The 144,179-nt window shown below is 45.4% G+C and overlaps 1 protein-coding gene across 1 annotated transcript; it reads left to right on the forward strand.

Annotated features, from left to right (window-relative positions):
• The first annotated feature begins 5,251 nt into the window (after positions 1–5,251).
• On the forward strand, positions 5,252–116,475 carry LOC120937478 (cytochrome P450 1B1-like). The gene is made up of 3 exons (XM_040350742.1): positions 5,252–5,942; positions 6,357–7,427; positions 115,875–116,475. Exons 2-3 carry the CDS (start codon positions 6,367–6,369, stop codon positions 116,458–116,460), a joined length of 1,647 nt encoding a protein of 548 aa, XP_040206676.1. The 5' UTR covers positions 5,252–5,942; positions 6,357–6,366; the 3' UTR covers positions 116,461–116,475.
• Positions 116,476–144,179: the final 27,704 nt, after the last annotated feature.

The raw sequence follows: 144,179 nt of genomic DNA on the forward strand, positions 1-144,179 counted from the left end.
CCTAGTTAGTAAGTTCTCGATTATCCTCTCAATTGTGGGCTGTCCTGAAAGACGGGAGGGAAAAAATAGAGTTACGTACCGGTAACGTCTTTTCCAGTAGTCTTTCAGGACAGCCCTGGGTACCCACCCGAATAGAGGAAGTCTGATTTCAAGACCAGGACATGATGTTGATATGTAATAGTATGTTATTAACATGTTCTTGTGTCTCCCCAGCTGACCGGAGGTGCTCGTATAAAAACTGAGGTCTGGCAGGGGGAGTGAGAAATTTATGGGCTGGCGCAGTGTTTCCTAGAGGAAGAGGAGGAGTATCTCTCAATTGTGGGCTGTCCTGAAAGACTACTGGAAAAGACGTTACCGGTACGTAACTCTATTTTTTCTCTGTTTGTATACCAAGTAGTGTGGTATAGATGGCTCCCAAGAGGTGATCGACATCCTCTAATGAGAGTTTGTATCGGGATGGCCTCCTGGAATCACCTTCCTGAGCCTCCTCCTCTGACTCTTGAGAGCCAGACACTGTGCTGTCAGGTTCCTCTTCTGCCTTTTCTCTAGGAGTTACTGAAGGGCCCGCACTGGTGGAAGGTATAACTTTTGTTACCTTAACCGATGCCTGCACTGGAGGAGAAGCTGAGTGACGCTGCGGGATCTGAAATCCTTCAAAGAAGGTTTTAAAGGATTCAAAAGTGTTGGATAACTCTAACAGATGATGCTAGCTCACTCTGTTCTGTAGTATGTTCCTGTACTAGTTTTCTAACACAATCACTACATATAGCTTTCCTCCATGAATCTCTGAGTGTGACTTTGCAGGATGGGCACTTCCTCTTTGAGCTGTGAAGAGGCCTATTTTTGTCAGTTTTCTGAAAAGACATAAGGGAACAGACACCCCACAGTTAGTACCGCAATCTTCCCCTGTTCACGGCAGTGCCTTCATGTGGGCTTACCTCACTAGGGGCCCCATGAACCACCCTCTGACACTGCAGGGACTTTGGCTCCCCCCCTCCCTTTTTTCCCTGGGGCGGGTGGAGGGGTGGTGGGTTTAGGATAGGGGAGGTCCACCCTAGGTTCCCCTTACCTTAGAATGGCTGGAGCTGGTCTCTGCTGGAGCAGTTTCTTTCCCCTCTGCCTTTGACATGTCTGTGTCACCAGTGGTGCTTCTGCTGTCTCTACAGCATATGCAGCTCCCTCCAGCCTCTGCCTGGCTCCGTTTTTGTAATTCGCAGCCGGAACCGGATGCCGTGAACCCGGAAGTGCACGTCCCCGTTTGCCAGACATGACGTCACCCGCCGTCGGCTCCGTGCGGTCCCAATACCCGGCGTGGCTGCCTGTTTGAAATCATCTTCCTTCCTTGGGTGGCAAGTCTTCGCCAGGTTAGTAACCTGGCCTGTCCTAGGATGCCTCTGCTCCCTTTCTGGACATGTCTACCTGAGCCTCCCTGGCTCTCCTAGCATGGTTCCTGTGGTGTCTCCCCTCTGGAGGAAACACAAATAACTGAGGAGCCAGCAGGGGAGGAGAAAATTTATAGAAGGCTGGCGCAGTGTTTCCTACAGAGGGGAGGAGCCAAGGTCTCTCAGGTGGCTGTCCTGAAAGACGATTAGGGGGAAATATATATATACTAGCTGAATACCCGGCGTTGCCCGGTCTTCCTATCTTAACCTTTTGGGGAGGAAAATCATAGTAATATAAATATACCTATCTTTTATATAAGGGTGTAGGTAAGGGTTAATTTAACTGTCATATATTTTTATTTGGCATATAAGCAATATGTGTACCAGGTATTATTGAAATATCTCCAGGCGTACAGAAGTTATGTGGGAACATACATTTCCCATTGATTTGCATGTGACTTTAAACAAAAACCCTGACCCTCACAAATGGGGGTAGTTAATTAAGGGATAAATTAACTATCCTATTGTTTAAGTGGACATATAAGTAACATGTGACCAAGTGTTATCGAAATATCTACAGCCGTTTGGAAGTTATGAAGTAACATGTATTTCCCATAGAGTTGAATGGGACTTTAAAGGAAAACCCCGACCATGGCAAATGGGGGTGGGTAAGGGTTAAACCACCTATCCTATGTTTGTTGCTGACATATAAGTAACATGTGTGCCAAGTTTCATGTTAATATCTTTAGCCGTTTGGACGTGATGCTGGAACATGTATTTCCCATAGAGTTGAATGGGACTTTAAAGAAAAACCCCGACCATGGCAAATGGGGGTGGGTAAGGGTTAAACCACCTATCCTATGTTTGTTGCTGACATATAAGTAACATGTGTGCCAAGTTTCATGTTAATATCTTTAGCCGTTTGGACGTGATGCTGGAACATACATACATACACACACTGAGTTTTATATATATAGATAGTGAACTATTTGAAAATGGATGTCGCCAACCAAATTCTAAAAATACCAATTATAGCCAAAATTAATGTGCTACCACATAATACAATATGTGCAGATATGTTAAATACTGTTCATAAAGTGCCAGTGCTTCCAATAACGGTGGATATTATCGAATGTTGGTATCCGAATCGATGGTCTCCCCTCTTGTAGCCCCACTCACCAGAAATATATTTTTCAATCTCAATAACAGGAGTATTCTGATCAAGGATATTCAAATCCAGGAGATGATCCCAGAGGTAATTCCACAGATCTCAGCAAAAGTGAGGGTGATAAAACATGACGAGGGAAAAAAGAGAGAAAAGTACATATGTGAAGTACCACCAGTACAAGCAACACTGCGTGCGCCGTTACCTAAATGTCACAAGACATTTAGGCAAAAACCAGCATCAGTATGTTCCGGGTTCGTGCCAATCTTTTGGAAAATATTTCGATAGAAAATAGTGGCCGTGTAAAATAAAATAAATATGAAAAAAAAAATGAAAATAAAAATAAAACAAATGAACAAATAAACACAAATTTTTAAATAAAGCACCCAACCTATGTATCCAAAACGAAACCCAGTCGATACATAGTTTGGGTATTTTAAGTCTGCATGGCCTTAACATTGAACTTGACCTGAATTGTTTCTTGTCAAATTGGTAGCCGTTTATTTAAATTTTCATTTTTATTTTAATTTTGTGTTTATTTGTTTTATTTATTTAATTTATTTTTTTCATTTTATTTTATTTTCATATTTATTTTATTTTACACGGCCACTATTTTCTATCAAAAGATGTTTCAAAAGATTTTAAAAAGTTTTTATAGAGATTTTAGAGATCTACACAAGATCTAAAAATCTTCTTCTTAAAATGTATTGTGTTCAATGATTCTCTTTGTCCAAGTGTCAAATGTTTTGTATATTGTCAACTTGCTTTTAAAGTTTGTTAAAATTTGGCAATAACAGGAAGTGATGTAGAAGCCGGTGTTTGATTATGCCGGGAGGTTTTTCTTTATACCATTGGCTGTTTTGCTGGGAGGTGGTGGCTCCCGCGCATATAAATTATTTTTTCAGGGCCGGAAATTATGTCCTTGATGATGCCCTGGAGGAGGGGCGAAACACGTAAACATAATTTTCGACACTGTTTTCGTGTTCCCGTGGAACGCACACTAATGCCGCGAACCCGGAACATACTGATGCTCGTTTTTGCCTAAATGTCTCGTGAGTGATATAGGCTAACGGTACAGTGTTGCTTGTACTGGAGGTACTTCACATGTATATTTGTCTCACTCCTTTCCCTCGTCATGTTTTATTACCCTCACTTTTGCTGAGATCTGTGGAATTACCTCTGGGATTTGAATACCCTTGATCAGAATACTCCTGTTATCGAGACTGAAAAATATATTTCTGGTGAGTGGGGCCACAAGAGGGGAGACCATGGATTCGGATATCCACATTCAATAATATCTACCGTTTTTGGAAGCACTCAGCACTTTATGAACACTATTGAATATATCTGCACATATTGTATTATGTAGTAGCACATTAATTTTGGTTATAATTGGTATTTTTAGAATTTGGTTGGCGACATCCATTTTCAAATAGATCACTTAAATATATATATTTGTGGTTAGCACTGGTATCTTTAAAATTTGTTTGGCGACATCCATTTTCAAATAGATCACTTAAATATATATATTTGTGGTTAGCACTGGTATCTTTAAAATTTGGTTGGCGACATCCATTTTCAAATAGATCACTTAAATATATATATTTGTGGTTAGCACTGGTATCTTTAAAATTTGGTTGGCGACATCTAATAGTTCACATATATATTTTTTGGTTTGCCCTTTTTACTACAAGGGCTCATGCACACTGCAGCTCAAAAATAAAGCTGCTTTTACATTACATTTGAGCTTTTTCTTTTTTTTGTTATTTTTTTTTTGTTGGAAGAAGCTTGTGCTTTTTTGTGCTCTTGTTCATGTTTTTCTTGAGCTTCTTCAAGCTCATTATTAAGCTAGATAGTATTTTCTTAACCACTGCATAAACAAATCAAAAAGCTGGAACAAATGTTTTTGTGCATTTTCAACCTTTTTTGAGCTCCTCTCAAAAACAGAAGTTTGGTTGGGGGTTCTGCCTATTGGGGCATATGCCTGAAAAAAGCCAGAGGGGTGATTTACTAAAGGCAAATAGGCTGTGCACTTTGCAAAGTGCAGTTACTCTGTGCAAGTGCAGTTGCTCCAGAGCTTAGTGAATGAGGTAAAGCTTCACTTTGCAAATACACAATCACATGCAAGGAAAATGAAAAAGCAACAATTTTGCTTGCACATGATTGGATGATGGAATTAGGCAAATCTTTTGCTCATTTACTAAGCTACGGAGCAACTGCTCATGCAGAGTGCAACTGCACAGTCCATTTGCCTTTAGTAAATAAATCCCTTTGTGTGCATGATCACATTGGCTAGCATGGAGGGGAGTTTCCAGGCAGACAAAATAAGAGCTCAAAAGACTGTAGAAGCCGCTTATTTGAGTTGTAATGTGCATGAGCCCCACGAGTATGAAGGGCTTTGAAGTACAATTTAAGGAGTGCTAATACTTTTGTGTATTTACTAATACAGAGAACATACAGTATATTACTGTGGTGGTGAAAATCTTTTTATAAGAGTACAGGCCAGGGGATACATTCAGCAACATATGTATTCCCGAGAGTAGAAGCGTAAAACCTTTATCTAGGAGTTTTTTTTTTTTTAACTAAACATTTTTATTCTATCCTGAAACAAATAGCTGCTAAACAGCAATCAGGCGGCAGCTCCAGAACCAGGCTTTTCATACGCTTCACTTCAAAGATAGTCTAATTTTCTCAGTTTCCACACAACGGCAACCACCATCCTCGGTAGTTCTTAACTTGCCTGGCAAGATCCCTGTCAGCGCCAGTCCTGCAGAGAAAAGCCACGCGAAGGCACCAGCATTACCACATATCTCCACTCACCGCTACGCAGGTTCTGCACGTCAAGCTACTTAATGCCTCCCTTTAACTCAAGGGTTAAAACCTGAAGAGTGTCCTAAAAGGGGAATCTCCACTAAAGTTAAATTTCCGGATAGTCAGGCACTTACTCTGCATAAATCAACAGGGAACGTTGGTAATTGTGCAATTTAACTTAACGGTGTTTAATTTAATGGTGGTAATTCTCAGCATCGCGATCCAGGAGCTGTAATATATTTCTGTAATATATGGAATAAGTGCCAAATAGCAAAGGTCCAATGGGGAGCAACTGGGCGGTGACCAAAGCAGTCACACCGCTGGACAACAGAAGGATTCCTATAAAGGGTAATGCTCAGGAAATGGAGAGCAAATACAAATAGTGTTCTAACATTACTGGCAGTGGCAAGCACCACTAAATCTTAACACCGCGGGAGGAAAGAGGATCCAGCTAAATACCATATCTATCGGATAACTGATTAATTATGGAAGCCATTGGAATTATTTGAAGTGTCATCTCCAAACGTTGCTTCCTAGAAGGTCAACACGGAGTTCAAGTAGCTGGAGCAATTGCCTTTTTTTAGGTAGATCTGAGCATGCTATGTGTGTTTGAAGCATGCATATATATTTTACTCTTGATGGTTTTAAATTATAAAGAAATGTATGTGCTGAAATGAGAGCAGTTTACTGTTGAGTTTGTTACCATTAGCTACAGGTATGCCTTCATTCTGCTGCAAGTGTGCTTTGTTACCTTCAGTGCCTGCCAAGTGTGCATCAGCTATTCTAACTGTTTTCCATGTAGCATCTTGAAGATATTATAGATATATTTACATTTAAAAAACCTGGAATAGTCTAGTGACATTTCCAATCAATAGGCAAAAGTTGTGGTTTAGAAGAGCAGAATATGTACAAGTAACATGATAATGATATTATTGCGTAGATTTATTTTCTTTGTGTATTTAAGTATGCTAATGTGTGCTTTTCTGTGCATGGATCAGGTTCTGTATCATGATGTGGAAGATATATGAAGAATTGTCTTCATCGTTTACGCGAAATTTTCTGTTATCTGTGCTGTTCACGCTAGGTGTTGTCTTCACCTATAGATGGCTCCAGCTCTGGATCTTCCCCAGATGGGCTGGAGCAAATCAACCACCTGGTCCATTCCCATGGCCACTAATAGGAAATGCTTTGCAGATAGATAGCTCTCCTCACCTAGCCTTTTCAGCCATGGCAAAGAAGTATGGTGAAATCTTCCAGATCAAGTTGGGCAGCCAGAGAGTAGTGGTGCTTAATGGAGATAAAGTAATCCGCCAGGCTTTATTGCAAAAGGGAGCAGATTTTTCTGGTCGGCCTGGATTTCCATCATTCAGATTTGTATCAGGTGGTCGCAGCCTGGCTTTTGGAGGTTATAATGAAACGTGGAAAGCCCACCGCAAGGTTGCTCACTCTACAGTCAGAGCCTTCTCAACTGGCAACCCGAATACCAAGCGACGCATAGGACAGCATGTGCTGAGCGAAACCCGGGAACTTATTAACTTCTTTGCTAGCCTTGGAGAAGGGGGAAAGTACTTTGCACCTGGAAGACATTTGGTGGTGGCCGTGGCCAATGTCATGTGTGCTGTGTGCTTTGGTCGCCGCTATAGCCATATGGACTTGGAGTTCCAGGCTCTGCTCAGCAATAATGATAAGTTCAGTAAGACTGTGGGGGCAGGCAGCCTGGTAGATGTCATGCCCTGGCTCCAATATTTCCCCAACCCTGTGAGAACAGTATTCAGTGATTTCAAAAACGTCAATAAGGAGTTTTATGAATTTGTGCATAGCAAGTTCCTCCAACATCGCAAGACAGCCATTTTGGGGGTGACAAGGGACATGATGGATGCTTTCATCCATAGACTGATTGGTGTGACTGAAAATAATGTAATGGGCCAGAATGGTCCAGACAAGAATGGTTTTATGGGAAGTCACCTGCTTGAGAAAGAGCATGTACCATCTACAGTATGTGATATATTTGGAGCCAGTCAAGATACTCTATCCACTTCTCTGCAGTGGCTTATCTTCTTCCTTATTCGGTAAGTTATCCCAGGATGAGGAATACAAAATGTGTAATGCCTTATTTAAAGAACATCATACTGTGCTTTGATATTGAAACCGTCAAATGGCTAAAATCTGTGGGCCAGATTCAGAAAGATCAGCGGATCTTTCTGCTGGCGTAACGTATATCCGATACGTTACGCCACTGTAACTTTTGGCGCAAGAACTTGCGCCCTTAGTTACGGCGGCGTAACGTATGTGTTGCGGCGTAAGGCCGCCTAATTCAAATGGGGATGTTGGGGGCGTGTTTTATTTAAATTGTACTTGACCCCATGTTTTTGACATATTTTTTGAACGGCGCATGCGCCCTCCGTAAAATTTCCCAGTGTGCATTGCTCCAAATTACGCCGCAAGGATGTATTGGATTCGACGTGAAGCCGTATTCGCGAACGACTTGCGCAAACGACGTAAAAATTTCAAAACTCGGTGCGGGAATGATGGCCATACTTAACAATAGCTACGCCTCATATAGCAGAGGTAACTATACGCCGAAAAAAGCCGAACGTAAACGACGTAAAAAAATGCGCCGGCGGGATGTACGTTTCTGAATCGCCATAACTACCTAATTAGCATATTCCTCTCGTAAACATACGGAAGCGCCACCTAGCGGCCAGCCTAAAAATGCAGCCTAAGATACGACGGTGTAAGACACTTACACCTGTTGGATCTTAGGGAAATCTATGCGTAACTGATTCTCTGAATCGGGCGCATAGATACGACCTCCCGCACTCAGAGATATGACGGTGTATCAGGAGATACGCCGTCGTATCTCCTATCTGAATCCGGCCCTGTATGTCCAGCTTTATGTAGAGTACTAAAGGATTAGAACTCTTGTGTGGGTTTTACAGATATCCCCCTCACTTACTATCATAATGTGTGACAATGGATTTATCAGACAAAAAGTGAAAAAAATCTCCAACACCACTACAAACCGAAATAACAATGTTGTCTCTGTCCCTGTTGTAAATATTTCCTTACTTCCTGTATAGAGAAATTGTTGTCGCCATAAGAGTAAGTAATGCCCTGTACACACGATGGGATATCTCATGGAATCTAATCCGATGGATTTTTTCGTTGGATATCCGATGAAGCTGACTTTCATCAGTCTTGCCTACGCACCATCAGTCAAAAATCAGACCATGTCCAACGCGGTGATGTAAAACACTACGACGTGCTGAGAAAAATTAAGTTCAATGCTTCCGAGCATGCGTCGACTTGATTCTGAGCATGCATGGATTTTTGACCGATGGACTTCCCCACAGACGATAGTTTTTTTTTTTCTATCGGTTTTTTATCCATAGGAAAAATGTAAAACCGGTTCTATTTTTTATTTTTTACCCATTGGGGGGGAAAAAATACGATGGGGCCCACACACGATCGATTCGTCCAATGAAAGCGGTCCATCAGACCGTTTTCATCAGACAAACCGATCGTGTGTTCAGGGCTTTAGGGAATATCTCTCTATCAAAGCCTCAGAAAGCTGAAAAATCCAACATGGGTTTTAATTCTTACTGACTTTATTTAACCACTTCCGGACCGCCGCATGTACATTTACGTTGGCAGAATGGAACGTACAGGCACATTGGCGTACCTGTACGTCCCTGCCTAGACGTGGGTCGGGGGTCCAATCAGGACCCCCCTGGTACATGCGGCGGTTCCCGTGGCTGTCCGAGCGATCCGGGATGAGGGGGCGGCTGTTTGTTTTTGTCCCCCCCCCCCCCCTCCGGATCGCTCTCAGCCAATCCGCGCGCTCCCCCGTGTGTCACTTCCTCTGCCTCACAGGAAGAGGGAAGAGATGTGATCTCTCCTCTCGGCGGTATTTTCACATCACACAGTGAGTCTGCACAACACTACACTGACACCAGGACACGCAGGCACATTAACCCCTTGCGATCACCCCCCCCCCCTTGTCACAGTGTCACTGAATGCAGTGATCATATATGTACTGATCACTGCATTTAGTGTCAGTGTGACAGGCAGTTAGTGTTAGGTTCAGGATAGCCCCGTACCCCCCCTAATAAAGTTTTAACCCCTTGATCACCGCCCTAGTTAACCCTTTCACTCCCTATTGCCAGTGTCACTAAGCGATCATTTTTCTGATCGCTGTATTAGTGTCGCTGTTCCCGCTAGGTAGTTTTTTTTTTTTTTTTATTGCGTTTTTTTTTTTTTTTTTTGTATAATCAGTGTTTATTAAAAAAATAAAAGGGGAAACAAAAAACAGAAAAGGGAGGGGGGGGAAGCATATAAAACAAAGGACAGGCACGTCCACAGGGTGTCACGTGTTGAAATCCGGCCTCGCAGGGCCGTCAAACAGTTAAAATATGCTTCAGACATAGCACCCTGTATATGCATATATAAACATTCAGTGTTAAACATAAACGTGGGCTCGAGGACCACCGCAGCAGCCAACGCCCAAAGGGGCGCCAGCAGCTGCACCGGTTCCCCGGGCGACATAGTGGCTAGATGGGCAGCCACCAAAAAAGGGTATGGGGCAAACAACTGCAGTTAGGGGCGGTGGAGGAGGTGGAGCTAGGATATCCGCCAGACTACCGGAACCCGGGTACGAACCAGGCAGGGAGCCTGTGTGAGTGCCGTGCCAGGAAAGGACAAAGGGAGGAACAAAGGGGCCATAAGGCACAGGCTCAGACCAACAGCCCACCCCAGGGGCGGAGGGGGGCACTAAGGCCTCCAACTAGCCACCCACCACCCCCAAGTGAGCCACGTGGCCAGGTATTGCGATTTATTTTACTAAAGACATGTGGCTGAATACATTTTGGCCTAAATGTTTGACTAAAATTTAGTTTATTTGATTTTTCTTATAACAAAAAGTAAAAAATATTGATTTTTTTTCAAAAATGTCGCTCTATTTTTTTATATATAGCGCAAAAAATTAAAATCGCAGAGGCGAACAAATACCATCAAAAGAAAGCTCTATTTGTGGGAAGAAAAGGACACAAATTTTGTTTTGGAGCCACGTCGCACGACCGCGCAATTGTCTGTTAAAGCGACGAGGTGCCGAATTGTAAAAACCCCTTGGGTCATTTAGCAGCATATTGGTCCGGTCCTTAAGTGGTTAAAAGTGAGAAATGGTTTAGACAAATTCTTGTTTTTCATACACATACTTTCCTCATCAAATTCCTAAATAGTTGTACAAACCTCATGAGTAGACAATGGAAGCTTATATCCTCTGTTGTACAACTCTGTAATGGTCTCCAATGCATTAGCAAAAACCAAGGCAGAGAGCTGGACAAGCCAAGCAGGGGTGTTTAAACTTCAATCTAATTGCATCTAGGAACTATACTACTATTAACTGGTAATTTGATGGGATTTGATTTGCAGGGTTTTACATTTAAAGTGTGCTTACCCATTAAATTTTCTTTGTTGCCATTATACATTAGGTGGGGCAAAGCAATGCACCTAACATATAGGGGGTTATTTACGAAAGGCAAGCCCACTTTGTACTACAAGTGCAAACTGGAAGTGCAGTCGCTGTAGATCCGAGGGGGACATGCAAGAAAAATAACATAATTTTAGCCTGCACATGATTAGATGATAAAATCAGCAGAGCTTCCCCTCATTTCAGATATACCCCTCAGATTTACAGTATTGGTTTATTGTCTTGTTCTATGCTTGCACTGGCTTTTAAACTATCTATGATGAAATGGATTTTTTTTTTCTTGTTACCATGTGTAATTTATGGACACAGAACTATGTCATCTATGTATGAATAACCGATACATTGCCATAGATTTGTGTTTTAAAAAGAAAGAAAAAAAAAACAGAAAGAGAGAGGCGGAGGTGGGTTTGGTTGAATGCAGGATGAGTCCCACAAAGTCCAGTTAGGCTGCTTTCACACTGAGGCGCTTTGCAGGCGATATTGCGCTAAAAATAGCGCATGCAAAGCGCACTGAAAGAGACGCTCCTGCCAGTCGCATCTTTGAGGCACTGTAGGAGCGGTGAATAAACCTCTCCTACAGCGACCCTGCCCATTGAAATCAATGGGGCAGTGCCCGTAGAGCAGCGTTTTTGCGGGCAGGTTTAATCCCTTTGCGGGGGTTAAAACCGCAACACTAGCGGCCAAAAATCTTGGCAAATATGGTGGTAAAGCACCGCTAAAAATAGCGGCACTTTAGTGCCGACGCGCCCAGCGCTTCAATGTGAAAGTACCCTAAAGCTCAGGGTGATATGTTGTGTCAAAAAAAAAGAAGAAAATTATGTTATATGCTAAACATCTGCTGCAGTACTGTGAACACCTCAAAGAAAGTGTAAAAAAAATATATAGGAAAATTGTGTTACTGCGCCAATCCTACAATGGTATATTCTGATTATAGTGAACCTAATATTATTAAAAAACAAACAAAGTGCTATAAACTCAAACCCCATGTAAAATGAACCAATATTCAATATTGTGCTGCAAAGTAAATCCAAGATTTGAAAAATGAATCCAAACTTAGAAAAAAAGTCCAATCCTTAAAAAGTGCTCCTTATTGTGATTAAATAAATGGATAAGTGGTTTATCTTCCACGTGCCACCGTCACCAACTTCTGAAATGAACACTCACCAGACCTAGATATATAAAGTGCCTCTAATTATAGCGTAGATCTCTCCTCTCCTTACAGCCAATACGTGGTCCTCCTCCTCCCATACAGTATACTCATAAGGCAGGGCTCGACAATATCCGGGCGCCCGGGGAAGCTTAGGCCTGCAGAAGGCCGCAAAGCCGTGGCCTCAATTATCAGCCGGCACAGATACTGTGTCTCCGTGTGCCCCCACCTCCCCCGCCGCGTGATCGCTGCGGGCCCGCGCCGGCCGGTAATTGAGGCTGCGGCTTTGTGATCTGGCGCCATCTTGTGGTGGCCCATGGCATTACAAGTAAAACTGCAATCCAGCAATTCTAATGTGTTTTTCACTGTGTTTTCACTGCCATCTCCTTCCCTCTAATTCAGTGGTTCTCAACCTGGGGTCGGGACCCCCTCGGGGGTCGAATTATGATTTGCCAGGGGTCACCAAATCCTGGGCTGTTCCTGAAGCCCGCACTGCTCTCCTATCCTTTTTGCAGCCGCCCAGCAGGGCTGCCCATGGAGCCTGTGGCTGCCCAGCCAGGCTGCTCCTGGAGCCCACGGCCACCCAGTCAGCCACTTCACAGGCGGCCATTCAGTTTGTGGCATGGCTGGAGGGCAGAGACTAGAGGTAAGCTGACTGGTGAGGAATATGAAGTGAGAGGGGCTGGAGTAGATCTCCTGATTTCGGCATAGGTGTCACTGCTACGAGACACCACAAATTAAGAGACTTTGTGAGTAACACTACCTGTTATTATAGTTTCCATTAAAAGTCCCCACTACAGTTCTCAGATCAGCAGATGACCTTGATCAAGAGCACCCAAGTTGGCTGATCAGAACTCTCCCTAGCTATGCCACTCATCCCATTCTCACCAAGAAGAAGGAATAAAAAAAAGGGGGAATACCTGGAAGAGAGAGGAAAAGAGGGGAAGGAACAAAGAAAAATTGAGAGAAAGAATAAAAGAACAAGAAAGACAGCTAGAGAGGGGGGGGGGGGACACAAGAAAATAAATTAGGATAGAGAGAGATAGAAGGGAAAGAATGGAGAACAAAAAGAAAGGGTGGTACATTCTAAAATGTACCATAAGGGGTTTTAATACTATACGAGTGGAAGGGACTCAGGGAGCACTAAATGTCCGTGGGTTAGGGGCGCAAATTACTTGTCTTGCCTTGGATGCTGACAACTCACGCTACACATTTTTTTTTTTTTGCTGTTAGGGGTCCCCACAACTTGGAAATTTTAATCAAGGGGTCACGGCACTAGAATGGTTGAGAACCACTGCTCTAATTAGAGCCCCCAAACATTATATATATTTTTTTTCATTCTAACACCCTAGAGAATAAAATGGTGGTCATTGCAATACTTTCTGGCACACCGTATTTGCGCAGCGGTTTTACAAGCGCACTTTTTTGGGGAAAAAAATACACTTTTTTAATAAAAAATAAGACAACAGTAAAGTCAGCCCAATTTTTTTTATATTGTGAATGATAATTTTTCACCGAGTAAATTGATACCCAACATGTCACCCTTCAAAATTGCGTCCACTCGTGGAATGGTGAGAATCTTTTACCTTTTAAAATCTATATAGGCGATGTTTAAAAAATTCTACAGGTTGCATGTTTTGAGTTACAGAGGAGGTCTAGGGCTATAATTATTGCTCTCATGCTACCAATCCTGGCGATACCTCACATGTGTGGTTTGAATGCCGTTTACATATGCGGGCGCTACTCACGAATGCTTTGCTTCTGCGCGTGAGCTTGACGGGCGTGTTTTCTGGCTCCTAACTTTTTTATCTGGCTCCTAGATTCCAAGCAAATTTGTCAAACCCTTTTATAAGGGTTCTGATGGTGCCTTAATTCATTCTAAGACAAGGGACTAATCATAGTGCAGTATGTCCAAACGGATTTATTTGTAAAAATATAAACAAGGTCTCACTCACAATGTGTAGTGCCTCCAGACCGGCATCAAGTCCTTCCAGCAGTACCGAGCACAAATGACGCTCACCAATGTGTTGATTCGCTCGGCCGGCATGCGCTCCACACCGTTTCCTGGCGGTTCAGTGGCAGGGCAAGACGTGTGACGTGTTTCCGCCCAATGTGCTACCCAGAAGCCTCTATGCGTTTCCCAATCAACCTTGCGTCGTCAGGAAGCTTTGCATGCCGGCCGAGGGAATAAACACATTGGTGAACGTCATTTTCGCTCGGTACGGCTGGAAGGACTTGGTGCCGGTCTAGAGGCACTACACATTGTGAGTGAGACCTTGTCTATATTTTTACAAATAAATCCGTTTGGACATACTGCACTATGATTAGTCCCTTGTCTTAGAATGAATTAAGGCACCATCAGAACCCTTATGAGTATATGGGAGGAGGAGCACGTATTGGCTGTAAGGAGAGGAGAGATCTACCCTATAATTAGTGGTGCTTTATATATCTAGGTCTGGTGAGTGTTCATTTCAGAAGTTGATGACGGTGACACATTTTGGTGGAAGATAAACCACTTATCCATTTATTTAATCACAATAAGGAGCACCACGAGGATTGGACTTTTTATGTTTATTGAAACTTGTTTGGATTCATTTTTCAAATCTTGGATTTACTTTGCAGAACAATATTGAATATTGGTTTATTCATCTATTAGGTTCTCTATAATCATAATATACAATTGTAGGATTGGTGCAGTAACACAATTCTCCTATATAAAGCTCAGGTTTCCTTCTCCAGAGCTGTCAGTGAGCAAATTTGGCAGGCATGTGTGTCCATGCCTCCCGTTACTGGCCGCTCCAGCGTGTTTATTTTTTATTATGCTATGGGTGGAGGAGGAAACTGCATGCTCTGATTTGTTAGGGGTGCTGTCAGATTCATTCTGGCCCCGCCCTTGCCTCTCGCCCTGCAGCTGGTAACTACTTAAAGCGGTGGTTCCCCTAAAAATAAAGTTTTGACATTGCATTTGCTATAATAATTACAGTTAGAATCGGCTGGTTTTATGTAAAAAATACCTCCGTACGTAGCGTTTGTATTATTCGTTCCCACCGCCACTTCTGGGTACGATGCTGGCGGTGGGCGTTCCTTATTGATGGACAGGCAGCCGACCGACGCATCCATCGCGTCACGAGATGCCGAAAGAAGCCGAACGTCGGTGCGGCTCTATACGGCGCATGCGCAACGACGTTCGGCTTCTTTCGGCATCTCGTGACGCGGTGGATGCGTCGGTCGGATGCCTGTCCATCAATAAGGAACGCCCACCGCCAGCATCGTACCCGGAAGTGGCGGTGGGAACGAATAATACAAACGCTACGTACGGAGGTATTTTTTACATACAACCAGCCGATTCTAACTGTAATTATTATAGCAAATGCAATGTCAAAACTTTATTTTTAGGGGAACCACCCCTTTAAGTGGTGGAAAGCTGCCAGGGCTGCCAGGACTAGTAGAATGGGCAATCTGGGCAAGAGATGCGAGTGTTGCCTCCCCAGTGCCCTAAGCTGAAGCAGGGATGTGAGTAGGTGTAAACTAATGCAGCTTGGACAGTATTGGACACTGGTTCGGATGCAGGGATCTCTGCACTCTGTAACGTGAACTGATTGCTTTACCAGTTCACTGAAAGAAGTTTGACATAAACCTGAATATATAAAAACCTGCATTCGATGCTATATAACTGAATGTTCATGCCCACAAAGTCACTAAAGCTTTTGCTGCAGATTGAGATTGTGTAGACCAGCTGATGTCCTCTTCGAAACCTGCTCATATTTAAATTCTCTTCTAAGCTCTTCCATTCGCTCCTTTCTCTTATCTGTGCATCCCACAAGACTGTGTATGTGGGCATATACACAGTGGTAAATGACACTCCCCTCCCTCCTCCATGTCCTTATATTGGCAAACACTATGGGGGCGGAATATAGAATGCTGATTGATTACATGCACTAAGAAATTTGCAAAAACGCTTAGTTTTAATACAGTGTTAAAGTGATTGCATTCTATGCAGTAGGATAAACCTTCTGCATGCAGCTCCTCCCTCCCTCCTCTACATACCTGAGCCTAGAGCTGCACGATTACCGTATTTATCGGCGTATACCGCGCACTATTTTGCCCTGAAAATCAGGGCGAAATCGTGGGTGCGCGGTATATGCCGATACCCACTTTCCCGCCACGAGTTTGAATACTGCGCCGGCATATACCGAGTGCAGTACACTCGTGTATCTTCGGGCAGTCTCGGCGCCTCTCGCGCTGACGTCCTGAGTGTACAGGACGTCAGCGCGAGAGTTGCCGAGCCTGCCCGACGATACACGAGTGTACTGCACTCGGTATATGTCGGCGCAGTATTCAAACTCAGCGCGGGAAACGAGCGGGGAGGACGCCGCACCCGACGAAGAGGACACCCGAAGCCGCAGACGGATGCCGGACGCGACGAGGCCGCCGCGCAAGACACCAAAACTGTAAGTACAAAAAAAAACGTTTTTTCCACAGGATTCGGGGCAACTTTAGGAGTGCGCGGTATACGCGGGAGCGCGTTATACCGCGATAAATACGGTAATCATCAAGAATCATTATTGCAATTTTTTTCCCCGTTGCAATCTTGACAAAGGGTTTCCCGATCTTTCCGATCTTTGGTATGCAGAGAATTTTCACTCTGCTCTTAGCTATCAAAAGTCAAAGTCTGGGCAGTCTGACAAGTTTTAAAACATTCTATCAGTGACACATTTAGGGCCCTTTCACACTGGCGGACGAACGGACCGTTTTTTACAAGTCCGTTTACAAACTTGTAATGTATCCCTATGGGATTGTGGACGTTAGCGGATGATGCATCCGCTAACGTCCGCAAACATCCGCGTCCGCAAAGATCCGCTTTTTCAGACGGAAGAAAACCCTATATTTCTTCCGTCTGGCGGAACGGATCAGATGAATACGGACACACTGTCCGTATTCATCCGATTCCCCATAGGAAAGACAGGGCGGTCTCTGCACAGTGTGCGGGGACCGCCCTGTCTGCCGACAGCTCAGCTGGGATTTACGGATGATCCCCGCTTAGCCGACGGACACACACGGGGCGGATCAATACGGATCCGCTCCGTGTGAAAGAGCCCTAAGTCTAAACATTGTATACATTTTGTCTTTTACATCAAAGGAATAGACTTCTGTATGTAAATTAGGAAAGTTTAACCACTTAAACACTAAACCTCTTTCTGACAGTTGTTTTCAAGTTAAATGAAAATTACTTAGAACCCCCAAATATTTTATATATATATATTTTATGTCGCACTGTATTTGCGCAGCGGTCTTTCAAATGCAATTTTTTGGGGGGGAAAGTTACTTTAATGAAAAAAAACTTACTAGTAAAGTTAGCCCAAATTTTTTTTGTATAATGTGAAAGATTTTACGCCGGGAGAATCGTGAGAGAATCGTGATCTTTATTCTAAGCAAAAAAAAATTGTGGTTCTCATTTGGCCAGAATCGTGCAGCTCTACCTGAGCCCAATCTCAATCCAGTGATATGCACGACGGCTGTCTTTTCATTGGCTCAGATAAAGCAGCAGGAGCCATTGGCTCCCTCTGCTTTCAATCAGAGTCAGTGAAGAGGGAGCGGGGGGTGGGGCCGAGCCTTATGGACACACGGAGCAGGGCTCGGGAGAGAGCACACACAGGTGCAAAAACACAAAATACAGTGCCATGATACAGTATATATGATTTGCGAATGAATTATGCCAATTAACATTTCTGTTTAGTATCACTTTAATGTGCAGCTTGGGTCCAGAGTTGTGTTTGGACTGAACTAGTGCTGATTGGCATCAACTGGTACATTAATCGCTTGCCGACCAGACTTTTTCTGGCACATTTTTTTTACAAAATTAAATCAGTATTTTTTGCTAGAAAATTACTTATGTCCCCCAAATATTACACATTATTTTTAAGCAGAGACCCTATGGAATAAAATGGTGGTTGTTGCAGTTTATGTTACACGATATTTGTGCAGCAGTTTTGTAAACGCAATTTATTTGAATTTACAAAATTTACGAGTAAATAGATACCTAACCTGTCACGCGTTAAAATTGCGCATGCTCGCGGAATGACAATAAACGACGCTACCTAATCACTTGCCCCCTGCCATATAGCAATATAACGGCGGCAAAGTGGTTTAGTTATCCTGATTGGACGTCATATGACATGATCAGGATAACAAGCTGGTTAGACTGACACACCACAACTCCAATTGTGGTATGGAGCCTCTGATAGAGGCTTCTTACCACGTGATCAGCTGTGACCAATCACAGCTAATCATTGCATGAACCCGGAAGTGCCGGTTAATGGCTTTCCTTGGTTCTTGCTGACGGGAAGAGCCGATCGACAGCTTTCTTTGTCAGAGGGGGGTCTGCGCTGATAATTGGAACATTGATTATCAGTGCATCCCCCATCAGATGTGCCCATTAGCTGCTAGCCTGTGCCCCATCAGTAATGTCTGTCAGTGCCTTTCAGATGCCACTGTTATGCCTGTCGGTAGCTCCTCATCAGTGCTGCCTATCCAGCGCCACCTATCTTTGCCCACCAGTATTTTTATTTATTTTTTTGGAATTGTCTGTCTTTTTTGATTTATAGCCCAAAAAATAAAAACCGCAGAGGCGATCAAATACCACCAAAAGAAAGCTCTATTTGTGGGAAGAAAATTATAAACATTTAGTTTGGGTACAGTGTTGCATGACCACACAATTGTCAGTCAAAATGCGACAGCGCTGAAAGCTGAAAATTGTCCTGGGCAGGAAGAGGGGAAAGTGCCCGGTATTGACGTGGTTAATCTCAATAGGCGACACTTTTAAAAGCCTTTTACAGGTTACCTGTTTAGAGCTACAGAAAGTCTAGTGCTAGAATCATTGCTCTCACTTTAACGTTCACGTGATACCTCATGTGTGGTTCGGATACTGTTTAGATATGCGCACGCAACTTATGCATGCAAATTGCTTCTGATTTTGTGGGTTTGCCCATTGACATAGAAATGATCAGTCTATCATTTTAATGGTAGGTTTATTTTAAGAGCGAAAGACAGAAAAACAATAAAATAATTACAGAAAACGCACACCCAACACCATGGCACCAGTAGCTTGATGTGAGGGTTACAACAGTTGGTGCGATTGTTCGGAAATGGAAGAAACACAAAATAACTCTCAATCTCCCTTGGTCTGAGGCTCACCTGGTGGAGTTTCAATGATCATGAGAACGGTGAGGCTAATGCCCAGAACTACACTGCAGAATCTTGTCAATGATCAGCTGGGACCATAGTCGCCAAGAGAATGATTGGTACCGCTATACCGTGAATGACTGAAATTCTGCAGCGCCCACAAGGTCCCCCTGCTCAAGAAAGCACATGTATAGGCCCGTCTAAAGTTTGTTAATGAACATCTGAATGATTTAGAGGATAACTGGGTGAAAGTGTTCTTTGGCATCAACTCAACCTGCCATGTTTGGAGTAGGAGGAATGCTGCCTATGACCCCCCAGGAGCATCATTCCCACCGTCAAACATGGAGGTGGAAACCTTATGCTTTGGGGTTTTTTCTGCTAAGGGGACAGCTCAACTTCACCGCATGAAAGGGACGATGAACGGAGCCATGCACCATCAAATCTTGGGTGAGAACCTCCTCCCCCTCAGCCAGGGCATTGATGGGTATTCTAGAATGACATTGACCCAAAACACACAGCCAAGCCTACAAAGGAGTGGCTCAAGAAGAAGTAAGGTCCTGGAATGGCCTAGCCAGTCTCCAGATCTTAATCCCATAGATAATATTTGGAGGGAACGGAAGGTTCGAGTTGCCAAACGTCAGCCTTGAAACCTTAATGTCTTGGAGAGGATCTGCAAAGCAGAGTGGGACTAAATCCCTCCTGAGATGTGTGCAAACCTGGTGGCCAACTACAAGACCTCTGTGATTGCCAACAAGGGTTTTGCCACCAAGTACTATGTTTTGCAAAGGGGCCAAATACTTATTTCACTCCATTAAAATGCAAATCAATTTATAACTTTTTTGAAATGCGTTTTTCTGGATATTTTTGCTAGTCTGAAGCCTCGTACACACGACCGAGGAACTCGATGGGCGAAACACATCGTTTTCCTCGTCGTGTTCCTTGTCAGGCTGTCGAGGAACTCGACAAGGCAAGTTTCTCCATTCCCATCGAGGAAATGGAGAACTTGCTCTCTTTTTGGCTCGTCGAGTTTCTCGACAGTTTCCTCAACGAAAATGTGCACGCGAGCGGTTTCCTCGGCAAAAAAATATCTTCCAGCAAGTTTCTTGCTGGTTTTTGCCGAGAAACTCGGTCGTGTGTACGAGGCCTGTCTCTCGCTGTTAAAATAAACCTTCCATTAAAATTATACACTGATCCTATCTTTGTCAGTGGGCAAACGTACAAAATCAGCAGGGGATCAAATACTTTTTTTCCCCCTCCTTGTACATTGTTCTATTTTGTAATCCTGCCAAAACAGTTACCTAATTCAGGCCCACATTTTTCTCACCAAATGAAAGGGTCCATAGGCTTAGGCTATTGGAGCCCATTGATTTGAATAGAAGTCAGATCACTATGATCCGACTTGCGGTGCGACTTGTGTGCTGAGGATCTTGAAAGGGGGAAACCCTCCCCCTCCCGCCAAAATGAAAAATTGTATTTTAAGGGGGACCCCCTCCCACACCAAAGCACCTTGTCCCCATATTAATAAGGACAAGGGACTCTTCCTGAAAACCCTGGTCAGTGGTTATCGGAATCTGGAAGCCCCCCACACCAATTAAAATATTTTTTGGTGGAGGGGTTCCCTTCAAGATCCTCAGAACACAAGTCGCACCACAAGTCGGATCATCAGGCTAACATGGAGGGGCATTTTTAAGCTGTTAAAAAAAAAATGTCAGCTTTAAAGACGCCGGTGTGTACGAGGCCTTAGGGCCTGTTTACACTATGTCATTGTTGTAACATGCGCTGGTGCAATGCAGTGACATTCAATTTAATTGGCATTCCAAAACCCCATGCAATGGACTTGCATTGCAGTCCACTGTGCTGTTCTGCCAAAAATGGGGTATGTACTATTCATTAGCAGTATCCCACTAAGTATGTCCATTGCAGGGAGCTTTGGGGCACCATTCAGAATTAATGGCACCACGTTGCGATAACACGTGTTTAGTTTAGTTTTCCGCCACACATAGCGTTTTGCTTTTATGCCAAAAAAGTTAAATTTTTGTTCCATCTTTTTACCCTCAAGGAGGTTGGTTGGTGTCCCTTGTTAAGTACACATTGGGGGTTATTTATGAAAGGCAAATTCACTTTGCACTACAAGTGCAAAGTGCACTTGAATTTGCACTGAAAGTGCACTTGGAAGTGCAGTTGTTGTAAATCTGAGGGGTAGATCTGAAATGAGGGGAAGCTCTGCTGATTGTATCCAATCATGTGCAAGCTAAAATGCTGTTTTTTTATGTACCTGGAAGTCCCCCTCGGATCTACAGCGGCTGCACTTCCAAGTGCAATTTCAAGTGCACTTTGCACTTGTAAATGACCCCCATTGTATTTTTGGAATGTACCTGCCTACTCACAAACAAACTGTCCTTTTTGAAGAAAAACACATTGGGAAGTATTTTAAGTAAATCAAATATCCATTTATTCTGGTAAAAAAATAGAGGAAGGCAACAATGGAGAAATTGCTCGAATTTGCCAAGCCTTTGGACCCAAAGGCAGACATGAAGTGTATGGAAAATAAAATTGGTATCTTAACCACTTCAGCCCTGGACCATCTGTCAGCTTAAAGACCGGAGGTCTTTTTACAATTTGGCACTGCGCTGCTTTAACTGGTAATTGCCCGGTCGTGCAATGTTGTACGCAAACTAAATTTGCGTCCTTTTTTACCACAAATTATATTTTTGACTTTTTGTTATAAGAAAAATCAAATAAAAATGACCGTCGTACATTTAGGCCAAAATGTATTCAGCCACATGTCTTAGGTAAAAAAAAATGTCAATAAGCGTATATTTATTGGTTTGCGCAAAAGTTATAGCATCTTACAAACTAGGGTAAATTTTTTGGAATTTACACAGCTTTTAGTTTGACTGCTCATCTCATTTCTTGAGGTGCTAAAATGGCAGGGCAGTACAAATCCCCCCACAAAACCCCCCAAATGACCCAATTTTGGAAAGTAGACACCCCAAGCTATTTGCTGAGAGGCATGGCGAGTATTTTACAGCTCTCATTTGTTTTTTAAAATGAAGAAAGAAAATAATGTGTTGTGTTTTTTTCAAAATTTTTAGACAAAAAGCAAGATCTGCAAAATACTCACCATACCTCTTAGCAAATAGCTTGGCTTGGGGTGTCTACTTTCCAAAATGGGGTTATGTGGGGGGGGGGGGTGCCATCTGGTCATTCCATGGCCTCCGAAACTGTGATAGGCAGTGAGGAGTGAAATCAAAAAATGTACACCCATAGAAAGCCTGAAGGCGGTGCTTGGTTTTCTTTATCGTACATCACGGGACACAGAGTCTTAATCATTACTATGTGGGTTATATTCCACCATCAGGTGCTGGACACTGGTGTAATCAATTAGAACAGGAAGTTCCCTCCCTATATAACCCCTCCCATACTGGGAGCACCTCAGTTTTTTCACCAGTGTCTAAGGTGTTGGTCACGAGTTAACATGTGCTCTGAGGATCTCCACTGGAGGGATCCATGCTGGATGTAAAAAAGCCTCCATAAAATCCGGAACCGTCCAAGGTGCTTCATAGCCAAAGTGGACGGTACCCGGGCCTCGGTTGGAAGAACGAGGTTTTGCCTATAATGCTTCTTTCTGAGAGCTGGACCCTGGGTTCCAGTACATTGGTCGAGACCAAATATTTTTTCTGTTGCCAGGGTGCTATATAGGTCCAGGGGAGAGGTGACCTGCTATGGACCCCAGTCCCTGAAGGTCTGAGACGAAGCCCGCGTTGAGGGGTGAAGGCTGGGCCTCTTGCTTTGCAATACCCTGCAGCGTGGAAAGGTAAGCGGGACTTGGTCCGACAGTTGGTCCGACAGTGGGTTCTCCATTGGGGATTATGGGTATCGCCTATTTTTTTGCTTCTATGCATGGGCAACTTAACCACAAAGTCTTTTGAGACAGGATGGCTCTGGCACCCATATACCTCCCCTAGTGGGTCCTAGTCCTCCGCTGAAGGGGCTATTGGGGCTTGCCTATAATGCATGTGTGCCTTGGCAAAGAAACCACTATGAGACAGGATGGCTGTAATACCCATAGATCTCCCCTTCAGGAGGTTGGTACCCCTACATGAGTATGTCTTATCTGTTTTCCACGAAGTGCCCTAAGAGGACATGCCGGGTGTTTTCGCTTGCCATGCTTTCCAGGAACGGAAGCTCAAGGTTAGCTGATCTAGGGTGCGACTTACTGCCTCCGCTTCAGGCTCTGCCACGATGGGGGGGGGGGGTCCCTCGTAGTCTCTACGGCTCCTTGGGGGATCTCCCTCTCCCCCCGCCTCCACCATTCCCCTACGCGTGCATGAGTGGGGCACGCTTTGAAGGTGGGGGGACGATGTGGTTGCCGTTGGCACACGCGCGCCGGCTCATGGTGCAGACACAGGGCGGCCCCTTCGAAAGGCCCAGACGTCAGAGCTCTGTAAAGCCAGGGGGACACAGTAGCTTGAGCACGTAAGCACCTTGTGGAAATTGGATACAGATTCATCTAAGACACCTACTCGGCATCTAGCTGTCTAGCTGTGTTAGCAAGCATTATTTGCTAGACTAAGTTCAGCTGTTGATGCACCAGGGTTAAGTTCCTTTGCTTTTTGCTTAGGACTTTTTTGTCTCCCTGTAAAAGAGGGTTCAGGGGTAAGAAGGGGTATCACCACCTAAATCTGGTGGCCCTTTTTATCATGCTTGATACTATCCTCCCCTGTACAGACTTAAGATAGCTCACATAATTAGCTATCAGCCCTGTCAGGCGTGAGCCTCCCCCAACATTGCAGCACTCTGCATATGTTTTGTTGCATTGCATGTATAGGTCTATAAGAGGTTAACTGCTATATTCACAGCAGCCTCACAAGCAGAAAACAGGGTGTGTCCCTTTCCCTGCTCTAAATCCTCAAACAAGGGATTGAAAGACCTGAGGATAAAGGTTCACTGTCAGAGAACAGATAACAGGTGTTAATGAGGAGAAAACTATCAGAAGCCCCAAAAGCTCTGGTTGCAGCTGCAGTCTTTTCAGAGATCCAAGCTGCATATAACTTCACTCAGCCTGGACGACCAGAGCCTCTGTCTCTTTAAAGTCCTCATCCTGGTGTTGGCTTCAGGCTAACCGAATGCACAACAGGGGGGGTGCACATTTGCTGCTGTGCACATGGCTAACGTTGCAGGTTTGCGGAGACGCACATCTGCAGAGCATAACTGCCTCTTTACAGTCCACATGTTTGCATGAAGTACATGAGTTTGAAATGTTCAAAATGCATGTGGGGTAAAAACAGGTAACAAAGCATGTTTTATTGTTGATCACATAAAGAGACATGTTATTTTGTTCGTATGATTTTATATGGTCACATAAGGGTGTTTAATCACAGCAAAGTGCCTAAAATCGCATAAAAATGCTTAAGTGCATAAAGATGCGGGATCACACATGGTTACTTGATAACCCAGGTCCTTGATTACCCAAGGTTATTTAGGTCACACAGAGAGGCTTGTTTCCACAGGAATGCCTAAAATCGCATAACGATGCTTAAGTGCATAAAGATGCGGGATCACACATGGTTACCTGATAAACCAGGTCCTTGATTACCCAAGGTTATTTAGGTCACACAGAGAGACTTGTTTCCACAGGCATGCCTAAAATCGCATGGAAATGCTTAAGGGCTTAAGGATGCGACATCAGAGGGGGGAGTGGACTAAGCATGGCAGTGTGAGACTCCTGGAGGTCGGAGCCTGAAAAAAACCTCCCCGTATAGCATCCGACAGGAGATCGGCTAATAGCGCAGCATACCGCAGCAAAGGAGAGCCAAGTCCCCGAGCTACCCGAGGTATTAGCTGAGACACGGAGGAGGGAGAAGGGGGAGCCATCGGAGGAGGGCGTGTAATACAACACAGCCAAGCTGCAAAGCGGAGGAGAGCGTGGAAAGCGAAGAGACGCAGAGCGGAGGTGTGAGCCGCTGACTAAACGGACCCAGCACGTGGAAGGTGAAGCAACGCAGAGCGGCGGTGTGAGCCGCTGACTAACAGACCAGCACGTGTGGTGGTTGTTGTAAGGAAGACACTGGAAACGGTAGGAGAGCGGGTCTAAAAGCCCCTACAAACTGTCATACCGCACTAGCAGAAGGGGTGCAGCATTAAGCGGACTTGGGGTGGCTCATGTCGAGGCGGGGGAGAAATCCTGGAGCTCCCACCCCAACTCACTCTTATATTACAAGGTACCTAACAGTCAAAAAAGACCTTAACCAGTTCCCGACCCCTGCATGTACATATACGTCCACAATATGGCACGTACAGGCACATGGGCGTACAGGTACGTCCTCGCCTATTAGCGGGTGGGGGGTCCGATCGGGACCCCCCCCGCTACATGCGGAGGTCGGGTCCGCTCGGGGAGCGATCCGGGACCACGGCGCGGCTATTTGTTTATAGCCGCTCCGTCGCGATCGCTCCCCGGAGCTGAAGAACGGGGAGAGCCGTGTGTAAACACGGCTTCCCCGTGCTTCACTGTGTCGGCGCATCGATCGCGTCATTCCCTTTATAGGGAAGACACGATCGATGACGTCATTCCTACAGCCACACCCCCCAACAGTTGTAAACACATACTAGGTGCACCCTAACTCCTACAGCGCCCCCTGTGGTTAACTCCCAAACTGCAACTGTCATTTTCACAATAAAGAATGCAATTTAAATGCATTTTTTGCTGTGAAAATGACAATGGTCCCAAAAATGTGTCAAAATTGTCCGAAGTGTCCGCCATAATGTCGCAGTCACGAAAAAAATCGCTGATCGCCGCCATTAGTAGTAAAAAAAAAAAAATTAATAAAAATGCAATAAAACTATCCCCTATTTTGTAAACGCTATAAATTTTGCGCAAACCAATCGATAAACGCTTATTGCGATTTTTTTTACTAAAAATAGGCAGAAGAATACGTATCGGCCTAAACTGAGGAAAAAAAATGTTTTTATATATGTTTTTGGGGGATATTTATTACAGCAAAAAGTAAAAAATATTGCATTTTTTTCAAAATTGTCGCTCTATTTTTGTTTATAGCGCAAAAAATAAAAACCGCAGAGGTGATCAAATACCACCAAAAGAAAGCTCTATTTGTGGGGAAAAAAGGACGCCAATTTTGTTTGGGAGCCACGTTGCACGACCGCGCAATTGTCTGTTAAAGCAACACAGTCCCGAACTGTAAAAACCCCTTGGGTCTTTAGGCAGCAATATGGTCCGGGGCTTAAGTGGTTAAACAAACCTCTGACAGTGGTGGGGGGATGGCTCCAATACAGGAGCCATACCTTGAAGCCGCACGCCAGGTAGAAAGTCAGGGGTCAGTGGTTTCAGCCCCGCAGGGTGAAACAGACATACGAGCAGGGGAAGCGGAGAAGGAAAAGGAGCCCCAAATGAGTGATAATGGTAAACAAGATGCGCAGGCAGGCTTGCACATAATATCCTTGGGACAAGAAAAGGGGATAGAGCAGGAGATTTATCAGCTCAAACAATTAATACAAGCTCTCCCCACTAAGGAGGATATACATCAGGTAATGACCAGTATTACTGGATCATTAAGAGAAGAGATTGTGGAAGTGCAGAATAGGATTGAGACAGTAGATCTTAACCACTTGCTTACTGGGCACATAAACCCCCTTCGTTCCCAGGCGAAATCTCAGCGTCCGGCACTGCGTCGCTTTAACTGACAATTGCGCGGTCGTGCGACGTGGCTCCTAAACAAAATTGGCGTCCTTTTTTCCCCACAAATAGAGCTTTCTTTTGGTAGTATTTGATCACCTCTGCGGTTTTTATTTTTTGCGCTATAAACAAAAAAAGAGCAACACTTTAAAAAAAATATATATTTTTTTTACTTGTTGCTATAATAAATATCCCAATTTTTTTTTAAAAAAACTATTTTTTTTCTCAGTTAAGGCCGATACGTATTTTTCGACGTATTTTTGTAAAAAAAAAAAAAAAATCGCAATAAGCGACTGGTTTGCGCAAAAGTTATAGCGCCTACAAAATGGGGAACAGAATTATGATTTTTTTTATTATTTTTTTTTTTTTACTAGTAATGGCGGCGATCTGCGATTTTTATTGGGACTGGGATATTGCGGCGGACGTATCGGACACTTTTGACACAAATTTGGCGCCATTCACATTTATACAGCGATCAGTGCTATAAAAATGCACGAATTACTGTATAAATGTGACTGGCAGTGAAGGGGTTAACACTAGGGGGTGAGGAAGGGGTTAACTGTGTAGCCTGGGTGTGTTATAACTGTGTGGGGGGAGGGGGGTGACTGGGGGAGGGGACCGATGCTGTGTCTCTATGTACAAGAGACACAGATCGGTCTCCTCTCTCCCTGACAGCACGTGGAGCTCTGTGTTTACACACAGAGCTCCACGTCCCTGCTGTCACCTGCCGTGTCACCGACGATCGCGTATACCCGGCGGACATCGCGGCCGCCAGGTACACGCATCGGGTCTTCGGCGATGCGCCGGGACAGTTTTTACCCGCCGCGCGCCACCCAGTGGCGCGCGCGGGTAATGCACATAAAAGGCCGTGTTTAAACGGCCACTTGGCACTTGAGAGCCGCGCTGCGGACGTATTTCGTCTATAGCGCGGATCTCAAGTGGTTAAAGTGCACAACGTGGAACAGAAACAAAATATATCAGATAAACGCATAGCATCGCTAGAGGAAAAGGTCCATATGCAGCACCAACGGATGATATTTTTGCAATTACAGTCAGAGGAATCTGAGAACAGAAGCAGAAGGAACAATGTTCGGATAAAAGGTATCCCTGAGGAGGTAGAAGGAGTGGTACTGAGGGAAACTGTTGTGGCTATTTTTAACCAATTATTAAAACTCCCCCTAAACTCACCCATAGAGTTGGACAGAGTGCACAAAGTACCCACGAACCGTAACCACGCACATACTAAGCCAAGAGATGTCCTGTGCAGAATACACTTTTTCAGGGTTAAAGAGGACATACTTAGGGCCGCATGGCAAGAAGGCGGAATAAAGTATTTGGAGAGTGAGATCCAGATATATCCGGATCTGTGTAAATATACAAAAATGAGGAGACGTGCATTAAAGCCCCTGTTGGAGTACTTATTGAGCAAAGGAGCGACATACAGATGGGGATACCCCCTGGCGGTAATTATAAAGAAGGATGGTCAAAGCTTTAATCTGAGAGATCCTGGTCAACTCCCAGAACTTTTTAGGATGTTTAAGTGGGAGCCTATCGAGATTCCTAATTGGATAGACTTGCCAGTAACAGGAGAATTTTCCTATTAGAAGAGGATAACTGGACTAAAGGAAAAAAAAAGAATGGAGCTAGAAAAATGTGATCAATAGAGCATGGAACTACAAGCCCTTTTTTTTTTTTTTTTTTTTTTTTTGGGGGGGGGGGGGGGTGCTGGGAGGGGGAGGTGTGGTGCTTGAAAGGGGGGAGGGAAGGGAAGGAGGAATGTATAAAAGGATTGTTCAGTATAATGACTTGGTATGAAATGTTTAAGAGGAGATGGTTTTGTTTTTGACTCCTATTTTTTTTTTTTGTAGGGGTTGTTTTTTTTTTTTTTTTTTGGGTGCAGGTGGAAGATATACAATTGATAAGACTATTTAATATGGTCAAATAGAAAGGGTAAATGGGAAGGCAGTAATCTGGGAGTAGGACTCGGAAAAGCTGAAACAGAATGTTCCCATTTGCATCTAATCTGGTTTAAAGTGTTTTTTTTTTGTTTTGGATCTGTATGTGGAGGTAAAATATATACAGTGGATAAGAGTAACTAATATGGTCAAATATAAGGGAAGGCAGTATTTTGGAGTTAGGATATAGAAGAATTGAAGTAGTTTTCCCTTTTTTTTTTTTTTTTACTGAAAATGTATATCTGGTATAAGGCGATCCCCACTTTTTGTTTTTGTTATAATGGGGGGATGTGTCTACAATATAAGGGGGGCAGGATAAACTATGAGGGAAGCTCTTGCCTGTTTTGATATATATAACAGAGAATAGTTGGGTACATAGGTAGTTACAGCGGAATAACGTATGAGGGAGTATCGCCTTAAGATCCCAGGGGTGAGGGGGGGGGGGGTTATGAGGGTGGATATGTTGGGTGGTGTGTGTTTTTTTTTTTGGGGGGGGGGAGGGGATTCACAAGGTTTGCACAGTCAATATGGAACTAGATTATTGTATGTATTATGTGGGCGTATCTATCGGCAGGGTTCTAGCCGATACTATGTTGGCACTGGGGTTAGACTTATGCTATGAATGGGGATGGGGGTATATATAACCATATATATAAATGTTGGTAAAGAGGTGTTTTTTTTTTTTTTGGGCTAAGGGTGGGCAAAAGGGGGGAGGGGGGGGGTCAGGTTGTAAGGGGTATATCACAGTTTTTTTTTGGAGCACTAGCTCACTAGGTATAAAGGAAGGGGACTATCTATGAGGGGGGGGGGTATGGGTTTATAAACATTAATATAAAAAGGGGAGGAATTTAGTTAAGAGGGAGGGGGGAATAAGGGGGGGGGGAAAGAGGGGATGTGGGTTTTTTTATTTTTTTTTCTTATATATATATATTTATTTATTTATTCTATTTATTTAAATTGTCTCTCCCCCTGGGAGAGGAGGGGATATTCTTAAGAAAAGGTACTAAACAGTAAGGGACACACACAAGGTGGTGGGAAGGATAAAGGGGTTAAGGGGGTTCTTTTTTTTTTTTTTTTATGGGGTGTTGTAGGAATCGAAGTTTAACGGTCATATTTTTTCAAACAGTAAGGCTGGGAATAAGTAATAGGAGTTAAGGGGGCTCAAGGGAAGAGTAGGGGAGGGGAAGGAAATTAAAGGTGATGGCAATGTAACAAGAAGCGGGCAAAAAGTGGGTGCAAGGGGGGGATAAGAAGGCTCTGATCACTGCTTTGTTTATTTACTTCCCCCTATTTTAACGTCTCTCCTCCAAGTGGAGGGAAGTCGGAGACGTTTAGAAGTTTGTGTGTTTGTTTTTTTTTTTTTTTGTTTTTCTTTCTTATTATTTTTTTTTTTTGGTGTTTGTGTCTTTTTTTTTTGTTGCTATTTTTCCTTAGAGAGGCAAGTAGTGGGCAGGGTTGCCAGGGCATAGTGCCTACAACTGCCTCAATATTATAATACGCAGGGTATTGGAGAATATAACCAGAGCCTAAGGAAATTTTTTTTTTTTTTGTATCTGTCCCGGGGGTCCGGTCATATCCCTCACCAGGGCCGTCGGGGGAGAAATTAGGATAAGAAAGATGACGAGGTGTAATTTTACTTCGTATAATGTGAAGGGGTTAAATAGTCCCGAAAAACGTACTAGACTACTGGCGGAGCTAGGCAGATCAAAATCTCAAATTATTTTTCTACAAGAGACACACTTCAGAAAGGACAAAATTCCTAGATTAGGGAGCTGTAGGTTCCCAATCGTGTACCATAGTGCATCACAAACGTCTAAAGCTAACGGGGTAGCAATTATGATGTCCAGTCAGGTGCCATGGAAAGAATCTAAGATAGTTCAGGATGATTCGGGGCGGCTTTTGATTATAAATGGAGTTTTGTATGAACAAAAGGTCACTTTGGTTAATATGTATTTACCAAATGAGGATCCAATAACGGCCTTAGAGACATTTATGGACCTGGTCCATCAAAACAAAGAGGGAATTGTCATACTGGGGGGGGATCTAAATATCGCATTGGACCCTACCTTGGATGTTTCGAAAGGAGTGTCTCACCTGTCCTATTCCAAACTTCGGAAGGTGAAAAGATTATTACAAGACTTACAGATGATAGATATTTGGAGGACGTTAAATACGTATGAGAGAGATTATACTTTTTTCTCAGCAAATCACAAAACGTATACTAGAATCGACTATTTTTACATCTCAGAGTGCAATAACATGCATAATAGAAGCCTCAATAGGCCCATTCACATTGTCGGATCATGCCCCAATGAGTTGTACGATGGAACTGGGCGAGATAAGCACGAAGGAATGGAATTGGAGGATGAATGAGACACTCCTAAAGGAACCTGAGTATGAACACAAAATTAAGCAGGAACTAGAGTTTTTTTTTACTATCAATGAGTCAGAAGAAATACCACCATTATGTAGTTGGGAAGCTCATAAATGCTATATCAGAGGCATTTTGATATCACTAGGGGCCCATAGGAAACGTATTTTAGGGGCCAAAATGGAGACATTGTTGAAAGAGATCGGGATACTAGAAGTGGCACATAAGAAATCACAAACCCAACAAATAGAAGAAAAACTTATGAGGTTACGAGAGGAATTAAATGGGTTATTGATGGATAGAGCTAAAGCAAAATTAACACGATGTAGACGGGCGTATTATGAATACGGAAATAAACCTAGTAGAATGCTGGCAAACGCCCTAAAAGAAACTCGGGCTAGAAACCATATTGAACAGATAAAAACACAGGGAGACATCTTGGTGAAATCTACGAAGGAGATAGCAGAAGTATTCAAAGAGTATTATACCAAACTGTATAGAATAGAAGGACAACAAGAAGCAGTGAGGTTGTCGAACCGAGAACAACAGGCAAAAGAGTATGTAGGGGCCTCAGGGCTGCCTGGGTTGTCGGAAGAGGAAGCAGGAGGTATTGATGGGCCAATCACTAAGGAGGAATTTTTTGAAGCCCTAAAGGTACTGAAGCCAGGTAAAGCGCCAGGCCCTGATGGGTACACGCTGCTTTACTATAAGATTTTTTCTGAGGAATTGGCATCAAGATTTCTGACGGCCTTTAATTCAATAAGGGAAGGGCAGGAGATGCGAGAAGAGACATTGATGGCTCATATTACATTAATTCCTAAGGAGGGCAAAGATCCTACTAATTGTGCCAGTTATCGGCCAATTTCATTATTGAATGTCGACCTTAAGATCATGACAAAAATCTTGGCCAACCGACTACTAGGATATATCCCAGCAATTATACATCCAGATCAGGTGGGGTTTACTCCTGGTAGAGAGGGGAGGGAGAACACCCAAAGGGTAATAGGAGCTATCCATACAGCGCATGTCCAAAAAAAGCCATTAGTGATTATATCTGCCGATGCCGAAAAGGCATTTGATAGGGTAGACTGGACATTCTTGAGAGTGGTGCTGCAACATATAGGGCTGAGAGAGGGGATGTTAAATTGGATTAAGAGTTTATATACATGCCCTAGGGCAAGAGTCAAAGTGAATGATCTGATGTCTAAACCTTTCTCAATAAGTAATGGCACACGGCAGGGATGTCCACTCTCCCCTATTATATTTGTTCTTACGGTAGAACCATTGTTAAGGACAATTCGGGCTAATCAAGATGTCAGGGGCCTGGTAACAAAAGGAAGAGAACATAAATTAGCGGCCTATGCTGACGACTTGCTGTTTTTTATAACCTCGCCTGGAGTGTCTCTACCGGTATTACTACAAGAATTACGTAAATATGGAAAGTTATCTAACTTCAAAATAAACTACAGCAAGTCCGAAGCAATGGGGGTGGAACTGAATGAGAAATTGAAACAACAATTAGTGGGGAATTTTGGATTTAGGTGGACGGAGGCATATATAAGTTATCTAGGGACCAAAATACCAAATAAGCTGAACCAAGTATTCAAATTGAATTTTGCACCCTTAATTCGGCAAATAAAATTAGACTTTGCAAGGTGGGATAAGGAGGTATTCACGTGGTTCGGGAGAATAAATATCATCAAAATGAATGTGATGCCCAGATTGTTATACCTATTTCAGACTCTCCCCATTAAGTTGCCGGCCGGATTTTTGAGAGATATCAGTTCCAGATTTGTGAGATTTATCTGGGCAGGGAAAACCCCGAGAGTGCGTAGAACGGTGTTGAATCTACCCAAAGAAAGAGGAGGGGTGGGACTCCCGGACCCGGAAAGCTATTATGTGGCAGCGCATTTAATGAGAGTGGTAGAATGGTGCATAGCGGATAAAGAAAAACCATGGATACAGATGGAGCAAAATATGACTGATATACCTTTGGAGGGAATAGTGTGGATAGAGGAGGGGGTGATACCAAAGGAGGTGAAGGGACATCCCACGATAGGAGCTACAATCCAGGTCAGTAAAAAAGTGTTTAAGAAAACAAAGATGTCAGTATACCCAAGTCCCATGATCCCAGTTCTGGGGACACCAAGCTTTGAGCCGGGATTAGTAGACCAACGGTTTAAAAAGTTGAGGCAGCAGGGAATTGGTAGGCTGATCCATTTTTCAAGGAATAACTATGTAATGACACGTGAGGAGATTGAAAGTGAGTTTTCGGAAAATTTAGACAGCTTTAGGGTGATGCAGCTCAAAACATATACGGATAGCCACGCAACACATGGCTGAATTACGAATGTTATCGGACTTTGAAAAGATTTGTTTAAAGGGAGAGCCTCTGAGGCATTTACTTTCGGTTATGTATGCGTTGGTGGTAGACTTAGGAGCACCACAAGAACTGGCGTTTTTAAAAGCATGGGAGAAGGACCTAGGAATGACTTTTTCTGACCCACAGAAAAAGAAAATACTGTTATTCACACATAAATCCTCAACGGCGACTAAATATCAGGAGGGAGGGTACAAGATCCTAACCAGGTGGTATAGAACTCCGGCAGTATTAAGTAGGATGTTTCCTCAAGTGTCTAATCAATGCTGGCGGTGTCAAAAAGCAGAAGGTACCATATAACATATTTTTTGGGAGTGTTCTGGGGTGCGAGATTTTTGGAAGATGGTGGCTGAGACAATAAAGAAAATCACAGATGTGGCTCTTGTAGAAAAACCGTCAGTGTTCCTTTTGCATGACATCCCGTTATCCAATGAAAAGTACAAAAATTCATTGGTAAGACATCTACTTACGGCAGCAAAGGCATGCATTCCGAGTCTCTGGAAAAGTACAGTAGCTCCATCAAAAATGCAATGGATGGGGAGAATAACGGAGATTCAGCAAATGGAAAACCTGACCATGATATTAAAAGAACAGGAAGGGAAATATCAAGAAGTATGGTTACCATACGAGGAGTATAAAAAACAGAATCCATAAGGGGGAGGAATGGGGACCGGACCTCGGGGGGGAGGGATGTGTATTTTTGTGTGTTTTTTTTTTTTTTTGTTTTTGTTTTTGTTGTTTTTTTTTTGGTCTGTTTTTATTTGTAGTTAACAGCTCAGGATAAGAAGGGTGTGGCTGAGAACGGGGGGGGCTCAGTCGGAATGGAGGAAAAAGGTTTTGTGTTGATAATATAGAGTGATAGTTGAGGACAACCAATGGTAAAAAGGTTGGGGTTAATATAAAGAATGTATTAAGCCAGAGAAGTAGATGAAAATTGTAAATTGAAATACTGAGATGTGACTGTATATGAATGCAGAAGGTTGTTATGATTGCTGTTAACAAAATAAAGAATTAAAAAAAAAAAAAAAAGGATGCGACATCACACATGGTTATCTGATAACCCGAGTCCTTGATTATCCAAGGATATTTGGTCGCACAGAGAGGCTTGTTTTCACAGGAGTGCCTGAAATCGCATAAAGATGCTTAAGTGCATAAAGATGCGGGATCACACATGGTTACCTGATAACCCGAATCCTTGATTACCCAAGGGTATTTGGTCACTGTAACGGGAGTCACTTTAGGGGCACAGGGTGAATGAGAACCCCACTATGGTCTGTGCTAGTCACATTTAATGCGGTCAGATATTGTATATATATTGTGTGTTGGCTGATGTATACTAGTAAGCTTGCTGTGATGAAAGGGGTGGGGTGTGCTTGCATTCCATTGTCTATTGTGGTAATTAAGTCGGCTATGTGGATTGGAGCTTGGTAGTCAGTCTGCATACCTATTATGGGATGTTTAATTGTCTTGCTGTGAGGAAAGGGGGGTAATCACTCCAGCAGCCCCCCCCTGCTGGGACTGTTTGCTGAAGGAGAAGTTTGAACACACCTGACCTGTATCACCATTGTCATTGGACAATTTAACCCACCCTGTTTCCCAAGGGTGGGAGGGATGTATTTTGAAGAGAAATGTATTACCATGTGCAGATAATAAAGATTCATTCCCTGTTTTGAACCTCAAACAAGAGCTGTGTGTCTCGTTTCTGGGGGGAATTCTTATGGGTCTTGTTCGTTTGCCTGATTGTGGAGTGTCGATAAGCTGTCTTGGATGGGATGGAAGGTCGTAAACGGTGATGACCGTTACAGTCACACAGAGAGGCTTGTTTCCACTGGAATGACTAAAATCGCATAAAGATGCTGGAGTGCATAGAAATGCGGGATCACACAGGTTTACCTGACAAACCCGAATCCTTGATTACCCAAGGATATTTGGTCACACAGAGAGGCTTGTTTCCACGAAAAGGCCTGAAATTGCATAAAGATGCTGGAGTGCATAAAAATGCGGGTTTACACATGGTTATCTGATCACCCGAGTCCTGGATTACTCAGGCATATTTGGTCACACAGAGAGGTTGTGTCTGCAAAAATGCCAAAAATCGCATTAAAAGGCTTAATTGCATAAAATTGCTGGATCGCACAGTGGTGCTCGATCATACAAGAATCCTTGGTCCCACAAGGGTACTTGTCCGCACAGGAGTGCTTAAGATGCATAGATGTTGGATCGCATGAAAATTTGCTGAATCGCACAAGAATGCATGTTTGCCTAGAGTTTGACTTAGGAGACATTATAATTAGGTTTCCTTAATTCTACAGAATTCCTTGGCCTTACATAGGCGCATACTTGCTTGCAGGATGCTTGTTCATAGCTCACATGCTATATGTATGCGTGTATACGAGGGCTGTGGAATCAGAGTCGGGGGAAATTTTGGGTACCTGGAGTCGGAGTCGGCAAACAATGCACCGACTCCGACTCCTACTAAATTTAGATTGTAATACAAAAAAAAAAAAAAGCAAGTTTAAATGTCCCAATTCACAAAAAGTTATAATTAATGACTTCTCTACTGTAAGAATAAAGACCAATGCATGCAGTGCCTCACGTAACCGCAAAACGAACACGTTAAGTGACCGTGAAGAAGCATGCTTTTCATGTGCTTCACTATATGGCATGCAACGCACATTTAGGAGCTGCAATACTTATACTTTCCATAGTGTTGTGTTCTGCTTTTACAGGGAACGCAGCGTCCATGTGTAACCTAGCCTCTCACTGATAAGGGATTAAATAAATATGTTTTTTGCAGGACTAGAGAGTGAGACACTTGTATAAGTGAAGGGAATGGAGGGCCAATAGTTCAGGACTGAAGCTGTAAACCATTGGAAAAACTGCTGTCATTTAGCTAAGGCTATAAAAACTTGTAAACTCCGATTGTTAGCTTAAACTTTAAACATGACTATGGGATTCTCCTAGGAAAATCATGTTTTAGAATAAAAAAATGTTGTTTTCATTGTGTTTGTCTTTTGCTTAAACTGTGCAATACATGAGACTGTTGGCTTCCCAGCCAGTAGTCCTGTGGTAGGTTGCGTTTCTTTCCCTCAAGGAATGTATAAAATACATTCGCATATTAATACAGAGGAGTCGGAGTTGGGGAGTCGGAAGTACATAAAACTGAGGAGTCGGAACATTTATCTACCGACTCCACAGCCCTGGTGTATACAGCACGCCCCCTTTTTCATGTGTTTGCGGAAAACATATTCTTTTTTGAAAACTTAAATTTTATTGAATTTTCAACATTTTCCAGGTAAAGGATAAACAAAAGAAGGGACCAGGAAAGAAAAAAAAGAAAAATAATAGAAAAAGACATAAAAGGACACATGGCATCATAAAGGGGCAGCACTAGGAGGGACAGACAAAGTTGCCAGTGCAACAACTGGATAATAAGACGGGTCAGTGCAAAATCCAAACTAGTTAACATAGGACCTAGTGTCTATATCATCACAGAATCTAGCCTGCCACAGTGTGTCTTAGCGACCAAGGGAACATAAAGTATAGTGGGGAAGTAAAGGACAGTCAGTGAAAGCGGAGAGAAGTATAGAAAGAGAGGTGAAGAGTGCAGGGGAAAAAGAGAGGAGAAAGGTCCACCATCCGCCCCGACCCCCCCCCCCCAGCCCGGGATACTCAACCAGGTCGCCCCCCCCCCCCCAAGACAGGGGTTATCACGTGGGGTTATCCAGCGCATTCCATGGTTCCCATACCTGGTTGTGGGTGTCAAGAGTGTTATTCAAGGAAGCTGTCATATATTCCATCCTTTTAACGTCCCTGATTCTAGAGTGTAGTTCAAACAGGGAGGGAGGTTCCTTCTTTTTCCATTTCAGGGCCACTAGGCACCGTGCGGCCGTAAGGTCCTGGGCCAGGAGTTTTTTAGAAAGTTTAGAAAATGAGGGGGGTGGGAGGCCCAGAAGGAAAAGTTTAGGACAAAACGGCACCGATGAACCAAATATAGAGTGAATTAGGGAATGGACTGTCTGCCAATAGGGCACGATCAAGGAGCAGATCAAGGAGCAAATCAAAAGCCTCTTTCAGGTCTTGGAAAGACCGTAGGGTTCTGGTTCTAGTATCCACCAATTGACCGAAGCGAAATAAGGCCCTATCTCTCCAGAAGTGGGACATCTGCCAGGTCAAGCTGTCTGGGATACTCAGTGTAAATAAAAAGGAGGTGACCAGGGAGGCGGAGGAAGTGAGGGGATATTGCAGTTTAGCGCGCCGCCACAAGGTTCGCAATAATACCATAGGTCCTAGGAGTTGTGATGGGCTGAGCGATGTGTCGGGACTCCACAGCATTGAGTTAGGGCAGGGATCCTCAAACTATGGCCCTCCAGGTGTTGCGGAACTACACATCCCATGAGGCATTGTAAAACTCTGACATTCACAGACATGACTAGGCATGATGGGAATTGTAGTTCCTCAACAACTGGAGGGCCGTAGTTTGAAGACCCATGAGTTAGGGTGAGTGGGCGCTAGCCACAATTTTTCAATTTGCGTCCATCGATTATAGGCATGGAGGGTACACCAAGAGGCCACTGAGCGCAGCTGGGCGGCTAAGTAGTATTTGGCAACGTTAGGGAAAGCAAGGCCACCCTGGTCGCGAGGGGCATACAGGACTGACCTAGCTATCCGGTGTCTCTTATAGTCTCTTATAGTTCCAAAAATTTTTTAACAAATCGCCCTGGATGTGTCTAAGGTGTGCGGTTGGGACAGGAATGGGGAGCGTTTCATAAAGATAGAGAAGCTTAGGCAGGATCGCCATCTTAATGGTTGCTAAGCGACCAAATAGGGACAGCTTCAGGTTTTTCCATTTGGCCTAATGGAGGTGTATAGTTGGGGAAAATTGGCCTTATATAGAGTGTCATAGGAAGGCGTAAGGTAAACACCAAGGTACTTTAAGGCAGATGTCTTCCAAGCATATCCGAAGGATTGGGAGAGGGCAGACAGTGTCCGGGGTGGTAGATTGAGGGGGAGGGCTTCCGTCTTAGAGTTATTAATTTTGTACCCCGAAAGTGCACTATAGCGGTCTAACTCTACATGCAAATTCGGGAGGGAGACTTGAGGTTGTGTAAGGGTGAGTAGGACATCGTCCGCAAACAGGGAAATCTTAAAGTCCCTAGTGCGGACTGGGATGCCTCGAATATTTGGGTTTTGTCTGATGTGTGCTGCTAGGGGCTCAATACATAGGGCGTAAAGAAGAGGGGAAAGCGGGCAGCCCTGTCGGGTTCCGTTAGAAATAGGGAAAATTGGGGAGGAGGCAAATTGGGTTCTAACTAGTGCCGAAGGGGACGAGTATAAATGGGCAATAGCTTGTAGGAAGGGGCTCTTCAAGCCAACACGCCGGAGGGTCGCAAACAGGAAAGGCCAACCCAGCCTATCAAAGGCCTTTTCCGCATCCATGCTGAGTAGCAGTGCCTCAGTCCCAGTCCTGTTTGCCACTTCCACAAGGTCAATAACTCGCCTGGTGTTATCCCCCGCTTGACGGAGGGGAATAAACCCAACCTGATCCTTGTGGATGAGTGACGGCATGAAGTTGTTCAGCCTAGTCGCCAGCAACTTAGTAAAGATTTTTAAGTCTGCGTTGAGGAGGGCAATTGGTCTGTAATTAGAACAGAGGGTATGGTCTTTTCCCAGTTTGGGGATCAACGTGAGGTAAGAGGTCTGCATGTCTCTCGGGATGGGGGAGTTAGTCATGAAAGCGTTAAACAGTGCGGTGATATGAGGGAGAAGGAGCGGTTGGAAAGTTTTGTAGTAGAGGTACGTTAGACCGTCAGGTCCAGGGGCTTTGTTGTTCGGGAGGGCCTTAATCGTGTCAGTTACTTCCTCTTCAGTGATAGAGGAATTAAGGCTGGCTAGGGCGGAAGGGGCGAGAGCAGGCAGATCACAGTCTGCTAAGTAAGAGTTAATGGCCTGGGTCAGATCAGGGGGTGCAGGGTTGTGCGGCACACTCGCGTCATTATAGAGAGCCGAGTAGTAATCGTGAAACAACTGTGCAATTTTAGAAGGGTGGGATTGCAAGGTTCCAGTTGCGTCCGTAAGAGCAACCGGCGAAGCAGCGGTGGCTCTATCTTGGAGTTGCCTAGCTAAGATGGTATGCGGCTTGTTAGCTTTATCGTAATAGGTTTGTCGGAGTCGAAGGAGAGCTTTCTCAGTCTTTCTCAGCCCTAAGGGTGGCAAGGGATGGGGAGGGCAGTAAACGGGATTCCAATTGCCGGAGCTTATCTATTAATAGCTGGCGAGCAGCATTAGCATTCCGTTTCAAGGCAGTGGAAAGTGATATGCACTGACCCCCGAAGACCGCTTTATGTCCTTCCCAGAGGGAGGCAAGAGAGACTTCAGGAGAGCTGTTTTCAGTGAAGTAATACTTCAAGGTTTGCTCGAGCTCCATTTTGGAGGGGTCATGTTTAAGCAAAAATTTGTTTAAGCGCCAATGACAAGCTCTAAAGGATCCTGGTGAAAGTGCTAGGGAAAGTTTAATCGGGGCATGATCAGACCATGACATAGCTTGAATGTCCGAGTCAAGACAGGCTCTCAGGGTTGGGGCATTAACAAAAAAATAATCTAAACGGGAATGGGACTTGTGGGGGTGAGAGTAAAAGGTGAATTGCCTGGCGGAGGGGTATGTGGCGCGCCAGGGGTCAAACAGGGCATACTGTCTGGTCAGTTGGCGGAAGAGTCTAGATTTCCTATCGGTGGCCTGGGGGGGGGTTGTCTACCCCCTGCGGACAGCCTATCCAGGCCAGGGGAATAGTTCAAGTTGAAGTCCCCTCCTATGACCAGATATTGGTGAGGTGCTGCAAATAGGCGTTTATAAACCTTGGAAAGAAAGGAGTTTTGGTTGACATTCGGGGCATAAATGTTACATAGAGTAATGTCAGAGCCTTTCCAATTGCCTCGGAGAATGAGAAAGTGGCCCTGAGGGTCTGTGTATAGGGATCGCAATTGGAAGGGGGAACCCTGTCTAAAAAGGATCGCCACGCCTGCTCGCTTTCGTGGGCTAGATGCAAGGTATATTTGGGGAAAGTGCTTGAGAGCAAAGGCCATGTTACCGGATTTGGTGAGGTGTGTCTCCTGGATAAAGATAATGTCTGCCTTAGACCGTTTGAACTCGCGCAGGGCCAGACTTCGCTTAATATTAGAGTTAAGGCCTTTAACATTAAGCGACAGTATGTCAATCATGGTGGATACAGAAGTAAAAAGAACGTCTGCTTACCCGTCGGGGTGGCCAGCGGCCAGACAGTCGGATGATCTGAGGATGAGCTCCTAAGGGTGGCATCATACCGGGAGAGTGGGACCCAGCGGGAGGGGCTGAGATGATCAAGGCAGATGGCGTCCAGAAGATCAGAGGGTGGAGGAGAGAGTGGAGGGGGAAACCGGAGAGAGGAGAAAAGAAGAAGAGGACAAAGAAAAAACAAAACATTTAACAGAAAAAAATCAAACATCAGTAACATCTCACAATATAACCCGCCTTGGAGAGGTGGGGGGGTGGGAATCTCTGAGGGGCTCCACCTGACAGGGGCAGATAAAAATAACCTGCCAGCAAAAAATAAAGGAAAAAAGGGAGCCTAAGTAGGTAAGGAACCCGTCAGAGCTCCCTTGGGGGAAGAGGCTGGAGGACCAAGGGTGGAGTGAACCGCACCCAGGCCTGCCTGCGGATGTAGTTAGAAGTAAACCACTGCACATCATATAACCAGAACTATAACCGTAATCCAAGGACATCTCAGTGAGCTAGGCGCTTGGAGACATAAGGGAAGGGGGGGCGCCATGTAGACATCTCTAGATACAACATAAATACGTCTCCTGGATCGAGACCCCATGAAGGAGTACCGAGGGAGGAGAGGTCTCAACCGGCTTAAGCCGACCATCTAGTCCATAGCGGGAGTCCTGCTGGCAAAAAAGGTAGGTCCAAAAGTATGGGCTTCCAAAAAGCAACAAAAACAAAACGAGTAAGACCTTAGCAGTTCGATGAGGATGGAACCATCTAGAAACAGCATGTCAGAGAACCGGAAAACATATTCTTATGAACTCACGCTTCTATGAACACACGCTTCCATAGAGGCATATGGCTTTAAAGCTTGCCACATGCACATAGGGGGAGCTATTTGCATGTGTGTTTATTTACAAGGCTGCTAGGGCCCGCCTCTAGCAGGGCTAAAGGCCCAGGGTATAGCAGTAATGTCATTCCGAGGCAAACCCGTGCTGACAGATCAGTCAGTAGCATGGCTGTGCCTAGGGGAGTCCAGCATGATTAATTATCTGGAACTCCTGGGTTAGGATCCCAGTCTAGAGGGAATATGCCGTCTTTATTCAAACACAGTTCCCTATGCTCAGTTTTTTTCAAGGCTGATATAAACTTTGCTCTGTCAGGCCTGGAACGAGTGGATCCTAACCTAGCATTATCCTAGGAGTCTTGTCCCAGGCATATGCTGGAATTTCAGTTTAGGGTTCTTAACTGAATGATTGGCAGAAGGGAATATCCTTCATACCCGTTACCTGGGAGCAGGTTGTGAGGACTGGCCTCTAGGGATAGAATCCAGGCCTGGAAGAGACCACGGCACAGGGAAGGTGGTCAAGCTCCAAGGAAGCCTTATCTGCTAGCTTTCTAGAGCTACGGATGGAGCATCCGGCTTAAGGACCTGAACGTTTAGGTTACAGGGTTGCTCTGTCTGAATACAATCTGACTATGCCTCTCTAGTGGTTTACTTTGGTTACCAGAGAAGAGCTTGTGCCTTGCCTATTGTCAATTGTCATTTCATGGAATGCTAGATTGGCAGGCGTTTCGCTGGAGCCATCAACAACCAGGTCAGGAGATTGGCCTCTACACCCCGACTTTTTTCTGACCAAATGTCACAGAAACGTTACCCTGCACATAAAGGGTGTTGACGTCTAGGTTCAACAAGGGATTGAACAACTTTGTGTCAAGGACAAAGGATCCACCCGCATGCGGGACAGATTTTTTTAGTGACCCTGGAGGACCAGTTGTCGGTGGTTTATGTGTTTCTCCACCCAGGGCCGCAACCTTCGTGGCTTCCATGCTACATCAGAAGAGAACGGAAGCTGGCTTAATTGCTCCAGCATAGCCCATACAACCTTACTGTGCAGGGACAGCAGAACTGATCGTAGAGTACCCAGGGGCCCTTACAGCTTGTCCAGAACTGCTTTGCAGGGTTACATCCTGTCTTGCATACATGGGTATTAATGGTCTGGCTGTTATAGCCTGCATTCTTGAGGATAGGGGCGTTCAGAATCAGCGACAGTTACCTTTATTCATACAGGACAGCTGGCCTCCAGGACCAGTTATCATAGGATATGGAGGGCCCATGTTTCTGGTGTGAAACCAAGGGGTGGAATCCTTGGTAGTAGGTCATAGGTAAAATTCTTACCTTTCTACATTGGAAAAGAGATGGAGCTGGCCTTAAGTTCCATCAAGGGTCCGATATCGGCACACTCTTGATCTGGGCCGTTATACAAGGGGTGACGGGTATAAGTCCGCCAGTTAAGGCGCCCTTGTGCTCGGAGGATTGGATCCAGTATGCTGGCTTACAGAGTCAGAACCTTGGGCTGATGCACCATAAATATTTCCCTTTATCCTTCTAAAGAGGAAATTGGTGTTCTTGGTTGCGGCTGCCTCCGCAAGAGAGTATTGGCAACTTTCTTTGTGTAGAGCCATACTTAATTATTTTTACAAGAAGGGTGATGTTAAATCCTCACCCAACCTTATTGGCTAGAAGGATCCAGTGTTCATTTGAATTAAGATATTCTTGCCTTCCTTTTCCTTTTTTTCAGGACCTAGATCCGCGGAAGGAGAGGTTATTGCTTTCTCTCAATAAAGATAAGGGCAGTTAAAGATCTATCTGAAGGCTTCAGATATAGAAACCTAACGTTTTGTTGACAGAAAAACCCTAGATGGAGGCGGGCAGTGTTCAGATCAGCTATTAAAATGGCTACGCACTCTCTCGTTATAGTAAGAGAGGTCAAGACCTATCTGAAGAGGCTGCTCGGATACGGAAGACTGATGTTGTTGCGCTACCAGGAGGCCCCAGCAAGGGGCAGGCAGCGTCTAAATCAACTATTGTCAAATGTTGATTTATCAGGTTATTATTCAGGCTTGTGGTTTATAGAGAGGGCTTCCCCCTCTTTCTTTTTGGGGTGCACCCTATCAGGATAGTAAGCACTTCACGCGGGGTGCATTACCAAGCCTTTATGACTCAGATTTGCCAGACCTGCAACTTGGTCGTTTGTGCTTACGTTCACTAAATCCTATCAAGTGGACATAAGACGGCAGGAGGATGCAGCCTTTTTTTGTTGGCACAATATGCGGCAGGCAGCATTAGAGGTCATCGTGTCTGATGGCAGTCTGCGTTGTTGGTGTCTCCCTCCCCTCAGTAAAAAAAATGTTGTCTTTTTTCCGCAACTTGTGTCAAAATATTCCATTGACTCGACATGCCTCTCAGCATATAGCTTGGGTTGTCTACTTTCCAAAATGAGGTAATTTTGGGGGGTTTTGAACTGTCCTGGCATTTTATGCACAACATTTACAAGCTTATGTCACACATCATCCACTCTTCTAACCACTTGAAGACAAAGCCCTTTGACACTTTTAGGTAGATTCAGGTAGCTAGGACTAAAGTTACGGCGGCGTAGCTTAGCGTGTTTAGGCTACGCCGCCGTAAGTTAGCTAGGCAAGTACATGATTCTCAATGTACTTGCCTGCTAATATACGGCGGCGTAGCCTAAAGCGGGCGGGCGTAAGAGCGCCAAATTCAAATGTGTTGGAGGGGGCGTGTTTTATGGTAATGAGGCTTGACCTCACGTTTTTTACGTTTTTTTTAACTGCGCATGCGCCGGCGCCTACATTTCCCAGTGTGCATTGCGGCTAAGTACGCCGCACGGGCCTATTGATTTCGACGTGGACGTAAACCCCGATTCGCGGACGACTTACGCAAACGTCGAATCTCGCGGCGGGAACGACGGCCATACTTTAACATTGTTATTCCACCTAATAGATGGAATAACTTTAGGCCTGCTAATGCCTTACGGAAACGGCGTAAATCGACTGCGGCGGCCGGGCGTACATTTGTTAATCGGTGTATCAACTCATTTACATATTCTACGCCGACCGCAATGGAAGCGCCACCTAGCGGCCGTCCAAAATATTGCAATCTTAGATATGTTTAAACATAAAACATAAGCTTAAACATAAGTCGGCGTAGATTCTGAGTTAGGTCGACTTATCTACTGATAAGTCGGCCTAACTCTACCTGAATCTACCTATTTGTTTACATGAAAACATTTATTTTTTTGCAGGAAAATTACGTTAAACCCCCAAACATTATATATTTTTTTAAAACAAAGACTCTACAGATTAAAATGGTGGGTGTTCCTTTTTTTTCACACAGTATTTGCACAGCGATTTTTCAAACGATTTTTTTGGGGAAAAAATACACTTTTTTTTTTTTTTAATGCACTAAAACACACTATATTGCCCAAATGTTTGATGAAATAAAAAAGATGATCTTATGCCAAGTACATGGATACCAAACACAACATGCTTTAAAAATTGTGCACAAACGCGAACAAAACCTAAACCCGCAGGCATCATTCCGGTATAACCATTCAAAGTCCAGCAACATACCAGTACGTTGCTGGTCCTTGTTGGGCATATATTCTAATATTTGTTTTTTTCATGCAGCCTGTTGGCTGAACGAAAAAGAGATTGATCAGTGGGTATGCCCACCCATTAGAATACCTCCCTTCATCCACCCACTTCTAATGATGGGCATACAGACATCATTTATATATGCCGAAGCATGGGGGCATCGTCCCGCAATATTTATGCCGCGTACACATGGTCGGACTTTTCCACAGGCAAGTCTCCGTCAGAATTTCGACCGTATGTACGCCGCATTAGGAGCAAATCGCTCCTCCGCCCCTGCTGCCCCCATGCTTCGGCATATATGGTCCCCTTTTTTTTTTTTTTTTTTACCTAGGTGGTGAAATCACCTCCTACAGCATTGGAGTCATGGCTTTATGTATCGTGGGAGCAAACCCTGTTGCTCTCGAGATAAAAGAATTGGCACTGCAACTGAATGGTGTACCTGAAGAAAAAAAAAAGGGTTAACGATAAAACACAGTAAAGTCTAAAAAAAATCACATGCCTGGAAAGCAAGAAATGATAAAACATAATGTGAGGGGTTAGCCCGGCAGCGGGTGTGTGTGACCCCCTGGAAGGGTTCAGCACACAAAAACACTAGGCACAACAGACAGTGGTAGAAGGTAAACAAAAAGGTGCGGTTTTATTAGAACTAAATACACATAAAAATATGACAGAAAACAAAAGAGATACAAAAATAAATCCTGGTCAACTTGACCTGCTTGCTATACACGTTGGTTTCCCTAACTATCAACTCCCTGACTCCCTGCTGTTTAAATCACTTTAGCAAAAGCCACACAGGCTTGGTCTCACCGCACAGAGATCACACTCCCCAGACTAAACGCACAGATCTGGTTCCAGGTTGGAGCCTCTCTCTGTGCATGCTGGGAGTTTTTGTAGAGGACCTTAACGAGCCCACCTAATTCAGCTGGGCTCATCAAGTACTCCCAGCACTCCCCCTAGAGGTATAAGCTGGCATAAAGCCTAAACCTAGGTGATATATACCTTGCATCCTGGATGCAACCAGGGAATTTAACCTGCCTGCTGCCACATACCCCCCCCCTCTTGTTTCAATCTTGGGGTTGGAACACTGGCATTTAGACATGCATGTACCCGTGACAATGCATCTACATTACCCATTTGGATGCCAGGGCGATGTTTCACAGTAAAGTAAAATTCCTGTAGGGCCAGAAACCATCTGTTTACCCTTCTGTTTGCCCTTGTTCAGGGCCATTCACTTTAAGGGTGCGTGGTCTGTCACTAGGTCAAAGTGCCGACCTAGCAGGTAGTATCTGAGGGAGTCTAAAGCCCATTTTACCGCTAAACACTCCTCAATGGTGGCATAATTTACCTCATGGGACGCATCCGTTTGTACCACAAAGTCCCTGGAGAAATCTGGTAGGTACAAGACCGGCTGGCTACATAAGGCTTTTTTTAAGGCCTTCTTGCTGTTAGGACGTGGCCAATTCTGTATGGCCTCGACTTTATTGACTTGGGGTTTTATCACTCCCCTCCCAATGGTGTACCCAAGATATTTGGCCTCTTCCTGTCCAATGGTACACTTCTTTGGGTTGGCCGTAAACCCAGCTTCCCGGATAGAGTCTAGGACTGCTTGCACTTTTGGCAGATGTGAGGCCCAATCTGGGCTATGGATAACTACATCATCCAGGTAAGCTGCAGCATACTTCTGATGAGGCCTCAGCATCTGGTCCATTTTCTGCTGAAAGGTTGCCGGGGGCATTCTGTAACCCAAACGGCATTCTTTTATACTGGAATGCCCCGTCTGGGCTTACAAACAGGGTTTTCTCCTTGGCCGATTTTAGCCAGGGGAATTTGCCAATACCCTTTTGTGAGATTGAGAGTTGTCATGTACCGGGCTGTTCCCAGCCGGTCGATTAACTCATCGATACGTCGCATGGGGTAGGTGTCAAATTTTGTAACTCTGTTCAGTTGTCGAAAATCGTTACAAAAACGCCAGCTCTCATCCGGTTTAGGCACTAAGACTATAGGACTGGACCAATCACTTTGGGATTCCTCTATCACCCCCAACTTAAAGGGGTTGTAAAGACAAAAATATTTTCCTCTTAAATTAAAGTCTGACAGTACCTGATATAATGCAAAACATTACTTTTTACTTTAACTAGTTTGATACCTGTTGAAATCGAGGTGTTTTATTCACCTCCGTCACTCCTGAATCATTATTCTCACTGACTTCCTGGTTTGCGGTGCGCATTAATTCTTGCTACATTACAGCCTATTAGGTTCCCATTAGGCTTAGCCTCCATGCCTGTGAGGGATAAGAGAGCATCTTCATACAGGGCTGTAGTCATAGGGAGGGGGTGAGCACATTCTGCTTTCCACCATGCAAAACAGCTCAGATGCTGGTGGAAAGCAAGAAGAGGAGAGACAGGAAATGGCATTTTCAAACCTGGATTACTGTATTTTGGAGGTCAAAAGGAAAAACGAGGTAAGTGATATTTAAATCCTCTAGCTTACAGCAATCAATTGATCTAATAAAAAACGAACCTTTAGTGTTCCTTTAAGCATTTTCTGTACTTCCTCCCGTATTGCCTCCCGTCGGGCCTCTGGGATGCGATAGGGTTTTAGCTTCACTCTTTCACCGGGCGGGGTAATAATATCATGCTCTACCCCAGACGTTTGTCCTGGCAGCTCAGAGAAAACCTCTTTGTTGCGAAGCACAAACTCCTTAACCTCCTGTTGTTGGGGCTTTGACAAGGTAACTGCTATTCCAACCTCAGGAATCACGCAATCAGAGTGAGCTGGTGACAAAGTTTCTGCCACTAGGGATTCCCTATCCCTCCAGGCTTTCAACAGATTGATGTGATAGATCTGTTCGGGCTTTCGCCTTCCTGGTTGTCTGACCTTGTAATTCACTTCACTCACTTTTTCCAATATCTCGTAGGGGCCTTGCCATTTGGCGAGGAACTTGCTCTCAACTGTAGGGATAAGTACCAATACCCCATCCCCTGGGAAGAAAGGTACGGGTCTTGGCCCCACGGTTGTACACTCTCTGTTGTGCCAACTGTGCTTGGGCCAAATGTTCCTTTACGATTGGCATTACCTGTGCAATTCTATCTTGCATCAGGGCGACATGCTCAATCACACTCTTGTGGGGAGAACTCTCACTTTCCCAAGTTTCCCTGGCGATATCCAACAGCCCTCTTGGGTGTCTCCCATAGAGCAACTCGAAGGGTGAGAAACCCGTAGAGGATTGGGGTACCTCCCTAATGGCAAACATTAAATAGGGAATAAGACAGTCCCAATCCTTTCCATCTCTATCCACCACCTTCTTTAACATTAGTTTAAGGGTTTTGTTGAATCTTTCAACCAACCCATCTGTTTGGGAGTGATACACAGATATACGCAATTGTGTCACTTTGAACAACTTGCACAGTTCTTTCATAACCCGGGACATAAAGGGTGTACCTTGGTCCGTAAGCAGCTCCTTACAAATACCCACGCGTCTAAAAACAAGAGATAGCTCTTTAGCTATGGTTTTGGCCGAGGTATTTCGGAGAGGAATCGCCTCCGGATAACTGGTGGCATAGTCCAATATAACCAAAATGGACTGATGCCCCCTAGCGGACTTCACTATTGGACCTACCAAATCAATGGCGATCCTCTCAAAGGGAACCTCAATGATGGGAAGGGGTACTAGCGGGTTACGGAAATGTGGCATAGGTGCCGACATCTGACACACAGGGCAGGAGGAACAATAATTTTCGGTTTCCTTCATGACCCCAGGCCAATAAAATCTCTGCAACACTCTCTCTCTGGTTTTCTCTGTCCCCAGATGACCTCCAAGAATGTGCCCATGGGCCAACTCTAACACCAACTTCCTGTAAGGTTTGGGCACCACAAGTTGCTCAATGGTTTCTTCTGCCCTTTGAGCCACCCGATAGAGTAGGTCCCTTTCCATGATGAAGTACGGGTAAGTGCAGATCGTACCTGGGTTCACTAACTCGCCATCTATTTTCACTACGTTTTCCCGTGCCTTTATTAGGGTGAGGTCTTTTAACTGTTCGGTGGCAACGTTTTCCCTGTGAACCTCGAGATCAGAAAAATCTACAGACGGCCATGTTTTCGTCAGAGAATATTGGCTCCTCCCCAGTTTCTTGAGTCTCCCCTGCCAATACCGACAAGGGGAATTTTGTAGAGTCCTCACCACTCTCAGAGGAATTTTGGTTATCAGATTCCTGGTATGTAGAAGCACCAGTGGGGGTCTCAGGATAATCCCATAATTCCCAGAACTTTGGAAAATCCCTTCCCACAACTGCATCATGTGGTAAGTGAGACACAAACCCCACCGGATGAGAGAGGGTACCTTTTAGAGGTCTCAAAACACACTGTAGTCACAGGATACTCTCGGGTGTCCCCATGCACACAAATAACAGCTACATTGTTATTCCCAGAGACCTTTGTAGTAACTAACTCAGCCTTTATCAGTGTCACTAGGCTACCTAAATCTAGCAACACAACAACATTTTTACCTATAATACACATTTTGCATAAATGTTCCTCAGTTCCCCGAAAAGCCGTGCATGCGACTGTTGCAAACAGCGACTGACGTCTGTCCCTTAGGAAGTCGTATTGCATGGGTTCATCCACAACCGGGCAATTTGCTGCAATGTGTCCCTTGTGCCGGCAGCGGTAGCAAACAATCCTTTTTGCTGCCTCTTGAGGCCTTGACTTTCCGGGCTGTTCTCACCAGACACTAGGGAGAACCCCCACCCTCTCACTCTCTCCACCCTCACCCCTTGGAATCATCTTACCCGCCACTGGGGATGGTCTGGTCTTAGGGGGGAAAGTCTGTGAGTCTCTGGAAGAGGCATTCAGGTTCTCTGTAGCCAAGTACCACAAGCTTATCGGCCGTTTCTGGGTCTCCATGGCTTACCCACTTTTGGATGGGAGTAGGAAGAGCTCTCAGGAAGCGATCCATCGCAACACGTTCCACAATCTCTGGAGTGGACAAAGTCTCTGGCTGTAGCCACTTCCTGCTCAGGTGAATGAGATCATACGTTTGAGATCTGGGGGGTTTTCCAAGCCGGAAAGTCCAGTTATGCACACGCTGAGCCCGGACAGCCAGGGTGACACACAGCCGTGCCAATATTTCAGTTTTTAGCACCACATAGTCTTTTGCTTGGTCAGGCTCTAAGTCATAATAAGCCTTTTGCGATTCGCCAGTTAACAGAGGGGCCACCAGTCCAGCCCACTGCTCCTTGGGCCATTTTTCTCTTTCAGCAGTCCTTTCAAATGTGGTCAAAAACACCTCTGGATCATCCTTTCCAGTCATTTTTGTCAGTAAACGACTCACCCCAAAGGATGCGGTATTGGTGGAATCACTTGCCTCACTGGTCTGCGGACGTTGCTGCATTAAAGTCTCCATTTGTTGTAGTCTCTGCTCCTGCTTCTGCAACAAGTCTATGAAGTGGGCCTCAGATTGTTGCTGGGCTTGCTGCTGGGCTTCCAAACTCTGCAGGTAAGCTTGTTGCTGAGCTGCGAGGCTCTGTTGGTGAGCTTGCTGCTGGGCTGCAAGGCTCTGTTGCAAAGTCGCATTTGTCTGTTGTTGAGCTGCAATGCTCCTTTGCAAACCTGCATTTGTCTGCTGCTGATTGGCATTTGCTAGAGCCAGCTGTTTCAGTATCTCCTCCATGCTGGCCTTTAAAAAAAAACTGCCACTGGTTCTCCACCAACTGTGAGGGGTTAGCCCGGAAGCGGGTGTGTGTGACCCCCTGGAAGGGTTCAGCACACAAAAACACTAGGCACAGCAGACAGTGGTAGAAGGTAAACAAAAAAATGCGGTCTTATTAGAACTAAATACACATAAAAATATGACAGAAAACAAAAGAAATACAAAAATAAATCCTGGTCAACTTGACCTGCTTGCTATACACATTGGTGTCCCTAACTATCAACTGGGTACAGCCTTGTGCTGCCCCAGTCCCTGACTCCCTGCTGTTTAAATCACTTTAGCAAAAGCCACACAGGCTTGGTCTCACTGCACAGAGATCACACTCCCCAGACTAAACACACAGATCTGGTTCCAGGTTGGAGCCTCTCTCTGTGCATGCTGGGAGTTTTTGTAGAGGACCTTAACGAGCCCACCTAATTCAGCTGGGCTCATCAAGTCCTCCCAGCAGGACTCCCAGCACTCCCCCTAGAGGTATAAGCTGGCATAAAGCCTGAACCTAGGTGATATATACTTTGCATCCTGGATGCAACCAGGGAATTTAACCTGCCTGCTGCCACAATAAAACATTGTAGAATAGAATACAGTAAAAAAAGAGCAGACCAATAGAGAGGGAGAGAACAATAAAATGACAACTATTTATTTTTGTAACGGTTCGGGTCTCTCAAAATGCGATGACATCTCGGGAGACCCTGTGTAAGTGTGTCCTAGTCTGTGAAGTGCTGTACCTTACTCTAATACTGTACTAGTGTGTGGTAGCATTCAAAACATTCACCAATGCAAAGACCAGGATTGTCAGGACAGCGTGGACAACGGGTGTTAAGCCTATATCCGTGCTTTCTACAGACACAACATTTTCTTTGGGGGCTTCGTTGGGTAGGGGTACTCGTGAGGGTATACGGAAAATGCCTCATGCAGCCGGCTTACTGCATTTGGTTGGGGATGGTGAAGTGCAGCACTGCCTGGAAAGATTCAGTCCGTCCTGAAGCTTTGTATAGCACAAAAGCATTCAGCAAAGTCAATTGAAATAGGTATACAGACACCTTTTTTGTACCAGCGTCTGGCCTTACAAGCAACTAGATACGGTGCCAACAACTGGTCGTTGAGGTCCACCCCTCCCATATTTTAGTTTTATTCGTGGACACAGAGGGGTTTCTCCAGAATACCAGTCGCTGTATGAATTTGGACTGCTGTGTCTGCGTGAAGGGAGGAAAGAGCGAAAACATTCTTATTATCCCTCCACTTCACAGCGAGCAAATTATTACACCTTGAGCAGGCTCTCTCTCCAAGCCTAAGATGGGAATCTACAAGCCACTGGGGTAAGCACCGGTGATTAGGTCGCACTGTGTCACATGCGCCAATCTGATGATCAAACAAGTGACTAAAAAGTGGCACGCTCGGGTAATAATTGTCCACATATAAGTGGTACCGCTTTCTGAATAAAGGTGACACCAATTTCCACAGTAGCTTGCCAGCGCTCCCTATGTAATCTGTCCAGTTCTCTTGCTCTACGTGACTATCTTTTCCCTCATAAACCAAAAAACTAGATGTACAGCCTGTGGCCCTGTCACAAAGCTTATACATCTTGATCCCGTATCTGGCAAGGCTTGCTAGGAAGGTACTGTTTGAAAGACAAGCGGCCAGAAAATGTAATCAGGGACTCTTCAACGCAGACAACTTGCTGGGAAGTATACAAGGCTACAAAACGTTCATTGAAGTGGTTTATGAGGGGCCGGATTTTGTAGAGCCAATCAAATTCAGGGTCTTCACAAGGAGGACAAAGTTCATTGTTGTTGAAATGCATGAACTGCAAGATCTGCTTGTATCATGCCCTGGTCATGGAGGCAGAGAACACGGGCACATGGAAAAAAGGGGTCAACGGACCAATATAACTGCAGCTCACTCAATTTAACTATGCCCATATCGAGGGAAAGGCCCAGAAAGGTCGTAAAATCGGAAACTGTAATTGATTTCCATTCTTTGGCAAGGGAGGACTGGGGACAAGGGGCGATGAATTGTTCAGCATACAAATTAGTTTAGTCCACAATAGATCTATAGAGATCTTCTGTGAAAAACGGCGAATAAAAATCAAGTGCTGTAAAATCAACTGTTTCCACCTGAATTCCGGATTGGCCAGTGAATTGGAAGAAGTACGGGTGCTGCAGAAGTGGTGAGCATCCAATCAGGATTGGCGAATTCTGCAGGAAGGACACTATGGGCATGACGGGCCTGTCCTTGTCTTCTTCTTGGTGGCAGCAGGACACTACTTGTGCTTGACACCTCGCCGTCTTGAACTGCACTTATGGGCCTCGCCATGTCACCAAGTGTCACTGCAGTGCTGGATGTATGACTAGGGTGTACTAGGCCGCTGGTGCTTGCCAGTTTACCAGAAGGATGAGCGTCGCAGAGATTTCTCTGCTCCACACGAGAGCCCGGTGGTTCTTGCACCTCAACTACAGCAGAAGAATGGGGGTCAGGTGCGCCTGACAACTTTGTTGTCGGAGCTATCTGTCATTGAGCCGCTGTTGTCTACAGGATCGTATTCTGAGCCTGAATCTGACAGATGAACGACCTCCTCTTCACTATCTTTCATGCTCAGAAATGTCTAGGCCTCTTCACTAGTATACCTTTGATTTTCCATTTTCGGCTCTAAATTTACTGGTACAACTAGTAAGATTCACAGGTAAAAATAAGCACCTGACTGTCAGCGACTGAGTCAACCGCTACCAAAAAAACTGTTAGCGATCGCAGGGATCAGGCCTGACTCTGAAAACGCTGCAGTTATGTGTTTAGTGAATTGTAAGTGACAGTGATTGGTCGATACTGCACTTGGGTGGGCAGAGGGGAAAAACGCAGGTGCTAGCAGGTATCTGGGCTGATTCCGCTAACACTGCGTTTTTGGGAACCCTAAACTGCTGGGGGACGCTAGTATAGATCTCATCAGATATTGATCTGTTCAGATACTATACCACTAAGGGAGGTGTATGCTGCATGCGTGGGTGTTGGCGCTACTATGGGGCTATGCAGACCCTATATGACACTAAAACTAATTGATATGACCCGCCGGGCGATCAGAGGGTTAAACCTTTATTGGGTAATAAATGGCGGTGCCCTGAAACATCACGTTACGGGTGACGCTGGTCAGTTAGTTTGCTTTTTATAACAATAAAAAGCAAACTAACTAACCAGGGTCACCCGTAACACTTACATAGTGATCACTGGTGAAAGGGTTAACTAGGGGGAAATCAAGGGATTAAAACCTTTTATTAGGTAATATATGGGGGTACCTGACACTATATAAAAACCTGGCGGTGAACTTAAATAACTAACTGGCTAACTAGCGTCAGCAGTGACACTAATACGGCAATGAGAAAAAAGATTGCTTAGTGACACTGGCGACAGGGGGTGAAAGGGTTACCTGGGGGCGATCAAGGGGTTAAACCTTTGTTAGGGGGGTACCCTAGACCTAAAGGGGCCGAACACTATAATCCCTGACCCTTTTTACAGTCACATATGACACTAAATGCAGTGATTAGTAAATAAATGACCACTGCAATCAGTGACACTGTGACTAGGGGTGCAGGGGGTGATCGGGGGGTGAAATGTGTGCCTATGTGTCCTAGTGTCAGTGTACTGTTGGTGCACTTACTTGATGTCTTCTCTCCTCGGCACTCCGGATGAAAAGATCGCCGCGAGGAGAGATGACATCACTTCCTCTGACCTGTGTTTACAATTCACAGGCAGAGGAAGCTTCTCATTTGCCAGGAGCCTTCTCATTTGCCAGGAGCGATCGTGAGGGGATGGCTGGTCCGCAAATTCCAGAAATCAGGAGCAGCAGCAGAAGACATATATGTACTCAGGCTGTGGTACTACAACAGACTGCATCTTCTGTCAGACCAGACAATCACTTTCTTTTCTTCCCTGCAGCGTTCCCTCCACGGCTCCCTGCAGCGTTCCCTCTATGCCTCACTGCACGCTTCTTTGCAGGCTGTGGCTCTGGTGGTGGACTTGTGGCAGGAGGAGGAGGAGGTGAAGGATGGGCGAGATCACATAGATGGGTGGTCTCTGTCAGCTGGCCGCTCACCTCCTTCTGAAGGGCCAGAGAAATAATCCCCTCACAGAGGAAGCGTTGGCCCTCCTCCACTTTTTGTCTAGTGGCCACATAGCAGCCATAGGCCTATTCAGTGTCGGAGCGGGGCTCTGAGGACCTCCGTTGCCTCCCTAATGAGTCTCAGGGGCTGATTTACCAAGCCATTGCTCCATGATTCATGGAGCAAAGGCTGGAGCAACAGCCGTTTTGGCATTTACTAAAGGAATGCGCTGGCAATGCAGCACAATTTCTTATTTACTATAATGCTGAGTGCGCCCAGGAGGGGGCGCATGGTGCGCCTCTAAGGACCTTGCACACGGCTTTTAGAAATATAAATAAAAAGTGTTTGAGAGTAAGTTTATTAGGGGGATGATGTGGGGAAGTGTAGTGACATGTGTTTGTTTAACATTTAGGGGCCGAATTGAAAGTGAAAGTGACTTTTGTGAAAACGAGCGGCTGAGCTGGCAAGTACATTTAAACCTGCGGGAGGTTTATTTGTGTACTGCGCATGCGCGAGCGGGAATTTCGGGCAATTACGCACGCCGCTTCATTACGCCGGCAAAATATTGCGGAGTTCCCCTTCATGATCAGCGTAACAAAAACCCATGAAGGTATTTTATTTAACCACTTCCATACTGCGCCTATTCTAGAACTTATGTAAAAATCATCATACTTTTTTTTACTAGAAAATAACTCAGAACCCCCAAACATTTTATATATATATATATATATATATATATATATATATATATATATATATATATATATATATATATATATATATATATATATATATATATATATATATATATATATATATATAAATAAATAAATATAATTTTAGAAGACAGCCTAGGGAATAAAGTGTCGGTCATTGCAACTTTTTATCTCCTATGGTATTTGCGCAATAATTCTTATAACACCTTTTTTTTTTTTTGCCCAAAAAACGGTTTCATGAACTAAAAAATAACAAAACCGTAAAGTTAGCCCAATTTTTTGGGATAATGTGAAAGATGATGTTACACCGAGTAAATAGATACCTAACTTGTCACGCTTTAATATTGCACACACTCATGGAATGGCGCCAAACTTCGGGACTTAAAAATCTCCATAGGCGACGCTTAAATTTTTTTTTACAGGTTACCAGTTTAGAGTTACAGAGGAGGTCTAGTGCTAAAATTATTTCTCTCGCTCTAACGCACGCGTCAATACCTCACATGTGCGGTTTAAATGGTGTTTACATATGTGGGCAAGGCTTACATGCGTGTTCGCTCTTGAGTGCGAGCTACTAGGGATTTTTTTTTTATTTTTTTTTTACGTAATAGTTTTTTCTTTTTGCACACTTTTATTCCTATTACAAGGAACCTAAACATCCCTTGTGATAGGAATAGTGTGTGACAGGTCAGTGAGGCGGGGTCAGTAAGACCCCACATCTGTCCTCCAGGCTGGAAAGCATGAGATTGGGGAAAAAAAACACTGATCTCATGCTTTCAGCCGCGATTGCAGCTTTGTTTATGTTTTTAAATCTCTATGCTCCTCATTCGGCGGCGGACGATTCGTTCTCTGGGCCTCCGATGGCACAGGAGAGCCCGGAGAAGCACTGGATGGCGGTGGGAGGGTGATGTCCCCTCCCGCAGCCTGTAAGAATGATCAAGTGGCGGAATTGCCGATATGATCATCCTTATGGTGCGAAAAATCGCTGCCTGTAAAAAAGGATATCTGAATGATGCCTGTAGCTGCACCCATCATTCAGATATCCCCCACTGAAGTCCAGGACATCAGAAGATAACATCTGGGGGTACGGAAGTGGTTAAAATTTGCCTTGGAGTCAGGGCCGGTGCTACCACTAGGCAGCCGCCTAGGGCGCACTGGAGAGAGGCGGGGGCACTACCACCCAGGGCGCCTGGCCACCGGTGATCCTACTCCCTCTCAGCAACTAACTCAACAGGCAGCCGCTCCACTCTAGAATCCCTCCGTACTGTGTTAGAGGCGCTGGCACAGCAGCGGTGGAGGAATGGAGGAAGGAAAGAAAACATCCCCTGCGCGCCCCTGATCATCACAGTGCCACTGGCAGTGAGTGTGACCTGTCTGTGTACCTGCAGTCACATCATTGCCGTCCACCACCAGTCTGCCTCCGATGTACCGCTCCGCCCCCGCTACAGCCAGCCAGCTCTGCCCCCGCTACAGCCAGCCAGCTCTGCCTCTGAGCCTCTGCCTTTCTGCCCAGTGTTGCCTGTGCCCATACATCGCATGTCCCCCCTCCAATATGGAGGCCGCTGTCTCTCTCTCTCCTGTGTTTTAACTATTGCGGCAGCCAGTGCAAGATTTACAATACCCTGTCGCCGAGAACCAGAGTGATGAGATCATGCTGAAAGTACAATAACAAATATACAATTTTTTATTCAATATTTGACATTCATAAAGGTTTTGGCCCAGATTCTCGTAGATCGGCGCATCTTTATGCCGGCGTAGCGCATCTCTCAGATGGGTTACGCCGACGTAACTTAGAGAGGCAAGCTCCGTATTCTCTAATTAGAAGTGTTCATTTTTGCGCCGGCGCAGCGTAAATTCGTTGGCGTAAGACGGCGTAATTCAAAGTAGGAAGGAAGTGGGCGTGATCCATTTAAATGAACCGTGACCCCATGCAAATGAAGGGCCGAACGAACGGCGCAGAAAAAAAAATTCTCTCCAGAGGAGAAAGGCATAATCCTTGCTGCCATGGAGAGGTACTATGATCGCCTCCATGGGGCCCGTAGCAAGAACACCAGCAAGGGCAGAAGGGACGAGATCCTTCAGAGGATCACGGACCAGGTTAATGCCGTGGGCAATGAGGCGAGGAGGCCCAAACACATTGCAAAGAAGATCAACGATCTTTGCCGGAGGGTCAAGGAGAAGATGGCTCTTATGGCGAGTCATGCCAGGGGCACTGGTGGTGGACCTGCCTCTAGGGTCCGTCTGACTACTGACGAGGAGTTTGTTGCCCGCTGCCTTACCAGGGTGCAAGTGGAGGGAATGCCGGGCTACGACTCCGTTGAGCCGCCCTTGAGGACAGGTAAGTGTGTTTTTTCTACTATCTGGTGTGTAGCATGTGAGGGGGGGAAGGGAATATGTGACAAGTGTGTGGGTCCACCAACATGTTTTGTGTCATCCGCAAATGTCCAGGAGGGAGCTGGGCCATCTGGTGCCCCTGCTCATCCCACACCATCCCCTGATGATTCTGCCCCTGACCCCCTGGGAAGCCAAGTGGCATTGGTGGAGGGGAGTGGTGGCCAGACCTCCAACGAAGAGGTCATTCAGGAGGATGCTGAGCATTTGAGTGAGGAGGTCTCCCTATATCTGGAGAAGTCGTCCATCTCAGCTGGTCCTTCCCGGCCGTCAAGCCTCCAATCCTCGAGTCCCTCTGGCTCCATCTCCAACCCACCCACTCCCTCAAGTCCCTCCTGGATCCATCCCCAACCCACCCACTCCCTCAAGTCCCTCCCCCTTTGCCAGGCCTGAAGCCTCTCGTGGCCCCAGGAAAGGCAACGAGGAAGACCAGGGGGTACCAGAATACCTGCCAGTGACCCTGACCACTGCCCAGGACACGCAGACCCGCCATATGGGTGAGATGGCCCAGGACATGAGGCGAGTGGCCGACAGCCTGGCCGACAGGGGACACATCACTGATGGTCTGCAGGACATGGCAGGCAATACAGCAGCTATCATGACCTGCTTGGGGGATCTGCAGGCCACCACGGCTACCCTTGTGGCAGAGGTGCGGACCCTGAATGAAACCATTCAGGGCCACACAGCTGCCATTGTGCAGGTGCAGACAGAGACAAACAGCCTTCTGAGGCGTATTGCCGTGGCATTAGAGGGCAGGCCTCCAGCCATGGTGGATGCTCCTACACCTGATGTCCCCCCCCCCCCCCCCACCGTCAACCAGGCAGTTGCGGAGCTGTGGGTGTGGCAGCAGCCAGGGCAACTAGTTTTGTTTATTTATTATTTTCTTGCTCTGGTGAAGAGTGTTTTATTTTATTTTCTTGCTCTGGTGAAGTGTTTTATTTTTTTTGTTAATAATGCACACGGTGAGGCGTGCAGATTAGTGTGACTGGTGTGGGGGTGACACTCCTGCCGGCAAAGGGGTGTCACCCTCGGCCGTGTGAATGTGGTATGAATGTTCAGCAACATAATTGGAGCCTTGGCGTGGCGTTGCTGCTCCCAAGTCCCGTGCGGTGTACTTGGGCTAATCCAAAGTGATGAGGATGTGGGGTGTGTGTGCTAGGGACCACAGTGGTGTGCATGCGTGCATTCTCCGTGTGCCGTGATGAATGTGTGTGCATCTCCTGACTGCTGTTCCCTCAGCAGACGGGGTATCCTCGGGCAGGGGGGGATTGTCTGGTTCGGGGGTCAGGTCATCACGTAGGTCAATCTCCAGGCCCTTTCTCTCGGAAAAGTTGTGCAGAATGCAACATGCCCCGATGATCTGGCACACGAAGTTTGGGGAATACAACAGGGTACCCCCGGACTTATCCAGGCATCGGAAACGGGGCTTCAGGATGCCAAATGTGCGTTCCACCACTCCACGGGTACGTATGTGTGCAGCGTTGTAGTTTTTCTCTCCTGGGGTTTGGGGATTCCGGAATGGAGTCATGAGATGGGGCCCAAGTGCAAATGCAGAGTCACCTGGAAGGAAAAAGACAGGAGGATGTTAGTCGTGCATGTGCCCCTCGTGATGTCTGCATCATGGGGTCGGACAGTCATGCCTGACTCCCATGTCACTCACCAACCAGCCAGCTGTTCAAATTCTGTTGGGATGGTGCTTTGTTGGTATATGTAGCTTTCGTGGCTGGACCTGGGGTGTTTGGCACGGATGTGCCATATGGCCTTGGGCATCAACTATCACCTGTACGTTGATGGAATGCCAGTGCTTCCCATTGCGGTATATGTGCTCTGTATCATGGGGGGGGGGCTGTAGTGCCACATGTGTGCAATCAATGGCCCCCACGGTGCGTGGGAATCCTGCAATTCTGACAAAATCCGCCCTTGCCTTATTCCGCAGATGCTCCTGGGTGGGTCTGATGATGTGGTGGGACATGCGTCTGAGGATTGCGGGGACAACCTGGCGCACACATCTGCTCATGCTGGTTTGTGACATCCCAGCCACAACTCCACTTGTACGCTGAAAAGATCCACTGGCGAGGAAATGCAGTGTTGCCAGGAACTTGACCAGTGGCTGCACTGCATGTGAGCGGTGTGTCTGGCTGGTGATGTCATCATGCAGGGCTGTGGCTAATTCCTGGATGGCATCAGTGTTGAATCTGAATATGCGATACACCTCAGAATCCCCATGCCAAAGATGTTTATGCGCGTTCGGTATATCCTCTCCTGTGCCCTCCTCCTTCTACGCGCCTGGGCACACACTAGTAGTGCTATGACCATGCCTGCCCCTGGCATGTTGGCATACAGAAGTCTTGTCCTGCAAGTGTGGCTGCTCAGCTCGTCCGTAACGGTGCTGCTGAAGCTGCTCTCCAGCTGAGCTGCACACGTCTGGTGCAAAGTTGCCCCTGCTTTATGAGGGGCAAGTTTAGGCCGGATGTACAGCTTACGCGCACCGCGCGTAGCCTGCATCGGGCGATCGTACGTTCGGGAATCGGCGCATCTCCCTCATTTGCATATTTGAATAGGAAATCAATGGGAGCTCAAGATGCTCCGGGCGTAAATATGCGCCTACGCTACGCTGGCATAGAAAAGTTACGCCGATCGGAAGAAGCCTATTTTCAGGCGTATCTGGTTCTGTGGGTATGGCGCATAGATATGATGGCGCATATTTACACTTACGCCACGCATCTCGAGATACGCCGGCGTAACTTCTTTGAGAATCTGGGCCTTGGTATATCTTTTTAATGTAACTTGGTTGTTTTTGAGACACAACTTGTGTGTTGTGAAAGCAGCTTCCCTTATTCTAGTACTGGTATTTTAGTCACTATGGTTGCATTGATACCACTTTTTTAAGACAGAGTACAACTCGCCGATTCTGATTACCAATACTTTTAATTTTTTATATCATGTGACCGTGACACTAATATGCAGCACCGATAGGTGGCACCGATGAGGCGTGGACTTTGTCAGTAGTGGGATTTTATTTCATTATATACCGTATTTATCACGGTATAACGCGCTCCCGCTTATACCGCGCACCCCTAAAGTGGCCCCGAATCCTGTGTAAAAAAAATTTTTTTTGTACTTACAGTTTTGGTGTCTTGCGCGGCGTCCATCGGCGGCCTCGTCGGGTCCGGCGTCCGTCTGCGGCTTCGGGTGTCCTCTTCGTCGGGTCCGGCGTCCTTCTGCGGCTTCGGGTGTCCTCTTCGTCGGGTCCGGGGTCCGTCTGCGGGCTTCGGGTGTCCTCTTCGTCGGGTCCGGCGTCCTTCTGCGGCGTCCTCGCGTCCTCCCCGCTCGTTTCCCGCGCCGAGTTTGAATACTGCGCCGACATATACAGAGCGCAGTACACTCGTGTATTGTCGGGCAGGCTCGGCAACACTCGCGCTCACGTCCTGTACGTCCAGGACGTGAGCGCGGAAGGAGCCGAGACTGGCCGACTATACCCGAGTGTACTGCGCTCGGTATATGTCGGCGCAGTATTCAAAACTCAGCGCGGAAAAGCGGGTATCGGCGTATACCGCGCACCCACGATTTTGCCCTGATTTTCAGGGCAAAAAAGTGTGCGGTATACGCCGATAAATACGGTAATACAATTTAAAAAAATTATGCTTTTGTTTTTTTGAAAGTTTTTTTTTATTTTTTATTTGGTGTGTGTTTTGGTGTTTATTTTTTATTTTTTTTGGGCTTTGTGTTTGTAGCTGCTGGCTTTTAATACACTGTTCAAAAAAATTAAAGAAACACTTTTGAATCAGAACTCCTGGGATATTGATCTGGTCCGTTAAGTAGCAGAGGAGGGGAGGTGTATACAGAGGGGGTTGTTAATCAGTTTCGGCTGCTTTAGCTGTTAATTGAAATTAACAACAGGTGCACTAGATGGGCAACAATGAGACAATCTCCAAAACAGGAATATTTTTTTAGGTGGAGGTGTCTGACATTTTTTTCCCCTACTCATCTTTTCTTTTTTTTTTTTTTCACTAGTTTTGCATTTGGCTAGGGTCAATGTCACTACTGGTAGCACGAGATGATACTTGGACCCTATAAAGGTTGCACAGGCAGTCCAACTCCTCCAGGATGGCACATCAATACGTGTCATAGCTAGGTTTGCCATGTCTCCCAGCACAGTCTCAAGAGAATGGAGGAGATTCCAGGAGATGGGCAGTTACTCTGAGAGCTGGACAGAGCCGTAGAAGGTCTTTAACCCATCAGCAGGAACGGTATATGCTCCTTTGTGCAAGGAGGAACAGGATGAGCACTGCCAGAGCCCTACAAAATTACCTCCAGCAGGCCAATGGTGGGAATGTCTCTGACCAAACAGAAACAGACTTCATGGGGGTGGACTGAGGGCCCAACATCCTCTAGTGTGCTCTGTGCTCACTGCCGGACACTGTGGAGCTTGATTGGCATTTTCCATTGAATACCAGAATTGGCAGGTCCGCCACTGGTGCCCCATGCTTTTCACAGATGAGAGCAGGTTTACCCTGAGCATATGTGACAGACGTGAAAGGGTCTGGAGAAGCCACTGAGAACTTTATGCTGCCTGTAACATCGTTCAGCATGACCAGTTTGGTGGTGGGTCAGTGATGGTCTGGGGTGGCATATCCATGGAGGGACACACAGACCTCTACAGGCTACACAATGGCACCCTGACTGCCATTAGGTATCGCAATGAAATCCTTTGGACCCATTGTCAGACCCTATGCTAGTGCAGTGGGTCCTGGGTTCCTCCTGGTGCATGAGAATGCCCAGCCAATTCCTGGAGGATGAAGAGATTGATACCATTGAATGGGCCCCCATGCTCATCTAACCTAAATCCAAAAGAACACCTCAGGGACATTATGTTTCAGTCCATCCGGTGCCGCCAGGTTGCACCTCAGTCTGTTCAGGAGATCAGTGATGCTCTGGTCCAGATCTGGGAGGAAATACCCCAGGACATCATCCGTCCTCTCATTAGGAGCATGCCCCTGACAGGCATGCATACAAGCACTTGGGGGCCATACAAACTACTGAGAACCATTTTGAGTTGTTTCAGCAAAATGGACTAGCTTGCTGCATAATTTTTTCACTTAGATTGTTGGGGTGTCTTTGAATTCAGCCCTCTGTAGGTGGATAATTTTCATTTCCATCAAATGATGTGACATCCTTTCATTCCTAGCACATTACCCAGTCCATATCGGCATGAGATTTTTGCCCGTTGAGATCTGATGTTTTCAAAGTGTTCCTTAAATTTTTTTGAGCAGTGTATTTTTTTAGGTGGACCTCAGGCCATTTTTTGTGATCCGGCACTGCGTCGCTTTAACTGACAATTGCATGGACGTGCGATGCTGTACCCAAACAAAATTGACGTCCAAATCCCAGTTCTCTCAGGGGCGAGGAGACTGATCAAATATAGTGTGAACACACAATCTCTTTCACCCTAGTCTGTCTCACCCCCCCTTCAGTTAGAACACACAATAGGAAACACAGTTAACCCATTGATCACCCCCTAGTGTTAACCCCTTCCCTGCCAGTGTCATTCATACAGTAAGCAGGGCATTTTTATAGCACTGGTCCCAAAAGTGTCAGATTTGTCCGCCGCAATATCGCAGTCCCAATAAAAATCGTCCTAAATATTGCTAGTGCATTTTCCCACAGTTCACCGGACAAGTCTCCTACATCAGACTCCCACAGATCCTTGGCCTTACAGGGGTAGGCCTGGGTTCAACAAACCCCGGGCGCCAGGTCGCATTTGCGTCTAGAACTGGCGACCTGACGCCTGGGGCGGCACAGCTGGGGTATCCTGTCTCCGTGCGCACCCCCCCAGCGTGATCGTGTTGGGCCGTGCTGACCAGTAATTGAGGACTTGGCTTTGCGGCCTTCTGCAGTCCTATGCTTCCTTCTGGAATCTGGCGTCCTCTTGTGGTGGCCGTTGGTATGACAAGACAACCAGCAATGCTAATGGAGCTTCCCCTGCCTGTTTTCACTACCCGCCCATCTCCTTATCTTTACTTAAAACCCCCAAACATCATATATATTTTTTATTCTAACACCCTAGAGAATAAAATGACAGTCGTTGCAATACTTTCTGTCACACCGTATTTGCGCAGCGGTCTTACAAGCGCACTTTTTTTGGGAAAAATACACTTTTTTAAATTTAAAAAATAAGACAACAGTAAAGTTAGCCCAATTTTTTTTATTTTGTGAAAGATAATGTTACATCGAGTAAATTTGATACCCAACATGTCATGCTTCAAAATTGAGTCCACTCATGGAATGGCGACCAACTTTTACCCTTTAAAAAATTCTACATGTAGCGCTACCCCCTCAGGAGCCGCTGATTGATTTGGGATCTACTCTCTTTTGCTTGGCTCACCCCTATTTAACTGGCTCGAACCCTCCCTTGACACATCAGAAAGTCTGGTGAGTATATTATGACCTCTGCTTGGCTGGGGTCACAATTGCAGGCACACAACATGCAATGACAATGTAATAATGGTATTACCTGCTTTTATGGATGGTCCCCCCAGACGAGAAGAATACACTTCACACTGTAAATATATTTAAACCAAAAAGAATGGGTTTACTTTATGTGAACTTAAAGAAAGAAAACCTAGGTTTAAATCACAAGTAGACACTGTTATGCAATGACACACTATGATTCTGCAAGGGCCCTTGCGGAAATCGTCAAATAATATTGAGGAAAGGATTTAAACTAAAGAATGGTACATTCAGTTAAACTAAAGTAGACAGTCTATGCTTGCGAGCTCCCTCTAGTGGGCAATCCTGCAGAACAGCTAAAGAAACGTCTCAAGAATAAAGTCCACGTTGCGGCCGGTTGGTGCACGTTAGATTTATAATCCGCAAGTGGTAAACGATAAGTGGAAGTTAATTAAACAAAGTATCCTGAACAGCAAACATTGGTGAACTGATCGCTCGTTAGCGTCAGTCACTTCTGTATAACACTATCAAGTTAGAGGGGCCTCTAAGTTTCAGCTAAAGGTCCAACACGTTTCTCCGGTCTGTAGGGTGGCACTAAGTTGTTTGTCTAAAGGGAGAGTTGAAAGTTGAGCATGTGCCTCTCAACCGACTGGCCTGATCCGCCTGAGTTCTTCTCAAAAGGCGCGTTTGGTAGATCACTACTTCACAGCAAGAGGTTTCCGGCATCAGGCTCTCCACTGTTTCAGTCGTCAGCTGGGTGGCCTCTCTGGTTTCCTGGAACACAAGCTGGGTACGGTGGTCTTGCTTCGTTCTAGATGGTTGGTCTCTCGGAAGGTTTAGGCCCAGGCTTCAGGCCTAGCGGCACGGCTGTGCTGTTCTTCACAGCTCCACAGAGGAGAAGATGCAGGTCCCGAGAGAGCGAGATCAACCCCCCCCTTTCTTTAAGCAACCTCCCCCATAAGTCTGTGCGGAGGTGTCACATTTTCCAATAGTGCAGGGCATTGTGGGAAGTGTAGTCTGTTTCTCCTAAGAGTCAATGGAGTCCATATCTCCCACTACTTGCGGTCCCACAATGCATAACTCCTTAAAGGTATCTTACATATTTACAAGCGCGGATAAAGTTCCAGCGGGGATGGCCTGTCACTAGACTCTGACAGGGTGACCCCGCTACACACTCCCCCCACTCAAAATATTTGGTCCCCAAAGAGGGTGATAGTATGTATCCTGATACATGCTTTTCAAATAAAAGAGGAGAAAAGGTTGTTAGAACATGCAAGGTAATAAACACTGTGCATCATTTCTTAATTTGCTCAAAGCTAGACAGCTCATTGTCTGACATAGAGTGGACAGGGGATCCTCCCACCAATCGTTGGGTATGGGCAGGCTACTCTGTCCACTGTTAACCAACACTAAGGTATTAGATTCAGATGTGTCAGGGGGTGAGCAGGGGCTATCCTTAACTAAATTTGCAGCTGGAGGATCACACAAAACATTGGACCTTTTGGAGATGAGGATAGCTTCTTCAGAACACTCTCCCAATTGGCTATAGATCAGTCTCTTTGGAGGATGAATGACTCTTCTTTCCTTTGGTTCTTCCGGCATTGAGGAGTTAGGAAGAACAGGGTGTCGGGATGCCCACGCAGGCATCCGAGTACTGGGTAACAGGTCAATGGGCTGCACTAACGGAAACAGGCACCAAGATAGTGAAAAATATATGTTTTATTAAAGGTTAAGCACACGTGTAAAACAATCATAGAAAACCCCCAAGATGAGCAAGCATGACACAGCAAACCATAAACCACCAAGCAGGTAATGCAGGGATGAGACACAAGCAAGTCCAAGGTTCAAGCCGGGGGTCAAGAATAGGAGAGAGCAGCAAAGTTCAAAAGTACAAGCCGGGGTCAATAAGCGACAAGGGGGGAACCAGAGTCCAGGGCAGGGTGCGAATCAGGAACAGGTTGGCTACAGCTATCAGATCAGGCAGGGAACAGGCTGATAAGCAAAATACTGGAGCCCTGAACTCCAGTTTAGGGCGGGCTTAAATACCTGTGCAAATACAAATTGGGAGACACCTGCTGGTGGCCACCAGAACTGCACCCCTGTTACTGGAGGGAACAGTGCCACCAGCAGGTGACCAGAGTCATGACACAGATCATGACAGTCCCCCCCCAAGGGGTGGCCTCTGGACACCCCATTCTGCCCTTGCCCTGGTAGTGCATGTGGATGCAGAAGAGTCCCAAAAAGTCCTTCGATCCCAGTCTTTTAACCCATTGGGAGACGAGCCTCCCAAGTCCGGAAACGGAACCTGCATCCTACCACCACCAGGGTCTGGAAGTTGGTATCTAGAGGTGAAAACAGGCAGGACAGCGAACTCAGGGTCATTAGGCTGGGAAAGTGACACATCGAACTGAAAGTCAGGCACATCAGGCTGGAAGCCAGTACCAGGACACCAGGGTGGACAACAGGAACCAGGCCGCCAGACTGGGCCACAGATGGTGGCAGATCAGCAGACGGTGGCAAATCAGGCTGGGCAGCAGGCTCCGGGTCATTGAGCTGGGCGGCGGACAGAAACCCCTTGGGCTGGGCAGCAGACAGGAACACCTCCGGCTGGGCAGCAGACAGGAACACCTCCGGCTGGGCAGCAGATAGGAACACCTCCGGCTGGGCAGCAGACAGGAACACCTCCGACTGGGCAGCAGACAGGGGCTCAACAAGTTGGTATGTTGGCATTGCAACGTCAGGCTGGGCAACTGGCACGTCAGGCTGGGCAACTAGAACAGGCTGGGCAACTGGCACAACAGACTGGGCAACTGGCACGTCAGGCTGGGCAACTGGCACGTCAGGCTGGACAACTGGCACGTCAGGCTGGGCAACTGGCACGTCAGGCTGGGAAACTGGCACAACAGACTGGGCAACTGGCACGTCAGGCTGGGCAACTGGCACATCAGGCTGGGCAACTGGCACGTCAGGCTGGGCAACTGGCATGTCGGGCTGGGCAACTGGCACGTCAGGCTGGGCAACTGGCACGTCAGGCTGGGCAACTGGCACGTCAGGCTGAGCAACTGGCACAACAGGCCGGGCAGTTGGCACAGGAACAGGCTGGACCGCTGGCACTTGGACAACAGGCTGGGCAGTAGGCACTGGAACAGGTTGGGTGACTAGCACTGGAACAGGCTGAGTGGCTGGCACTGGAACAGGCTGGACGGCTGGCACTGGAACAGGCTGGACGGCTGGCACTGGAACAGGCTGAGCGGCTGGCACTGGAACAAGCTGAGCAGCTTGCACTGGAACAAGCTGAGCGGCTGGCACTGGAACAAGCTGGGCAGCTGGAACAATAGGCTGGGTAGCCGGCACTGGAACAGACTGGGTAGCCGGCACTGGAACAGACTGGGTAGCTGGCACTGGGACAGACTGGGCAGCTGGAACAATGGGCTGGGTGGCTGGCACTGGAACAGACTGAAGCAGGTTGGCTGAAGTGGATGCAGATTGGGTTAGTGGCAGGATCGAGTGGGTTGGAAAAAACCTTTTCTTCTTCTTTGGTTTCACCACTGAGGATTTGTATATGGGTATAGGGTTGGAGGTAATGGATACAGCTGGTAGGGGTGAAGAGCAGTGGGGTGGTGAAACAGAGGGTTTCGACCTTGAAGAGGATTTTGGTGGAACAGACGGAGGCAGTTGAGAAGCAGCAGAAGGGTTAAAGGCAGGGTAAGTGCAGCAGGAGGAAACAGGGGACTGGTACTTTGTTGTTAGCAGGGTGTATTGTTCAGCAAAAGTGGGAATTGGGGGTAAAGAAAAAGACATCCCAGCAGGTTGGTAACTAGAAATGGATGGTTGGGAGCTGACAGGGGCTGAGTACAACAAACTGCACCAAGCTTGTAATAATGGTTGCACAAAATCAGATTTGCACACGGCTAGTCTGACCAGAGACTGCACAGAATTAATGCATGCTGCAAGCACCTGTTGAGGACAAGCTGAGTACTGCTCATGAAAAAAGGCTGAATCATCTTCCAACAGCCACACCAAAGACTCTACCTGAGCTGCACTAAAAGGAGGTGTATAATCATCACGTCCACTAGCAGCATCAGACTGAGCCAACTCTGTGCAGATCCGAATCAATGGCTGCACATCATCAAACAAACTGCCATGATCAACAAAAACATGAGCCATATGGATACATTCCAATAACTGCTCTCTAGTGTATTCACTTAATTCCTGATAGCAGAAATCTCTGTCATCTGTTGCCAGGAGTGACAGGTACAAAATATCTTCCAGATGCATTTTATAATAGCAAATGCCCAAAGCCAATTTCCCAAGTGCAGCCGACCTGTTTATAGGGCTTCAGTATTATGTCAGGGGATGCCCACGCAGGCATCCGAGTACTGGGTAACAGGTCAATGGGCTGCACTAACGGAAACAGGCACCAAGATAGTGAAAAATATATGTTTTATTAAAGGTTAAGCACACGTGTAAAACAATCATAGAAAACCCCCAAGATGAGCAAGCATGACACAGCAAACCATAAACCACCAAGCAGGTAATGCAGGGATGAGACACAAGCAAGTCCAAGGTTCAAGCCGGGGGTCAAGGATAGGAGAGAGCAGCAAAGTACAAGCCGGGGTCAATAAGTGACAAGGGGGGGAACCAGAGTCCAGGGCAGGGAGCGAATCAGGAACAGGTTGGCTACAGCTATCAGATCAGACAGGGAACAGGCTGACAAGCAAAATACTGAAGCCCTGAACTCCAGTTTAGGGCGGGCTTAAATACCTGTGCAAATACAAATTGGGAGACACCTGCTGGTGGCCACCAGAACTGCACCCCTGTTACTGGAGGGAACAGTGCCACCAGCAGGTGACCAGAGTCATGACACAGGGTCTATTTCAGTGTCCTAAAGAGCAGGATCATCCTCTGTTTCTGACACAACAGATTCCACATCTTTTAAATCATTTAGGTCTCTAACTGGCGGGCTTGAGGCCTCCATGAAACCTTCTGTAGAGTACAAATCAACATCATCTTCCAATTCTTCATTAAGCACATTCTGAGGTATTAATTCAGGGGCCTCTGGCCAAAGTGTCCCACTTCATGTCACTTCAGATGAGGGCAGGAAGGAAGTACTAGGCTCTGGTTGTTGAGAGGACCATAACCACTCTGACCCTATCCATTCATCTGTGGACTCCTCATCATCCGAATCTCGATGTATCGTTTGGGACCTGGTGACTGGCCCAGAGGGTTTTGACGTTGAGGGCAGATCCAGGGGGTCTGAGACCAAGGGTATTTGGACAGCTTCAGTGAGGGGCAGTAAGTGATTCCTGTGCCAGGTCATTAGAGGGCCCACACTTCCTTCAGGTCTGATCTGCTACACGGGAAGGCCAGGTAGCTGTTTACATATGATGTATGGCTGAGACTTCCAGCGATCAGCCAGTTTGTGTTTTCCTGGAATTTCCTTAGCAAGACTCGGTCTCCTGGCTGTAGATCCCTAATCCGGACTTTTAAATCAAAGTTTCTTTTGTTCCTTTGTTCTCGTTTTTCAGAGCTAGCATGTGCCTTCTCATAAGCTGTCTTCAGGCTCCTTCTCAAGCGGTCCACATAACCTTTGTGAGAGGCGGCGGAAGTATGATCCAAGGATATTCCGAAAGCCAAGTCAACAGGCAATCGAGCTTCTCAACCAAACATTAGTCGGTATGGCGAGTACCCGGTTGCGTCACTCATGGTGCAATTGTATGCATGCACAATGGCTGCTACGTGCTTGCTCCAGTGTTGCTTCTTCTCTGAACTCAATGTCCCCAGCATATTCAAAAGAGTCCTGTTAAATTGTTCAGGCTGGGCATCCACCTGGGCATGGTAGGGAGTGGTTCTGGTTTTGTCTATGTTCAAAGTCTCTCCCTTGGTCAGAATGGATTCGTTGTGGTAATCCATAGTGAACGAAAAACTTCTCCACCAATACTTTAGCTACTGTGGAGGCCTTTTGGTCATTGGTTGGGTATGCTTGAGCATACCTGGTGAAGTGGTCGGTTACTACCAGAACATTTCCTATTCCACTCAGATCAGGCTCCAAGCAAAGAAAGTCTATGCATACTAACTCCAATGGACCCTGGCTTTGAAGATGGCCCATTGGAGCAACTTGACAAGGTAAAGTTTTCCTTTGGATACACCGGATGCAAGAATGGCAATACCCTTCAACTTCAGCCCTCATGCCAGGCCAGTAAAACCTGTCTCTGACTAACTGAAAAGTCCTCTCGGGGCCCAGATGGCCATGATGGTCATGAAGCACAGCTAGTACAGTCTCTCTGTGCTTACTAGGCAGGAGCATTTGCCATTTCTCTTCGGGACTATCAGAGGGGCCCCTTCAGTAGACCACCCCTTGATGTAGCTGCAGCCTGTCCCACTCTTTATGCACCAGCCGTGCTTCTTTTGAATGACTGGCAAGGAGCACACTTGGGTCCTGATTTTCCAAAGCCTCTAAGACCAGTTTACCCAGAGGATCTTCTTCTAGATCTTGCCTCAGTTCTTTCTTCGATAGTTGAGGCTAGTCCCCACTCTTCATTTGGGTTACATTACAATAGAATTTGGGCACCCCCACTGCCAGAACTCCTATCTCTTCAGCTCGGGACCCTCCTTTTGTCTGTAGCTCAGTCCCTTTTCACAGTGCCCGCACTCCTTCAGAGGTTATTTGAGTCCATCCCATCTCTGGAGCAACTGACCCATGGGGTCTCCTGGAGAGGGTGTCAGTATCTTTGTTTCCAGCTCCTGGGCGGTATTTCAGGCTGAAATTGAAGCCCGAGAGGGCTGCTAGCCATCGATGTCCCGTTGCATCCAGCTTGGCTGTGGTTAACAGGTAAGTGAGTGGGTTATTGTCGGTTCTCACCACAAATTCGGCCCCGTACAGGTAATCTCTCAACTTATCTACAACAGCCCACTTCAACGCTAGGAATTCGAGCTTGTGGGTGGGATAGTTCTTCTCAGATGAGGTTAAACTCCTGCTCACATAAGCCACTGGGTGTAGGCAACCGCTGTGCTCTTGGTACAACACTCCTCCTAGCCCCTCTCTGCTGGCATCCACATGTAACTCATAGGGTTTTGATGTATCTGCGTAGGCCAGAACAGGGGCAGTGGTCAAGTTCTTCTTGAGTTGAACAAACGCTTCCTCGCATTCAGGAGTCCATTGATCACAAATGGATTCTTTAGGTTTTCGAGGGCCCATGTGGAGCTTCACCAGTTTCGCAGATTCAGAAGTGTCATCTTCATCCTCTATCTTCAGCAACTCATTTAGGGGTTTGGCGATTTTTGCAAATCCCTCCACGAATCTCCTGTAATAGGAGCAGAACCTAAGGGGATAGTGGTATAGTTCATAAGAACATACTTTATCCATAGCTTTGGTAGGCAAGCTAGGTGGGATTTTGTGAAGATAACAAAGTGCAATATAAGTCTAAGTATAGTAGCTTTTACATGAAGTAATTCAAAATATAACCGGGTATACATATACTCTTTAGGAACCTGGTGAGGTGAGTATCTGGTATTCATTCGAGTATTTGAATATTAACCAGTTTTGTTAAAAGCATAGCCATTTTCTTTCCTCATTGCTGCAATCAGGGCTCGACAAATCCCTGGCGCCATCTGGTGGTGAGCCGTTGGTAATTCAAGTTATTACCACCAGATGTGAGCTGGCGCCATCTGGTGGTGGCCGTTGGTATTACAAGTTAAGCATTACAAGTTAAACAGCAATTCTAATGTCATTTTTCACTATTTTTACTGCCATCTTCTTCCCTCTAATTAGAACCCCCAAACATTATATATATTTTTTATCCTAACACCCTAGAGAATAAAATGGCGATCGTTGCAATACTTTCTGTCACACCGTATTTGTGCAGCGGTCTTACAAGCGCACTTTTTTGGGAAAAAATTACACTTTTTTAATTAAAAAATAAGACAACAGTAAATTTATCCCCATTTTTTTTAATAATATGAAAGATAATGTTACGCCGAGTAAATTCATACCCAACATGTCACGCTTCAAAATTGCGTCCGCTCGTGGAATGCCGACAAACTTTTACCCTTTAAAATCTTCATAGGCGACGTTTAAAAAAATCTACAGGTTGCATGTTTTGAGTTACAGAGCTAGAATTATTGCTCTCGCTCTTCGCGGCGATACCTCACGTGTGGTTTGAACACAGTTTACATATGCGGGCACTGCTCACGTATGTGTTCGCTTCTGCGCGCAGGCTCATCGGGACGGGGTGCGTTTTCTGGCTCCTAACTTTTTTAGCTGGCTCCTAGATTCCAAGCAAATTTGTCAAACCCTGTTCTAATCTATATATGTAATGGACCCTGTCCAACCAATCTCTGACCGCCGGGGTATGTGTTGTCTTCCAGTGCAATGGAATGAGAGTTTTGGCTGCAGGCAGTAGGTGTCTGGTTAAGGATTTCTTGTATTTGCTGAGTGAAGAAGAATTTATATGAAGCAGACATGCAGCAGCATTTAGATTTATCTCAGTCTCCGTTATGTGTTTAATCCAATATGAGATTTGGGTCCAGTAGTCAAAGATTGGCGGACATTCCCACCAGATGTGTAGGAAGGTACCAGTGGCATTGTTGCAGCGCCAGCAGAGGTCAGAGCCTGATGAGTACCATCCTCTGATTTTGTGCGGGGTGAGATACCATTGTGTCAGGACTTTGTATGATATCTCCTGGTATCTCGTGCTGATTAAGCATTTGTGTGCGAGAATACACGCTCTTTCCCATTGTGCTGCACTAAATGTAGTACCCAGGTCTCTCTCCCAGATTTCCTTATGGTGTTTAGAGTCTTCATGTGTGTATTGATGTAGCCATGAGTATGCAATGGAAGTTGTTTTTAGAGTCGGTTTTCTATTGAAACAAATGGTTTCTAAAGGGGTTTTGTTCTGGAGGAATGCCTTTTTGTGTTTATTGTTAGTTAGGAAGTCTTTTAATTGTAAATACAACCAGGGACTTGGCGAAGAATCCCCATATTCTGATTTAAGTGTGTCCAAGGATTTAGTTTTACCACCGGTTATGCAGTGAGAGACCAGAAATTTAGAGGTGTGTTCCGGGATGGGGAAGATCCTTTTGTTCTGGCCTGGAAGAAAATCTGGGTTGTTAATAATAGAGGTGAGAGGTCCCGGGATCTAAGCTAATTTGTATTTGTAGCTATTTGGTGCCATATCTTCAGAGTGGTCATAACCATAGGGTTGGATGAGCATCTAGGGCAGTGGTTCTCAACCTTTCTAGTACCGTGACCCCTTGATAAAATTTCCCAAGTTGTGGGGACCCCTAACGGTAAAATTATTTTCCTATCGTGGGTTGTCGGCACAAGTAATTTGAGACCCTAACCAACAGACATTTAGCGCTCCCTGAGTCCCTTCCACTCGTACAGTATTAAAACCCCTTATAGTACATTTTAGGATGTACCACTCTTTCTCTTTGTTCTCCTTTCTTTCCCCTTTATCTCTCTCTATCCTCATTTCTTGTTTGTTTTCACCATCCCTATCTAGCCGTCTTTTTTGTTCTTTCTCTCCCTTCTTTTTGTTCCTTCCCCTCTTTTCCTCTCCCTTCCATGTATTCTCAATTTTTATTCCTTCTCTTACTCCCTGGCGGGGAGTTGGGATCAGTGACAGTGCTGGTGGGGAGTTGGGATCAGCCAACTTAGGTGCTCTTGATCAAGGTCATCTGCTGACCTGTGGTGGGAACTTTTAAAGTTAACTCTAATCACAGGTAGTGTTATTCACTGTGTCTCCGACTTTGTGGTTTCTCGTAGCAGTGACACCTATGCTGCAATCAGGAGATAGGGTCTCCTCCAGCCCCTCCCACTTCACATTCCTCACCAGTCAGCTGACCTCTAGTCCCTGCCCCCCAGCTATGCCGTGAACTGAATTGGCAGCTGTGAAGAGGCTGAGTGGGCAGCCACAGGCTTCAGGAACAGCTCAGGTTTTGGTGACCCCTGGAAAATCCTAATTTGACCCCCAAGGGGGTCCCGACCCCCAGGTTGAGAACCACTGATCTAGGGGATTTAGAATGGATGGTCCATGGGATGTAGGGGAGATGTAGGTTGTTGTGGTTATTTTCTAGTTGTACCCAGTCCTTGTTTTGGTCATGGCAATGCCAATCGATTATTCTCGTGATATGTGTGGCGTAGTAGTATTTCTTAAAGTCCGGCAGGTTTATGCCACCTCCTGGCTTGGGAAGAGAAAGTAATCTGAGGCTTAGTCTAGGTTTTTTCTTATTCCAAAGAAATTCCCTCTGTATTTTTTGTAATTTAGTAAAGAAGAGGTTAGGTATCGTAATCGGTAAGACGTTAAAGAAATATAACAGTCTCGGGAGGATTGTCATTTTGAGAATTGAGGCTTTCCCAAACCAAGAAAGGGGTTTGGGGGTCCACTTCTGTAAGTCTTTGGATATGGAGAGTAGAAGGGGTGTGAAATTGTCCGAGAATAATGAATCAATGGTGGGAGTCAATTTTATCCGTAGATATTTAAGTGTGGCATGTTCCCATTTAAATTTGTGATTTCCTTTAAGTAGATTGTAATTGTCTTGAGATAAATTAAGGTTTAGGGCTTCTGATTTAGAGTGGTTTATCTTAAAGTTAGAAATAAATCCAAATGTTTTGAATATCTTAGTGAGGTTAGGAATAGAAATATGGGGGCGGGTAATAAAGAAGAGAAGGTCATCCGCAATTTTGTATTCCCTGTTGTGGATTTCGAAACCTCTTACATCTGGTGACAAATTTATGGTCCTAATAAGGGGTTCTAGTGAGATGATGAAGAGTAAAGGGGAGAGGGGACAGCCTTGTCTTGTGCCGTTCCTAATCATGATGGTGTCAGGGTAGAGTTCATTTTAATTCGCGCGTGTGGGTTTTGGTATAGTGCCTCGATCCAGTTCATCATGTTGTTACCCATACCTATGTGTGAGCAAGTGGAGAACATATAGTCCCACAAGACTCTGTCCATAGTTCTACTTTAAGCACAAATTTCAGATAATTTTATTGAGAGGATTAAGAAAATATAACCCTGCCAATAGGCCAGGATACAGCATTGCTAATATGTATGAATGTGTGTTAGGGCCCCCCACAAACACCACCCAATGTTAAACAATTTTCTTAATTTGCAAATAAGTATCATCTGCTAATTTTGGGGATGTCTGCACCCCTGATAGGGTGAAGACACCTCACAAATGTTGTCACTTTCTAATTAAAATTCATTCACTTCCTGTCACATAGCCAAACAGGAAGTGAGAGTAAAACCTTACTCATATCTTTTCTTGGGGACACAGAGATCAATCTAAATAGTTTCCCATTATGTAAATTGCACTCTAGCATTTTGCTGTGTACACCCCAAATTATTAGGGATCTTGGACTTTGGGGTCCATTTCCTAAAGGCAAATCCACTTTGCACTACAAGTGGACAAGTAAGGAAGCAAAAAACAACAAAAAAAACTTTGCTTCTACAGGATTGGATGTTAAAACCATCAGTGCTTCCCCTCTGATTTTCAGCGACTACGCTTCTACTGCAGAGGGGCTTTGCCTTTACTAAACCCCAAACTAAATAATCATTTGGGGGTGTACACAGCAGTGCTGGAGTGCAATTTGCTTAATGGGGACACTAGTTAGATTGACCCGTGTCCCCAAGAAAAGACATTGGTCGGGTTTTAACCTCACTTCCTGTTCAGCTGTGTGACAGGAAGTGAAGCCAATTTTAAGAAAAGGGACACAAAGCTCAACCCAAAAAAACACAAGCAGGGGTTCTAACACTCACTTGGCTTCCCTCAAACACCCACAATTAGAATAGGATTGCCTTGCACTAGATTTAGACACAGTGCTGAAAATCAGCACTTCAAGCCTGTCTGCCAATACCCCCCCCCCCACCCTCCAACAGGCCATGTTTGCAGGTTTTCCTTCATCTTGCACATGTGCTTTAAAAGACAGTATGGACAGCAATTCTTGATAAGATAAATCCACAAAACATGTCCTGTCGGGGGTACTTGACTGAGGCCCAGAGCTGTAAATGAATAAACATGACAGCAAACATTTCATGCATACACACCAGCAAAAGAGCTTCCAGACAAAAATCACAACTGATTGTTGTAACCAATCAGCCCTAATTCAGCTGCAGCTGTCAAAATCTGTAGCATGAAAAAGTAACAAAAAACAAACATCAAAATTTGAAAGTAATTTTATTGGTCAACAAAACAAGGAAAGCAAAAAAAAAAAACAATAAACAAAAATAAATAAATATAAAAAATAACAATAAACAGGTTTATTTGAGACAGTAAACAGCATATGGTTTATAAAACAGAGTATCAAATAGTAAAAGAACCAAAGTTCAGATGATAAAACAGCGCTAAAAGAGTGGTAAAGGGAAGCTCATAAAAAAGCTTAAAAAGGAAAATGTGAAAAATGATGTGTTGAGTGATCATGTAAGAGGTGTTAGTGCACCATATACCAGTCAAATGAATGCACCCAAAATCTGTGGAATACTCCCCCTTCTGGGGTGCAGGCTTACCACAGACAGGAACAACGAACAGCTATTGATCCTTTAAACACATCACTCACAATCCTCAATTACTGTCACGGTTGGTCTCAGGGAGGACACATGAAATCAAAGAAAAATAGACACAAACACAAATGATAGTGCAGTAGCCTAAATAGATGACCCCAAATGTGCCAGAGAGTAATCCCCAATAATAACGCCCTCTGTCGAAGTTGGAAGTGACGAAACGCGTCAAGCGTGGCTACAGCAGCGTAACAAGGAAGCAGAAGTACGTTCCACAGCCGACCAGCCAGATCTGACCATCGATACCACGCTACATAGTATCTCTTGCGGCCTCTGGTGTTCAAAGGACGGCGGTGACTGCGGTGATATTTTCTGCTTACTATATTTGGCTCATTCACAAGTGTACATTCCTGTACGGGCATTATTATTGGGGATTACTCTCTGGCACATTTGGGGTCATCTATTTAGGCTACTGCACTATCATTTTTGTTTGTGTCTATTTTTCTTTGATTTCATGTGTCCTCCCTGAGACCAACCGTGACAGTGATTGAGGATTGTGAGTGATGTGTTTAAAGGATCGATAGCTGTTCGTTGTTCCTGTCTGTGGTAAGCCTGCACCCCAGAAGGGGGAGTATTCTACAGCTTTTTGGGTGCATTCATTTGACTGGTGTAGGGTGCACTAACACCTCTTACATGATCACTCAACACATCATTTTTCACATTTTTCCTTTTTAAGCTTTTTTATGAGCTTCCCTTTACCACTCTTTTAGCGCCGTTTTATCATCTGAACTTTGGTTCTTTTACTATTTGATACTCTGTTTTATACGTTTTAAATGGGCTTCCATTTATTTAAATAGCTGCTTATGGGATTAATACCAATTTTAGTGCTTTATTTATTGGTATTCCCTTCACACTCTTTTGAGACCTGCACATCACTTATCTCTTACTTGGGATCCGTTGAAACATTGTTCTCTGGCACCGGGAGTGCATTATAGGCCTTTTTCTTGCACCACATTTTTAGCATATGGTTTATGCTTTGGAAATAACACAATAGAGCCACATACACAGGATTGAAATATTAGTCACAACATCTTGAGAAATATTCAGCAAAATAATGCAGTACAAAGACATCAAAGTGAGTGAACACTGTACAAAAAAAAACATACATTGACAAAAAAAACCTTGATCAAAAACATATCTTTTGGCAAAGACATTCTTGCCAGCCGGCCCCCCCCCCCCACACACACACAACCTGCCCTCTTTCAGGGCAACTGACAAATGCTCTATGTGCTTTATAACATAGGCTTGTGTGTGCTAATAATGATGCAATTTTAAACACATGGACAAAGTTCAGTCTCTACATTGAGTACGCTTGTAAGTGGGTACACCTGTTAACTATCTCCTTAAATTACTAACCCAAAAAACACGCTCTATGAGACACAAAAAGCAACATCAAAAATTCTAAGTCCCTGGGCATGCTCAGTTCACAAGAAATGCAGAAACAAACAAAGCTGCAATCGCGGCTGAAAGCATGAGATCTGTGTTTATTTGTTTATTTTTTTCCCGATCGCATGCTTTCCAGCCGGAAGGACAAGATGTGAGGTCTTATTGAGTTATTACGTAAAAAAAAAAATAATAATAATAATTAAAACGCCCCTGTCCCTAGTAGCTCGCACTCAGAAGCGAACACGCATGTAATTAAGTCCCACCCACATATGTAAACGCCGTTCAGACCACACATGTGAGATATTGACGCGTGCATTAGAGCGAGAGCAATACTTTTAGCACTAGACCTCCTCTGTAAGGCCCCTTGCACACTGGGGCGTTTTTCATGCGGTACAGCGCTAAAAATAGCGCTGCTATACCGCATGAAAAATCATGCCCTGCAGTGTTCAATGTGAAAGCCTGAAGGCTTTCACATTGAAGCGGTGCGCTAGCAGGAGCGCACCAAAAGTCCTGCTAGCCGCATCTTTACCGCGGTATAGTAGCGGTGTGTTTACCGCTCCTAAAACCTCACCGCTAGCGCCCGAGTATCGCGGTAAATACGACGGTATAGCCGCGCTACAAATAGCACGGCTATACCGTCACCGCGGCTCCACGCTGCAATGTGAAAGCAGCCTAACTCTAAACTGGTAACCTGTTAAAAAAAAAAAAACAAGCGTTGCCTATGGAGATTTTAAAGTCCTGAAGTTTGGCGCCATTCCATGAGTGTGTGCAATATTAAAGCGTGACAAGTTAGGTATCTATTTACTCGGTGTAACATCATCTTTCACATTATCACAATAAATTGGGCTAACTTTACTGTTTTGTAATTTTGTAACCACTTGCTGGTCAATGACCGGGCCACTTTTTGCGATTCGGCACTGCATCGTTTTAACTGCGACGTGGCTCCCAAACAAAATTGACGTCCTTTTTTTTTACCACAAATAGAGCTTTCTTTTGGTGGTATTTGATCACCTTTTAATTTTTTGCGCTATAAACAAAAATAGAGCGACAATTTAAAAAAAAAAGAATATTTTTTACTTTTTGCTATAATAAATATCCCCCAAAAATCTATAAAAAAAACGATTTTTTTCCTCAGTTTAGGCCGATACCTATTCTTCTACATATTTTTGGTTATAAAAAAAATCGCAAAATGCGCAAAAGTTATAGCGTCTACAAAAAAGGGGTTAGTTTTAATGCATTTTTATTAATATATATTTTTTTACTAGTAATGGCGGTGATCAGCGAATTTTATTGGTACTGCGACTTTATGGCGGGCACATTGTTGGGACCATTGGCAATTTTGTAGCGAGGAGTGCTATAAAAATGCATTGATTACTATAAAAATGCCACTGGCAGGGAAGGGGTTAACACTAGGGGGCGAGGAAGGGGTTAATTATGTTCCTGTGTGTGTTCTAACTGAAGGGGGGTGGGACTAGGGGAAATGACAGATCGCTATGACGATCATGCATTTGTCCCCCTGACAGGACCGAGAGCTGTGTGTTTACACACACAACTCCCGATTCTCGCTCTGGGACCAGGGGCGACCGGGGACGCTAAAGGGGAACTTCACACCAAATTTTAATTAAAAAAACGGCGTGGGTTCCCCTGCAGTGGCACATCAGGCCCTTCTGCTTGGTCTGGATCATAAGGGGTTAACCTACGCTGAAAAAAACAGCGTGGGGTTCCCCCAAGATCCAGATCAAACCCTTATCCAAGCACGCAGTCTGGCCGGACAGGAATGGGGGTGGGGACGAGCGAGCGTCCCCCCCTCCTGAGCCGTACCAGACCGCATGCCCTCAACGTGGGGGAGTGTGTGCTTTGGGGTAGGGGGGCACTGCCCCCCCACCCCAAAGCACTCTTGTCCCTTGTCGATAGGGTCAAGGGCCTCTTCCTGACAACCCTTGCTGTTGGTTGTCGGGGTATGCGGGCGGGGGAATTATCAGAATCTGGGAGCCCCCTTTAATAAGGTGGACCCCAGATACCGCCCCCCACCCTATGTGAATGAGTATGGGGTAAATGTTACCCCTACCCATTCACCTGGGGGGAAAATGTAAAGTAAAAAAAAACACCACACAGGTTTTTAAAATAATTTTCAAGTCAGCTGGGGGGGTCTTCTGCCGGGCCCCCCACCCCCTTTAAGCTCTTTTAGATTGGGGGCACCCGGGCTTCGTAGTTTTCTGCCAGGGGGGGCCACCCCCTCGGGCTTCTCCGCTGTCTTCCACCGGGGCTCCCCACCCCCTTTAAGCTCTTTTTGATTCGGGGGGGCACCCAGGCTTCGTAGTTTTCTGCCGGGGGTGGGCTTCTATCCGCTGTGTTCTCTGTTGCATCTTCTGTCTGTCTCCTCCGCGGAGCTCAGGGCTTTCTTTCCGCTTTCTTGTCTGTTCCCTCTTCTGCCTGTCTCCTCCGCGGAGCCCAGGGCTTTCTTTCCGCTTTCTTCTCTGTTCCCCCTTCTGCCTGTCTCCTCCGGGGGGGCAGGGCTTCTCTCCTCTGTCTTCTTCTTTCTTCTCTTCCATTCGATGTTGACACAACGAGCTTTGCCGCTGAAATGGCGTCTGAGCGGACCGCGTCAACTTATATAGGCATAGGGCGTGGTCACCGGGTGATGCCACCCTGCGGCCCCAACCTTTGTGACATCACATTCCCGGGGCACTGCAGGGGAACCCACGCCATTTTTTTGTTTGAAATTTGGCGCGGAGTTCCCCTTCATGGTCAGCGCAAGCTGAAAACAGTTCGGCCTTTCACGTGCGCCGTCTCAACCCGCGCAAATACAGCTACGCTGCTTGGAATTTACCAAGATTTTTCCGGCGTAGTGAGACGCTGTACGTGGAAGGACGTATTTGCCGCGCACGCGTGCGCAGTATGCAAATAAACCTCCTTGAGTGTTAAGGCGTACTTGCCGCGTGTTGCGATGTTTTCTGAAAAATCATTTTCACTTTCAATTCGGCCCGGGAAACTTAACCACTTAAGCCCCAGACCAATACGCTGTCCAAAGACCCAAGGTGTTTTTACAATTTGGCAATGCGCTGCTTTAACTGGTAATTGCGCGGTCATGCAATGTTGTACCGAAACGAAACTTGCGTCCTTTTCTTCCCACAAATAGAGCTTTCTTTTGATGGTATTTGATTGCCTGTGCGATTTTTATTTTGTGCGATATAAACGCAAAAAGACCGTAAATTTTGAAAAAAAATGATTTTTCTTATAACAAAAAGTAAAAAATATCGAATAAACTAAAATTTAGTCAAACATTTAGGCCAAAATGTATTCAGCCACATGTCTTTAGTAAAAAAAATCGCAATAAGCGTATATTTATTGGTTTTCGCAAAAGTTATAGCGTCTACAAACTAGGGTACATTTTCTGGAATTTACACAGCTTTTATTTTATGACTGCCAATCTCATTTCTTGAGGTGCTAAAATGGCAGGGCAGTACTAAACCCCCCCAAATGACCCCATTTTGGAAAGTAGACACCCCAAGGAAACTGCTGAGAGGCATGTTGAGTCCATTGAATATTTTTTTTTTGTCCCAAGTGATTGAATAATGACGAAAAAAAAAAAAAATGTTTACAAAAAGTTGTCACTAAATGATATATTGCTCACACATGCCATGGTTATATGTGGAATTGCACCCCAAAATACATTCTGCTGCTTCTCCTGAGTACGGGGATACCACATGTGTGGGACTTTTTGGGAGCCTAGCCGCATACGGGGCCCCAAAACCAAGCACCGCCTTTAGCATTTCTAAGGGCACAAATTTTTGATTTCACTCCTCACTACCTATCAAGGTTTCGAAGGCCATATAATGCCAAAATAGCAAAAAAAAAAAAACAAATGACCCCATTTTGGAAAGTAGACACCCCAAGCTATTTGCTGAGAGGCATGTCGAGTCCATGGAATATTTTATATTTTGACACAAGTTGCGGGAATATGACAAACTGATTTTTTTTTGCACAAAGTTGTCACTAAATGATATATTTCTCGCACATGCCATAGTTATATGTGGAATTGCACCCCAAAATACATTCTGCTGCTTCTCCTGAGTACGGGGATACCACATGTGTGGGACTTTTTGTGAGCCTAGCCGCATACGGGGCCCCGAAAACAAAGCACCGCCTTCAAGATTTCTAAGGGCATACATTTTTGATTTCACTCCTCACTACCTATCACTACCTATCACAGTTTTGAAGGCCATAAAATGCCAAGATGTCACACAACCCCCCCAAATGACCCCATTTTGGAAAGAAGACACCCCAAGCTATTTGCTGAGAGGCATGTTGAGTCCATGGAATATTTAATTTTATGGCCCCAAGTGATTGATTAAAGACCAAAAAAAAAAAAAAATTTTTTTTAAACAAAACGTTGTCACTAAATGATATATTTCTCACATATGCCATGGGCATATGTGGAATTATACCCCAAAATACATTCTGCTGCTTCTCCTGAGTACGGGGATACCACATGTGTGGGACTTTTTGGGAGCCTAGCCGCGTACGGGACCCCGAAAGCCAAGCACCGCCTTCAAGATTTCTAAGGGCATACATTTTTGATTTCACTCCTCACTACCTATCACAGTTTCGAAGGCCATAAAATGCCAAAACAGCACAAAACCCCCCCAAATGACCCCATTTTGGAAAGTAGACACCCCAAGCTATTTTCTGAGAGGGATGTTGAGTCCATGGAATATTAAATTTTTTTGCCCCAAGTCACTGAATAATGACCAAAAAAAAAAATTACAAAACGTTGTCACTAAATTATATATTTCTCACACATGCCACGGTTATATGTGGAATTGCACCCCAAAATACATTCTGCTGCTTCTCCTGAGTACGGGGATACCACATGTGTGGGACTTTTTGGGAGCCTAGCCGCGTACGGGGCCCCGAAAACCAAGCACTGCCTTCAAGATTTGTGTGAGTGAAATCAAAAATTTATGTCCTTAGAAATCCTGAAGGCGGTGCTTGGTTTTCGGGGTCTCATACGCGGCTAGGCTCCCAAAAAGTCCCACACATGTGGTATCCCCGTACTCAGGAGAAGCAGCAGAATGTATTTTGGGGTGCAATTTTACATATAACCGTGGCATGTGTGAGAAATATATAATTTAGTGACAATGTTTTGTACATTTTTTTATTTTTATTTTTTTTGGTCATGATTCAATCACTTGGGGCAAAAAAATTAAATATTCCATGGACTCAACATGCCTCTCAGCAAATAGCTTGGGGTGTCTACTTTCCAAAATGGGGTCATTTGGGGGGGTTTTGTGCTATTTTGGCATTTTATGGCCTTCGAAACTGTGATAGTTAGGTAGTGAGGAGTGAAATCAAAAATTTGCGCCCTTAGAAATGCTGAAGGCGGTGCTTGGTTTTCGGGGTCCCGTATGCGGCTAGGCTCCCAAAAAGTCCCAAACATGTGGTATCCCCGTACTCAGGAGAAGCAGCAGAATGTATTTTAGGGTGCAACTCCACATATAACCATGGCATGTGTGAGCAATATATCATTTAGTGACAAATTTTTATTTTTTTTATTTTTTTGTCATTATTCAATCACTTTGGACAAAAAAAAAAAAAATCAATGGACTCAGCATGCCTCTCAGCAGTTTCCTTGGGGTGTCTTCTTTCCAAAATGGGGTCATTTGGGGTTTTTTTTGTGCTATTTTGGCATTTTATGGCCTTCGAAACTGTGATAGGTAGTGAGGAGTGAAATCAAAAATTTACACCCTTAGAAAGCCTGAAGGCGGTGATTGGTTTTTGGGGTCCTGTACGCGGCTAGGCTCCAAAAAAGTCTCACACATGTGGTATCCCCGTACTCAGGAGAAGCAACAGAATGTATTTTGGGGTGTAATTCCACATATGCCCATGGCATGTTTGAGCAATATATCATTTAGTGACAACTTTGCGCAAAAAAAAAAATATATATATATATATATTTATATTTCCCGCAACTTGGGTCAAAATCTAAAATATTCCATGGACTTGAGATGCCTCTCAGCAAATAGCTTGGGGTGTCTACTTTCCAAAATGGGGTCATTTGGGGGGGTTTTGAATTGTCCTGGCATTTTATGCACAACAATTAGAAGCTTATGTCACACATCACCCACTCTTCTAACCACTTGAAGAAAAAGCCCTTTCTGACACTGTTTGTTTACATAAAAACCTATTATTTTTTTGCAAGAAAGTTAAGTTGAACCCCCAAACATTATATATTTTTTTAAAGCAAAGGCCCTACAGATTAAAATGGTGGGTGTTGCAAAAAAAATTTCCACACAGTATTTGCGCAGCGTTTTTTCAAACGCATTTTTTGGGGAAAAAATACACTTTTTTTTATTTTAAAGCACTAAAACACACTATATTGCCCAAATTATTGATGAAATAAAAATTATGATCTTAGGCCGAGTACATGGATACCAAACACGACATACTTTAAAATTGCGCACAAACGCGCAGTGGCGACAAACTACATACATTTTTAAAAGCCTTTAAAAGCCTTTACAGGTTACCACATTAGATTTACAGAGTAGGTCTACTGCTAAAATTACTGTCCTCGATCTGCCCTTCGCGGTGATACCTCACATGCATGGTGCAATTGCTGTTTACATATGACTTCAGACCGACGCTTGCGTTCGCCTTTGCGCAAGAGCAGGGGGGACAGGGATGCTTTTTTTTTTTTTTTATATATTTATTTCGCTTTTTTTATTTTATTTGTTAACTGTTCCTTCCATTTTTTTTTTTTACCATTTTTATTGTTATCTCAGGGAATGTAAATATCCCTTATGATAGCAATAGTTAGTGACAGGTACTTTTTTTTTTTAAATGGGGTCTATTAGACCCTAGATCTTTCCTCTGCCCTCAAAGCATCTGACCACACCAAGATCGGTGTGATAAAATGCTTTCCCATATTCTCAATGGCGCCGTTTATATCCGGGGGGGGGGGACATTCCCTCCCACTGAATGTAGAAGCAGTCTAGAGGCTAATTAGCCGCTAGGACTGCTTTTACATGAAAGCCGACCGCTGGCTGAAAAGAATCATACCAAGATGATGCCTAAACCCGCAGGCATCATTCTGGTATAACCATTCAAAGTCCAGCAACATACCAGTACGTTGATGGTTCTTGTTGGACATGTATTGTAATCCTTTTTTTTTTCATGCAGCCTATTGGCTGAACGAAAAAAAGATTGATCGGTGGGTATGCCCACCATTAGAATACCTCCCTTCATCCACCCACTTCTAATGATGGGCATACATGCACCATTTATATATGCCGAAGCATGGGGGCATCCTCCCGCAAAAAAGTTATGCCGCGTACGGTCGGACTTTTCTATGCCGCGTACACACGGTCAGACTTTTCTATGCCGTGTACACATGGTCAGACTTTTCCACGGGAAAGCCTCCGTAAGAATGTCAACCGTATGTACGCGGCATTAGGAGCAAAATCGCTCCTCCGCCCCTAATGCCCCCATTCTTCGGCATATATGCTCTTTTTTGAACTGTGGTGGTGAAATCAGCTCCTACAGCATTGGAGTCGCGGCTTTATATATCGTGGGAGCAAACGCTGTTGCTGTCACGCTAAATAAATCCGCACTGCAACTGAATGGCGTACCTGCTAAGCAAATGATGGTTAACATTAAAACAAAGTAACATTCCAGTATAACAGTAAGATCATACCATACCTGCAAAGCAAATACCTATAAAAAAACATAGTAAAAAATAAAACATTTTTTAACGCAACCTGTGCCTAAAATATATATATGCCGAAGCATGGGGGCATCCTCCCGCAAAAAAGTAATGCCGCGCACGGTCGGACTTTTCTATGCCGCGTACACACGGTCGGACTTTTCTATGCCGTGTACACATGGTCAGACTTTTCCACGGGAAAGCATCCGTAGGAATGTCAACCGTATGTACGCGGCATTAGGAGCAAAATCGCTCCTCCGCCCCCATGCTTCGGCATATATGTCTTTTTTTTAACTGTGGTGGTAAAAACACCTCCTACAGCACTGGAGTCGCGGCTTTATATATCGTGGGAGCAAACGCTGTTGCTGTCAAGATAAATAAGTCCGCGCAACAGCTGAATGGCGTACCTGAAAACAGTAAAGTAAATTACATACCTGAAAAGCAAGCATGAAAAAACACAACAACAATAAAACTTTGCAGAATAGAATACAGTAAAAAAGAGCAGAACAATAGAGAGAGAATAGAGAGGGAGAGAACAATAAAACGACAACTATTTTTTTGTTTTTTATTTTTTCCTTTTTAACACTTTTTTTTTGTAACTGTTCAACTTTTCGGTTCCAGGTTTGGGTCTCTCAAAATGTGATGGCAATCTTGGGAGACCCTGTGTAAGTGTACTTAGCCTGTGTAATGTTTTGCCCTACACTAATAATTAACTCGTGTGTGGAAGCGTTCAAAACATTCCCCAATACAAAGACCAGGATTGTCAGGACAGCGGGGACAAAAATAACGGGTGTCACGCCTAAATCCGCGCTTTCTACAGACACGACATTTTCTTTGGGGGGCTCGTTGGGTAGGGGTACTCTCGAGGGCATACGAAAAATGCCTCTCATGCAGTCGGCTTACTGCATTTGGTTGGGGATGGTGAGGTACAGTACCGCCTGGATACAGGAGTTCTGTGATGATCTCTTTCTGGAATGCAAGAAAGGATCCATTCTGTCCTGAAGCTCTGTATAAGACGTGAGCATTCAGTAGAGCCAATTGAAATAAATGTAGAGACACTTTTTTGTACCAGCGTCTCGTCTTACGGACAATATGATATGGCGCCAACAACTGGTCGTTGAGGTCCACCCCTCCCATGTTTTGGTTATATTCGTGGATACAGAGGGGTTTCTCCACAACACCAGTCGCCGTACGAATTTGTACTGTTGTGTCTGCGTGAAGGGTGGTAAGAACGAAAACATTCTTATTGTCCCGCCACTTCACAGCGAGCAAATTATTACTTCTGAAGCAGGCTCTCGCCCCCAGGCTAAGACGGGAATCTACAAGCCTCTGGGGGAAGCCCCGGCGATTAGGTCGCACGGTGCCACATGCTCCAATCTGATGATCGAACAGGTGACTAAAAAGTGGCACGCTGCTGTAATAATTGTCCACGTATAAGTGGTACCCCTTTCCGAATAAGGGTGACACCAAGTCCCACACGATCTTGCCAACGCTCCCCATGTAATCTGGGCATCCTTCCGGCTCTACCTCACTATCTTTGCCCTCATAAACCCTAAAGCTCCATGTGTAGCCTGTGGCCCTGTCACAGAGCTTATAGAGCTTGACCCCGTATCTGGCACGCTTGTTGGGAAGGTACTGCTTGAAAGACAAGCAGCCAGAAAATTTAATCAGGGACTTGTCAACGCATACAACCTGTTGGGGATTAAACAAGGCTGCAAAACGTTCGTTGAAATGATTTATGAGGGGCCGAATTTTGTAGAGCCGGTCAAATTCAGGGTCTCCACGTGGACGACAAAGTGCATTGTCACTGAAATGCAGAAACCGCAGGATCGCCTCGTATAGTTTCCTGGCCATGTGAGCAGAGAACACGGGCATATGGTCGATGGGATGTGTGGACCAATACATCCGCAACTCCGGAAATTGGTGTATGCCCATGTTGAGGGTAAGGCCCAGAAAGGTTTTAAATTCGGAAACCTCAAGAGGTTTCCATTCTTTGGCAAGGAGAGACTGGGGGTTAGCGGCGATGTAGGTACCAGCATATAAATTACTCTGGTCCACAATAGATCTAAAGAGATCTTCCGTGAAAAACAGCGAATAAAAATCAAGTGCCATAAAATTCGCTGTATCCACCTGAATACCGGGTTGGCCAGTGAATGGGGGAAGTACGGGTGCTGCAGAAGTGGTGGGGACCCAATCGGGATAGGCGAATTCTGCAGGAAGGGCACTATGGGCACGACGGGCCTGTCTTTGTCTTCTTCTTGGTGGCAGTGGGACACTACTTGTGCTTGCCACCTCGCCAGCTTGAACTGCACTTATGGGACTCGCTACGTCACCAAGTGTTACTGCAGTGCTGGATAAACGACCAGGGTGTACTAGGCTGCTGGTGCTTGCCAATCCACCAGAAGGAATGGCGGCGCTAGTACTGGCTCTCTGCTCCATACAAGGGTCCTGCGGTTCTTGCTGCTCAACAACATCAGAACGGGGTCGGGTACGCCTGGCCTTAGCAGGGACCACTACTCCGTCGTCCGAACTATCTGACATGGAGCCGCTGTCGTAAACAGGATCGTATTCTGAGCCAGATTCTGTCAGATACGTGACCTCCTCTTCTTCACTATCTGACATGCACAGAATCCTGACGGCCTCTTCACCACTGTACATTCGTTTTGCCATTTTGGGTTTTAAATTTAGTGGTACACTGGTGATGATTCACAGGTAAAAAAAAGCACCTGACTATAGAAAGGAAAATGTAGAAAACGCTTCCAAAAAAAAATGTTAGCGATCGCAGGGATCAGGCCTGTCTCTACGAACGCTGCAGTTGTGTGTTGTGTTTTTGAAGTGACAGTGATCGATCGATACTGCACTTGGGTGGGTTGGGCAGAGGGGGAAAACGCAGGTGCTAGCGGGTATCTGGGCTAATTCCGCTAACAATGCGTTTTTGGGTACCCTAAACTGCTGGGTACGCTAGTATAGATCTGATCAGATCAGGTATCGATCCGTTCAGATACTATACCACTAAGGGGGGTGTATGCTTTGTGGGTGTAAGCGGTACTGGCACTAACCTAACACTGCCTGGGGCCACGCAGACCCTGACTGACGCTAAAATTTAATTTATATCACCCGCCGGGCGATCAGGGGGTTAAACCTTTATTGGGTTATATACGGCGGGTGCCCTGATGCTATAAACAGCAAACTAACTAACCAGCGTCAACCGTAACACTTATACGGTGATCACTGGTGAAAGGGTTAACTAGGGGGCAATCAGGGGTTAAAAACTTTATTTATGGGGGTACCTAACGCTATAGAACTTGGCGGCGAACCTCTAAAAAAGCTAACTGCCTAGCGGCAACAGTGATACTAATACAGCGATCAGAAAATCGATCGCTTAGTGACACTGACAATAGGAGGTGAAAGGGTTAACTAGGGGGCAATCAGGGGTTAAAAACTTTATTTATTGGGGGTACCTAACGCTATAGAACTTGGCGGCGAACCTCAAAAAAAGCTAACTGCCTAGCGGCAACAGTGACACTAATACAGCGATCAGAAAATCGATCGCTTAGTGACACTGACAATAGGGGGTGAAAGGGTTAACTAGGGGGCAATCAGGGGTTAAAAACGTTATTTATTGGGGGTACCTAACGCTATAGAACTTGGCGGCGAACCTCAAAAAAAGCTAACTGCCTAGCGGCAACAGTGACACTAATACAGCGATCAGAAAATCGATCGCTTAGTGACACTGGCAATAGGGGGTGAAAGGGTTAACTAGGGCGGTGATCAAGGGGTTAAACCTTTATTAGGGGGGGGTAGGGGGCTACCCTGGACCTAAAGGGGGCTAAAACTAACTGCCCTGACACTTTTTTCTGTAACACTGACACTAAATGCAGAAATCAGAAAATAAATGATCCCTGCAATCAGTGTCAATGTTACAGGAGACTGGGGGGGGCGATCGGCGGTGACTTGGGGGGGTTAAATGTGCCTAATGTACAGGTGTCAGTGTGCTGTTAGGTGCAACTTACAATTGTGATGTCTTCTCTCCGCAGCGGTGGTCGATATGACCACCACGAGGAGAGGACACACACTTCCCTCTTCCTGTGTTTACACTAAACACAGGAAGAGGAGGGGGGAGTTCAGTCATTGGCTCAGAGCGATCGCAGAGGGGGAGCTGAAAACGGACAGCCGCCCCCTCATCACGGATCGCTTCTGGAGCCTACCTCCGCATGTACCGGGGGGGGGTCCAATCGGACCCCCGTACGGCGTCTAGGCAGGGACGTACAGGTACGCCAATGTGCCTGTACGTGCCATTCTGCCGACGTATATGTACAGGCGGCGGTTCGGAACCGGTTAAACAAACACATGTCGCTACACTTCCCCACTTCACCTCACATCCCTCCCCTAATAAACTCCCGCCCAAACCCCTTCTATTTACATTTCTAAATGCTGTACGCCAGCTCTATAGAGGCGGACCATGCGCCCTCTCCTGGGCGCACTAGGCATTATAGTAAATAAAGAAATACACTGCTCTGTCGGCGTATTTCTTTAGTAAATGTCAAAATGGCTGTTACTCCTGCCTTTGCTCCATGATTCATGGCGCAAAGGCTTGGTAAATCAGCCCCTATGTGTTCCAGGTAGTGAACAGACGATTGATAGAACTGACATTTCTCTCTGGACATCTTCAGGCCTTCATCATGCAGCCGCTTTAGCACCTTTTGCAATCTCTGTTCGTGTTCTTCCAGAGTCTTCCCAAACACAATTACATCATCCAAGTACACCAGCACTTCAGGCCGGAATCACACTAGTGCGTTGCTTTTTTGAGCTGCGTTGTCGTTGCAAATTTCTCTAGAGGGTGTTCTGCAGATCAACTGCGGTTTAGCTGCAGATCAGGTGCGAATTTGGAGACCTGGGAGAAGTTCCGGGTGAGAGGAGAGTGGGGGAGAATTGTATTGAGCTGAATGAGAGAAATTCCTGCAGAGAACTGAACACATGTGCGAATTAGATGCGTACCCATAGAAGATAATGGGACTGAATTCGCACCTGAGCCGCACCGCAAGACATAAAAACCGCATGCGGTTTGGAGGCAATACGCAGTGCGGATGCATCGCACATATGTGAACCAGCCTCATTGAAAACAATGTATTTTGAAATGTCCTGCGAATTAGATGCGGTTTAAACCGCACTCAATTCGCATAGGTGTGAACCTGGCCTCAATCAGGTTCATATCTTCTACAGTTTTCTCCATTAATCTCTGGAAGGTGGCTGGGGCGCCTGATAGCCCTTGGGGCATGCGATTAAATTCAAAGAAACCCACTGGGGTGATGAAAGCTGTCTTTTCTCTGTCTTCCGGGTGCATGGGAATTTGATAATAACTACTCTTCAAGTCCATTACACTGAACCATTTAGCTCCTGACAGACTCTGTAGTGCATCTTCAATCCGAGGGGTAGTATACTGGTCAGGGATAGTCCGCTTGTTGAGAGTTCTGTAGTCGATGCACAATCTCAAAGAGCCATTTTTCTTCCTTACTACTACTATGGGAGAAGCATAAGCACTCCTGGATTCTCGGATAGTTCCAGTCCTTTTCAGCTCTGCTAGCTGCTCTCTGAGATCTTCCAAATCCATCAGGGGAACTCTTCGGACCTGCTCCCTGAAAGGCTTGTCTTCTCTGTCGGATCCGGTGGGTGGCGCTTTTTGCACATCTGACATCAAACTCAGTCTTTGAGAATATCTTCTGCCACCTGCCGAGTTGAGCTTCCATCCTTTCCTTCCATCCTGGTGGGAGTTCAGTACCATCAGGTTGATGACTCTTCTTTGAGTCTTCTATCTTCTTGCCATCCTCTAGATCGGAAGGGCTGACAGGAGTGGCTTGATGCACCCGGCCCAGTAGCACTCTGACCGGCACCTTCACAGGGTTGGTAGTGGTATTTCTGATGTTGATGGATACCCTTCCACGATTTTTCTCCAGTACCTTCAGTGGGATCACTTCAGGTATCACCTCCAATCCTTCTGAAGGTCTACCTGGGTCGGGTTCAAGGACAAGAAACGGGCCCGGCTGGGACCAGGTAAGTTTGACTGAGGCCTTGAGGCAGGTCACTTCTCCGGGCTGCAGGATCCTCATGGTTTTTCCTAACCGCCAGATCCTCCCCACTCCTTCTTCAGGGGCCTTCTTCTCCATCACCAGCTGGTGGTACACTATCCTTAACATCGGATGGATCCTTTGAGCTGAGGCCCCCACTGCTTCAGTAAGGAAGGTCAGGAGTCTCCGGACCAAAGCCGTATTCGTCCCTATGATGAGAGAGCTCTTATGGGCTTCTGGTGGCCGGGGGCAGACTATCGCCAGGGTGTCAAAGGTCTCTGCTACTCCAGCTGTCGAGGGATCAAAAGTCAGGCATATTGATGGATACCCATCATAAGGGAAACTTTGAGTTCCAATGCCCCATATTTCCAACTCTTCTAACTTCTGCAAAGGCAAGTGAGAAAGGTACTTATCATAGAAGTCTTTATACAGAAGAGTCACTTGTGGCCGTTATCCAGGAGGGCTTTGGTGTAGATCACTTCCACTTGAATGGGTACCAGTGGGGAAGGCCCCACTAAATTTTCAGGGAACTTCCGAGGTGTAGTTTTCCCTCTTTCTCCTGCAACTTGTATTCTCACTCTTCGCTTGCGAGGGTCCCTTTTGGCCCCTATCCAATCACGTGGGTGGGGATTGGGAGGTGGTCTGGGAGGAAGTTTCTCTTTTTGCCCCTTTCCCTCCATTTCTTGTTTCATGTTGGAGCTGTCTACGATAGGTGGGCTCTCGGTTGACTCCTTCACCGGGGCCCTCCGAAGTTTTCCGCCGGCCTGTACACTGGTTGGTAGGCGTTGGCCGGACTGGGGCAAACTTTCCTGGCGTGTCCTATCCCTCCGCAGTTGAAACAGAAAGTAAACGTTCTTGGTTTATTTTGCTGGTCATAAGACCCATAGGCGGGTTTTTCGGTTTTATCACAGAATTCCCTTACATCTTCTGGAAATCGAACGTAGGCGGATGTTCCCTGATACTTTACCGATAGGCAGGCTGGGAATCCCCACCGGTATGGAATCTCTTGTTTGCAGAAGACTTGTCAGGGTTTTCAAAGCCCTTTTTACGGGCCAGTGTCTCTGGCGACAGATCTGAAAAAATTAAGATTTTACTTCCCTTATATTCCATAGGGGTGGAGTTTCTAGTACTTTGGGAAACTTGTTCCTTGTGGCCATAATCCTGAAATCTGGCTACTATGTCCCTTGGAGCATCCTTATGGACATTATAGGACCTCTGAATCCTGTGGACTCTTTCAAACTGCATAGGAGTAGATAAGTCTTGTTTCAAAGCAGAGTTAAACCATTCACAAAGTACATCACCCAATTCTTCATCTTTAACTTCCTTGGGGACCCCTTTTATCCAGAGGTTTCTCCTCCTGCTGCGATTTTTTTGGTACTTGAGTTTGTATCGGGCATTTCTTATCTCTATCCAATCCATATCTGCTCTTTCTCTTAATTCTGATATTGCATTTTTATGTTCTTCTAATTGTTCTTCTATCCCTTCAACTCTTTGTAGGACACTGTGTATGTCTTTCCTAGTTGCTCAGATCTCGCCTTTAATAGTCCGCTCCAGGCGGCAGATCATGTCAATCATATCTGCTAGGGTTGTCCCTATACCATTTTTTTAGGACCGAGTACAAGTACCGATACTTTTTTTCATGTACTCGCCGATATCGAATACCGATACTTTTTTTAAATGTGTCCCCAAATGCAGCCATGTCCCCCCACATAATGCAGCCATGTCCCCCCACATAATGCAGCCATGTCCCCCCACATATTGCAGCCATGTCCCCCCACATATTGCGGCCATGTCCCCCCACATATATCCAGCCATGTCCCCCCACATATATCCAGCCATGTCCCCCCACATATATCCAGCCATGTCCCCCATACCTAGATGATGCCCCTGCTGCCGCGTTAATCAGCGTGCGGGGAACATTACAGCTTTCGTTTGAATAGCTGTGATCCCCGCCGCGCCGTGTATAGACACTCCCCCTTGCTCGGGATTGGACAGATCACCCGTCCAATCCCGAGCAAGGGGGAGTGTTTATACGCGGCGGGGAACACAGCTATTCAAACGAAAGCTGTAATGTTCCCCGCACGCAGATTAACGCGGCGGCTTTGCAGTATGCAGCGGCGGTGGGTTTGCGGCGGCGGCGCGTTGCGGCAGGGGGGGAAAAGTATTCGGCCAGGCATCTGGGGCATTTGCGGGAGTACAAGTACTCCCACAAATACCCGGTACCGGTCCCGATACTGGCATCGGTATCGGGACAACCCTAATATCTGCCATATCCTGATTTGTGGGGGGAAGTTGTAGGTCTTCTAGGGGTGTTGCCCTTTGTTGTTGTCTCTCAGGGGTGCTCAAGCTTTTTTCTTTGCTTCTTGCTTCTGGGGTTTTACTTTTATCTTTTCCTGGCATCACTTTTCCAGGATACAATCCAGCTATCATTTCACCCCCCTTTTTACCCATGTCCTTCTCAGGGGACCCATCGACTCCTTTATCGGGGTCGATGGGGCAGAAATTATTCCCGTTGCATTGGAGCACCCTTGTTGAGCCTCCCCCTCAGCGATAAGATAAGCTTTAATTGTTTTTTTACTGAGTACCCCTCCTGGTTTTTAGGAGCTTTCTTTACCATATTCCCTGATTTATTTAAAACTGTTTGAGACGGTCAGTGTCTTTTTAACAAAAAAAAAAATGGGAGGGAGAGACTTCTTTTCAAGTTCTGGCTTACTTTATGCCCTGCGGCAATTTCTGAAAAGTTTACTAATGATGTTTATGGCTGGTGGCTGGATATGAGTCGCCGGAGGGTCTGGTCATTAATTATTAGACAGTTCTTCTGTTGTACTCCTTCCTGTATTTAAATCCTGGTTAGTGAGGGCCCTCCAGTCAATCAAAAAAAAAAAAAAAGGGGGTACAGTCTGTCCGTTGATATAAATTATCTATTACAGCTAGTGCAGCAGGTACATTAAATTTGACGGGGGTAAGTATGATATGGTGTAATGGATTTAATAAATTGTGTTTCCCGTAAACTTTTATTTTTCCTTTTACACTCCTTCCAGTCCTTACTGCCCTTTCAGCATTTATTTAAGTGCAGAATCTCCCAACACACCTCATCAGTCCTTCAGAGAGATCTTTAACTTTATATCCACTTTATAGCAAAAACGGAGGAAAGAATAAAGCATTCAGAAAAATAAAGTCTGACCCACCTGCTGCTGCTTCTGATGTCTGCTGTCTGCTGTCTTGAGGCTTTTCCAGACCCGTTCGTCTGACTTGCTCTGACTGAAGGACCTGACTGAAGGACTGAGGGTCCTACACCCTCCCGCACCGTCCAGCTGTTTGTGAGCCACAGAGGTCTCCTGTTCTTCGGTGCCTTTGAGAGCCCTCTTCCGTGCCTTTGAGAGCCCTGCCCAGGCTGGGCAGAGGCGGCTAGACGGGAGAGGGGGGGGAGGATTGTGGGCCCGGAGCTCAGAGCCGCTGCAGCACTACATCGCGATGTCTGCTAGCTCCGCCCCCCCTGCCCGATCCTTCTGACAGTTTCCTGCCCTTCCCCTTCTTTTAATGGCGTGTTTAACCTCCCCCTTATACCCTATCTAGCCTGATGCTGTCCTAGGATTTTCTATCCAACTTGTCCATACCCTCTTGTATTTCTCTCCATGTCCTCTATTGTAGTACGTCTCCCTGTATAGTGTGTGAGATTGGGGGATCAGACTCCAAGGGTAGATGCATTTTTCAGTGAGACACCAATCCAATACTGAGTTTTTAAGGGCTGGTAGCCCACTTTTATTTAAAAGTAAAGTTCAAAGAAAACAAAAGTAGCCCTCGCAGGGGGGTTTCATCATTTCTGTGTCTTGCAAAAATCACCAGTCCGCACACAGCGTTTGATTCGCACACAGCGACTTATCTGCACACAGCATTAGATTCGCACACTTGTCCTTTTGAAGCACACAGCTTCAAGCTTACGTCTTGCTGCTCCAATATTAATGACCTCTGCCTCCTGCAGAGATGCATCCACTCTGTGACTTCTCTCACAGATGGGAGCTCACCTGGCTCCTGGGTACAGACTTCCTGTCTGTGGGGTGGGGCCCTAAATGCTGTTTTGATCAGCCTTAAAAAGCCCAAACCACAGCTGACCAATTAACTTGTGTCTCTTTCCAGAATCTGGCGTAAAACAGCCATTTCTCACCCAGCACAGGGTCCCACCCTCACATATCTTCGCCTCCTGTTTCGAACCGGAGGGAGGAACACATAGACCTCCCACCACCAATGGGACACCTCCAGGCCAGTCATAGGCTGCGTAGGCCCATGTTTTTCGGGTATGTTGCCAACACTTCACCGTGGCGCCCCTGTGCCAACTATCAGCAGCAGGAGCCCTAGCCTGCCCAACCTTTTCTCTAAAGGGGCACTTCACCCACATCTTCTTCCGGGTGTGCTTCCACCAGCACTTCTTCCTGAACCGTGGGCTCCCTCTAATCTCTCTACCCCTTCTATCTGCTGGCCTCAAGATCATACTTTTTCCTCCCACGGACCTACTCTCCTGGGACTGTTGGGGACCTACTTCCACGGGGTCTGTCAGGGACTGACCGCTCTCACTACCTGACACAACATTAACCAACAACATTTGTTTATCAGGTTCACCAACCCCCACGTGGTTACCTTTGGCAACTAAACCATCTGAGATCAACACACCCTTCTGTGTAACCTCACTGGCACTGTTCCACAAAGGGTTACTCAACTCAACATTGTCATTGGGACCTCTTGTCCCCTTGTTTGCTAGGACAGTGTCTATGGAGGAACCACTTACAGGCAAGCAGCTAATCCCTATGGGACAATCCTGCAGTTTCACATCGCCCCCTGTTGGCCAACACTCCGATAGCAATTGTCCTACCAACGCACATTTTTCCATACCACTCTCTTTAACCACTTCTGTGTCCATTGGTACCTCAACCAATAGCTCAGAATTGTCTGACAGTGCTCTACAGTGCTTTTCACACACGTTTTCGTTACAGTTACCACTACTGTTATTTCCTGTCAAAGTGTCTCTGGGTACCTCAAACTGCACCTCTTTGCGAGAGATGGACTGAATTCCCACTACTGCCACGTCCATTCCGAGCCCTTCCTTTACATGAGGTCTAGAGGGTGAGACAGTACGTGCGCCATGTACCAACCACTGCTCAGCCGTACCTCGGACCGCACCAGTAGGAATACATCCCATCACATTAGCACACGGAGAGACTTCCACTATGTCTATTATTTCTAACAATTCTCCTGAGCGCCTTCTGCACACAACCTTGGTGTCTTGGTGTTCTTCCTCCTCCACCATCATCTCGTCGTAAATGGTCATAATGATTATATACAGGTACGTTATATGAATTTTCATACATTCGTCTGTCTTCCTGTTGATAATAGTTTCCTTCTCTTCTAGGGTTCTCATAGTAATTACCTTCTTGGTAAGCTTGATTTCTCCATGGTGGTGTCCGTGATCTTCCCCTATATGGCATCTGTTGGTGTGGTCTAGGGGCAACATAGGTATTGGGGTTTTGCCAGTTCTTTTTCCAGAAAGGTTTCCAACCATTGTTGTTCCCATTTTTTCTGGGTTTTTGGTTCGGGGTGTTTACCCCTTGATGTGTTCCCGTAGTGTTAGTGTTCTGACTTGTTGTATTTTCACTGCTAGCATTTTGCCTCATATCCAGTTCAGGTGAACTCCTATTTGATGCAATCCCTGATTCTTCTAGTTTATTCTGCCATTTAAATACCAGATCATCTTCATAATCTTTCATATCTCTCTGGTATTTTCTTTTTTTCCTTGCAACTGTCTCCTTGTCCTTTTGCTCCATAGCTCTCTGTAACTGTTTAGATAGGGCTATAAATTCGGGAAGTTCTTTACTGCCTTCTAGATTTGTTTTTAATTCGGTAACGTTTCGATCAATTGTTCTAATTTTACGTTGTTTTCTTTTTATCAGTAATGCCAACAATTCAAGACCTTTGTCATTAAAAAACTGAAACCACTCATCAGTGGATTCCTTATCGGTTAGGCCATCATTAATGGGTACATCCCACCTTAATCTCCTTGGGATCAATCTATCCTTGATGTACTTCTCATGGGTTGCAATATCCCACCAGGCATTGATTTTTTTCTCCATCAGATTACCCATTTTTCTAAAGCGGTTTTCAATATTCCCTGCTGGGTTTTCCTCTGGTTTCTCAAAGATATTTTCCATATCAATTTCCCTATTTTCAAGGAATCTAAATACTTCCATGGTTTGCTGCACAAGTAGTGTAGATCTAATAATCAGTATAAAACAAGGGGGGAACTAATGCGCAAACCAGCCTAACCCGGGAAAAAATATATATAGTGGTACAAATAAATTAAAAGTTACAATCAAGCAGCAGCCACAACTAATAGTGCTCACGCACTGACAACATATGATAGACAGGGGGATGTAGTGGCGCTTGCAAATACTAAAAACCGACAATAATTTAAAACAATAAAATATTCTAAACAATGATTCCTAAAGTATGAGAGTGAGTCCGTCCTCTACTGGGGTAAAAATGTGTAACACTCAAGGTCTATGCCCAAAGAATACCATCCAACATCAATAATTAGATGTGGAAGGAACTGCGAGTGAATAAATAATGAAATCCAATGGATAAAAGTTCCTGACTGGCCGCACAGTGTACATGGGATAATAATCCTTTTTTTAAAAATATGTGTCATAGATCCTTAAAGTGCTTGATGAAAAACAAGTGCAAAGTGCTAATAAATAAAACAATAATAGCAGTGAATGAAAGCTCAATCTGGAGGACACGGAAATCAAAGAGAGGATGCAGGGCGGGAGCAAAGAAGCAGAAGAAGAAGAGACCAATAGGAGAAGGAATCATCAATATCAGCGGAGTAGAATTAACTAAGGAGGAAATCAAAGTACTGGATAAAGGCCTGAAATATGCCCCAAAGAAAAACTTCAATAAGTTTGATGCATATGTGGACATTAATAAATTTGCAAGAAGTCTCCACATAAATAAATATATGATGAATAAACCTGGAGAAGGTATAACCAGAAATATTACTGAAGAAACAGATGTTGTATACAGTAATCTTAGAAATAAATCAGTTTTCAAGCCGCCCATAAGTAATGATGGACATATTGAAGCCTTCAGACGGACTTGTATGACATGAAAATCAAGAGAATATCTGATCCAGGGGACATTAAGAATGGCATACGAAAATTAGAAGAAAGAAATGATGTAGTTGTAAGACCAGCCGATAAGGGGGGGGCTATTGTTGTCCAGTCCAAAGTGGCCTACAAAAAGGAGATTGATCGCCAATTGAGTGATAACACAACATATTTAAAACTGCCAGGGAACCCCATAATCCGGTATAAAGATGATCTAGCGAAACTTGTAGAAAGAGGGACCAAGAAAGAAGCGAAATATTTACAACCTGTAGGGTGCAAAATCCCAGTTCTGTACACACTCCCAAAAATACACAAATCAAGAGATGAACCTCCAGGAAGACCCATTGTGAATGGAATAAATTCCGTAGGTGCGAGAATAGGAGAATACATAGACTGGTTCCTACAACCCTTAGTGAAAAAAACCGAATCCTATCTCCGAGACACAAAACACTTGATTCAGCTATTAGATACTATCTCACTAGATGGAAATACAGTGTATTTGGCTACTGCAGATGTATCATCACTTTACACAATCATCAACCACAAGGAAGCAGTACAGGCCACCAATTGGGCACTGAACACTTTAAGTGACTTAAAAAATGCACAAAAAAAGTTTAGCTCTAATTGTTTGGAATATAGTTTGGATCATAATTATTTTTGGTACGGGAATGAGTATTACAAGCAAATTTGTGGAATTGCCATGGGCGCAAAATATGCACCAAGTGTTGCGAATCTCTACATGGCAGAGTGGGAAGCAGAGGTTTTATATAATAGGAAACCACAGCAGTTACTTTTATACAGGCGTTTTATTGATGATATTTTAATTATATGGGATGGGGATAAGGAGAGTCTTATTGACTTCGGTTTTTATCTTAACTCAAATGACAAGAATATTAAATTAACCTGGGAGCTGAGTGATGAAAAAATCAACTTTCTGGACCTTGAGATTACCAAAGAAGGGACGAAACTAGTAACTCAAACTCATTTTAAAACTGTGGACAGAAATAGTTATCTGCCTCTGGACAGCTGCCACCACAATCCCTGGTTAGAGAATATACCGAAGGGTCAGCTCTTGAGATTGAGGAGAAACTGTACGAAAACCAACGTATTCCTAGAACAGGCTGATTTTATTGGCAAAATATTTATAGAAAAAGGTTACAAACCAGATTTTATTGAGAAAAAAATCAAAGACGTAGTCACTTTGGATAGAGACACGCTGATCCAGGACTCTGTGAGAAACAGCTCCTTCACTGGAAAAATACCATTAATAATGGATTATAGTGTACAACACAAGCAAATAGAGGCGATCTGTAAAAAATATTGGCATATTGTGAAGGCCGACCGACATTTGGCACAGGTACTTCCTGAAAAACCCCTATTCACATATAGGAGGGCCCCAACACTGAGAGATATTATTGCTAAAAACGTACTAGATCCACCAGAGAAAAAAAGTTTTTCATTTTTTAATGAGAAAGGGTACTATCCGTGTAAAAAATGCTTTACTTGCAAACGCACCAAAGAGAGCAAAAAGAAGAAAGAGACTTTCAATTCCTGTTTTACAGGGAAACAATATAAAATCAAAGAATTTATCTCCTGTGAGACGGAGGGGGTAGTGTACTTGTTGGAATGTCCATGCAAGATTCAATATGTGGGCAGAACAAAATGGAAATTGTGGAAAAGACTTCGGGAACACACACAAAACATAATCAATGGGTTCCCCAAGCATAGTCTATCCCGCCACTATGACCAGTGCCACAATAAAGACCCCTCGTCATTGATGGTGTGGGGGATAGAGAAATACAAACCGCATTGGAGAGGAGACAATAAAGTGCAGAAAATTAGTCAGGCAGAATCTCGTTGGATACACGAGTTATGCACCCTCACGCCACAGGGGCACAATGTCGAGTTTGATTTGAATTGTTTTATATCCAACTTTTAACTACCTATTTGCCTGATTCTTTTACTAGTGATTTTATAATTATTTTACCAATAATTTTAAATAGGTACTGCTGTGGTTTTAGGGTTACATCACCGTACTTATTTACTGGTCCTGGTTATTTGATTAGCGCAACCATGTATTGGTCTTACAGTATCGGATTTTCCTTTTTATTGCCATTTTATATTGACATTTTTAACATTTATTCCTTATTATATTTCTTATTGTGGCTCTGGAATTTTTTACCATATATTTATTAGCCTTGGCCATTGTTTTATACATATGAGTCACTTTATGGTTAATATTGCCACATAAGGTTTTTTTTACATTGGATTATTCATTTTAATTTTATTTTATTGTGGATTTATATCTCCCCACCACATATATTTTAGCCTTGATCAGGGTTTTTACACTTATGAATTATTTCATAAATTAGTAGAAGAATGCCTACCTGGGTTCCGCACTGCCTTTTTTCTTATTATGTTCTGTCTCTCTGAATATAATTGGATTAATCTAAATGTTCAGCACGACAATGAGGTGGATGGCTGGGCATTTGAAATATGCACCTTACATTTCCAGCAGGTGGCGACATTTAACAGTCCACCTATATTTTACTTATACTATTCCTTCCTCCTACCACTAGAGGGAGCACTTAACTCAGAGGATCGTTTTGTCTGAATTATGTGTTTTTCTATATATATTCATATTTTATCTAACATCACTGTAGAAACACTATATGTCTAGATTGATCGCAATGATGTAGATGTACTTTTATTTTATGATTGCTATCTAATTGCATAGCTCTTTACTTGTGATGCCGGCGCTATAAAAATCATGTCCACACCAGCTGCCCTCTATCCTATGATTAAGGAGGACACAGAGGGCTTGCTGGTGAAGTCACCTGCTTTGCGGCCGCAGAGCGGTGACACTCGATTGTACACACGCTGTTTAACACAGCAATGTTTGTGAGTGTATTTGTTTTTCTTTATTAAACTGATATCCTGTGGTTTTATGCTATGGAGGCATTCCTGTGTTTCTTTTTGAGAGCCTGAATGGGGAGGAGTGTGAGCCGTCTTTGGATCCTGGATTTTATTTATGTGACTGCAGAGCAGCTCCTGTTACAGGCTTGGTAAAAGCCTCAGGAAGGTAAGAGGCTGGTAAAAATAATCCCCACACTGAGGAAAATCGAGCTGGTTTGATTCACAGACATATGAGCACAATGTAACAAGTCTTCATTGAATGAGCACAATGTAACAAGTCTTCACTGAATTAACCACTGATCATCTGAATTGTTGAATGGAGCACAGATGCACTTTGCACTTTGGACTTTATTTTTAATATTATCATTATCACTTGATTGTGCACTGGATATAGTTTTATTCACTATCACTAATCCTGCAGTGATATTGTACTATCTGTTTTTGGACTATTATTTATGATTTTTTTATTTTTTTATTTTTTATTTTATTATTATATTATTATATTTTTTTCATTGCACAGAAAAACAACAGTTTTATGATTGAACCGTTTAGGTTTTTAGGACACTTGCATTTTTGGACTTCTTTTCAGTTGTTGCTTTTTCCTGCATGTGTTTGCTAATTAGTAATTAACCACTTTCCAGGAGAGCTGGAGCTTTCATTCACTGCTATTATTGTTTTATTTATTAGCACTTTGCACTTGTTTTTCATCAAGCACTTTAAGGATCTATGACACATATTTTTTAAAAAAGGATTATTATCCCATGTACACTGTGCGGCCAGTCAGGCACTTTTATCCATTGGATTTCATTATTTATTCACTCGCAGTTCCTTCCACATCTAATTATTGATGTTGGATGGTATTCTTTGGGCATAGACCTCGAGTGTTACACATTTTTACCCCAGTAGAGGACGCACTCACTCTCATACTTTAGGAATCATTGTTTAGAATATTTTATTGTTTTAAATTATTGTCGGTTTTTAGTATTTGCAAGCGCCACTACATCCCCCTGTCTATCATATGCTGTCAGTGCGTGAGCACTATTAGTTGTGGCTGCTGCTTGATTGTAACTTTTAATTTATTTGTACCACTATATATATTTTTTCCCGGGTTAGGCTGGTTTGCGCATTAGTTCCCCCCTTGTTTTAGGCAAATCTGGCATGTTTTCAAATTCTCTGACGAGGGACAGAGTCTTAGGAACTCTGACTGACTCGGGCCTGAGGGCCACTTACGCCCCCCATAGGGCGCTTTGGGTAGTCCATGCTTTTGCGAAATCCCCCCCCCTTCCCCCCCTTCCTTTCTCTGCTACCCCTCTTACACCCAACCCCCCAATCTTCGCCCTTTCTGCTACTACCTGCTATATCCTACTATCTGGAAATAGGAAAATTGGGTGGAGTGACTGGGCCGTTTGGATCCGGCTACACTAGCTCGGCCATAAACAGAGTCAATGCAACCTTGGAAACGAATTGTTGGTAAAGGCCCCATTGGGCTGAGGGCTGGGGAGTCGGAGAGCTTCGGGCGGCTCTCCCGTCCGAGGCCGCGCGGCCCCCTATTGGGGGTGGGCGGGCTTAGCGGGGGGTCAGCTGGGATGCTCATTATGTACTTAAACATATATGTGTTGTAAATGTTTCTTGCCCCATGCTAATGTTGACGTGTTGACTGTAATGTAAGGGTCCGGCCGGACCGGTTTCTCGGTCATAAATAAAAAATTGAAAAAAAAAAGAATCACTTTCAAGGCACTCTGCCTAATGCATAAGTGTATTCACGGAAACGCCCCCAAATATCTATGCGAAAAAATAAAAGCCCATAACCCCAATCGCATTCTGCGATCCACAAATCAAAACCTACTCCAAATACCCAAAACCAGATACAAGTCCGGAGGAAATCGAAGATTTGCAGTCCAGGGACCTCGGCTATGGAATGCGCTACCAACTACCATCCGACTGGAGTCAGACCACTTGGCCTTCAGGAGAAAGATTAAAACCCATCTCTTCTGAGGTCAAGGGGTTTCCTTACCCATGAAATGGAAACAGCGCCCAGAGGCGATTCAGTTCGCATGTGTTGCGCTTTACAAGTTGCTCACTCAAGACAACCCCTGGATATGACGCTGAACATGTGCACTCAACTGCTTTGGCCGACCATGGCAAGGCCTGTTCTGAGTCTGAACCTGTCCTGTTAAACCACTGTACGGTCTTGGCCACAGTGCTGCAGCTCAGTTTCAGGGTCTTGGCAATCTTCTTATAGCCTAGGCCATCTTTATGCAGAACAACAATTCTTTTTTTCAAATCCTCAGGGAGTTCTTTGCCATTAGGTGCCATGTTGAACTTCCAGTGACCAGTATGAAAAAGTGAGAGCGATAACGCCAAATTTAATACACCTGCTCCCCATTCACACCTGAGACCATGTAACACTAACCAGTCACATGACACCCGGGTGGGAAAATAGCTATATATATATATATATATATATATATATATATATATATATATATATATTTTTATATATATATATATATATATATTTTTATATATATATATATATATATATATATATATATATATATATATATATATATATATATATTTTTTTATATATATATATATATATATATTGTGAACTTTGGGGGTTCTTTAGCTCAGCGTGACAAGTGCTTAAACCGTAATAGTGAATAAAAAGGGTTTTTTATTTGTAAACCAAACAAAACAACGCTTTCTTCAGCATAGGGAAAAATCATCAAAACAAAAGTCCTGCTTGTCTTCAGCACAAATGAAAAAGTCTGTTTTACCTTCAGCACAGCAAACAAAACAAAACACAGGCACATACGGTTTGGTAAGTATTGCAGTCCTTCTCAGCAGCATACAACTTCTGCAGACACCTTCACTTCCACACTCCTCCACCCTCTGTCAGCACTTCCTCTCCTTTTAGCTGACTTCCTGGGAGTTGTTAACCCCCTGTGTGCCTGAAAGCCTGGGGTCAGAAGGGACTAGACTCCAAAAATTGGCGCTATGTAGCGTCCATCCAGGACCCAACCCTGGCGTCCTGTACATATCCCCCCCCTCTGCCTCAACGCGGAGGTGTTGGAGGCACCACTCGCCATCATACAGTGGACTCGGGAGAGGGCATCAGCATTCTGATGCTGTCTCCCGGGTCTGTGCTCTACCATGAAGTTGAACTCCTGCAGAGACAGAAACCACCTTGTTACCCTGGCATTGGTGTGTTTGTTCTGTCTCATCCACGTAAGAGGAGCATGGTCTGATATAAGGCGAAACTTCCTACCTAGGAGAAAATAACGTAGGGAGTCCAAAGCCCACTTGATGGCAAGACATTCGCGCTCCACCACCGCATAGTTTTTCTCAGCTGGCGTCAGTTTCCTACTAAGAAAAACTATTGGGTGCTCCTCTCCGTTGATTTCTTGGGACAGAACTGCTCCTAGCCCTTCACTTGAGGCATCTGTCTGCACTATAAAATCCTTAGAAAAATCTGGCGCCACAAGCACCGGATCCTGGCAGAGTGCTGTCTTAAGCATTTGAAAAGATTTTTCAGCCTCGGCATTCCATTTAATCATGACCGACTTTCGGCCTTTGGTGAGGTCAGTTAGCGGTGCCGCAATGGTGGCGAAGTTGGGGACAAACCTCCTATAGTACCCAACTAGGCCTAAAAACGCTCTGACCTGTTTCTTTGTTAGGGGGCGGGGCCAGCCCTGTATGGCCTCTACCTTGCTCATTTGGGGCTTCACTAACCCTCTACCTACAATGTATCCTAGGTACTTGGCTTCCTCCACCCCAACCGCACACTTCTCCGGATTGATGGTGAACCCCGCTCTTCTCAAGGAGTCTACCACTGCCTGTACCCGGGGAAGATGGGAATCCCAGTCCGTGCTGAAAATGACTATGTCATCCAGGTAAACGGAGGCATACCGTTGGTGTGGACGTAAAGTTTTGTCCATGGCCCTTTGGAATGTGGCGGGGGCGGAGTGAAGACCAAACGGCATTCTTTTATACTGGAAGTGACCTTCCGGGGTAGAGAAAGCTGTTTTCTCCCTGGCCTCCTTGGTCAGGGGAATCTGCCAGTAACCTTTTGTGAGGTCCAGCGTGGTGATGTACCTGACAGGACCCAATCTCTCAATCAGCTCATCTACCCGTGGCATGGGGTATGCATCGAACTTGGAGACCTCGTTGAGTTTTCTAAAATCGTTGCAGAAGCGGAGAGTACCATTGGGTTTGGGCACCAACACGATCGGACTGGACCACTCGCTCTGCGACTCTTCGATGACCCCAAGTTCGAGCATCCTTTTAACCTCTCCAGACACTGACACTCTATGAGCTTCTGGGATACGGTAGGGTTTAAGCCGGATTTTCACCTTGGGCTCGGTCACAATGTCATGCTCAATGACATTGGTGAGCCCTGGCAACCCTGAAAACATGTCCCTATTCCTTTGCAGAAATTCTTTTACTTGCTGGGTTTGGGGCCTAGTTAGGGTAGCCGCAACCTGCACCAGGTCGATCCCTACATGGTCCCCTGACTGTACCGCCACCACCGCGGACACCGGTTCTCTGTCTCTCCAGAGCTTCAACAAATTTATGTGATAAATCTGGTAGGGTTTTCTTTTTCCTGGTTGGTGTACCTTATAGTTTACCTCACCCACTTTCTCTACTACTTCAAATGGACCTTGCCACTTGGCCAAGAACTTGCTCTCCACTGTGGGTATTAGGACAGCTACCCTGTCTCCTACTTGTAACTGTCTCACTTTAGCCGACCGATTATATACCCTTCTTTGGGCATCCTGAGCCTTCTGCATGTGCTCTCTCACCATCGGCATCACTTTAGCCACCCTTTCTCGCATTTGAGAAATATGCTCTACCACGGTTTTGTGCGGGGAGGACTCACTTTCCCACGTTTCCTTTATCAGATCAAGCAACCCCCGGGGCCTTCGTCCGTACACTAGCTCAAATGGCGAGAAACCCGTGGATGCCTGTGGTACCTCCCGGATAGCGAACAACAGGGCAGGGAGTAACATGTCCCAATCTTTCCCGTCTTTCTGGACCACTCTTTTTAACATGGACTTTAGAGTTTTGTTAAACCTCTCAACTAGGCCATCGGTCTGCGGGTGATAGACGGATGTCCGCAACTGCTTAATCTGAAACAGCCTGCACAAGTCCGCCATCACCTTTGACATAAAAGGGGTGCCCTGATCCGTTAGTATTTCCTTGGGGAACCCAGTACGTGAGAACATTTGAAATAACTCCCGGGCAATGGCCTTAGAGGACGTTTTTCTCAATGGGACTGCTTCTGGGTATCTAGTGGCGTAGTCTAGGATGACCAATATGTATTGGTACCCCCTTCCCGACTTTACCAGGGGTCCCACAAGATCCATAGCGATCCGCTCAAATGGGACCTCAATAATTGGCAAGGGTACTAGGGGGTTTCTATAGCGGGGCACTGGGGCAGTTATCTGGCAAACAGGACAAGACTCACAATATCTTTTAACCTCAGCCTTCACCCCTGGCCAGTAAAACCGGTCGGTTATCCTGGCCTCCGTTTTCTCCGCCCCCAGGTGTCCTCCCAGTGCGTCGTTGTGGGCTAGATCAAGGAGCATCCGCCTATACGGTTGAGGGACCAGCAACTGCTCTATGGGTTCCCCTCGGCTCTCAGCCACACGATAGACTAGGTCCCCCTTCAACGCAAAATGAGGAAACCTCTGATCTGCACCTGGTATTTGTGAAACCCCATCAATGACAGAAACCTGCTCTCGAGCGTTCACTAAGGTAGGATCCTGTAACTGGGCGGTGCCAAACGCACCCCTGGGTACATCCAGGTCTGGATGCACTGGCCTTGGGGACGTTTTCCCCTCACCCTCCTCAATCGGGGAGAGCTCCTCGTCATCCTCCCCCAGCATGACTTGTAATGGGGAGACTTCCCCCCCCTCAGAGTTCAACTCGGTTTTGAGACCTGACACAGGACCACTATTATTAGAACTAAGATTCTCTGCAACGTCATTATCACCAACAGGTATTTCCACATTAGAGGGGTGTGTTGTGGAGGTTTCAGGCCCGGATCCCCCAGACTCTGTCCCTTCCAAGCTCAGTGTCCCCAGTTCTCCTGGCAGACCCGTCTGTACCTGGTCCCATAGTTCCAAAAATAGTGGACAGTCCCGCCCCACTATGATGTCATGTATCAAGCTTTTTACCACCCCAACCTCCTGGGTAACCGAGGTATGGCCATAGGACACAGTTACCGGGACCAAGGGGTACTCCTTGGTGTCCCCATGGATACATACTACCCGTAGAGTCTTAGTTACTGGGCCTATCCTCCCAAGCACCCTGGCATGTACGAGTGTGACCATGCTGCCGGAGTCCAGTAGAGCCCTGGCAGGAAGGTGGTTCACCCACACTTCGCACTCAAACCGTCCGGAAGCTAGGTCAAGATGCGTGGCACACGCTCTTTGCACATAAAAAGAGCTTCTTCGGGCAATCTCGCACTCCATAGGCTCCTCCTGAAGTGGGCACTGTGCCCGGGTATGCCCCCAGGACCGACATCGCCAACACTGTATGTCCCCCATCTTTGGAACAGGAACCAACCTCCGTGGTTCTATGGCAGACGGTGTAACCCTGCGGACACCAACGTCTGGCAAGGCTTCTCTCCTTGGGGTGGTGGCTGGTCTGGGTGTCCTTGGCGTGGGTTCCCGACGCTTGGCAGGCCCAAGCAGGTCCTCCACCACGGTGTACCGTTCGACCAGCTCGACCAGCTGGTCAGCGTTAGTAGGGTTTCCATGGCTTACCCAGCGCTGTAGGTCATCTTGTAGGGACCGTAGGTACCGGTCCATCACCACTCGTTCCACCATTTGTGGACCTGACAACTTTTCTGGCTGCAGCCATTTTTTAACTAACTGAATTAGTTCATGCATTTGGGACCTGGGTGGTTGGTCAGGTTTGTACCGCCAGCGATGCACCCTTTGAGCCCGGACGGCTGTGGTCACTCCCAGGCGGGCCAGGATCTCGGTTTTTAGACGCTCATAGTCCCTGATGTGCTCAGCTGGGAGGTCAAAATAGGCTTTTTGCGGGTCACCAGTGAGGAAAGGGGAGATAATGCCAGCCCATTGGTCCCGGGGCCACCCCTCTCTCTCGGCTATCCTTTCAAAGGTGGTGAGAAAGGCTTCCACGTCATCGCTGGGCGTTAGTTTTTGCAAAAAATGGCTGGCCCTCACAGACACTGGGTTGCTAGTGGCAACAACCGCTTGCACTTGTCCCTGAGCCAGCTGCTGTACGGCCTCCTGCAAGGCAGCCACCTGTGCTTGAGTGGACTCCTGCTGGGCCGTAAACTGGGCGGATAGCAGCCGTGTATTTTCCTGCTGCGCAGCTATAGCCTGTGCCAGGGCCTGCTGCTGCTGAGCCATCGCTTCCTCATGGCGACGGTTTGACTCTGCTGACGCTTGCTGCTGGACCACAGTGGCTTGCTGCTGCGTCACAGTGGCTTGTGCCAAAGCCTTAACGACCTCCTCCATGCCTTTGTCTGTTGTTTGTAACGCCTGGGCAGACTTCACCCAAGACATGCCATAAGTATACTGTCTCTTTAAATGTCAGTTTTAAACGTTTTTTGCGCCTGCAAATGCACTTTGCCCGCATTCGACACCAGTTGTGAACTTTGGGGGTTCTTTAGCTCAGCGAGACAAGTGCTTAAACCGTAATAGTGAATAAAAAGGGTTTTTTATTTGAAAACCAAACAAAACAACGCTTTCTTCAGCATAGGGAAAAATCATCAAAACAAAAGTCCTGCTTGTCTTCAGCACAAATGAAAAAGTCTGTTTTACCTTCAGCACAGCAAACAAAACAAAACACAGGCACATACGGTTTGGTAAGTATTGCAGTCCTTTCTTCTCCTTTCTTCTTCTTTTTATTTCTATTATTGCAATTTGCATACAACTTCTGCAGACACCTTCACTTCCACACTCCTCCACCCTCTGTCAGCACTTCCTCTCCTTTTAGCTGACTTCCTGGGAGTTGTTAACCCCCTGTGTGCCTGAAAGCCTGGGGTCAGAAGGGACTAGACTCCAAAAATTGGCGCTATGTAGCGTCCATCCAGGACCCAACCCTGGCGTCCTGTACAATATATATATATATATATATATATATATATATATATATATATATATATTGTAACAGTTGGAGCTACTGTGACGGTAAAATGGACCCAGGGTATGCACACTTGAGATGTGCAAAACTACAGAGCATAGCTGTGGACTGGAGAAGACTGCTTTTGCAGCTTTCTCAAGGTTTTGGTAATCCAGGCTTAGTTCATTACCAGCAGGGTGTGTGCTCAGGTGAGCACAGCCCTTTATAATGAGTGTGTGGGAAGACCTCATGGCTCCCAGTTGGAGACAGCTCCACAGGAAGAGACAGGAGGTCTCCAGGATTTAGAAAGGCTGTAGGAGACAGCCAGAACCTTGTGTAGACGCTGAAGGGAAGCCGTCTACATTGAGGAGTCTGCTGGTCTGGGTGACCAGGACAACGCGCAGAAGTACTGCTACAGAGAGCCAGGTGGGCTAGCATTTTCTGTTGTGTATTTCATGGAGAAGAACCCCCTGCGTGGGAAAACGCTTGTTTGGACTTTTATTTTGCCTTTTTAATAAAAATGGGCTACCATGCCCTTAAACATAGTTCCTGGCTGGAGTGAATCGCTTAAAAATCGCATTTCCCACTTGAGCTAAAAAACCCCAACCTTACAAGTGGTGGATTCAGCGGGCAGAAGACGGTGGAATCCGGGTCCTTGCTCCACAGTGAAGTTCACGTCAGGAACTGCTGGCTGTGTGCGGAAGTGCAACCAGGCAAAAGGCATTGCGTGTTGCAGGTGGTATACCTGTGAACAAAAAGTAAATTTTTTTCTCTGCAGTGAACTACTGCATAATCTGTATGTGTGCAGGTGAGAAGAACCTGCAAGAGAAAGGTAACTAGCCTTAAAGAGACAGTGCTCCAATTTGTTGCTGAACTGTGCAAAGTTTTTTTTTTTTGGAGTGATTGTGAGTATGGGGCGATCAAAACGCCTAAAAGAAGCAAGGATGGCCGAGATGATAGACAGAGCTCTGAGGCTGGAGGGGTTGTTGCTGCCTGATCGAACCCCATACATGCCTGAACAGAGTTTTCCCAGTGAAAAGAGGGCTGCTGTTGTCCCTAGCAACCCTGGTCCAATGAGTGCAAAGTTGGCTAGTGTGGAGCGTCCACCAGTGTTTGAATCTGCAGTGGATTGGTGCAAGCGACACCTGGCAGGATTGGACCAAGCTAAAGTGAAAGGCAAGCCAACCTTTGATAAAAAGAGAGATCTCCCAACTGTCCATGCTTGGCAGAGGGGTGTTGTTGCCCCTGGCAACGCTGCTGCAGTTAAACCAGCAGCAGTTGAAAAAAATATGAAAGTGACACAGCTTGGGTCCAGCAGATGCAGTGTGGGAAACCCTGACAAGACAGGAAACCAAGTGCGCTGTGTGCGGTGCAGCGAGTGGGGGCATGCAGTCTCCAAGTGCCCTTTGTTCCTGGCTCCAATGCAAAGCTACCTAGCAAAACAAAGGTCTGCAAAGCCTATGTTATGTGCCAGAAGAGAGGCTGACCAAAAGCCAGGACGGAGAGTGGTTGCCCATAGCAACACAGAGGAGGCCAGTCGGGCTGTCTGTGGACCATGGGGTGTGCCTGCCTGCAATTGTCACGACAAGTGGCATCTGGAGAAGCCAATACAGCATGTTGGAGAGAAACCAGCAAAGCTCTGCAGGGAGAGTGCGATCTCCTATGACAACAAGAGTGGAAGTTGTGCCTGGAGAGAGGAGCTGCAGGAGAGATTTGCCTCAATGTCCCCACAAAGAGCCCTGTGCGTTCTTGCCAGCTGGGAATCATCAGGAGAGAAACGCACTGGAGAAAAGTCTTCCTGTTCCTTGTCTGGAATGTGGCCAGCTGGGGCACGAAATATTGTCTTGCCCTAGATTCTGGGGTGCACCTGGAGGTAATGATGCTGAGGACTGGATCTTAAGACAACGTACTCAAATGAAGATGGTGACCCCAACTACTGTGGTGGGTAAGACTGTCTTTAATGAAATGATGGCTGGGACTGCTGATTGCAGGTATAAAAGAACTGGTTACGAGACTGTCCATGATGTGAGAGTGACCCCAGTTATTGGGGCCACTAAATGTGCACTTGAAAATGACTTTTCCCTACCCAGTGGGAATGCAAGGGTTAAAGTCCTAATAGAACCTGTGTTGATGACTACAAGTGTTGTGTCTAATGTCTGCCAGTCTCAAGTAGGCAGTGGGCTAGAACAACCTAAAAAAAATAAAAATGCCATAAGTGTTGCTGTTAATGAAAAGTTTGCTACTGTTGGGAAAATCCCAGGTTCTTTCAGAGCAAAAGCTGTTGTCACAAATGGGCCGTTGCCTGTAGCAACTGGTGGTAAGACCGCACAGTTGTCCCCAGAAATCTCCAGGGAACTTCATGTATTGGAGTTGGAGGTTGCCATGGACAACTGCGATGTCACTCTGGTGGCACAGAGTAGAACTGTACCACGTAATGGTAATGGGTTAGTGTAAGCTGCTAGTACTAAAAATGTGCAGGTAAATGGTGGGTTAACACAACCTGTGAAAAATGAAAGTTTGTGTGAGCAGTCCACTCACCCTATGTGTAATCCAGTTGGTAAGATGGCCAAAGCTGAAGGTACACAGCTGAGTGTGTTAGCGCTCCCAGAGCAAGGTGGTGATGGTGTATTGCAGCTTGCCTTGTTTGAAGCATTAGCAAAGAGTTATAGCATGTTAACAAAATGTGATTTATCTAGAGCTGACAAAGGTACTGTTTGTGATGCAGAATCTCAGGTGCCTCCTACAGCAGGTGATGAGGTACTGCTGAGTTCTCATAATGGAAGTACAACAGATTGGGACAGTTGGGCCAAACAATTACTAGCCCTGTTAGACAAGGCGATGTTGGGCGACAGGGGTGTGAATGCAACCACTGCTATGCCAGACAGGGAGATTGCAGAGCGACCAATGGTTGACGGTGCGTTGGTCCCTGCAAGGGTTGTTTCCCTCTGGGCAAAAGGACCAGATCAGGGCGCATGCATGGCAGATGTGGTGTTCACAGCCCAGATGCTGAATGTCAAGTGTCAAGGCGACAACTTGACAAATATTGACTTGCAGAGGCTCATTGTTGAGTTGGAGGTGATGAGTGGGAGACATGCGTTTGACAGTGTTCCATGGGAGCATCCGGCTGTGATGGCTACCTCCAGTGAGGTGGAGGCCCCTTTAAATGTCTCGGACCCCCAAGCTGCAGTGAATGAGCCCCTCCATGTCTCTAATAAGGTTAAGGTCCCCAAAAATGTTTGGCATATTGATGTGGAGTGTGTAGAAATTACAGATATGCTAGTGGATTTGCTTGAACTGGTGAAAGCACAGTTCTTGTATACCTGGGTGCCTCCATTACAGTCGGAGGTGGTGGTACTATGTGGTGCCAATGGATGGAGCCAGGTAGTGCAACCTGTGGAACCAGTGGAACTGGTTGGTACAGTGCTTTCTGATAGTGTGGCAAGTGATGATCTGGTTTCTTGTGAGGGTGTTTCTGCATACGGTTCAGTATGGAAGGCGCTCTGTGGGGCTGCCGGAGATGTCAGAGGTCTCTCCGCCTTATGTGGTGATGGACATGTCTGCTAGTGCAGTCCGAGGTGCGGCTGAGCAGTGTTTAGTAAATGGCGTGGATACTGCCTCACCTGTTAAACCTCCTAAGAAGGAAGGGCCAGATATGGACGCAGCAAAAGCAGATATTTTGTCTCTCACCTATAAAGAGGTACAAGATGGGGTACCCGGAGACACTCTCAAATATAGAGTGGAGAGGAACAAATATTGTGACATGGAAAATGTGAGCTGGCAAAAATTGGTACTGCTAGGAATGGGTCATGCGTTGTTCAATGTCAGTTGTTAGGACAACTGCCCACAGAGATTTGGACAACAGGTGAAGTGAAGCCTTGTGAAGGTCCCATAGGGCAGTGGTCATCAACCCTGTCCTGCAGGGCCCACTAACAGGCCAGGTTTTATGTATTACCATGGGGAGATGCAGTCTAGAATACTACAATCACTGAGCAGCAAATGATATCACCTGTGATGTATTTCAGTTATCTTGCAAACCTGGCCTGTTAGTGGGCCCTGTAGGGCAGGGTTGATGACCACTGCCATAGGGTATAGCTGCTCACCTGTGTGTTGTCTCTCCTTGGGCCTGGTCCTAACAAACCCTGAGCAAGAAATAACTGACACTATTGGTAATTGGAGAAAAGGTGGTTCCTCATCAGGCGTAGTGTCTGGAGCAGGTTCCTTACAGAATCCAGAAATTGAGTTTAAAGGAAGTAGCAGGAAAGGCAGGGGGCCACCAGAAAAGAAATGTGAGTTCAGGAACCCCAAGGACGGAGGGAGTAGGCTGGGGATACAGAATGGTAGGACCCCGTTCCGATCCAGGGTAGGGCGTGCCTGGAAACGCACCCCAAAAAAAGATTGGGCCTACGCAGCGAACAGCTGGCGCAGAGGTGCCCCAATCAATGATTCAGGCTTGTGTATTCCGCCCCCTATGGGTTCGAAACAAGGGGGGGAGGTATGTAACAGTAGGAGCTACTGTGACGGTAAAATGGACCCAGGGTATGCACACTTGAGATGTGCAAAACTACAGAGCATAGCTGTGGACTGGAGACGACTGCTTTTGCAGCTTTCTCAAGGTTTTGGTAATCCAGGCTTTGTTCATTACCAGCAGGATGTGGTGCTCAGGTGAGCACAGCCCTATATAATGAGTGTGTGGGAAGACCTCATGGCTCCCAGTTGGAGACAGCTCCACAGAAAGACAGGAGGTCTCCAGGAATCAGAGAGGCTGTAGGAGACAGCCAGAACCTTGTGTAGACGCTGAAGGGAAGCCATCTACGTTGAGGAGTCTGCTGGTCTGGGTGACCAGGACAACGCGCAGAAGTACTGCTACAGAGAGCCAGGTGGGCTAGCATTTTCTGTTGTGTATTTCATGGAGAAGAACCCCCTGCGTGGGAAAACGCTTGTTTGGACTTTTATTTTGCCTTTTTAATAAAAATGGGCTACCATAGTTCCTGGCTGGAGTGAATCGCTTAAAAATTGCATTTCCCACTTGAGCTAACAACCCCCAACCTTAATAAATAAATATATATATATATATATATATATATATATATATATATATATATATATATATATATATATATATATGATATATAAATTGTTTACATTATCTAAGGACCACATTTCATGAGTGTTTCCTCCATGTTACCACAAGCACCCTAGCCTTTGTCCATAACGTTACTTTCTTCTTCTTTTTATTTCTATTATTGCAATTTGCCATCATTTTTTTTTTAACCTAATCCTATTTGTGAAAGCTGGTGGTGCACTTTATCAACTATTAAAAAGTATTTTTTTGTATAACCTATAAAATTGTCTTCTCCTTATTAACAGATATCCAGATGTTCAGAAGAAGTTGCAGTGTGAAGTGGATCAATTTGTCGCTAGAGATCGGTTGCCTTGCATTGAGGACCAGCCCAACTTGCCCTATGTCATGGGATTTATTTATGAATTAATGCGCTTCAGCAGCTTTGTTCCAGTCACTATCCCTCATGCTACAACGAAACATACAACCCTGATGGACTTTTATATTCCCAAAGATACAGTGGTGTTTGTCAATCAGTGGTCAGTTAATCATGATTCTTTAAAATGGTCGAATCCAGAAGTGTTTGACCCAAACAGATTTTTAGATGATAAAGGGTTTCTAAACAAAGAAGCCGTGAGCAAGGTGATGATCTTTTCTGTGGGTAAGCGGAGATGTATCGGAGAAGAACTATCAAAGATGCAGCTTTTCCTATTTGCATCTATTTTCGTGCATCAGTGTGCATTTACTGCCAACCCATCAGAGAATCTCAACCAGCAATGTGATTATGGTCTGAGCATCAAGCCTAAACCTTTTACAATCAGTATGAGCCTTCGGGATGGTAATATGCATCTCCTAGACAATACAGTGCTAACAGTTAATTGTGTTAACTATTAAATCAAAAGGATACAATTTCCAATGTGTCTTCATTGGTCTGATAACTGAAAACAAAATGGAATATAAGAATAAACTAGAAAAGCTACTATTTCTGGGGAAATTGTGTGAAGTGTTCTTGCCTCCACCAGTAGTCTACAACTGGAGTGGGCGGAGTAACTGGGTGAAGTGGCTTGAGTAACTGTGGAAACTGTGGAAATCCGTAAGAAAAAGTGAGAATAGTTGGAAAAGTAGTTTAATGGTTTATTTTTTTCAAAAATGATTTTTCTTTCAAAAAAACATTTTTTTCAAAAATGTTTTTATTTCGGGGCTTTTTAAAAAAAAAATCACAATTTTTTTTTTTCAAAAATGTTTTTTTTTTTTTTTTAAGATTTTTTTTTCATTTTTTTTTTTTAAAGTGATTTTATTTTATTTTTTTAAATAAAAAAAAATCTTCAAAAATGTTTTTTTTATCAGAAAAGTTTTCTTTTTATAAACTAGAAGATATCAAACTGAAAAGATATAGCCGGATAGCTGAATATTTTGTGAACATTTTAAAGTTTGTTTGGCGTCTGTAGGTGAAAGTATGAAGGAACTGAAACTTTTTGGAGCAAAAAAATGTTTTAAGGATTTGAAGCATGCTCTCATTGACTTCAATGTTAAAAAAAAAGTGTTTAGAAAGCTTAATATTTTAAAAGTTATAAATAGTAGAAAAAAATTTGAAGAAGTCCCATCATTAGCTGAAAGAGCTGAACATTTTAAAAGTTTAATGGTTTTAATAGCTGAAGGTATGCAGAAATTACGCAGAGCCCAAAAATGAGCCAATCCCCCCTCAGCGTTGTGTGGGAGGCACTATAATTCCCCTCAGAGCTGTGTGGGAGGAGCTACAATTCCCCTCATAGCTGTGTGGGAGGGGCTATAATTCCCCTCAGCGTTGCCAGGAAACCAATGTTTCCTGGCAACTCTCATGCCCTGTCTATGCAGGCGCTAAGCACAGGCCAGAGTATTTTGCCTCTCCTGAATACTTGTCATTCTTAAAACGGTCGTATTTTAAAAACTATAAATCCTACAGCGAAGAGCAATTGTGAGAATCACAAGACCCAGACCTACATTGCATACCTGATGCATAGTATGTCTCTGAAATATTAAAATTGAAGGCACAGTCGCAGTTTAGATATTGCCCTTTAAATTTTAGGTGTCTAGAGTGTAATTTCAATGGATGCCGTGAGTTGCAAACAAATGGTCATATTGTGAAAACTATCAGGACTATGGCTTAGCCGTGGGGGGTGTCTATACTGATGGGGGGGTGTCTATACTGATGGTGGGCCTGCACTGAGGGAGGAGGGTCTGTACTGATTAAGGGGTCTTTATACTCATGGGGGGGTCTGTACTGAAAGAGGGGGGTCTGTACTGATGGAGGAGGGGGGTCAGTACTTAGTGGGGGGTCTATACTGAGAGAGGGGGGTCTGTACTGAGGGGGGACTATAGTCGGTGGAGGTGGGTGACACCAATTTTTTCCGCACCATGTGACAATAACCTAGTGACACTACTGGATGCCACTAGCATTGAGGCAGCTAGCTGTAGTAGTCCAAAGGGAGCAATGGTGGCAACAGGGACTGGGAGTGCCGCTGCCTCAGACCCCGTCCTGATGTATGGTCGAGAGAAAGCCAAGGTGCAGGGGTTTGGAGTGGGAGTGGCAACGTTGAGATTCCCACAGCGCTGATTGTACGTGCAGCGAGCTGGCTAGCAGGTAGGTCCTTTTGGACTCTCCCCAATGCGATGCCTGTGTTTTTTTTGTCTGATGAGCCTGCATTGATGGACATAAATAGGCTGCATTGATAGACACTAGGAATGAGCTCAATGTTCAGGTCGAACATAAGTTGGGGAAACAGCAGTGCTCTGTAAGCATTCAAGGGGCTACGCAAGCAGTCAGGCTAAAAGATGCCATGCGTTGCTTGAGTTGGTCTGCCTAGGGGACAGGAGCCATACTGGGGCAGAGATTATGTCAGCTCTGCAGGGGCAGGCTCAGAGGTGGTTGATGCTATGCCAGCTTCAGCCAGGAATGGATGTATGCAACAATGGCACCAACGTTCTCTCCGACAGGGACACTTGACCATGTTCCATGTTTGGCACACGCCCTGAATTTGGTGGTGCAGCAGTTCTTGAGCAGGTACCCAGGCTTGCAAGATCTCCTGAGGCATGCCAGAAAAGTCTGTGGTCATTTCCGTCATACAATGCCAGTGCTTGGCTGGCTGACATTTAAAGGGAATGCAACCTGCCCACCAACTGCCTTATTTTTGACAAGCCCAACAGGTGGAACTCAACGTTGACAATGCTGCAGTGGGTGCACACACAGCAGAGGGCCATCAATGAGAACCTGTGTGAATATGGCACCAGGACAGGGTCAGAAGAGCTGGACTTCTTTTTGCCACACCAGTGGCTACTGATCAAGGATGCATGTGCTGTCCTGTCACCATTTGAGGATGCCACAAGGATGCATGCACTGTCCCTCTAGTCTTCCTGCTGGAGCACACACTTCATGGAATCATGGACAGGGCACTTTGGGCAGAACAGCGGGAGGAAGAGGAGGACTTATTTTATAAGGATGTATTTAATATGCATTGTCACAGTGTCTCCCAGTGTTAGTTCTCCTGCAGCCCGCTCTAAAGACTGGGGCAGACTGACGCCAATTGAGACCCGTTTTAATCGTGGAAAGCTTCTTGAGGATGCAGAGTAGTGTTTGCAGAGTGGGGATATGTCTGCCAGCAAAGGGCCCCTGTGTGATGCACAGACGATCGTTTGGGGGGGGATGCGTTCACTCTGCAAAGACATTGGCCCAGATTTATATACATTGGTGCATATTTATTCCGGCGTAGCGTATCGAATATACGCTACGCCGACGCAGCGCAGAGCGGCGAGCACAGTATTCACAAAGCACTTGCTCCCAAATCTACGCTGGGTTCCCTCGGCGTAAGTGGAAATGGGCGTGAGCCATGCTAATGAGGCATGACCCCATGTAAATGATGGGCCGAGAGTCATAAAGATACGAATAACGTACGGCGCATGTGCCATCCCGTGGACACATTCCAGTGCGCATGCTCAGAATCACTTCAAAACAACTGCCTAAGTTACGTCGAATCACTGCCTACGACTTGAATGTAACCTACGACTAGCCCTATTCACGTACTACGTAAACAACGTAAAATACGACGGCTGTGTTCCCTGGTCCATACCTTTTACATGAGATGCGCCTCATAGATGGGGAATAACTTTACGCCGGACTTAAGTTTTACGCAAACCACGTATATTATGCGCCGGGCGCAACTACGTTCGTGAATCGGCGTATCTCCCTCATTTGCATATTTGCAATGGGGCGTCCAGCGTAACTATGCACCCACGATGAAGCCTATTTTCAGGCGTATCTAGTTCTGTGGGTACGGCGCATAGATACGACGGTGCATATTTACACCTACGCGGCGTATCTCGAGATACGTCGGCGTAAGTGCTTTGTGAATCCGGGCCATTATCGGTTATGGGGGATGTACACTTGTGTCGCTCTGTGTGTCTGATCAACACTTGGGGAGGCTATGGCGTATCTCTGCAGATAATCTCCCATCCTCAGGAATGATAGAAGAATCCGGGTATGCATTGTTTTCTGAACAATGCAGAATAAGGAGTCGCATCACTGGTGAAAATGGCAGTCTTTGAATTGTTATGGTCGGGGACAGTATCCTTGATTTCAAGGCCAGCCATGTGGCTTCCTCTGTCTTACTGGAGAGCATGACTTACATGTACAGGGGGAAAGAAATCATAAGCACTGTCCCTGCCCAGACACGTCCATACACTGCCCTAGTCATTGTTCATTGGTTGAGACTTGTATAACTCCTCCTGTTTGAAGGAATGCCTGTTGGCCGACTGTGAAACCATCAAGCTCTATAAGTACTCTAAATAAACCAAACACAGGATCTCCAGGGACAGTCAAGCTGTGTAGCTAAGGATGCAAGAATGGCGGTCATATCTGTGTTACTTGGGAAGATACGGGAAACAGGGTCGTACTAAGATTATACCAAAAGGCTGAAAGTAACATGTAGTGTAAAAATATATTGCGCTAAATTACAAAACGTTTGTGATAAATAAAAGGTGAAACTACAAAGTGTAAGGCAGCCAACACAACAGTGGAAAATTGTAAAAAGAATAAGAAAGGAAAAGTGCAGCGCCAAATGAACCGGTTTGCCCTGCTGAGCAATACCATGTAGTGTATCCGTAGGTGAATCTAGATAACACACCTATTCACGGTGTATACAAAATGTAATGAGAGTATAAAGTGAATCAAACCAAAGGTGAATCGCATAGAAGGTACCTGAATAGACCTTCACAGACCTCTACGGTCAGTATTGTGTAAACTATTCACTGTGCATACAAGTTATATTGTGAGTATAAAGTGAATCAAACCAGCAGTGAGTCACATGAAATGGACCTGAATAGACCTTCACGTTCCAACAAGATGTACAAATATAATAACCAGTGTCAAAAGAACATTATAATTATTCAGTGAAAAAAAAAAAATGTAATTCTTTATTGGAATAAAGTACATAGTCCCATGAAAAACACAAGGGTATTCTTATATTCTCATAGATGGAAAAAACGCTCTCCTCTCTGATACATGGTGTCCCATCTTCAGATAGGTGATCCTTACAGTAAGAGTAAATACGCTTACCAGCTGATGTAGACCCACAGCTCACCATACGGTGGGGGGTCCGTCAAGGCTTTTTGGGGGCCGATTGCCCTACCTGGTTACCCTCCCGGACAATCCAAATGATGTTCCAAACAAGATCCTTTACAGCAGCCGAACAAGGAATCTCCAATGGTGATTATATTGTTGATGAATGGAATCTCAGAGGATCCAACACAGAAAAAAAGAAAAGGAGAGAGGACACCTCCTCATAGCGTAAAAAAGTATTTAATTTAAAAATCCAAAAACATGCTCATAGAAAATCCAACTGCATCTCAAAGGATCACACAGGTAAAATGTCCATATGGATAAAGCGCCAATTCACAGCAACCACAGCAATCACAGCAAAGTCCTCAAAAAAGTGGTGAAGCAGTCAAATGCGCAGTAAAGGTGGATATATTCTGTAAACCCGACCGGTTTCGTCTTAATAGACATCAACAGGGGTGCATATCTGAACACACCACCCTGCCTGCGCCTTAAATAACCCCCTAAATCATCCCCATGAGACCTCATTCCCTTGCACAGTCCATAACTCGGCGTGCGTTCCAAATTCACTAACTTCCGGTATCCATGCGCTCCAGGCGCCCGGAAGTGACACACCTGGGTCGAATCTGATTGGCCCCCGCACCTTCCACTATCCCTGCGCTACAGACGCTAGGAAGTGACAAGCCAAGATCGCCCGTCCACATCATGGATCTCCCCCAATCCAAAACCTCCTCCAACTGAATGGCAGAAGGTCGGAATAGACCTCACCGCCCCCCACACAAACAGCGCATCATAGGGACGGAGCGCGTCACCATCGCGCACAAGCTCCGCCCACAACAGATGCAGCCGTACGGCGGGGGAGACAGACGCTGCAGATATGCACATAATTGGCACACGCCGCCCAGCATGACCAAAACGTGTCATGATGCAATGCGTCTCATCTAAATGGGTAAAATGGGCTCATAGATCGTTTAAAGGGCCAGAGGGCAGTGAATAAACCCCAAAAAGGGGGGGGTTTGAATTAGATTAAAGCAGCGGGTAAATACTGCCAAAAGGCTCATATATCTACTGTGTAGAAAAGGAGCCTCCTATTGCAGAAAATGGTAGCTATAACGCCACCACATCTGCATACACTCATAGGCCCCTTAAGATGGGAATATTTAATTTCAATCATCGAGATCGGTCTCATAGGAATAAAGGGGTACAGACATTCATATCTGTCAAAGCATGTAATCCAAACAAAAAAAAAGAACAATTAAAGGGGTTGTAAAGACAAAAATATTTTCCTCTCTAATTAAAGTCTGACAGTAGCTGATAATGAAAAAAGTAATGTTTTGCATTATAACTAGTTTGATACCTGTTGAAATCGAGCCGTTTTATTCACCTCCAGCACTCCTGAATCATTATTCTCACTGACTTCCTGGTTTGCGGTGCGCATTCATTCTTGCTACATCACGGCCTAATGGGAACTACAGTTCCCATTAGGCTTAGCCTCCATGCCTGTGAGGGATAAGAGAGCATCTTCACGCAGGGCTGTAGTCATAGGGAGGGGGTGAGCACATTTTGTTTTCCACCATGCAAAACAGCTCAGATGCTGGTGGAAAGCAAGAAGAGGAGAGACAGGAAATGGCATTTTCAAACCTGGATTACTGTATTTTGGAGGTCAAAAGGAAAAGCGAGTTAAGTGATATTTAGATGCTCTAGCTTACAGCAATCAATTGATCTAATAAAAAATGAACCTTTAGTGTTCCTTTAATTATAAAATATTAAATATTATAAAAATTGATTACAGTATGCATAGATCAAGATTGATTAATAAAATAATTTACGTCCTACTCTACATTGAGGCCATGGGGCACGTAACATTTTAACTGGTAAATCCAGAAAACTTCCAATCTAGATACACCCTAAACACTAGGTTCCCCTCTCCAATGGGGAACGAAGTGATCGATGATCTGAAAGGTGGTACCTTCAACCTGCTTATTATGCTGTTCCAGGTAATGTCTAGGTACTGTGTGTTTCGGGTATCCCTTTTTGATCTTAGCAATGTGCTCACCTACCCTTGTGGAGAAACTTCTTATGGTGTGACCCACGTATTGTTTCCCACAAGGGCAGGTGATAAGATAGACAATGTGTCTGGTCGCACATGTGAAAAAATGCTTCATGGGAAATACAAGTCCTGTAACTGTGGATTTAAAACTCATAGTTTTCTTTCTATTATGGTTATGTGAACATACCTTGCATCTCCTACAGGGATAATATCCCTTGGAGAGAGGAAAGAAAGAGGTTTTAATTGGGGGGTCTGGTATATTAGGTGCAATTTGATTTTTTAGAGGCATAGCCCCTCTATAAATCACACCTGCTTCCATGGGAAGAACTGGTCCCAACAGAGGATCACTTTTCAGAATCCTCCAATGTTTCTGGATAATGTTCTTGATTTGTCTATGCTGGGTTGAAAAAGTAGTAAAAAAAGAATTTTTGAATTTGTTATCTTGTGCTATTCTAGTTTTCTCTGTGGTTAGTATAGACCTGTCCATAGTTGAGATTTTTTCTATTTCCCCCTCTATGGCGGTGCTCGAATAACCCTTATCCACGAACCTCATTTTGAGGGTCTTTGCCTGAACTCTGAAATCCTCCAGATTCGAACAGTTCTAATCCTGAGTATTTGGCTACGGGGCACCGAGTCAAGCCAGGAAGGATGATGGCAACTATCCTTTGGGATAAATCCATTGCGGTCCGTGCTCTTGAAATGGGTCTTAGTTTTTAGTTGGTTATCCTGCCCAAAAATTTCCAAGTCAAGAAAATGTATGCTTGAAAAACTAGCCTCATATGAGAGACTAATCCCAACTTGGTTGTTATTGAGGCCCAACATAAAGTCATCCAGTGATACTCGATCACCTCTCCATAGGAGGAGGATGTCGTCTATGTACCGAGCCCAAAGAACGATCTCAGGTCGCTCCAGGTCATAGACGACATCCTCCTCCCATTTGGCCATAAAAATGTTGGCCAGGCTGGGGGCAAACTTGGCCCCCATAGCCACCCCTTTCTGCTGTAACTAAAATTCGCCCCCATACCAAAAATAATTGTGAGAGGTGGCGAACCTCAAAAGGTCTAAAATAAACAACTTTTGTACAGTAGAGATGTCTCCAACTCTATCCAAGAAGCACTCTACAGCTTGGAAGCCTAGATGGTGGGCAATGCTTGTATATAAAGATGCCACATCAGCTGTGACTAATAGAATGTCTTCCGTGTAGGGTACTTCTTGTAGTTTGGCAATAGTGTGTCTAGTATCCTTCAAATAAGAAGAGATACCCCTGACAATGGGTTGGAGGTGATAGACTATATACTTCCCTAGACGGGATGTTATAGAATTAATTCCGCTAACAATAGGATGCCCAGGAGGGCGAGTACTGTTCTTGTGTACTTTGGGCAAGTAATACATCACAGGGATGCGCGGAACTTTAGGGACAAGATAACAACGTTCTTTTTTGTCAAGTATTCCCCTCTTAACCCCAGTTTCAATAAGCTTCTTCAAAGAGGTCTTCAATTTAGAGGGTAATTTAATGTAGGTAGAACTGTCACCGAAAATATTGGACATTTCTTCATTGTAGGCCGTTTTGTCCAAAACCACTATACCTCCCCCCTTATCCGTGGGGCAGATAACCAGGTCCTTCCTTTCACACAAAGTTTTCAAACCAATTTTGATGTTAGGGTCAGAATGGTTCCTTTTTAAAGGAAGTTCTTCAAGATCTTTTAAGACCAAATCCCTAAAAACTTTGATGTTGGATGCCATAGGGCAAGGAGGCTTGAAGAGGGATGGGTTTGAAAGGCCTGTGTGTACAATTTGTGTTGAAACTTCCGGGAGGTTCGGCCTACAAAGATTGGAAATGAAATACCTCTGAATGCTCAATTTTCTTACAAATTTCTGCACATCAATAAAAGTATTAAACTTACTAAGACTTTTAGGAGGAACAAATTTCAACCCCTTGTCCAAGACTACTTTTTCTGCATTAGTAAACTCAATAGAACTTAAATTAAAAATCCTAGCTGATGCTATACTCTTCTCCTTTTTCTTCCTGGTCCTTCTCCCCCCTCTCGACCCCAGTTTTTGGGTGACAGTTCTACCTACATTAAATTACCCTCTAATCCCACTTCTAAATTTAAGACCTCTTTGAAGAAGCTTATTGAAACTGGGGTTAAGAGGGGAATACTTGACAAAAAAGAACGTTGTTAACTTGTCCCTAAAGTTCCGCGCATCCCTGCGATGTATTACTTGCCCAAAGTACACAAGAACAGTACTCGCCCTCCTGGGCATCCTATTGTTAGCGGAATTAATTCTATAACATCCCTTCTAGGGAAGTATATAGACTATCACCTCCAACCCATTGTCAGGGGTATCTCTTCTTATTTGAAGGATACTAGACACACTATTGCCAAACTACAAGAAGTACCCTACACAGAAGACATTGTATTAGTCACAGCTGATGTGGCATCTTTATATACCAGCATTGCCCACCATCTAGGCTTCCAAGCTGTAGAGTGCTTCTTGGATAGAGTTGGAGACATCCCTACTGTACAAAAGTTGTTTATTTTGGACCTTTTGTGGTTCGCCACCTCTCACAATTATTTTTGGTATGGGGGTGAATTTTATTTACAGCAGAAAGGGGTGGCTATGGCGGCCAAGTTTGCCCCCAGCCTGGCCAACATTTTTATGGCCAAATGGGAGGAGGATGTTGTAACAGGAGTGACTTTTGGGCACAGATTGAGCCAGGAGATGGGGTGACAAGTGAATCATAATTCATGTATTACATGAGATGGGACATCACTGATAGTTCGTATTGCAGGATTTTGAGACACTGCAAGATGTTGGTTAATTGTGACCCCAACCAGTCAATAGTGACTCATCTCTCTGTGAAGACTGTTAATATGTTAAATAAGGCTGGCTTTTGAAAGGCCTTTAATTGTGTGATAACACTGTCTAAAACCTATTGATGCTCAGAGGTGTGAATAGGTGTCATGCTGTATGCGGAGACGAAACGTCTGCCTAGGAAACTCAGTGTGTGATGGGTTTGTTGTTATACTGTTAATTAAGGAATGTTTAGTAATAAGCCTTAGTGTGTGATTATGGGGGTGGAGATCTCATTGTTGCTTTAATGCCTTGTACTGTATAAAAAGCTGAGAAGAAACCATTAAAGTATCATTACATTTGGAAAAAGTACAGAGCTGTGTCTCGTCTTGATTCTGGGCAAATTAAATGGGATCGGGTCCTGTCGGTTGGAGTACCGATAAGCTGTCTTGGATGTGATGGAAGGTCGTAAACGGTGGTGACCGTTACAGTGGTGGCACAGCAGTGGGATAATTCCATCGCTTAAAGGACAGCTACAAGGACTACTGGAGAACCGTGGCAGACCAGCCAGCAACCATAAGAAGATGGACGTGATCACAGAACTTGTCCAAATGGATGGAGCGGAAAGACCCAACTTAACGGAAAGGCCCAGCGTAACAGACAGGACCCCGGAGGAGGCAAGCTTTGATCGGGCTGTCAAACTAAGACTGGCACACTATGGTCCTAACCCTCCACCGGAGATCATAGAGCGAGTTATAGCTGCTGTGGATGCAAATTGGCTACGGCAAAGAGGTTCTGCAGCAGCAGAAGTCACAGCAGCACCAACTGAAAGGAGTAAGATACATTTTGCTGCTTTTAAGAACTTCATTGAAACTGAAGGGGAGATTGATGGGTACCTTGCTGATTTTGAACGGCAATGTGCCCTACACCGGGTGCCCACAGAGGAATGGGTTACCATTTTGTCTGGGAAATTGTCTGGCCGGGCCAGTGAAGCGTTCAGGGCCATCCCAGACAAGGATATTATGAACTATGGACTGGTAAAAGAAGCACTTTTGGCCAGGTATGCCGTCACACCGGAGGCATACCGGAGGCGGTTCCGAGAGACGAGCAAGCAGACTGGAGACTCATATACCGAGTGGGCATGCCGCCTACACCGCACAGCATCCCACTGGGTCGATGGATGCCAAGCAGAATCCGGGGAAGAGGTGCTGCAGGTGTTCCTGCTGGAGCACTTCTTTGACAAACTGTCCCGGGAAGTCAGAGAGTGGGTCCGGGACAGAAACCCTTTCTCCTTGTCTGAAGCAGCTCGCCTGGCGGACGAATACACAGACGCCCGCAAACTGGATAACTCTGTGGTCAAGACCACAGCTCGGGTGGATTATCGATCAGCGGCACCCCCGCCGGCTATTGCCTACAAACCCCAGTCGGACCGTCCTACAACACCACCTCCAGCGGCCACTTATCCTCAGAAGCCTAGGTTCAATTTCCAGGACTACTCACAGCCTATCAGGTGTTTTGGGTGTAAACAGCTAGGACACAGAAAGCTAGACTGTCCATTGAATCCACCCAGGCAGTCACGGTCATGGAGACAGCCAGAAAGGGGGAACCCCCGCACACCCATGCTTGCGGCCCACTGCGTTGAGGAGGAAGAACATTGGGGTGTTCTGCACGAGGCAGATCCGATACAAGCAGCTAACCAGGACAACAGGCAGCAACACAGGCAGACTGTCTGGGTCAATGGAAAGGTAGCCAATGGACTACGCGATTCTGGGGCCACGATGACCCTGCTACAGAAGAAACTCATCCCAGAGAGCCAGCACACCGGAGACACCGTAGCCGTAAGAGTAGCGGGAGGCACCGTCTTCCGGCTACCCGTTGCCCGGGTTCACCTGGATTGGGGGGTTAGTTCGGGACATGTGAATGTGGGGGTGATGAAGGATTTACCAGCAGATGTACTACTGGGGAATGATTTGGCCCCCCTTGTTTCTGCGTACGCCCCTATGTGTGCCGCTGAAGCCCACACAGTGACTACCTGTGCCCCAACCCGTGTTGCTGGAACCAACTCGCTTGCTTCTGAGACCCGGGTAAGACTACCTTCCCTGACATGTACTGTAGATCCGGCAAAATATCACAGTCTAAAATGGGAATGTGACAAGTTGGCCAGTGAGAAATCAGAGATGCAACGACACTACGTCATGTATTATGAGATGTCCCATGGCTTACACATTGAAATGCACAAACAGGCTGAAATTGTCAAAAGATTAAATGGGATTTGCATCCAGGTGGTGCCTTATCTGTCCCAAGAACATCAGCAACAGGTTTTGGGAGCCATTGAGAGAGCAAAGCAAGTGAGTGTTCCAGAACTGAATTCCATTATTCACCTTCACCATCAGCTACCGACCTGGTAAGCCAAATGGCAATGCTGATGGTTTATCCCGGCAAACAGACGTCATCCCGGCCTCCTAGTTCCGGACATCCCAAAGTTGACCCGAAAAGGATCAAGCCGGGTCTGCCGGAGTGTTCCACAAGGAGGGAGCCATGTAACAGGAGTGACTTTTGGGCACAGATTGAGCCAGGAGATGGGGTGGCAAGTGAATCATAATTCATGTATTACATGAGATGGGACATCACTGATAGTTCGTATTGCAGGATTTTGAGACACTGCAAGATGTTGGTTAATTGTGACCCCAACCAGTCAATAGTGACTCATCTCTCTGTGAAGACTGTTAATATGTTAAATAAGGCTGGCTTTTGAAAGGCCTTTAATTGTGTGATAACACTGTCTAAAACCTATTGATGCTCAGAGGTGTGAATAGGTGTCAAGCTGTATGCGGAGACGAAACGTCTGCCTAGGAAACTCAGTGTGTGAGGGGTTTGTTGTTATACTGTTGATTAAGGAATGTTTAGTAATTAGCCTTAGTGTGTGATTAGGGGGGTGGAGATCTCATTGTTGCTTTAATGCAGTGTTTCTCAATTCCAGTCCTCAGGCCCCCCCAACAGGTCAGGTTTTCAGGATTTCCCTCAGATGAAAAGGCTGTGGTGATTACTAAGGAAGTGAAACTGATCAAATCACCTGTGCAAAATAATGGAAATCCTGAAAACCTGACCTGTTGGGGGGGGCCTGAGGACTGGAATTGAGAAACACTGCTTTAATGCCTTGTACTGTATAAAAAGCTGAGAAGAAACCATTAAAGTATCATTACATTTGGAACAAGTACAGAGCTGTGTCTCGTCTTGATTCTGGGCAAATGAAATGGGATCGGGTCCTGTCGGTTGGAGTGTCGATAAGCTGTCTTGGATGTGATGGAAGGTCGTAAACGGTGGTGACCGTTACAGATGTCGTCTATGACCTGGAGCGACCTGAGATCGTTCTTTGGGCTCGGTACATAGACGACATCCTCCTCCTATGGAGAGGTGATCGAGTATCACTGGATGACTTTATGTTGGGCCTCAATAACAACCAAGTTGGGATTAGTCTCTCATATGAGGCTAGTTTTTCAAGCATACATTTTCTTGACTTGGAAATTTTTGTGCAGGATAACCAACTAAAAACTAAGACCCATTTCAAGAGCACGGACCGCAACGGATTTATCCCAAAGGATAGTTGCCATCATCCTTCCTGGCTTGGCTCGGTGCCCCATAGCCAAATACTCAGGATTAGACGGAACTGTTTGAATCTGGAGGATTTCAGAGTTCAGGCACAGACCCTCAAAATGAGGTTCGTGGATAAGGGTTATTCGAGCACCGCCATAGAGGGGGAAATAGAAAAAATCTCAACTATGGACAGGTCTATACTAACCACAGAGAAAACTAGAATAGCACAAGATAACAAATTCAAAAATTCTTTTTTTACTACTTTTTCAACCAAGCATAGACAAATCAAGAACATTATCCGGAAACATTGGAGGATTCTGAAAAGTGATCCTCTGTTGGGACCAGTTCTTCCCATGGAAGCAGGTGTGATTTATAGAGGGGCTATGCCTCTAAAAAATCAAATCGCACCTAATATACCAGACCCTCCAATTAAAACCTCTTTCTTTCCTCTATCCAAGGGATATTATCCCTGTAGGAGATGCAAGGTATGTTCACATAACCATAATAGAAAGAAAACTATGAGTTTTAAATCCACAGTTACAGGACTCGTATTTCCCATGAAGCATTTTTTCACATGTGCGACTAGACACATTGTCTATCTTATCACCTGCCCTTGTGGGAAACAATCCGTGGGTTGCACCATAAGAAGTTTCTCCACAAGGGTAGGTGAACACATTGCTAAGATCAAAAAAAGATACCCGAAACACACAGTACCTAGACATTACCTGGAACAGCATAATAAGCAGGTTGAAGGTACCACCTTTCAGATCATCGATCACTTCGTTCCCCATTGGAGAGGGGAACCTAGTGTTCGGGGTGTATCCAGATTGGAAGTTTTCTGGATTTACCAGTTAAAATGTTACGTGCCCCATGGCCTTAATGTACAGTGGGACGTAAATTATTTTATTAATCAATCTTGATATATGCATACTGTAATCAATTTTTATAATATTTAATATTTTATAATTAATTGTTCCTTTTTTTTGTTTGGATTACATGCTTTGACAGATATGAATGTCTGTACCCCTTTATTCCTATGAGACCGATCTCGATGATTGAAATTGAAATTAAATATTCCCATCTTAAGGGGCCTATGAGTGTGTGCAGATGTGGTGGCGTTATAGCTACCATTTTCTGCAATAGGAGGCTCCTTTTCTACACAGTAGATATATGAGCCTTATGGCAGTATTTACCCGCTGCTTTAATCTAATTTAAACCCCCCCCTTTTTGGGGTTTATTCACTGCCCTCTGGCCCTTTAAAGGATCTATGAGCCCATTTGACCCATTTAGATGAGACGCATTGCATCATGACACGTTTTGGTCACGCTGGGCGGCGTGTGCCAATTATGTGCATATCTGCAGCGTCTGTCTCCCCCCGCGCTACGGCTGCGTCTGTTGTGGGCAGAGCTTGTGCGCGATGGTGACGCGCTCCGTCCCTATGATGCGCTGTTTGTGTGGGGGGCGGGGAGGTCTATTCCGACCTCCTGCCATTCAGTTGCAGGAGGTTTTGATGCGGGGGAAGTGAAGTGACGTGTTTGGCGGGCCGAATTGAAAGTGAAAGTGATTTTAGGGAACCGATCCCCGTACGCTTGCACAGTGCGCCTGAACCTTGGGAGGTTCATTTTTATACTGGGCATGCGTACAGAGAAATTTCGGAGCTTCCCGTGCGCCTTGTCAGTATGCCGAGAAAATCTTGGTAAACACCAAGCGGCGTACCCGTAATTGCACTGCGTGACGCGGCGCACGGGAGTCTCCAACCTGTTTTCAGCCTGCACTGACCATGAAGGGGAACTCCGCGCCAAATTTCAAACAAGAAACCGGCGCGGGTCCCCCTCCAGGGGTACATTAGGCTCTTAGGCTTGGTCTGGAACGTGAGGGGTTAAACCCGCGCCGAAAAACAGCGCGGGGTTCCCCCCAGATCCAGACCAAGCCCTCATCCCAAGCACGCAGTCTGGCCGGACAGGAATGGGGGTGGGGACGAGCGAGCGCCCCCTCCTGAGCCATACTAGACCGCATGCCCTCGACATGGGGGAGTGTGTGCTGTGGGGGAGGGGGCACTGCCCCCCATGTCGATAGGGACAAGAGCCTCTTCCCGACAACCCTTGCCATTGGTTGTCGGGGTATGCGGGTGGGGGCTAATCGGAATCTGCGAGCCCCCTTTAATAAGGGGGCCCCCAGATGCCGGCCCCCCACCCTATGTGAATGAGTATGGGGTACATCGTACCCCTACCCATTCACCTGGGGGGGGAAATGTAAAGTAAAAAAACACACCACACAGATTTATAAAATTTATTAGTCAGCTCCGGGGCCCCCTTTTCTTCTTTTAGCTCTTTCAGAAGGGGGGGTGTCTTCTATCCCGATCTTTCGCCGGGCCCCTGGGCTTCGCCGATTTCTGCCGGGGGAGGGCGCCATCCCACCCCGGTCTTATCCGGTGCCTTCCGCCGGGGCCCCCCCAACCCATTTAAGCTCTTTTTCATTAGGGGGGGCATCCGGACTTCGGCGACTTCTGCCCGGGGGATGGCGCCTATCCCCCGGTCTTTCCGGTGCCTTCCGCCAGGGCTCCGGTCTTGTTCGTCTTCTGCTGGGGGTGCGCCAACTCCCCGGTCTTTTCTCTGCTGTCTTGGCGTTCCCTCTTCTGCCCGGCGGAAAGGGGGTCCCGGCGGAAAACGGCGACGAAGCCCGCGGCTCTCCCCCATAAGCAAGGAGCTTCATGGTGAAGGGGGCCCCGGCGGAAGACGGCGCAGAAGCCCGCGGCCCTCCCCCATAAGCAAGGAGCTTCATGGTGAAGGGGGCCCCGGCGGAAGACGGCGCAGAAGCCCGCAGGTGTCGACCCCGGCGGAAAACAGCGTAGAAGCCCGGGGGGGGGGGGGGGGTTAGGTGCACCCCCCGGCAGAAAGCAGCGAAGCCTGGCCCCCCCCGAATGTAAAAGAGCTTTATGGGGTGGGGGGCCCCGGTGGAAGATGAAGCCCGGGGCCCAATGGAGTGGTGGTGGGGGGCCACGGCAGAAGACCCCCAGCTGACTAATAAATTAATTGATAAATGTGTGTGGTGTATTTTTTTACATTTTTTCCCCCCAGGTGAATGGGTAGGGGTATAATGTACCCCATACTCATTCACATAGGGTGGGGGGGTCGGAATCTGGGAGCCACCTTATTAAAGGGGGCTCGCAGATTCTGATAAGCCCCCCGCCCGCATACCCCGACAACCAACGGCCAGGGTTGTCGGGAAGAGGCTCTTGTCCCTATTGACATGGGGACTAGAGTGCTTTGGGGTGGGGAGCAGTGCCCCCCTCCCTCAAAGCACACACTGCCCCATGTCGAGGGCATGTGGTCTGGTACAGCTCAGGAGGGGGGCAGCTCGCTCGTCCCCACCCCCATTCCGGTCCGGGCCAGACTGCGTGCCTGGGATGGGGGTTTGGTCTGGATCTGGGGGGGGCCCACGCTTGTTTTTGGCGTGGGTTTAACCCCTCACATTCCAGACCAAGCCTAATGTACCCCTGGAGGGGGACCCGCGCCGGTTTCTTGTTGAAATTTGGTGCGGAGTTCCCCTTTATCCCGGTCCGGTCAGGGGGGGAAATGCCTGATCGTCTGTTCATACAATGTATGAACAGCGATCTGTCATTTCCCCTAGTCAGTCCCACCCCCTTACAGTTAGAACACACCCAGGGAACATAATTAACCCCTCCCTCGCCCCTAGTGTTAACCCCTTTCCTTGCCAGTGACATTTTTAGAGTAAGCAATGCCTTTTTAGAACATTGGTCGCTAGAAAAATGCCAATGGTTCCAAAAATGTGTCCGCCATAATGTCGCAGTACTGATAAAAATCGCTGATCGCCGCCATTACTAGTAAAAAAAACTATATTGATAAAAAAGCCAAAAAACTATACCCTATTTTGTAGACGCTATAACTTTTGTGCAAACCAATCAAACGCTTATTGCGATTTTTTGGAACCAAAAATATGTCGAAGAATACGTATCGGCCTAAACTGAGGGAAAAATATATTATTTTTAGTTAATTTTGGGGATATTTATTATAGCAAACAGTAAAAATTATTATTTTTTTTTTTTAAATGTCGCTCTATTTTTGTTTATACAAAAAAAAAGAAAAAACGCAGAGGTGATCAAATACCACCAAAAAAATTCTATTTGTGGGGAAAAAAAGGACGCCTATTTTGTTTGGGAACCACGTCGCACGACCGCGCAATTGTCAGTTAAAACGACGCAGTGCCGAATCGCAAAAACTGGCCCGGTCATTGACCAGTAATATGGTCTGGGGCTCAAGTGGTTAAAAAATAACAAAACACTAAAGTTAGCCCAATTGTGGGCGATAATGTGAAAGATGATGTTATACCGAGTAAATAGATACCTTACATGTCACACTTTACTATTGCAAACACTCATGGAATGGCGCCAAACTTCAGTACTTTAAAATCACCATAGGCAACGTTTTTTTTCCTTTTTTGAGGTTACCAGTTTAGAGTTACAGAGGAGGTCTATTGCTAAAAGTATTGCTCTCGCTCTAACGCACGCGTCAATACCTCACATGTGTGGTTTGAACGGTGTTTACATATGTGGGCGGGACTTACGTAAGTCCCGCCCACATATGTAAACATCGTTCAAACCACACGTGAGGTATTGACGCATGCGTTAGAGCGAGAGCAATACTTTTAGCACTAGACCTCCTCTGTAACTCTAAACTGGTAACCTGAAAAAAAAAATGTGCGTGTTCGCTTCTGATTGGGAGCTACTAGGGACAGGGGCGTTTTAATTATTATTATTTATTTTTGTTACGTAATAATTCACTAAGACCTCCCCTTCAGCCTTGAAAGCATGAGTTCAGGGGGAAAAAACACAGCTCTCATGCTTTCAGCAGCCATTGCAGCTTTGTTCCTGCATGTGAGCATGCTCAGACACTTAGAAATGTTTTTCCTTTCTTTTTAACTACTTAACCCCCGGACCATATTGCTGGTCAAAGACCAGAGCACTTTTTGCGATTTGGGACTGCGACGCTTTAACTGACAATTGTGCGGTCGTGCGACGTGGCTCCCAAACAAAATTGGCGTCCTTTTTTTCCCACAAATAGAGCTTTCTTTTGGTGGTATTTGATCACCTCTGCGTTTTTTATTTTTTGCGCTATAAACAAAAATAGAGCGACAATTTTGAAAAAAATGAATATTTTTTACTTTTTGCTGTAATATCCCCCAAAAATATATAAAAAACCTTTTTTTTTCCTTAGTTTAGGCTGATACGTATTCTTCTACATATTTTTCGTAAAAAAAAATCGCAATAAGCGTTTATTGATTGGTTTGCGCAAAAGTTACAGCGTTTACAAAATAGGGGGTATTTTTATGGCATTTTTATTAATATATTTTTTTTACTAATAATGGCGGCGATCAGCGATTTTTTTTCGTTACTGCGACATTATGGCGGACACTTCGTACACTTTTGACACATTTTTGGGACCATTGGCATTTTTATAGCGATCAGTGCTATAAAAATGCATTGGATTACTATAAAAATGCCACTGGCAGTGAAGGGGTTAACACTAGGGGGCGGGGAAGGGGTTAAGTATGTTCCCTGGGTGTGTTCTTACTGTGGGGGGGGGGTGGCCTCACTAGGGGAAACACTGATCCTCTGTTCATACATTGTATGAACAGAAGATCAGCATTTCCCCTGCTGACAGGACCGAGAGCTGTGTGTTTACACACACAGCTCCCGGTCCCCGCTCTGTAACGAGCGATCGCGTGTGCCCGGCGGCGATCGCGCCCGCCAGGCACACGCACGGGAGTCGGGGGCGAGCGGAGGGCGCACACGCCCCCTAGTGGCCGCTCGAAGAGCGGACGTATAGCTACGGGCTCTCGCCCAGGAGAGCCGACCTGCCGCTGTATAATGACGGTGGCTGGTCGGCTAGTGGTTAAAGGGTGAAAATCACTTGGATGTCTCATGCTCATAGAGCGTGGGTGAGTTAGTAATTTAAGGACATCCTTACCAGGTGTAAGCACTTACAAGCTCACCCAAACTAGTGATTTCAATTGCTTCATTACTAGCACACAAGCACACATGTTATAAAAAGCATGGATAGCTCAGTTTTCAGCTGCCCTCAGAGGGGCAGGCTGGCAGGCATGTTGTTGCTAAACAGAAATGTGTTTTGTAGCATGTTTATTTATATTTTGCCAATGTTTTTTATTTATTTTTAAATGATGTTCACTTTGATGTATTTGTCTCTGCTGCCTTATTTAAAAAAATATTTCTGAAGATGTTGGGAGGGTTAACCTATGTTTATTTTAATTTTTGAAATGTATTTTTGTTTGTTTGTGTGTGTGTGTGTGTGTGTGTGTGTGTGTTTGTCTTTTTTGCTTTCCTTGTTTTGTTGACCAATAAAAATTACTTTAAAATTTTGAAGTTTGTTTTTTGTTACTTTTTCATGCTACAGATTTTGACAGCTGCAGCTGAAATAGGTTTGGGCCTAACAAATTAGGTGTGATTTTTGTCTAAGCTTCTTTCCTGGTGTGTAATCATGAAATGTTTGCCATGTTTATTCTCCAGGAAATTAAAGACAACGTGGTAAGTATTTTCTTTTTACTGCAATGGTCCTCAGCCCTCAAGTACCCCCGACAGGACATGTTTTGTGGATTTCTCTCATCAAGAATTGCTGTCCAGACTGTCTTTTAAAGCACATGTGCAAGATGAAGGAAAACCTGCAAACATGGCCTGTTGGGGGGGGGGGGGGTATTGGTGGACAGGCTTGAAGTGCTGATTTACAGCACTGTGCTTAAATCTAGCGCAAGGCAATCCTATTCTAATTGTGGGTGTTTGAGGGAAGCCAAGTGAGTGTTAGAGCCCCTGCTTGTGTTTTTTTTTGGGTTGAGCTTTGTGTCCCTTTTCTTAAAATTGGCTTTACTTCCTGTCACACAGCTGAACAGGAAGTGAGGTTAAAACCCTACCAATGACTTTTCTTAGGGTCAATCTAACTAGTGTCCCCATTAAGCAAATTGCACTGCTGTGTACACCCCAAATGATTAGTTAGTTTGGGGTTTAGTAAAGGCAAAGCCACTCTGCAGTACAAGCGTAGTCGCTGAAAATCAGAGGAAGCACTCACGGTTTTAACATCCAATCCTGTAGAAGCAAAGTTTTTTGTTTTCTTCCTTGCTTGTCCACTTGTAATGCCAAGTGGATTTGCCGTTAGTAAATGGACCCCCAAAGTCCAAGATCCCTAATAATTTGGGGTGTACACAGCAAAATGCAATTTCCATAATGGGAAACTATTTAGATTGATCTGTGTCCCCAACAAAAGACATTAGTAAGGTTTTACCCTCACTTCCTGTTTGGCTATGTGACAGGAAGTGAATGAATTTGAAGTAGAAAGTGACAACATTTGTGAGGTGTCTTCACCCTATTAGGGGTGCAGGTATCCCCCAAAAATGAGCAGATAATACTTATTTGCAAATTAAGAAAATGGTTTATTTAACATTGGGTGGTGTTTATGGGGGGCCCTAACACACACACTCATACATATTAGCAACGCTGTATCCTGGCCTATTGGCATTGTTATATTTTCTTAGGCCTCTCAATAAAACTCTCTAAAATTTGTGCTTAAACTAGAACTATAATCAACACTTTATTTTCTTTAATTTTGGAGGGAGGGTTATAGCCCCTGTCAGTTTAGTTTTGTATTATCTCTGTCTAATTGGGGAGATTTGCCTTCACTTCCTGCCCCATAGCCAAACAGGAAGTGAGAGAAAAACTATGCAAATTAAGGGAATCCAGTGCCCCCCCAGAACTAGTGTTTGTGTGTCCCCTGAAAATTCCTGGGCGGGTCATACAAAAACAGGGTGTGGCTTTGACAGGAAGGGTGGGTAATTTTTCTATTAGGAGGTGCAGAAATGTAGTCAGGCCTAGGGCAGCACAAAACCTAAATATACTACTGCATATTAGGGCTTATTTATACCGGATCCGATTTACAGCATGTTTTTATATTGTGGGAGGAAACCCATGCAGGCACAGGGAGAGCAAACTCCAGGCAGATGGTGTCACGGGCGGGATTCGAACCAGCAACCCTTTTGCTGCTAGGTCAAAGTGCTGTACACTACACCAGCCTTCTTCAACCAGTGTGCCGTCAGAGGTTCTCAGGTGTGCCGCGGGGGTCAGTGGAGAGAAGGCTGTCAGATGAGCTCTCCTGCGGAACTGTGAGGCCTCGTACACACGACAGAGTTTCTCGGCAGAATTCACCGAGAAACTCTGTCAAAACCCGGATTCTGCCGAGAAACTCTGTCGTCTGTACAGTTTTGGCTCGATGGAGCCGCCGAGGAACTCGACGAGAAAATAGAGAACATGTTCTCTATTTTCTCGTTGTCCTCGTTCTTCTATGGGAGAAGCCGGCCCGCCGAGCTCCTCGGCGGCTTCATCCCAAAACTCGACGAGGAACTCGACGTGCCAAGCACGTCGAGTTCCTCTGTCGTGTGTACGGGGCCTGAGTAGCTCTGTCGGCTTCAAAAATGAAAGTAAAGTGCAGAGGAGTGTGCTGTGCTCTCTGCTTCCCCCTAGAGTGCAGTACCCGGCTAAAGAGAAATCTGGAAAGGTACTGAGCTAGAAGCTACATTATTTTTTTTAAAATGGCTTTATACATGTGTCTGTGTGTGCACATGTGACTGTCTGTATGTGTGTACATGTGACTGTCTGCATGTGTATGTGTGTACATGTGACTGTCTGTATGTGTGTGTGTGTGTGCACATGTGACTGCCTGTCTGTATGTGTGTGTGTGCACATGTGACTGTCTGTATGTGTGTGTGTGCACATGTGACTGTATGTATGTGTGTGTGTGTGCACATGTGACTGTCTGTGTGTGTGCGCGCATGTGACTGCCTGTATGTGTGTGTGTGTGTGTGCACATGTGACTGTCTGTCTGTGTGTGTTTGTGTGTGCACATGTGACTGTCTGTGTGCACATGTGACTGTATGTGTGTGTGTGTGTGCACATGTGATTGTCTGTGTGTGTGTGTGCACATGTGACTGTCTGTGTGTGTGCGCGCATGTGACTGTCTGTCTGTATGTGTGTGTGTGTGCACATGTGACTGTCTGTGTGTGTTTGTGTGTGCACATGTGACTGTCTGTGTGTGTGCACATGTGACTGTCTGTATGTGTGTGTGTGTGCACATGTGACTGTCTGTGTGTGTGTGTGCACATGTGACTGTGTGTGTGTGTGTGCGTGCGCATGTGACTGTCTGTATGTGTGTGTGTGCACATGTGACTGCCTGTATGTGTGTGTGTGCACATGTGACTGTCTGTGTGTGTTTGTGTGTGCACATGTGACTGTCTGTGTGTGCACATGTTACTGTCTGTATGTGTGTGTGCACATGTGACTGTGTGTGCACATGTGACTGTCTGTGTGTGCACGCATGTGACTGTCTGTATGTGTGTGTGTGCACATGTGACTGCCTGTATGTGTGTGTGTGCACATGTGACTGTCTGTGTGTGTTTGTGTGTGCACATGTGACTGTCTGTGTGTGCACATGTTACTGTCTGTATGTGTGTGTGCACATGTGACTGTGTGTGCACATGTGACTGTCTGTGTGTGCACGCATGTGACTGTATGTGTGTGTGCACATGTGACTGCCTGTATGTGTGTGTGTGCACATGTGACTGTCTGTGTGTGTTTGTGTGTGCACATGTGACTGTCTGTGTGTGCACATGTTACTGTCTGTATGTGTGTGTGCACATGTGACTGTGTGTGCACATGTGACTGTCTGTGTGTGCACGCATGTGACTGTCTGTGTGTGTGTGTGCACATGTGACTGTCTGTATGTGTGTGTGTGTGTGCACATGTGACTGTCTGTATGTATGTGTGTGTGTGTGTGCACATGTGACTGTCTGTATGTGTGTGTGTGTGCACATGTGACTGTGTGTGTGTGCACATGTGACTGTCTGTATTTATGTGTGTGTGTGTGTGTGTGCACATGTGTCTGTCTGTGTGTGTGTGTGCACATGTGTCTGTGTGTGTGTGTGCACATGTGTCTGTCTGTGTGTGTGTGCACATGTGTCTGTGTGTGTGTGTGCACATGTGTCTGTGTGCACGTGTCTGTCTGTGTGTGTGTGTGCACATGTGACTGTCTGTCTGTGTGTGTGTGCACGTGTCTGTGTGTGTGTGTGCACATGTGACTGTCTGTGTGTGTGTGCATGTGACTGTCTGTCTATATGTGTGTGTGTGTGTGTGTCGCATGTAGACTGTCTGCCTGTATGTGTGTGCACATGTGACTGTCTGTCTATATGTGTGTGTGTGTGCACATGTGACTGTCTGTATGTGTGTGTGCACATGTGTCTGTCTGTCTGTGTGTGCACATGTGTCTGTCTGTCTGTGTGTGTGTGCATCAGGGTTGCCAACTTTCAGTAAATTTACAAAGAGTTTGTAAAATCCATACTTTTTGCATTTGTCCATGAATGTCAGTTACAGACATGCAGCCTACATGTCCGCAATGGACATTCAAGGACAGATATAAAAAGTACGGATTTTACAAACTGTTCGTAAATTTACTGAAAGTTGGCAACCCTGTTATGTATGTGTATGCATGTGTAAGCCTGTGTCTGTATGTATGTTACTTTTAATCCTGACCCCCCCCCCCCCCATTCCTGTACCATGACAATGGATTTTGTAGGGCTTGTTTGATAGCAAGGACTGCTGCTTCTCTGAAAAGCAATCCATGCACAGATCGCTTTTCAGAGGCATTTGACAGGCCGTAAAGAGGCATTATGTTGCCTCTTTACTACCCGTTTTAAGCCCGTAAATGCAGCATCACTACACCGCAAAAATGAAAGTAAAGTGCAGAGGAGTGTGCTGTGCTCTCTGCTTTCCCCTAGAGTGCAGTACCCGGCTAAAGAGAAATCTGGAAAGGTACTGAGCTAGAAGCTACATTATTTTTTTTAAAATGGCTTTATACATGTGTCTGTGTGTGCACATGTGACTGTCTGTATGTGTGTGTGTGTGTGTGTGTGTACATGTGACTGTCTGTATGTGTGTGTGTGCACATGTGACTGCCTGTCTGTATGTGTGTGTGTGCACATGTGACTGTCTGTGTGTGTGTGTGCACATGTGACTGTGTGTGTTTGTGTGTGCACATGTGACTGTCTGTGTGTGTGTGCACATGTGACTGTCTGTATGTGTGTGTGTGTGCGCACATGTGACTGTCTGTGTGTGTGTGCACATGTGACTGTCTGTGTGTGCGCGCGCATGTGACTGGCTGTATGTGTGTGTGTGCACATGTGACTGCCTGTATGTGTGTGTGTGCGCACATGTGACTGTCTGTGTGTGTGCGCGCGCGCGCATGTGACTGTCTGTATGTGTGCACATGTGACTGTCTGTATGTGTGTGTGTGTGCACATGTGACTGTGTGTGTATGTGTGCACATGTGACTGTCTGTATGTGTGTGTGTGTGCACATGTGACTGTGTGTGTGTGCACATGTGACTGTCTGTATTTATGTGTGTGTGTGTGTGCACATGTGTCTGTCTGTGTGTGTGCACGTGCCTGTGTGTGTGTGCACATGTGACTGTCTGTCTGTCTGTCTGTGTGTTTGTGTGTGCACATGTGACTGTCTGTGTGTGTGTACATGTGACTGTCTGTCTGTGTGTGTGTGTATGTGACTGTCTGTCTATATGTGTGTGTGTGTGCGCATGTAGACTGTCTATCTATATGTGTGTGTGTCGCATGTAGACTGTCTGCCTGTATGTGTGTGTGTGCACATGTGACTGTCTGTCTATATGTGTGTGTGTGTGCGCATGTAGACTGTCTGTCTATATGTGTGTGTGTCGCATGTAGACTGTCTGCCTGTATGTGTGTGTGTGCACATGTCACTGTCTGTCTATATGTGTGTGTGTGTCGCATGTAGACTGTCTGCCTGTATGTGTGTGTGTGTGTGTGTGCACATGTGACTGTCTGTCTATATGTGTGTGTGTGTGTCGCATGTAGACTGTCTGCCTGTATGTGTGTGTGTGCACATGTGACTGTCTGTCTATATGTGTGTGTGTGCACCTGTGACTGTCTGTCTATATGTGTGTGTGTGTGCACATGTGACTGTCTGTCTATATGTGTGTGTGTGTGTGCACATGTGACTGTCTGTCTGTATGTGTGTGCACATGTGTCTGTCTGTGTGTGTGTGTGTGTGTGTGCACATGTGTCTGTCTGTATGTGCACATGTGTCTGTCTGTGTGTGTGTATGTGTGTGTGTGTGTGCGCGCATCAGGGTTGCCAACTTTCAGTAAATTTACAAAGAGTTTGTAAAATCCATACTTTTTTCATTTGTCCATGAATGTCAGTTACAGACATGCAGCCTACATTCAAGGACAGATATAAAAAGTACGGATTTTACAAACTGTTCGTAAATTTACTGAAAGTTGGCAACCCTGTTATGTATGTGTATGCATGTGTAAGCCTGTGTCTGTATGTATGTTACTTTTAATCCTGACCCCCCCCCCCCCCCATTCCTGTACCATGACAATGGATTTTGTAGGGCTTGTTTGATAGCAAGGACTGCTGCTTCTCTGAAAAGCAATTCATGCACAGATCGCTTTTCAGAGGCATTTGACAGGCCGTAAAGAGGCATTATGTTGCCTCTTTACTACCCGTTTTAAGCCCGTAAATGCAGCATCACTACACCGCAACCGTGCAATGCACACAGTTGCGGGGTAGTTGCAGTGCACCCCCATTCACCCTCGGAATACCTCCAGTTGCAGCCACAGCATGTGAACACCCCAGCTGCTGCCTCTGCAGCTAAAGGTAGAGAAGTTGGGGGTGGTAAAAATGGCTCAACCATGTGGTTTTACCGCCCCTTTGACATGTTAACAAGCCCTTGGTTCACATCTGTTCACATCTGTTCTGTGACACACCGTAATGTGAACCAAGCCTTGGACTGGGGTGCCTCAAGACTGAAAATACTTTTTAAGGGTGCCCCGACTGGAAAAAGGTTGAGAAACACTGCACTACACAACTGTGCTGAACGAACATGATTGTAGTTGAAAGCATTAGATCTTTTTTTTTTTTTTTATTTTGCAATACCATGCTTTCCAGCCTTATTGACCCCGCCTCTCTCCATAAAGAGGACCTGTCACACACTAGTCCTATTACAAGGGATGTTTACATTCCTTGTAATAGGAAGAAAAGTGATCCAAAATAAAAAAAAAAGGGACAAAAAAGTGCAAAAAGAAAAATATTAGGTAAAAAAAAACGCCCCTGTCCTTAGTAGCTCACACTCAGAAGCGAATATGCATGTAGGTCCCGCCCACATATGTAAACACCATTCAAACCACACATGTGAGGTATTGACGCGTGCGTTAGAGCGAGAGCAATAATTCTAGCCCTAGACCTCCTCTGTAACTCTGAACTGGTATCCTGTAAAAAAAAAATCAAGCATCGCCTATGGATATTTTTATGTCCCGAAGTTTGGCGCCATTCGAGTGTGTGCAATATTAAAGCGTGACAAGTCAGGTATCTATTTACTCGGTGTAACATCATCTTTCACATTATCCCTAAAAATTGGGCTAACTTTACTGTTTTGTTATTTTGTAATTCATGAAACCGTTTTTTTTTTTTGGGCAAAAAAAAAAGGCGTTAGAAAAATTATTGCGCAAATACCGTTGGAAATCAAATAAAAAATGACCGCCACTTTATTCCATAGGGTGTCTGCTAAAAAATATATATATATATAATGTTTGGGGGTCCTGAGTAATTTCCCAGGAAATAAATATAATTTTTACATGGAGGAGAGAAGTGCCAGAATAGGCGCGGTATGGAAGTGGTTAAAGTGAAACAATAAAAGTGAAATATTCCTTCAAATTTCATATAGGGGGAAGGGGGGGTACACGCATGTTTCCCATGCTTAGAACTGTCCCTGTACAAGATGTCATTTCTGAAGTGAAAAAAAAAAGTAATTTAAAAGTACTCATGGCTATAAATAATACAGTCATTGCTCATTAAAACTAAAAAAAAAATGTGTGGCAGTTCCCCCAAATTCAATTACCAGGCCCTTCAGGTATATTAAGGTGAACCCCGCCTTAAAAAAAATGGCGTGGGGTCCCCCCAAGTATCCATACCAGGCCCTTCAGGTCTGGTGTGGATTTTAAGGGGAACTCCACCCCAAAAAAAAAAAAAATGGCGTGGAGTCCCCCTAAAAATCCACACCAGACCCTTGTCTGAGCACGTTAACCTGGCCGGCCGCAGAAAAGAGGGGAGGACAGAGTCTGGCCCCCCCCTCTCCTGAACCGCACCAGGCCACATGCCCTCAACATGGGGAGGATGTCCCCATGTTGATGGGGACAAGGGCCTCATCCCCACAACCCTTGCCCGGTGGTTGTGGGGGTCTGCGGGCGGGGGGCTTATCAGAATCTTGAAGACCCCTTTAACAAAGGGGACCCCCAGATCCTGCCCCCCCCTATGTGAAATGGTAATGGGGTACATTGTACCTCTACCATTTCACCAAAAAAAGTGTCAAAAGTGTGAAAAATTACAGTAGCCGGTTTTTGACAAATCTTTTAATAAAATCTTCTTTCCGCTGTTTTTCTTCTTCTTTCATTCGGGTTTCTTCCTCTGCTTCTTTCTTGGGTC

This window comes from Rana temporaria, chromosome 4 (genome assembly GCF_905171775.1).
Source record: "Rana temporaria chromosome 4, aRanTem1.1, whole genome shotgun sequence".
NCBI lineage: Eukaryota > Metazoa > Chordata > Amphibia > Anura > Ranidae > Rana > Rana temporaria.

Coding starts and splice junctions, on each gene's coding strand:
- LOC120937478 (XM_040350742.1), top strand. CDS start 6,367: ATGATGTGGAAGATATATGAAGAATTGTCTTCATCGTTTACGCGAAAT. Junction 7,428..115,874: donor CTTATCTTCTTCCTTATTCG/GTAAGTTATCCC, acceptor CCTTATTAACAG/ATATCCAGATGTTCAGAAGA.